The 128,771-nt window shown below is 33.6% G+C and overlaps 2 protein-coding genes across 11 annotated transcripts in view; both read right to left on the reverse strand.

Moving 5' to 3' along the window:
* Positions 1 to 16,492: 16,492 nt before the first annotated feature.
* Positions 16,493 to 75,278, reverse strand: LOC145252595 (opioid growth factor receptor-like protein 1). Of its 2 annotated transcripts, XM_080112276.1 has the most exons (8): positions 74,930 to 75,278; positions 60,841 to 60,889; positions 53,949 to 53,990; positions 38,877 to 38,930; positions 32,388 to 32,466; positions 26,771 to 26,837; positions 19,868 to 20,010; positions 16,493 to 18,319 (listed from the first exon to the last, which is right to left on the reverse strand). In XM_080112276.1, exons 1-8 carry the CDS (start codon positions 75,023 to 75,025, stop codon positions 18,103 to 18,105), a joined length of 747 nt encoding a protein of 248 aa, XP_079968402.1. In that variant the 5' UTR covers positions 75,026 to 75,278; the 3' UTR covers positions 16,493 to 18,102. The 2 variants fall into 2 exon arrangements, with proteins under 2 accessions (XP_079968402.1, XP_079968403.1); XM_080112277.1 differs by lacking the exon at positions 53,949 to 53,990 and having other exon boundaries at positions 74,930 to 75,273.
* Positions 75,279 to 101,437: 26,159 nt separating this feature from the next.
* LOC145252597 (uncharacterized) overlaps positions 101,438 to 128,771 on the reverse strand; it is a 103,772-nt gene continuing 76,438 nt past the window's right edge. For all 9 annotated transcript variants that reach the window (XM_080112285.1, XM_080112287.1, XM_080112291.1 and 6 more), the window contains one exon: positions 101,438 to 103,963. In XM_080112285.1, the coding sequence (XP_079968411.1) occupies positions 102,952 to 103,963 (1,012 nt within the window). In that variant the 3' untranslated portion in view covers positions 101,438 to 102,951. The remainder of the gene's footprint in view (positions 103,964 to 128,771) is intronic.

The following is a 128,771-nucleotide window of genomic DNA, read 5'->3' on the forward strand; positions in this document are numbered from 1 at the left end:
AAAATTAAACAAAACATTTTTGTCAAGAAAAATACTTTCAAACATCACTGATAATTAAATGATACAATGGAAAATTAGCAAAGAAAATTACGTAATTTCGGAATTGTAAAAACATTAAGCAAGTATGGAATAAAAATTAACTGTAAACAGATTTTATGATTGTCATATCTGGGGGATACAATCACTGACGTATTTATGATTAAACTGAAGTTTATTATGATGAATTAATTCTGGTAATAGGATTTTAATTGTTTTTTTTTGGAGGGGGGGGCTAGGGTTAGGGTTAGGTTGTTTTTTTTTGGGGGGGGGTTGCTTTAAATACAAAGAGATTCGAAAAAGAGGCAAAAAATAAAATATACAACAAATAAATGTTCCTATTGGCTATAAAAGTTACTTTACAACCTACCTGAATCATTTAGTGGTGTTTTAAAGTAGTTTTAAATGCTCTTTATTTCACTTTAAATATTAACTTTTTAAGAGTCGTAAGAATTCAAAAAGGCGAAACATGCCCACCTCTTCATCTTCGTGAGGTAGGAGCGAAGAGCTTCATTTTCAGATTTGTTTCGCGCACGTTTGAAAAATGAACCGCTCAAAAATATAAAATAAAATACTCAACAGAATGGAAAAGTGGTCAAAAACATATATAACATTTAAAATAGAAAATAAAATTAAATACTCTTTCGTCGTAAGTTTCTTGTTTTGGGGAGCGGGGAAGTAGTGACGGTCTCTCCCTATATATACGTAAATATATATATTTAGGGTTGGGTATTTCAGAAAAATGATTTTATGGGGGGGGGGATATCTCACCTTTTGTGGTATTAGTTCGGAACAACACAAAATGGTGCGTATGCAGAGAAATGCTGTGCTATTTTAAAAAATACAATTTTTCTTTTTTTTTTTTGCTGTTGCTTGCTTTGTCCAGCGGATGATAAGTTAAGTGCGGGATTTCATTCCCTGTGGCGTGATATTTGACCTCATTAAATTTACGCACCTGCATGAATTCATTCACTTAACTTTTTAATCGTTTAATTTAATTCTCAATTCCTCTGCCCTCGTAGCAGCGCGGTAAGTTATCAGGCTATCACTTTCTTTTCCGCCTTCACCTCAAGGCTTCGGGTTCGAGCCTACCTACCTACTTACCAAAACTTTTTTTTTCCTTCACACACCCACACACACACACACACACACACACACACACATTGACAAACACCCAAGCAACGCCGGGTACCCCTGCCAGTCTATAATATAAATTTCACCTGTCTATTTAAATGTATGTATGTATGTCTCGCAAAAACTTTCAACAGAGGTGAGGATCCAACAAGATCAAAATCATTTTGAAACTCAACATCTCAGACGACAAATATCGAAAAATTGGCCAAAAACATTAATTCCTTCACCTTAAACGCGGCCGTTTTGTACAAAGGAGGGGTCGATTTTTTTTTTTAAGCCAACAGTTTTGCTAGTCATCATCACCGTTGAATTGACTTCGGTTAATTTCAACGCTTTTGACTTTCGGTCACTTCATGGAATGGAAACGTTGGCTAAGACGTTAGATTTTCTTTCATTTTCTTTTCCGCTTTTCCGTCACGGGTTTGGGCTTGGCTGCCTGCCTACTACCATGTTTTTTGCTCAGCACACGCCTCCAAACACCCGGGCACTGTCCTGTGCTCTGGTTGAACAGATCAAACCTGTGATGGCATACTTGGACCCCCTGCATAATCACACTGGTGTTTGTTTAAATGTACTGTCAATTTTCTTTTTACTTCATGTTCTGCAGTCCTGAACGTGATGCCTCAAAATTGTGTGAATGAATGTGTATCACTGTCACATTTTTCAGAGTTCTGTATTGTCTATCGTGATCTTCCTAATTTTTATGCATTCCGTAATTAGCTTAATAGCTTCTGTCTCTTGCTAACGACTCTATGATCATCTATATATATAAAAGCGAAAATGTGTGTGCACAACTTCTTAAAACTTTTTATATCACGTAGAAATCATAATATCTACGAGTTAACAACGGGGGTCGCCTGTCTATTTAATTTGCCCGACTTTCAAAAGTTAGATATTCAACATTTTTCGATCGTCGCATGTGGATTCGACTTTTTTGTATAAAAAAAGCGAACAGGCCCGCAGTAAATAAAATACTGCCCTGACCTCATTAAGTCATCAAGTTCGGGCACCTGCCAATTCTTAATCTTACTTAAATAAATTCAAACATGTTTCCGTTAAATGTCACACTTTTTTTCACACTTTATTATTTTCCAACTGCACGTCAAGGCTTCGGGTTCAATCCTTCCTACATACCTACCAAAACTTTTTTTTTTAAAAATATCAAACACCCGGGCAACGATTTTTGTTTTGATTTACCCAAAAACACACACACCTCCAAACACCTGAGTAAAATACCTACAAAAAAAAAAACAAATTAGAGTGGTCGGTGTTCTGTTGTAGCTTATCTGGATATTTACCAAAAGCAATTATTTTATTTAGAAGAATTAATTTAGTTTAAATAATTTTTGTGCTATTACAAAACAACAAAAAGAAAACACAGTACTTATGTAATTTTGGTACCGCGCTGAAATAATATTTCGAAAGCCATTCTTAACATCGGGAGGGGAGGATATCGTTTAAAAGTCATTTCGGGGGCACTTGTGCAGTCCTTAAAAATATACAAATTTATTTTCTTTTGGCGGTAGGGTGGCTCGTTGTAAAACTATATCTACCTCTGTATTTTCTTTAATTTCCGAACATTTTTTGTTAAAAATTATTTACTAAGTAATGTCGAGTGCGACATTACTTGTTATTTCTTTTTAAGTAAATAAACTCTTTAAAATAAGTTAAAACACCAAAACCTTACAAAGCTAGGTAGAAAACGAAAACTTGGAAAAATCAATTTATTTTTTTTTAAACAATAAACATGTAAAAATATTTTTTTTAAATATTATAGGATGTGCATTATTACTAAACATTTATGTTTTTCGTTCTTTTTTTTTTTTTTTTGCGGGAAGAGGATTCAATTTATTTTCTTTTTGGGGGAGGGGGGCTCGTTTTAAAACTATATCTACTGTTAGAAATTTCAGAATGCAAGGGTGATAACTGCTAGGTTGTTCCAATCACGCGATTATTTTGACCAATGAAATTGCATTGTTTCAGTTGCTGCAGAGGATTCAGGAATTGGCGGGAATATTGTGTTTCTTCAAACAGATTTCCATTCCGTATCGAGCAAAGCAGACACGTGGTGTCTCGCTCCGTGCCAATGTACTTTAAGGCAGGGTTCTATTCTATTTGTTATCTCCGCTCACTTAAATGCGGATACAAGCCTGAGGCAAAAATGTTTATGGACTAATTACTTCATCATCATTGCCCGCAGGAGGGCATCCTTTATTATGGAACATCGATCGCAATGTGCGTTGTTCTTATTGACCAGTCTGGAAGGATTTCGAACCCTCAACCATTTCTACGAGCGGCCGAATTCAACCAGCATCTTCCACACGAAGAAAACTACCGACATCTTTCGAGGCATAAACTACCCGCCATTTGGCCGAAGCTAAAGAGGTGCACTTTTTTGCAATTATGGACTCATTTTACCTTTATTGTAAATAAAATATTCTTGGAATTCAAGGTGAGCCTTTGTTGCTTTTCTGAGTGTCTCTTTCATTCTGGCAAAGGCAAAAACGAGTAAGAGAAATTCTGGGTTTGTATTACTGTACACATAGATTCGAAAAAGTTGTCAAAAAACAAATATATAATAAATAAATGTTATCAAAAGCAAGATAAGTTACTTTTCTACCAAACTGGATATATTTTTCGTGTTTTTATTCAATGTAACATGTTTATTTAGCTCGAAAAACATACAGTGTTTACCGATGTATTGGAAAATTCAAGATGGCGTCTGATTCTCTCTTTAACACGGTAAGTTTGGGAAAAGGTATTATAAATAAAAACCCAGATAAAATACTGTTAAAAACTCGCTCAATATATGTTACCGTGACATAGGTTGACATATATTTGGCGGGTTTTTAATAGTATTTTGTATAGTTTTTTATTTATAACACCTTTTCCCAAACTTACCGTGTTAAAGAGAGAATCAGACGCCATCTTGAATTTTCCAATACATCAGTAAACATTGCATGTTTTTCGAGCTGAATAAACATGTTACACTGAATAAAAACACAAAAAATATATTCAGTTAGATAGAAAAGTAACTTATCTTACCTTTGATAACATTTATTTGTTATATATTTGTTTTTTGACAACTTTTTCGAATCTATGTGTACAGTAATACAAACCCGAAATTCTTACACTACCTTAATATTTTCTTTAATTTTCTGTTTTTGAGCAATTATCCTAAGACGTGATCATCCTCTTATGCCGGACATTTTTTGTTCATAAGTAACACTCGACATTACTTTTTTTTTTTTTTTTTTTTTTTTTAACTAAATAAACTCTTTAAAATAAGTTGAAGGTAGAAAACGAAAACTTAGAAAAATTAATTTAATGTTTTTAAAAAAATATTTTTTAATGATATTATGGGATGTGTATTCTCTTTTAAAGACAATATCTTCTTCAAGAACGGTAATAAAATGTGTTTTCAATCGATATTTATTCAATAAGGGACCAGTTTTCCTACCTAGCAAAAAGGGACGAGTTTTCCGGTGTCGGGTTTTCCGGGGACGAGTTTTCCTAAATTCGCTTTGAAGATATAAGAAATGATCACGAAAAACGAAACTTTTTTTCGTTGGTAAAAAGTGAAAGAAAACAGAATAGTCGGAATTGATTAAAAGATAATTTTTTTTTTCTTTAGTGAAAACGAATTTATTCGTAAAGAAAGAAAAAGAATGCGACTTCGAAGAACACGTTGGCGCTCCTCCTCCTCCCTATGTACCTATTTACTATGCCTCCCCACGGGACAAAGTTAGACACCAGTGTCGTTTTTTAACGTGGAGAAAAGGTACAAAAATAAAAATTGTCTCAGTCGTGAAGGATTTCTCCTCCACCAAAAGAGAACAAGAAATGGAAGTGCAGCTGCAGCACTGCAGCAATACTACACTTTGATCTTGACCAAAAGGCCAAGAAAAAAAAAAAACTCCTTATGTAATTCACACAATTTTAAGTTTCACTATCTTAAATTTAGTACTTTCACTATAAGTTTGTTTCACTTTTTACGTTGATTAACCTTGGTACATTTTTTTTTCTTGTATTATTATTACATTTTAACACCCTCATCTATCCCCCTCCCCCCACAAAACGAGTTTACTTTTTTGTTTTAGGCGATTACGTGTGCATGTGCACTCTGTAAAACTTGGCAAAAGACAAAACAGTTATTTGATTAGTTAGAATAGGGGATAAGTTTTACATATAAATTTAACCGTGATCCTGCATTTCTGGTCTAATCTAGCGTTTTATGACAGTTAACCAAACCATTGGTGCTTTCTACTTTTTTTTTTCTTTGGCGGATGTTGGCGAGAGTGCCCCCCCCTTAAAATCCACAATTTTCACTTTTTTTTTTTTTTACTTTTTTCCTGTTAGTATCATCGATTACAGACTTAAGTTTCAGATCATAAAATAATTGAAAAAAACATTTTTTTTTTTTTTAATAACTTTTCACGTGAGGGTTCAGTTTTCAATTATAACGTTGTACTAAATTGAACACGAAGTTTGTGACCGCGGTGAATAGATAGATACATACATGCATACAAAAATTAGATGGATTCATATATGTGTGTGTGTGTGTGTGAGAGAGAGAGAGAGAGAGAGAGAGAGAGAGAGAGTTGCCATTTTTTTTTGGTGCCGGGAAAACTCGTCTCCGGAAAACTCGTCCCCTTTCGCTAGGTAGGAAAACTGGTCCCTTATTGAATAAATATCGATTGAAAACACATTTTATGATCGTTCTTGAAGGAGATATTGTTTTTTAAAATAAACTATAGCCCCCCCATAATATTTTTAAAAAAATATTTTTACTTGTTTAATGTTTTTTGTGTGTTTTTAATAAAAGCGTTTATTATGTTCATAAACGAGACCGCATATTTTTTTTATATTAATATAAAAAGAATTTACTTATATACTGTTGTTTATAAAAGGGTAAAATCGATTTTTCTACCTCACCGACTATGTTGTTTATTTAATTCATTTGGAATCGTTTATTTGGTAAAGAAAAAAAAAACAGAAAACAAACAAAAAACATGTCGGTCGAGTGTTACGGGAGAACATCGTATCTTACAACATATACAACAAATACTTTATTGTAACTTTTTCTTTAATAATCTATATTTAATAAATATTTATATAAAATTATCAGAATTGAAAAAAAAGCCAAGCTGGCAACCCTGATATATGTATATGTTGTAAGATACGAAACGACGGCTTAAATTAAATACATGAGATATTTCTTCCATTACATCCGGTCAAGTGTCATATCTCAGTCCTGGTCGGCCATTTTGGGTACTCTCGTCTAGGTCGACCGTTAATTTTTGCAAAATTTTACAGGACGACAATAACTGTTGATAATTGATAAAATTATAATTTTAAATAACGCATGAGTGCATTTGGTATGACAGAAAACAAAAACATAACAACAAAAAACTATCATAATTAAAAAAACAAAACCAAAAGCGTAACGAAGAATCGAATCGCTCCCTGTTTTTTAATTTTTGGGTTTTGTTTTTTTTATTGTTTTTATGACTCCAAAAAACATCGTTAAAATAAGAACAAAAAAAAATTTGTAATTAACTTTGTATGAACATAATAAACGCTTTAAAATAAGTTAAACCACTAAGAACTTAGCCAGTTAGGTAGAAAACGGACACTTAGAAAATCGATTTTATTTAAAAAAAACAAAAAAAAAAAACATTAAACAAGTAAAAATATTTTTTTAAAAATATTATGGGGGGGGGGCTATAGTTTATTTTAAAAAACAATATCGCCTTCAAGAACGATCATAAAATGTGTTTTCAATCGATATTTATTCAATAAGGGACCAGTTTTCCTACCTAGCGAAAGGGGACGAGTTTTCCCGAGACGAGTTTTCCCGAGACGAGTTTTCCCGGGACGAGTTTTCCTAAATTCTTTTTTTTTCATCCCTAAACTTAAGTTTTAAAAAGTGAAAATTGTGGAATTTAGGAAGGGGGGACACTCTCGACAACGTCCGGCTTTTTTCTTTTTTTTTTTTTTTTATTCCATATAGTTTTACAACCTTAAGTATGTAGATAGTAAAAAAAGAGGTACTTCTACAGTTTCTCGCCGAAAATGGAGACGGCATTTTCTTTCTGGCACATGTCATTAAAATCAGAGGGAGAAATCGGTATTTTGAACTATGAACTAAGTAGGGGGAAAAATTACAAAATCGTTTTATTAAAATTATATTTTCTTACACAGACATTTATTTAAAAATAAATGTCTTTGAAAGACTTTACAATTATATTTTGATACATTTTTATACAATAAATGTTTTGGTTTTCAAACGGCGCTCGCCCAATTTAAACAATTATGAATATGTCATTTTTAAATTCTGTTTTTAATAATAATGTCTTTTTTTTATCGTTTCATGAAAAACTTTCCCGTTTTCATTAATTAAATCGAAACATTTCCAATTAAAAAATTACGTATATATGGGGTTCTCTTTCACTTTATTTACTTTTTTTCATAGTTCTTTCTTTAAGTAATTAATATGTAGTTGTTGTTTTTTTATATTTATTTATTTCCTACTTCGCCCATAGTTTAAACTCCTGATTTCACTCTGATTCTAATGACAGGTACCCGAAAAAAAATGGCGTCTCCATTTTCGGCAATAAACTGTAGAAGTACCAAAAAATCTTTTTTAGATTAGAATGACTTGGATGGAAGATCATTTTACATATTACTTTGAATTTATATTAATCCCCCCCTCTAAATTCTAAATTTTTATAGGGTGTTTACAAAAACGTAGAATCTTTATTGGCGCTGCTGGTACGCTATTGGGACGAAATTTCGGAAATCGTAATACTGAATTTTACACGAAAAGAAATGATATCTACGTATTGCTGGATTGCTCGTATTTTTAAGATGATTATATCCAAAAATTACGATAATCGATAAGGTGGAAAATTATTTATTAAAGAAAATCAAAAATAGAATTTGATGAAAAACGATCGTAAAACACAGAAGAATTCAAAAGGGGGAGTAATTTTTCGTTTTGATGTAAACAAGATGGCGGCAATTTTCCACCTGCTAACAGCTGTTTAATAATTCAGTAATATTCAGTTAATTTCGACTGCATAATTTGGAAGCTACCATTGCCACTTATTAGAATAAACAACAAAAAAAAACACACTTATCGACTACAAACACTCGTCCCAATTCTGTAGAAGCGCCTCTTTTTTTTCTTTTTTCCTTTTTTTTTTGAGGGATGGGGGGGTAGCTTGAAGCCCCGGGTGGCACCTGCCAAAGGGCGGCATTTTGAGGGGGTAAAAAAATATAAAAATAAGTGAAAGCTAACAAAAAATCTTAAATTTCATGCCGAAAAGATTGTAAAACATCGGGACTTTTAAAGATATCGGAATCAGAAAAATGTGTCCCTATTTTATGAGCGGCACATGTCAGGGGCGGCATTTTGAAAGCGTAAAGTCATAAGCATTTGAAATTATTTGGATTATTTGGATTATTCGGACTGTTGTTCTCATTTTGAGTGTTATTTTCACAACGTTTCAGTTGATGTAGCCTCCGACCTTCTTCAGGTGTATGTTGTCGAACTGAATCTTTCTGTTGGACCTGTGAATCTGCATGGAATCCCAAACAGAACCTTTTATTTAATCCACGTTCCATCAGCCGTGACTGTTTAGAAGTCCTAAGTAAATCGCAATTGTATTTTTAGTATCGTCCCCCCCCCCTCCGCACTGAGGATTGAACCTTCAACCTCCAGAAGAGTGTAACTTTACAATTGAATTTTAACAAGTACTATAAATATTCCGGTTGTGTTTGTTCCTTACGTGCGATTTGTCGGTTTGTGACTTGGTAATTATGACATAGTCAGTAATATGGGCATGCCAAATTCCGTTCTTATTAGGATAGAAGGTAGAACACATGGAGCTTTAGTCGATACTGGAGCAGAGGTATCAGTTATATGTAGCCGAATTTACAATTCATTTCAGCAGGGACCTAAACTACAAAAAAAAGGAGGGTGTAAATTTAAGGACTGCTAATTGGTTTCCGTTAATTGTGGAAGGCCTCTCCTAATTACGAGTTCAAATAGGAAATGAGTCCACCCCTCATGACATTTTTATTGTGAAGAATCTCAACAGAAGTGTGCCGTGATTGGCTTCTGCAAAACGGGGTGAGAATGTATTTTCGTTTAGAGGCTCTAAGAATCGGTGACAAGTATGCAGCCTCAGGGAAAGATGCTCACATTTCGTCAATAGTTAGATTTTCATAAACTAACATTAAAACCCCAGCACATGCATGCGTGAATAACTCGTACTGTTTCTTAGAAACGAGGGAGGAAAAGAATAGGAGATAGAACAAGTGAGCAGCAGATACGTTAGCAATTTCAGAGGCATATCAGTGCAACGTGGCCGTTACACTTTAACCGTGTCGTTACGGTTCAACGACTTGGGCCCGCACATTGTCTGGTACTGTCACAAAGGAACAAACAAACAAACAAAAGGAAGGACATCAAAAAATATGACTCAGCATTTTTTAGGTGAATACAAAAAGCATTCATTCCATGAATTTCTGGCAATGCACTTCACTGTGTTTCAAAATATCACTCACACGTCGAACATGTCTGTCGAGACGTTCTTTCATGCACGTGTCTTTGTCGTCGCTTGCATTTCCACATTTTCGACCATGCAGTGCATTTTCTCGCTCACCGTACAAGAGTCAAAGCACGTCCAATTGCTTCGACCACATGCTGTCCTTTTTCCTGCCTTATTTTCTCCTCCTTCGTGTGACGTCAGAGTGTGCACACCTGCTTAATTTGCATATGTGCTAAAACTGCTGCTGCAGCTAATATTTTCACTAGTCAGCTATCCTATGGCTGCTGCTGATTTTCTCACATGTGTGCCATACGTACTATGTTACATGAGTAGTTAATGCTGTGGTGAAATTAACAAATCTTGTAGATTTCCACTGCTCATAATGACTAACACTAATTAAATGGTCTTGAAAAGGGGGGGGGTCGAGTGGTTAAATTTAATAGGGTTGGTAGTATTACTGAAATTACTGATAAAGATCAGAATAGTCCATTATAAACAGGAAATATCACCACAATGATTAATACTATTTAACACAAACAACTTCATTCTCTGTTAAATTTTGCAATCAATTAAGTACCTGCTCTACCCTGTGACCTAATGGTATCACCACGGGTCAATTTTTAAATCCATGTGTATTGCATTTTCTGTTTAATAACATTTATTGATTTTTGTGTCTAAAAAAAACAAGATTTTGTTTGACACTCTGATCTTGTTTTTTTTTACAATATATATCACTCTCGCTTTCGTTACTCTCTTTCTCTTTGTTTACACTCAAAAATAATAAACAAAAGAACCAGATCTCTGATGAAAACTTGTATAAAATAGAAAAGGAACAAAAAAAAAAAAAAACTGGTAGTGTCAAACCGTCAAATAATGAAATGATGCAGGCAGGTGTAACTGAGAGGTCTAAAAGCCTGCAGAGTTTCCTAATAGACTTAGTGGAAAAGAAAGATAGTAGCAATAGATTTTATGTTGATTTTAGAGCACTAAATAAAATTACGAAGAATTATGCCTTAGTATTACCGGTTATTGATGATATATTGGCCTCATTCAGGTTAGCAAAGTACTTCTCGAAATTGGATTTAAAGTCAGGTTATTGGCAGGTCAAACTGAGCAAAGACGATAAAGAGAAAACTGAATTTACCTGCCACCAATGTTTATTTCACCTTAATGTGATGCCGTTCAGACTTGCAAATGCTCCCAGTGTCTTATAAGAGTTAGTCTCCATTGTCTTACAGTTAGTGAGATATACGGCCAGATTCTGATAATTTCAAAATCATAAAATCATTTTCGACCCCAACCTCTGTGAAGCAGGTGAGAGCCTTTAACTAGAGTCGATTTATTTTAACTTTTTAGGATATCGTTGAGCTCCTAATAAACCTGACAAGAAAATATGCATGTTTTCATTGGGCCGACACACGTCAGGTTACCTTTGATAGCTTAATGAACCTATTGAAATAACTTCAGTTGCCGACTTTTCCTTTCCAAAAAAAATATAAATTCATCTTGCAACAGTTGCTCCCTGGTAGGAATAAAACAAATGCCTGTTGACTTCATTTTCTTCCTTCTCTCCCTCTTCCACTTCTCACACCGTTTTTATCCATTCCCCTACCCCAATCACATGACCTGTAAACATGTGACTTGGGTTTGGTATAAAATCTCAGTCAATCTGTATGGCGTCTTCTCTTTCAGATCCCACCTGAAGGTAAGTTCGTTATTGTTGTCGTTTTACACACAGCCACATAAGGCACAAACACGTGGCCGTTTGTTTCTTTGATGACTATCATAGGACCTCATAGAGATGTTAATGATGGCTTACCTTGATCCAAATACGGATTATAGATTGTATACAGACACTTTCGGTCATACGATTAACAAATATTTGTCACAATTGGTTTATGAACAAAGGAAGGGTAAAAAAACAATTTACTTTTTATTCCAAAAACTGAGTGACACACAGACAAGGTGGTCAACCATAGAGAAGGAAGCACATGTCCTTCATAAATTAAACCAGTACTTGCATAGTGCAACGTTCACCATCCATACATATCATAAACTCCTACAACACTTATTCAACTCACCCACATAAAACAATAAAATGACAAGTGAAGCATGATCCCCTGTGAGTGCACAGTGAACAAGGCATAAAGAAAATGACTAAGTTCAGCATTTACCCCCCACACACCCCCATTTAGCCCCAAAAGTCCCCAGGGGATGTCAAATTCTGGTGAAAGCGAACAAAGTGCATTTTTAGGTCGTAACATATGTAAATTTGAGTTCCGCACCATGTGTTACGGAAATGGTGTTTGCGTCCTGTTTATTATTTATTTATTTATTTGTTTAATTAATCGTTTACTTTTAAGGGTACTTTTAAAGTGTCTGTGTGTGCTCTTATTTCTTGCCTTGAAAGGTCTCAACGTGTACGTGCAAATACATAATCGTACATATCTGCTTGCCATGTCAAGCGGACGATATCTTCTGATCGCTGGGCTCCATCTCGTGGGGAGTGGTCACTGCTGCAGACAGATGCATTGATAACACAAGATGGATTTGAAGCTTCAATTCTTTTATTAAAAGGCAAGCCTATATCTGGAACCCATGGTTGTCGGAGACCCAAGATTTCCCGTCTGCATCATCTGCAGTCCAAAACCGACTCTCAGCCCATGTGTCTCTCAACCAGAAGCCTACGACCACAATTCCCATTTCCCCTAATTTCCGGTGCATTCTATCTAGGTTGCTACCTGTCAACCCTAACCTTCTGTGACCCCGCTAAACTCGCTGATGGGAAGCGAAAATATATTTACATAACTTACTATTTCTACAAACTACCTAGATAGCATTTAAGCTGGGATTCCCAATACTACATATGTAAATTTGAGTTCTGCACCATGCAAAAAAAGAAATGAGTAAGTTCATCATTTGCCCTCCCCTCATTTAGCCCAAAAGTCTCCAAAGCCTTAACATATTTAAATTTGAGTTCTCTCTGATAGGTTCATAAGAGTAGTTGTTGATGGGCAGAAATCAGAAGCACTCGGTATTAACGCTGGGGTCCCTCAGGGGTCAATCCTGGGCCCAACTCTCTTCCTAATCTACATCAATGATCTTCCAAATCACATCCTTACATTATTTGTAGACATTTATGCTGATGACACCACCATCTATGTCAGCACATCAAAGACCATGAATGACCAAGTTCTCTCTGATTCTCTCTCCTCTGATCTTGAGCGTGTGGTACAATGGGGAAAGATGTGGCTGGTTACTTTTAACGCATCTAAAACCAAGCTTCTATCCCTACATCATCAACGCTCTTATGCCCATCTGGCATCAATTGAAATAGAGGGCTTTTGTCTTGGGGACGCTTCATGTTTTGATAAGCTTCTGGGCCTGACCTTTACTTCCGACCTGAAATAGAACACGTATATCAAATCCATTGCCAAGGTCACTGGGAAAATGGTAGGATCCTTCTACCACTCCAGTAGATATCTCACTCCTGATGCAATTCTCTACCTATATAAAAGCCAGGTATGGACAAAGATGGAGTACTGTTGCCACAAGATTTATTTATAGAGTAGTGATCACGTGAGTTAGAAGAATATGCAAATAGAGGTGAACGATTTTGCGATATAAAAAGCCTGTGTTGTTAAGAGGAGGGCGAGACTGTTGGCAGAAGTCAGTGCTGTCAGACGTGCTTTAGAGTTTTGTTATTATATGCTGTGCTCGATTATTGGAGAGAGAAGAGAAGAGGAGGAACCAAGAAGACATTCTGCAGGTACTTTGATACAACGGGGGCGCAACTCAACAATCAACCATTTCCTTTGGTTTAAGAACACAAAGGAATCGAGATACTTGACTTGGTGTTGGTTTTACGAACACAGAGCACGGAATGAATAACAAACCTTTTTTTAAAACAAAACAACAGAAGCATTTATTTGGAAAGCAGAAAATTGAAAGTTGAACTGGAAAAAGGAATAAAAGGTTCTTTTGCGTCTGTCAGTCAGAAAGCTGTACTTTGTGCAATCCCAGGTTGGCAGCAGTTATTATCGATGAAAATTGTCGATACTGGAATGTCAAGTGGACAGGAATAGGGAAGAAAAAAGATGCTTGGCTTTTCTACTGGTCAGGTTTTCTCTTTTTGCTCACCGTAGTTCTCAAAAGGGGCTGAAGAAGTTCCTTAGGGGACAGATGAATCAATGCGCCCTACCAGATGATTTGTTATTATGTGGCTGAATCACTCAGCAGAGAGTGGGGTGATTGATTCACAAGAGAAAATAGATCATTTGTGACTGCTACATGCGTTGCATGTGAAGAAATGGTATGAGAATGATACGCTGGATGTGTAATAGGAGTATTAATGATACGCTGGATGTGTAATAGGAGTATTAATGATACGCTGGATGTGTAATAGGAGTATTAATGATACGCTGGATGTCTAATAGGAGTATTAATGATACGCTGGATGTCTAATAGGAGTATTAATGATAAGCTTAGATCTAATTTCTAAAAGATGTCCAGCTCACGGACGTTAAGCCAAATATAATGGTGAGTTGCTGTAAGAGGTTGTATGCTGTATATAGTCGGACCACCTGAGATAATGAGTGTAAGGCAATATATCAATTCATAATTTGCATACGACTTGAGGTCAGTGCCCTAGAAGGAATGCATGAAAATTCAGCAAAGAAAAAGAAAAACAGATAAAATGAAATAAATACAGACAACTTTATTTATCATATCACAAAATATTATTTATTTTTCATAAATTTTACAAAAGTTAGTTAAAAACACACTCACACACGCGCATGCATATAGCAATATTGAATTATCTTACTTAAATGCTACTATTTCGCATTCGTGGCTATGGGCTATCATCAGTAAACTGTTTATCTTGTATGAAATGGTCACAAAGTTTACTGAAAATCAAATCATATGGTTTTACTGGATAAAAACTTAACATTATTAAATCCTTCTTATATTAAATTTTATTTTTACTTGATATTTCATTTTTATTTAAAAAACTATTCCAGCAAATTGTAATAAATTGTAAATAAATTTCACCTGAAAAAGATATCATGTAACTTTTTTGTTTTTAATTATGACCGTTAGGTAGACGAGAGGCTATCTTTTGACGAAGGCTTGCTGATGTGAATTCAGAGTAACAGTGTCTAGGTCATATAATTCAATATTGCCATATGTTAATTGTTAAATATATAATAGAGAGGTGTTAGAAAGGGCAGTACAATGCAGTTGGGAAGGAATAAAAGTAGGATTATTATGCTAAGAATAAACAAAACAATAACACGTGATGGATTTTATTGAGACTTAAAAGTTTTGTAAGTCAAGAAAAAAAATGAGTTGGACAGCCATTTTTAACAATAAAGTAAAAAGAATGTTAACTAAATCAAGTTAAATGACTAATGATTTTAATCTAGTTGGGTCGAGTTATTGCCCCTGTTAGTTGCATCACTAGGACTGTTTGTTGTCTGAATAGAAAAGTTTGAGTGACATTTTCAAGGTCAAAAGTGATCCCAGAAAAGAATTCAACAAAGCACCAGATGGAGGTTTTTCTATCACTTGCCTTGCGATACTAAAAACAGACAAGATGTACCAAGAGGTAAGTAAAAAATATAGTAAATGTTTGTATTTAAGGAAATCGCTCCAGACGAAGTATGAAGCCACTTGATGTAAGGAAAAAAAGAGAAGCAAATACTACTTCAAGGTCAAAAAAACTAACCAACAATAAGCATTAGATGGATAGATTCTGATTAAAAAAAACCCCAGCAATTCTTGATCCTTTGTCAAAAATATTGCTCATGGAATATGGGAACTAAGGGACAAAATAAAGGAGAATGGCAGTCCAGTCATGCAAAATTTTAAATCTTAAATAAAACAATCAGTTATCAAGGATCATTATCTAAAAAAAAAAAAACACCTAAAAATAACTATGCTAATCTGCATCCCAAATATGATCAAAGCAAAGATAAAAAAAATAGAAAATCAAAAAGATTGGTTTTAAAGATGGCAACCCTTTTCCTGTCAATAATCAACTGGAATTAATGAATCATATTGCTTAAAAATATTAACAAAATCATTCCTTTTGTTTTAAAACAAGTCTGGATCAAAGTTAAGGATTCAAATTAATAAGAATTTGCAAAGGTCAACATATTTTTTGTGCGCATGACAACAAGGAAACCAATTTTTTTTTTTTTAAAATAATAAAAAAATTGGTATCTCTATCATCATAAAGTTAGGAACGTTTACATATTTATATGACAGGATTAACTCGTAAACTAATAAAGCGATCATTTAAAGAAGTCTGGATCAAAGTTAAAGACTCAACTAAAAATGGAATTTGTAAAGGTCAACATATTTATCCTGCATATGTCATTTCAGCTTTTAATAATATACATTCTTTTTTTAAATAATTTAAAAAAAAAATGTATTTCTATCTTTATAAAGTTAGGCATGTTTATATATTTATATGCACAGGACTGACTCTCAAACTAATTAACCAATCATTAAAACAAGTCTGGATCAAAGTTAAAGATTCAACTGAAATTGGAATTTGCAATGGTTGACATATTTATTGTGCTTGATTCATTTCAGCTTTTATTAAGAACAATAAGGTGATACACCGATTCCAAAGCTTCTCTAACATATATAGTACGTTTTGTCTTTGATCTTAAAATATGTTTCATCATATGTCACTTTTACATTGGAACAAAATCAATTTCCCTGGAGAAAACAAGCAAATATGGTGTATATATATATATATATATATATATATATATATATATATATATATATATATATATGAAGGGAGGTTGATTATAGAATTTGCATAGTTTTTAACAGGTGGGGATGCGGGGTGGTACTTCTGCTTGGTTAATGTCAGCGTGTTACTTACGCAAAACGGTTAATTAAACTGCAGAAGCAGTTAAAAACTATACAAGTTCTATAATTGAAGACCCCCTGCAAAAACAAAAGAACAAAAAACATAAAAGTATGTTTTTTGTGTAAACTTACCGACAACATTTAAGAATTTAAGTTATGAGATGAAAAAAAAATGAACGAATCTCTTAGATTATGTTCTGCCCCATCATTTATTATTCTACATAGTCACTATTATCAATGTATTTTTGCCAGGAATTAAATTACACATATGGCCTTCGAGAAAATTTAGATATCTCCAATTTTTGTGGAATTTTAACAAGACATATTACACAATAATTATTCCCCAAATTTCAATCCGTTTAGTGTATTTTAATATTTTTTTATATTTCTGATTTGTATTAAATTTTATCCAAATAAGGCACCAATTAAGCAAGACTCCTTGAATTTCAATTTCTTGTTAAAACCAAATAAGCTCAAGCCTTCAATTTTAGACAGTTTCTAGAATCAAAATCATGTCATAGATTTTGATCCAAATTAGAATAAGGATTTTAGACACAAGGTTTAGTAATATTATATCTGGATTGTACTCTGCATAAAAGTGGTGCAAAACTGTCTCTGTTTGGAGAATTCATTTTAAGACGAGTATTCTTTTAGTCTTAATGTTGGACATGAAGACGTGGCAACACCGAGGAAATCAGAGGTTGCACACATGCACATTCCAGATGGATTTTGATCTACATTCTTGTGTCCCATAAAAATGATCGGAATTGTAATTATCACAAAAACAAAGAACTGTTTACATTCCAAGGTCAAGAGTTATGAATTGCGCAACGCAAAATAGAAAAGAAGAATGTAATATCTTAATATGTACATTCCCAGGAATGTTGATTGATGTCTATATAAGAGATAACATAAACAACGGAGGGGAGAGACAAGAGCAGACTGACAGCATCAAGCATGATTGATATCTCTCTGTCATCATGCCATACACCAACCAACCCCTACAACTAACGTCTCTCTTTGTTGATGGGTAAAAAGCTGAATTGTAAATAAAACTTATGTTGATAAATTCGTCTCTGTGTTGATTTTTAGAATAACAACAAAAGAATTGTCAGGTGTTTATATAATTTTAGCAAGCATTTGAAAAGTGCAAGCTAGAAAATTATATATACATTCAACAATACAGCATTAACATATAAAGTAGAGAAAGATTTCCTAATTAAATTTTGTTAACAGTGTTCAATGAGAATAGATTCCAGACTAAAAAAAAAAACATGCACATAAATATTGAACAGGATTAAATATGAAAATCTAAGAAATCGTTGTATGTATCTTTTAAGTGGTACAGAATTCGTGTTGTTCATCCAGATTTTAGGATTCTAATCAATTATCAATTTGACTTGTGATTGTGTCGATTGTGTAAAATATAGCGACAAAATAAAATTAATAATAAAAATGTTGCCTGTATTTACTCATGTGAATACTGTTAGAGAGTTTTCAAATATTGTTCCAGTTTAATTCTGTCTTCCGCATCAAGTGTATTTATCCAATGCTTCTCAAAGCTTGAACCAGCCGCACTCAAATATTTCGATTCATAAATGTGATGAGACAAGAATTCCAGCCATGGTCGCATCAATGAGTTATGCCCACATTCTTTGAGGGCCAACAGTATTCTTGAAATACGGCGGAAATTATGGTTTCCCCTGGAAAAAATTAAAAAAGAAAAAAAAAAAAGACAGGAAAGAAAGGGTTAGAAAAAAGTAAAAGATTTGTTGAATATGGTCAAATTATTAGCAGCACCACTGACAGGATTAAATTTCTTTCATCAAAATCTGTCTTCTAGGAAACAATAAATGGAAGTAAAAAAGGGAAATCACAAAGGAGCAATAAAAATGGAATCAAATAAAAAAGAAGCAAATAAAAACTAGACTCAGGAAACCAAGTATGTCCAAGGATGGAGTACTGCTGTCACATCTGGCCAGGAGCTGAAAAAAACAGCCTATCCTGCTTTGACAGAGTACAAAATAGACTTCATGGTTTAGTGGGGAATGCCCTTTTCTCTTCCCTGCAGCCTCTCTCCCACAGAAGAGATGTTGCCAGCCTGTCTTTGTTTTATCGTTATTTCCATGGCAAGTGCTCGTCTGAGCTCCAATCTCTGGTCCCCCATCGCCAATCTTTCACAGGAAACACACGTCTGGCTGAAACTACTGTCATTAATTTTCACCACTCTTTATCTGTACCTAAATCCAAACGTAGATTCCATGAGCAAAGCTTCTTTCTCAGAAGTGCACGACTGGAACTCTCTTCCGTTTGCCTGTTTCCCACCTGATGTAGTCAGGTGGGAAACAGGCAAACGGAAGTCCAACATAAACAAATTCCTGACAAACCGCCCCCTTAAGTAAGACACTCTATCAAATCTCTAATACTAATGATTACTACAATACTATCTCATTGATTACTGTACACGCAATAACCCTTATCTCTGAGTGGCCCCCGGGCCTTGATAAATGGTGACCTCCATGTAAAAAAAAAAAAAATGTCAATTTCATAATTTTACTGCAAGTGACTTTATGTACATTTGATAATGCAAGTCTAGTTTTTTTTGTTAAAAATGATTTCTTGTTACACACACAATATCCAATACCTGTCTTTTTATCTGTCCTGTTGCACTTTACTATTTAATGCCAAATAAATTTAATTTGATTTTAATCTACTTTTTGAGGAGCTCTTCACTTCACTGGCATGTTGCAGTCTCCACAGGTTTCCGCAACAGATATGCAACTATTGCTTTCATCCCAATAGAAGACATGCAGCATTCTCAATGTTTGCACTGTGTAGAACAACCTGCTAGAGGATGTCTTAAAAATGACAACCATATCCAAGTTTAAAGCAGTCTTAGACTAATATTCAGATTTTATGTGGATGTAAATAACTTCTCGTCTTGTTATTTGTCTCGTTATTTGTTGCACTTAAATAATAATTTAATACAAAATAAATTTGATACGATTTGATTTCCACAGACATTTTGTATCAATTGAAATGGATGGCTCTCGTCTTGGGAGGCTCCATGTTTTGACAAGCTTCTGGTTTGACCTTTACTCCTCGTATCTGCAATGTAACACTTTACTTATTAACCCTTGTTCATGAGTGGCCTTCGGACATTGATACATGGTGACTTCTTTGTAAAAAAAAAAAGCAAAAAACAAAAAACCAACAAAAAACAAAACAAAACAAAAACAATCATGACTCACCATTGGTTGAGTTGTCTAAATCTTTCCGCATAGTTCTCTGCTAGTTTAAATTCATCATTAACGAGTTTCATACCATAAAAGTTCAGCATCATTTCAAAAGCTTCTTTCATTCTGTTCTTCAATTTTGGTGTTTCTCGAATTATCTATAAAGATTATATATATATATATATATATATATATATATATATATATATATATATATATATTTATATATATATAAATATATATATATATATAAATATATATATATATAGATACATATTAAAAAACAGATTTGTAAAACAAACAAAAAATATCAAGAAAATAATATGAAAACATTGGAAAACAAAATCATGCTGTAATTTTTTTTTGTTTTTATGAAATAAAAAATGAAAATCACTTTTATTTCATCTTCTCTGAGACTTTCGGTGAGATCCAACTTAATCATAGAAGACTTTTTAATTTGTGTTTTGCATTTTTTCTTTAATTTTAGTGATGATGTTAATGTAATGTTACCCAAGTTTACACATGTAGATCCAACATGTAGCAGAGTACGTCTGCAAGAAACATAGGACAAGTAATAAATGAATTGCTTTATTTTTTGTATTTGACATTTATTTCCTCATTCTCCCACCAGGCATGATTTGTTACAGCCGTGACGTCACCCACCTCTCTAACTTGATCCCGAATGTCATCCATGTCTCTAACATGATCTTCTTCTCTAACGTGGTTTTTCCCATTTTTATAGTCTTTTTTCTTATCAGTCAAATCATTTTGCATGCATTTGCATACGCATGCCTGTGCTCTGTTACATTAAGTCCATGAGCGATTGCTCTAGAAGACAAAGTTGAACGCTTGATCTTGTTGACGGCAGTCACATTCCTCTTCAATAAAGGAGGTTTGATAGGTCTTTTGCATCATTAATTCTCCCCAGAGACTGTGACCATCAACTGAAAATTTTACACTTTTATAAAGGCCTTTGTATTGAAGACAAATCTGAATGATGTGCATCACGTGGTTAGCATGTAAATTTGAATAGGAACAGACACAGCATTCAAGGAATTGTTTAATGAGGTTAAAATGAAAACATTGAAAAACTGAGAAATGTATTTTTGTATTATTATTAAAACATAATGATAGTCAAAGAAAAAAAAATAAAACAATAAAAGTTTATAGAACAAGTAACAGCACCCTTTTGAGAAAACTAGAATTCTGCAAATTTGAAAGCATTGTACCCAACTTCTCTATGCCCTCGTGGGGAGGCAAGTGAAATTGAAATTACACTAATATACTGCACCAGCTGACTCCTACACAGAATTCTTACAATGTTGTGCTATCAGAATAATAATTTAAAATATCAACAGCCAAGGTTGATGGTTGTTGTGTTAAAGGTCATATCAACTGTCACCTGGAATATATTGAACTGAGAATACTGCCAGTAATTATAGTTTTTCTCTCAGTCTCTTTCTTTTTTATGTGTACTGTGTCTCTTTCCTTTTCTTTCAAACATTTTACTCTATCTCTCTCTATTTCTCAATCTAGTTTTTATCACTGTTAGCAAGATTATAGTTGAAATTCTTACTTCATATATGATGGTCGTGCAGGAACAGCTCCACTGACTTTCGGGTTTTATAAGATTTTAAAGCTAGAATAAATAAATAAATAATATATTTTTCATATATATGTTTACTCCTTTTATAAAGGTGTTAAATTTTCAGTTGGTGGTCACAGCCTAGATAATTAATTCTCTGGGGAGAATTAATGATACCAAAGACCCATCAAACTTCCAAACGGTATTAACTCCTTTTGCGGTCTTCACAGGTTCCCGCAACAGATATGCAACCTTTGGTTTAATTCCGATAGAAAAAATACAACGAAATTATAGTGCCTTGCTTGGACAAGAAAATTGCTTCCAAAAGTTGCACTCCCCAGCAAGTGATAATACTACGAGTACCTAAATATTAAATTCATAAAAATATCTATCCAAGAGAATATTTCCACTTTGAATCTGCTTTCACAGACCCCATGTGTAAGATATGAGACTAGAAGTGAACAAACATATAAGGTGAACATGTTGTAGTCAGTTGGGAAACAGCTCCATTGTATTTTGTTACACAGATGGGAATTTCTAGGAAAGAAACTCTTTTCATGGAAGTTCTGTTTGGTTTTAGGTACACAGACAGAGAATGAAAGACCCTTGTTGTAGTTATAGCTAAACGAGTTCTTGCTGTGTGCGCTTTACAGGAGGAAACCAAGGATTGGAGCTCAGTCGAGCACCTACAATGAGCAAAAGAATAGAATAGAGAAAGATACTTTGACACTTATGCATTACTGTCATGGTAGAACTATTTTGGATTCAGTTTGAAGAATATACATTCAGGGGGAGACAACCAGGAGAATCGAAAATCTCAACAAATGTTAACAACGATACAATAACAGGAAATAAAACATTGTCTGAACATTTATTGAATTAAAATAAAATTAATAAAGTAGAACTTTTTTTAAATTACTTTTTTTTGCACAAAAGAAATGAAAGTTGTTGAAGTGTATAACTTTCAAAATTCATAAATAGTTACAAATAGTTTCAAAATTTTAAATTTTTTGTAACAAAATCAAAATTCTGAAATTTTCATAACCAATAAAATATAAATAATCATTAAAATCAGGTTCTTCTTCATTATTGCAGCGAAATTCAGAAAATTGAAATATTGAATTTCAAGTGAAACCAACGGTATCTTCTGAATTGTCATGTCGCAGTAACAAACATATACAAAAATTACGAAGAACAATAAGGGAGAAGACAATTAGCAAAAATTAAGTTTTGCAAAAAAAGAAACCAGAGAGTTTGCATCATAACAAAAGGGAGGTAAATCTTTTCTGAAAAGTGAAAATTTTTGGCCAATTTAACAAAACTTAATTTTTGCTAATTGTCTTCAAAAAACTGTTTTCATTAATAATTATTTTTCTACCTTATCGTTTTTTTTTGTAATTTTTGGATATTTTTGTTACGGTGACATCACAGTTCAGTAGATACCATTGATTCTACTTGAAATTCAATATTTCAATTTTTGAATTTCGCTACAATAACGAAAAAGAGCCTAACATCATTATTGCCCCCCCCCGCTTCCCCTGCTTTTCTGAAATTGCTTTGTCTCCCCTTGATTTGCACTCTTCAAACTGAAACCAAAAATGTTGTTCCATAACAGTAATGCACAAGTGCTGATACTTTAACTTATAAGAGAACAAGAAAAAGAAGAAATATGTTTGAAAAAGATGAGAGAAAGAAGGGAAGAGAGAGAGAGAGAGAGAGAGAGAGAGAGAGAGAGAGAGAATAAAAGAATAAAAGAGCGTGCTTTCCTGTAAAGGAAAAGAAAAACTGAGTTTCCAATGCAGACAAAGCATTAATTAAGGCTTAAATAACTCATCATCCCAAAATGTTATGTTATACAGAGCCTACCATGAGGTAATATGAAAGGCAAGTACGATTTTTAATTAACTAAGATTAAGAGATACCATTAAAGTGCATTTGTCTGAAAATTCAAAATAATCAGTCCAACCATTTCAGAGTCCATAGGGAACAAACTCACGCACAGCACAGACAAAGTACCTTTTATTTATAAGTAGAGAAAATAAAAGAAATCATTAAAAAGGTAAATAAAGAATAAACTTAACAAAACTAGTGTACCGTTATTTACAGATTTACACATGCGGTAACATACAGACACCAGGGACCCAACACGTAGCAGAGTACGTCGTAAGGAATATAGCACAAGTAATAACTGGACTCCTTTGTTTTGTAACAGCGACAGTTATTTCTGGGTACTTTCCCGAATAAAACGTGACCATGCTCCTTATCTCTGACCCCAGTCCTCTTAAATATCCTGAACGTCGTTTTGAACATACTGTCGAACGTGTTCTGGTCTGTGCACACGTTCTTCTTTATAGTCTTTTTCTTTTTCCTTATAGTGACGTCATTTTGCATTTTGCATGCATTTGCATATGCATGTCCACGCTCTGTTACACATAAAGGTTACAAAAAACAAAACAAAATAAAAAAAAATTATTTTCAAAAAGCTATCTTAATTATTACTAGCTGATAGCTGCATAAGAAGCATTATGTTATATGTCGGATTAGAGTTAGGGTTAGGGTTCCCACCCAAGTCTCACTTGTCTGAATCCCAAGAAATGACAGGGCTATGATTATGTACATAAGAAGCATTATGTTATATGTCAGGAGTCTCACTTGTCTGAATCCCATTATGTGGATACGCAATGTAAAGTCAGATCGTGAACATTCAGCCAGACACTACTTGAAAAATTGGCCATTTCAAAACTAGATGTCCTAACAAGGGCAAACCATCTTTGCTGGTTAGAGCATGCTGAAAGAAGGAATTGAGGGTCATCCTTACACAGAAATTAAAATATGCAAGGACACTTTGGAGGAGATATGCTGGGGATGATATGTTGAGGTTAAATGTAGCTGCAAACTAAGATCGACTATCAGAGTCAAAACACGTTTGGCAAAGTTCATAAAACTTCTTCCAATCCTAACATCTCGAGCCATTCCAATTATTACCAGGGTTAAGGTTTATGATAACTGGTTAAGAAATATGATGCTGTATATGAGTAAATGCTGTACCCTCACTTGCCTGAATCCTGAGAAATGATAGGGTAATAATTCTGTGGATATGTAATGGAAAGTCATACCAGATCACAAACATTCAGCCAGACATTCTACTTGAGAAATTAGCCATTTCAAAACTAGATGTCCTAATAAGGGCAAACCATCTTTGCTGGTTAGGGCATATTGAAAGAAGGACGAGGTATATGAACACTTGCAGAATCCTAAGACTGGACCGCAAAAATAAAACCGAGAAAAACATAGAAAGAAACTATTAAGCAAGACCATAAACCATTAAGCAAATAGAGACAGTCAATAATTGTAACATAATGACAGGCAGATAGCGTTGAATCTCTTGTTGAAGGGAAAACAGATGATAAACCTGGATAGTGTGTAAGTGATAGATAAAATATTTACATAAAATACAGATGTACACAACGTGGTTCAAAAAGATATAACCATTTGTGTTAAGGTAGCATTTATTATTGAAAGAAAAAATTTACAAACTTTTTGTAATGTTTTCACGGATGTAAACCCAAACCTGATTACAGTGTCTCTTTTCAAACTCTGGAATTTTTATGAGGTGTGTTCAATAAGTAATGCACCTGACCCACTTCCAGTTGTCTGATCTATCTGAAATTTTATATGTGCAATGATTTATATCTCTATGGATTATGTGACAAATGTGAAGTTTCCTCTCAGTGCATCACAATGAATCCCCAACTAGAGAAGTGTGGAACATTCATTGTTCCTCATTCAATCCCGGTCAACATCGGGTCTCCCTGCTAGTTACTTATAAAAACAAATTACATGACACATATTGCATGACTGATCTGATGGTTAATTATAGTTAAGAATTAGGAACCAGATAAAACATACCGTGTTTGTTTTAAGTACGATTTACACTGTGGAGGTCACTGATGTCAACAAAAAAAAAGAAATTAGCATGTAACCATGTTTTTCATGTTACACAGAGAGAGAAGAGAAAAAACAAAAACAAATAAACACTTGTTTATATACAAAGGGAAGCAACTGAAAACCGTGCAAATGAAAAAGGAACACGTCATCAAAACACAAAGCAAGGGAACTAACCTTTCACACAATCCAAGTGATTCACACAGAGTAAAACATGAATGATGCTTTTCTCCTTCTCCACCACCATAATCATCATCAGTCTGATTGATTAAATACGATATTTTTTTTAGATTAGGTCCACCTCCACAATTTTCTTTTAAATGACACCTTTTATAAGTTTTCGACTATGCTGAATACGAAAATTGCATTTAAATTTTGCAGAAATAATTAGTTATCGAGATATAAAAAGTTGTATTATGCATTGTATTCTTTAACGGCCATCTTTCTTACGCACGACTGTGTCAGTCATAGATGAGTAGATTTGTTTATGGCGTGCGTGCGTAAAATAAAATGGCCGCCAAAAAATACAATACATAATGCAACTTTTTATATCTCGATAACTACTTATTTCTGCAAAATTTCCATGCGATTTTTGTATTCAGCATAGTCGAAAACCTATAAAAGTCATCATTTATAAGAAAATTGTGGAGGTGGACCTAATCTGAAAATTTACCTTAAATACTATTAAATATCTAGTCCAGGTGACCAGGGGTGCACACGGTGATGACATACAAGAAATCACATAAAATAATTATCAAATGTATCAAATAGTCATTTGAATAAAAATTATGAACACCATTAGTCACATATTCTGCTTTTTCTATTATGAACTAATGTCTTTTGATGTAAATGAAAGAAAGTAATTATGGTAGCAGCATCAGAAGATAGTAAGAGGATGACATAAATAAATAAAAAACATAAATAAAGAAGAAAAAAGGGAGCATAAGAGGATCATATAAATAAATAAATGACGTAAATGAAGAAGAAAAAAGGAGCATAAGAGGCTCATATAAATAAATGACATCAATAAAGAAGAAAAAAGAAGGAGCGTAAGAGGATCATATAAATAAATAAACGATGTAAATAAAGACAAAAAAGAAGTAAAGAGGTTGGCATAAACACTTAATGTAAATAAAGAAGGAAAAATAGAGAGTAAGAGGATGATTAAATAAATTAATAACATAAATAAAGAAGAAAAAGGGAGTAAGAGGAGCATTTAAATAAATAAATGATGTAAACAAATAAGAAATAAATAAATGATGTAAATAAGGAAGAAAAAGAGGTAGAGTAAGAGGATGGCATGAAAAAAAGTAAATAATGCAAATATAAGACTAAAAATTCTAGTATATAAAATAATTATAATGATATAAAAGTGTTTTTTGGCAAACCTTAGCCGTTTCATCCGTGAGGAGGGGGGCATGGGGATTGACACCAACATTTCGACTGGGAAACAACCTGCAAAAAAACAAAGTAATGATCGGTTCATTATTTCCAAGCAAAAAGCAGAAACACAGTTTTCAATCATGCTTATTTATTTGTTTATTGCCTCCCCCTCCATATAGATAATGAAAGTCCTTAAGTGATGGTGGTGGGTGGGAGGAACATTCGTACCAAGATGGAATGTTTGATAGTGGAGGGGTATACATGTGACCTTAGTGAACAAGTTAAAGTATAGAATCTGATACTATTACTAGAAAAAAATATTGTGGATCCTGTTCCTTTTAATTTTTCAAGTGAGCAGTTACGAAAAACGTTGCTTGCCCCAAAACTTTAATGAATAAACAATGTGATAGCCAAGCATAAAAGACCGTCAATGTCTGTCTCTATTCTCCCCCCCACACACCTCTCTCCCTCTCTTTTAACTCGGTAAACCCTTTTTGAATATGTTTTGCTTGGATATCTATAATAATTATCCAATTATGGTTAGGGTTCGACCAGCAATCACCGGATTCAGCTGAGTGTTGTTAAAATGTTGAATGTTGAAACACTAAATCAACATTTTATTTATTTTTTTGCATAAATAATTAATGATGGGAGTACTTTTCTGTTTATTTTCTTAACATCTGTTGACTAAAAAATAATTTGTACATTTTCTTGAAAAAAAAAAATCAAACTTTTCTCTACTTTCACCTGACTATTTACAGTGTTCATATAAAGAATTCATCTTTCTCTTTTTATAATAAAAATTCTGTTTTCAAAAAGAAACATTTACCGCCAACTTTCTAAAAAATAAAAAAAAGTGCAAGTTTTCCTGAAAAAAAGACCAAAAAAACTTCTACCTAACAATTTATGGTAAAAAATAGCGTCCCATAAAAATCTGGTAGCTGAGTGTCAAATCTGCTTAAAATATTGAAAAATAAAAAAAAAGAACCTCTCCCAAACATACTGACAATAATTTGGTTTCGTCCTTCTCGAGTGTTTCCAATAAGGGGGATTGATTTACTAGGATTTGTATTAAAAGCTGCGCACTTATTAAAATTATTTAATTGTTGGAGTTTTTGCATTTTGGTTAAATTTGTTGGTTTACAATCGCTGATAGCCCACTCAAAAAATTGAACAAAAGATAAAATGAAAAACAATGGTACTCATACAGAATTTGACCCCCCCCCCCTCCGGGATTCCAATTATGGTTAGAGTTCGACCAGCAATCACCAGATTCAGCCGAGCATTGTTCAAATGTTGAAACACTAAATCAACATTTTATTTATTTATTTGCATAAATAATTAATGATGGTAGTATTTTTCTGTTTATTTTCTTAACATCTGTTGAAAAAAATATAATTTGTATATTCTCTTGAAAAAACTTTTCTCTACTTTCACCTAACTATTTACAGTGTTCATATAAAACATTCATCTTTTCTTTTTATAATAAAAATTCTGTTTTCCAAAAGAAACATTTACTACCAGCTTTCTTGAAAAAAAAAACAAAAAATACTTTCACCTAACAATTTATGGTAAAAAATTCCTCTTTTCTTGACGAAAAACAACAACTTTTATAGATAAAAACAAATTGCACAAAATAATAAAAGTAAATAAACAATACAAAACGCAATTTTTCTTGAGGAATGTGTATATCTATATATATATAAATCTACTTCTTGGTTCGTTAGTTATTAATAGTTTAAATAACCACTGGGCCGATTGCTTCGACATTTTGGTATAATATTTTTACTGTACCCATGCATGTTTTTATATATCTCCTTTTAACTATAACATTATACTTAATTTTTCTTTAATAAATAGGTGGATTCCTTTGTAATGATGTGGCCATTGTTTCATTTGAGGACATATACTTATGACCGCCTGCCGTCACATAACATCACTAAAAGAAGCTTTTGGTTTCACCACGGCAGTCCGTGGTCTCGCTTAATGTGAACAGAATGTGTTTACAATATGGGTAAATTTTAAATGGATTCAATTACATGATTATTGATAATGTAACCATGGTTGGTTGCTTTTGTTTTACGGCATATCAACCCTTTTCGGATTGTTTAATGCCAAATCCAAAGATTTTGAAGAAAAATTTTTTTAATAGAATATATTTGTTGTTTTCACGTCGGTTTCTATTTAACCCATAGTTGGGACCCTAACAGGTACTACCACTCTGGGTCACAGTGGACCTGGGAGCAATGGTAATTAAAGGGTGCCTCCACACTCCCCAAAGCCCACAAGCTGGGGCCTCACCACTGGATATAGTTTAAGGTCATATCCAGGACCCTCATTGAGGGACTTTTACCCTCTGCAAGGAGGCAGTCGGTGTATTCTAATGCCCGACCGACAGGGCCATAATGTAACCATGTGATTGAAATTTAATTTAAATTAACCACATGTGGTCGCTTTCCTCTCAAATATTCATCAAAAATAGATATTAGCAGCAAATCGACCATTGTTGATCATCTTTTTACTATTCAGGAAATTAAAGATTCAATTAGATTCCTATTTCAGTTACCTAAATTATTTAGTGTGAAATGAGTTTAGGAATTATATCCAAACATAAATATTATTTTTACTTAAAAGAATAACTTTAATACACTAAATTAGGTAAAAAGTTGTTGTAAAAATGGAACGGAAATTTAAATTTCATTCCCTTTTAAATTCGGTACATTTTACATCACGTCCAACTCATCGATCACATTCAACATGCCAACTTTTATAGGTTTTCGGGTATGATGACAAGGTTAGGGGCGTCTATTCCGAAAGCCGTTCTTAACATGGGGGAGGTTGGGGGATGTCTATTCCAAGAGCTGTTCTTAACATGGGAAGATTGGAGTGTTTATTTTATTATACCAAACTGACTTTTTTTGTTTAAAAATGGAATTATATCCCTTTCGTTAATATTTTTATTTTTTTAATATTTCGTGTGTTATATATATAAAGTACAATTGTTGAATGTTATTCTTTTGATTAAATTTGTTTGGGGGAGGCTCCATTAAAAAAAAACGATTGAAATGGAACGAAATTTAAATTTCCATTCCATTTTTATAACAACTGTAAAACAGCGCATACTCCACAAGTTTTATAGTAAGTTATAAAAATCTAGATCTACTTACATTATGTTAGAAACATAGCGACCCATAAAAACATTGTAGCTGAGTGTCAACTCTGCTTAAAATATTAAAAAATAAAAAATAGAATTTCTCCCCAAAATACTGGCAATAATTTGGTTCCATCCTTCCATTGAGTGTTTCCAATAAGGGCATTGATTGACTAGGATTTGTATTAGAAGCTGAGCACTTTTTTAAATTATTTAATTGTTGAATTTTTTCATTTTGGTAAAATTTGTTACTTTGCAATCGCTGATAGCCCACTCAAAAAATGGAACAAAAGACAAAATTAAAAAGAATGGTACTCATGCAGAATTTGACCCCCCCCCCAGATTCCAATTATGGTTAGGGTTCGACCGGCAATCACCAGATTCAGCTGAGCGTTGTTCAAATGTTGAATGTTGAAACACTAAATCAACATTTTATTTATGTTTTTGCATAAATAATTAATGATGTGAGGTATTTTTCCGGTTTATTTTCTTAACATCTGTTGACTAAAAAATAATTTGTACATTCTCTTGAAAAAAAAAGCGAACTTTTCTCTACTTTCACCTAAATATTTACAGTGTTTATATAAAGCATTCATCTTTTCTTTTTATAATAAAAATTCTGTTTTCAAAAAGGAACGTTTACTGACAACTTTAAAAAAAAAAAGTGCAAGTTATCCTGAAAAAAAAAAAATTAATCTTTTCTTGGGGAAAAAAATCCAAATTTTATTGAAAAAAAAATGCAAAAAATATTAAAAGTAAATAAACGATACAAAATGCAATTTTTCTTGAGGAATGGGTTCCATTTTAACAAACTGATCCACAGCAACGTGTGATCAGGTACAGCTAGTATATATATATATATATATATATATATATATATATATATATATATATATATATATACACACACACCAGGTTAAAGGTATTCAAGAGTGATAGGGCTGTGACAAGAGAATATTCTTTTTATTATTTTAACTCTTGAGTATATATCAGTTAATACATTATGTTTTTAGATAGAGTGGTTTGGTTCTTGGTTGATTAACTATGTCTATCTGTGTCAGATATATACTTGAGAGTCAAAACAATGATAAGAATATTCTCTTGTCATAGTCCTAGTGAATATTGAAACACTAAATCAACAATTTATTTATTTTTTTGCTCAATAAAAGAAGAGCAAGATATATTTTTATTAATATAAACAAATAACGACACTAGGCATGCTAATGCTTCGGACAAATGGTCGGTTAAAACCAGAAGTCCTCATCAGGCAACTTAATAAATGGTTGCTTTCCACAGAAGAAACCAGTCCTCAAAAACATCTAGTTTCTTCCGTGGAACAACCATTTATTAAGATTTTTTTTTAATGGCTTCTACGAGCATGTAAAACTTTTTCCTTGGTTTGTTTCTGTTTTCTTTCTCTTTTTCATTTATAGCCATCTGAATTCCGACGTTTGTTTCTGTCGTATATTAATCCTTTTTAACCAGTCAACACTGTCATACCAGCAAAGTATTCAATTATTGATGTGGACCTAGATTGGGACCACAAAAGACAACTCAGAACATAGTATAGGTTTTCAAGATATATCTAAAAAAGAAACAAGATACAGAGAAAAGTGGTGATGTAAGGTAGGTCAGTCGGATATCGGTAGAGTCCCATATACCCGTGAGTACTTGGCTCTCAATAAATATAGTATTTGGAAGAATCCATTAATGAGTAGGTTACAGTCCCAGTCCCATAACAATTATTAGAAAAATAAAAAATTAAGATTATAATGTTTTTTTATTCATATTATTTGGATTGTTTTGACGACTGTTCTCATTTTGAGTGTCATTTTCACATTTCAGTGGATGTAAAGCCGGGGGTTACAGCGACCGAAATGTTGTGAAAATCACACTCAAGATTAGAACGAGAGTCTGAAGAATCCAAATCTAATATATAAACGGCTATATGTCTGTCTGTCTGTCTGTCTGTCTCTATATTTTCAAACTATCTCCTCTCAAAATAAAAGTCACACGAGTGGCCTCAAATGATTGCATTTTTTATGGACCGTTCTTTTACGGTCTTTTCTTATGGGCTAAAATCGTTTTGAAACGGGGGTCAAAATTGAAAAACTCGTTAAACATTTTGTACATTCATCTTAGGTTATTTTTAATTTTTAATCAGTTCATATGTGTGTCACGTTGATACAGTGATAACGTCACCAACTTTGAATGCTATAGTTTCGGTTTCGATTCTAGCTGATGGCACCTAAATACGTTTTTTTTTTTTACTTTTGAAATCACGACTTTTTAATAATATATACAAAATCTGGCAAAATTAAAATATCATAATAAAGCATATCTCCCTCCCTCTAGTTATAAAATATAAAATCACAAATGAAAAGAAATTGATAAACTAACAAATAAATGCAAGTAACAAATTCCTCAACTACTCTTTTTACTTTTAAATTTGAGGATTTCTTTTCACTTACCATTGTATGTAATCATGTTTTCTCTCTAACAATTCATAATTTCCATACCAGTGCGTCAACATAATGGATATATATTCACCTTAAAAAAAAAATCAGACGTTAGATCAGATATTAGAAAATTTTCTTTCAAATTTCAAATGCAAACATGATATTACAAATTAATCATCTTATGTTGCCACAGGACTGCTTCTCCACAGACTAAACATAGTAAACTTCAAATCCAATGTCAACAAATACTTGTCAAGCTGTCCTCTTGCGGAAAACAATTTTATCCCTTTCCATCGATCATTATCAGCCTCCCTATAATATAGTTCAACATAGTACCAACAATTTTGTTAACCCTTATCCTCAAGTGGCTTTTGTCCTTCATAAGTAGTGACACATAAGCATTCATTGCCACTAGGACACAACAAATTACAATGAGGGACCATGCCTACAGAGACACTCTAAGTAGAGAGTTGAGCATCAAGATGTCTATTCGCATTATATTTAAATTTTTGCAGGGAGGCTGAAATGAAAGACGTTAAATCCATTGCTAAGGTTGGTGGAAAAAATGGTTGGCTCATTCTACTGCTCCAGAAAGTACCTTACTCCTAATGTAATCTTCTACTTTACATAAGAGTCAAATACTTCCTAAAATGAAGTACTGCTGCCACACGAGGGGAGGTGTCCCTTTGAATATGTTACTTCTGTCCCCTACAGCCCCTTTCTCACAGAATGAGACCTTGCTAGTCTCTTTCTGCTCTATCATTATTTCCATGAACGATGCTCGACTGAGCTTCAAGTTCTGGTTCCTCCATATAAAACTTTCACGGTAATAAGTCATCTTCCTACCACGAATGCAAAGATCTTTGCAAGATAACGAGATAAGAGAAATAGCTGCTGGTTGATAGTCCCTACGATGTGTTCGTTTGATGTGTGTTTGTCTTTCTCTTTAAGGTTGCATCTAATAATTCAATATTTGATTCTGACTAGCAATATTCTCTTTTTTATGTTTGTAACATATTCTTTACTCAAAAAAAAATATATAATTCACTTTAGTTTATGTGGCAATATACTTATTACGGCCAGGAAGATTGTTATATGGGAGAAAGTTTTAAAATCGGAATCTAAAATCACATTGGTACACCAGTTCTTTAGATCAGTGAAGTTAAGCAATGTTGAGCCTGGTCAGTAATAGATGAATAATCTACCAGATGCTGTATGTAGGAGGACGTTGACACCTTCCCGCAAGAACTGCAAAAACCTAACATCGTCTTCTCCCCTGCCAGCGATATCCATGTGACTGGGGATTACTTTGTTAATTTCATACTCCCATAAAACTTCTATAAAATTTTATGTGAAGGAAACCAAGTCAACCTGCCGAGAGGGAGTGCCACTGCAGTATGGTCAGCAAAAATCTAAAAATATAAGGGAGATAATTTATATTTTTATAAGGGAGAAAATTTATATTTTTATATTTACTGTAAACATTTATTGAATATTGTTTTTTGTTATGTGGAGATAGGTAACCAACTCGAAACATTCTACATAAGGAACCGAGTCATCGGTTTTCACCGGACCCTTGAAAAAAACAGACTTCTCCTTAAACGTTAATACACTGTATTTGTCTCTATGTAAATATGTAAATAAACTTCTCTTTCAGTATTCAAACCACAGTGTATATTTATTTATTCCTTTCAGGGAATACTTTATCTTTGATTGTCTCAATAATAGGCCACCTTAGGACATATCATTTTTAAACAAACTGAATTTTTTGTATAAATCAAATTGTAAAAATTAAAAACAGCAAAAAGAAGAAGCGAAAGTAGAGGGAAAAAAAATGAAGAAATGATTATATAAAAAAAAAATGAAGAAATGATTATATAAAAAAAATGAAGAAATGATTATATAAAAAAAAATGAAGAAATAATTATATAAAAAAAATGTAGAAATGATTATATAAAAAAAATGAAGAAATGATTATATAAAAAAAATGAAGAAATGATTATATAAAAAAAATGAAGAAATGATTATATAAAAAAAAATGAAGAAATCATTATATAAAAAAAAATGAAGAAATGATTATATAAAAAAATGAAGAAATGATTATATAAAAAAAATGAAGAAATGATTATATAAAAAAAATGAAGAAATGATTATATAAAAAAAAATGAAGAAATGATTATATAAAAAAAAATGAAGAAATAATTATATAAAAAAAAAATGAAGAAATGATTATATAAAAAAAAATGAAGAAATCATTATATAAAAAAAAATGAAGAAATGATTATATAAAAAAAAATGAAGAAATAATTATATAAAAAAAAATGAAGAAATGATTATATAAAAAAAAATGAAGAAATAATTATATAAAAAAAAAATGAAGAAATGATTATATAAAAAAAAATGAAGAAATGATTATATAAAAAAAAATGAAGAAATAATTATATAAAAAAAAATGAAGAAATGATTATATAAAAAAAATGAAGAAATGATTATATAAAAAAAATGAAGAAATGATTATATAAAAAAATGAAGAAATGATTATATAAAAAAAATGAAGAAATGATTATATAAAAAAAAATGAAGAACTGATTATATAAAAAAAAATGAAGAACTGATTATATAAAAAAAAAATGAAGAAATGATTATATAAAAAAATGAAGAAATGATTATATAAAAAAAAATGAAGAAATGATTATATAAAAAAAAATGAAGAAATGATTATATAAAAAAAATGAAGAAATAATTATATAAAAAAAAATGAAGAAATGATTATATAAAAAAAATGAAGAAATAATTATATAAAAAAAATGAAGAAATGATTATATAAAAAAAAATGAAGAAATAATTATATAAAAAAAAATGAAGAAATGATTATATAAAAAAAATGAAGAAATAATTATATAAAAAAAAAATGAAGAAATGATTATATAAAAAAAATGAAGAAATGATTATATAAAAAAAAATGAAGAAATGATTATATAAAAAAAAATGAAGAAATAATTATATAAAAAAAAATGAAGAAATGATTATATAAAAAAAAATGAAGAAATGATTATATAAAAAAAAATGAAGAAATGATTATATAAAAAAAAATGAAGAAATAATTATATAAAAAAATGAAGAAATATAAAAAAAAATGAAGAAATGATTATATAAAAAAATGAAGAAATGATTATATAAAAAAAAATGAAGAAATAATTATATAAAAAAAAAATGAAGAAATGATTATATAAAAAAAAATGAAGAAATGATTATATAAAAAAAAATGAAGAAATGATTATATAAAAAAAAATGAAGAAATAATTATATAAAAAAAAATGAAGAAATGATTATATAAAAAAAAATGAAGAAATAATTATATAAAAAAAAAATGAAGAAATGATTATATAAAAAAAAATGAAGAAATGATTATATAAAAAAAATGAAGAAATAATTATATAAAAAAAAAATGAAGAAATGATTATATAAAAAAAAATGAAGAAATGATTATATAAAAAAAATGAAGAAATGATTATATAAAAAAATGAAGAAATGATTATATAAAAAAAATGAAGAAATGATTATATAAAAAAAAATGAAGAACTGATTATATAAAAAAAAATGAAGAACTGATTATATAAAAAAAAAATGAAGAAATGATTATATAAAAAAATGAAGAAATGATTATATAAAAAAAAATGAAGAAATGATTATATAAAAAAAAATGAAGAAATGATTATATAAAAAAAAATGAAGAAATCATTATATAAAAAAAAATGAAGAAATGATTATATAAAAAAAAATGAAGAAATAATTATATAAAAAAAATGAAGAAATGATTATATAAAAAAAAATGAAGAAATGATTATATAAAAAAAAATGAAGAAATGATTATATAAAAAAAAATGAAGAAATAATTATATAAAAAAAAATGAAGAAATAATTATATAAAAAAAAATGAAGAAATAATTATATAAAAAAAATGAAGAAATGATTATATAAAAAAAAATGAAGAAATGATTATATAAAAAAAAATGAAGAAATGATTATATAAAAAAAAATGAAGAAATAATTATATAAAAAAAATGAAGAAATGATTATATAAAAAAAAATGAGAAATGATTATATAAAAAAAAATGAAGAAATGATTATATAAAAAAAAATGAAGAAATAATTATATAAAAAAAATGAAGAAATGATTATATAAAAAAAATGAAGAAATGATTATATAAAAAAAAATGAAGAAATAATTATATAAAAAAAAAATGTAGAAATGATTATATAAAAAAAATGAAGAAATGATTATATAAAAAAAATGAAGAAATGATTATATAAAAAAAATGAAGAAATAATTATATAAAAAAAAATGAAGAAATGATTATATAAAAAAAAATGAAGAAATGATTATATAAAAAAAAAATGAAGAAATGATTATATAAAAAAATGAAGAAATGATTATATAAAAAAAAAATGAAGAAATGATTATATAAAAAAAAAAATGAAGAAATGATTATATAAACTCTTAGGATTGATTTTCATTCTAGACCTGTATTTGAATATTTATATTGAATCTGTTGCTACAGTGGCTAAAAATGGTTAGATCATTCTATTGTTTCGAAAAGTACCTGACCTCTGATGTAATCCTATAGTTTCATAACAGTATGGTACCTCTATATATGGAGTAGTGATGCCGTTTATGGTATTCTTTCTGATCTTGACAGAGTACCAAATTGACTTCACATTTTAGTGAGGCATGCTCCCATGTCTATGTCCTTCTTTCTATAAAAGAGACGATTCTACTCTTTCTAAAATCTACCGTTATTTCCATAGTATGTGTTCAACTGAGATGCAATCTCTGTTTCTTACTTGTAAGACATTCAAAGCAAGAACTTGTCTTCCTACAATTTATGTTTTGAGATGGTCGTAAAAATAATCTAGTATCTAACTCTAATTGTTGTTTTGTTCTGGATTACAGGGGAAACAAACAGGAATTGCCCTTGTGAGAATGTGTGTGTGAGGACAATTCTCAACCTATACTCTCAATGAATTTTTGATCTACAGACTTGAAATTTGGTATATAGAGTATTCAGACATGTGAAAAACTTTATAATCCGTTTTCATGCAGAAAAAAGGGCCGCTAAGGGGTTAAAATTGCAAAATCGTTATGTGGGAGTCATTGGATTTTTATCTGTTTGCTGTTTCACGAATGTGCATGCATAAATAGTTCACATTACAGATTTCTAATGTTAAGAAAAAGTAGTTTGAAAACACCTTTTAAAGATTGTGTCATGCTGGTCTAATGGTTATTGTATATGACTCACTGTCTTTAGGTTTTGGTTTCGATCTCAGCTTGAGTATTTTTTTTACTTACAAGAAGTGAACAGTTTTGAAAAAAAAAAAAACATAATACTCACATGCAGATGTCTCAGTTTCTGTATTAATTAAAATATAATATTTATGTGTAATTTACGATCAGACAACACCGGGCAGCCTGCTAATATATATATATATATATATAGTCTACATATCAGTGTATTAAAAAAAAAAGAGACCAATTCCACTCAGTGTTCTTATTTACAATGTCTCCCCATGGGACAGAGTTAGACACCAGGGTCATTTTTTTAATGTGGAGAAAAAGAACAAAAGTAAAAATTGTCTCAGTTGTGAAGGATTTCTCCTCCACTGACAGAGAACAAGAAATTGATTGTATTTATTTGCTTCCCCACTAAGCAAATTAGGCACAAGGCCGTTTTTTAATGTGGAAAGATTGGGGAAATGGGGACCAGCTCCCCGGGGAGTAGGGGAGCTGGATAATGACAATGGGTACGAAGGGTTCCCTCTACATTGACCAATAACTGATTCCTACAAGGGCAATGGTTTTATATGTTGGGTTGCCACCACATATGGTCTTTGATTGCAGTATCTGCCGGAATAGATACTACACTTTGATCTTGACCCAAAGGCCAGTGTTAATTGAGTTAGAAACGTAAAAAGCACTTAGCTACATAAATTTTGACCCAACATTTAAAATTTTTTTAAAGTTTACAGTTTAACATAGGCATGTCGGTAGTGACATGCTTATCTATGTCATGCTATGTATGACTGGAAGTTGGGTCTCAGAAATCTTTATATGAGTTTCACAAATTGACTTAGGAAAAAAAATTTCTTGATATAAGATTTGAAAATAACTAAGTTGTAATCTGCAAGGAAGCGTTATCCTTGAATGGCCTTTGGGCCTTGATAAGTGGTGACTTCCTTGTAAAAAAAAAAAGGTAGTCTTGCAGTAATGTATTCCTCAGGTAGAAGTTTTTGAGAAACAGCTATGTCCATGGAAATTCTGTCTAATGTTAGAGATATGGAAGGAAAAAGGAGAGTCTTTTTTTCCATTGTGATAGTAAGACGAGTTGTCATCATTCATCTGTCATTCTATCCATCTCATTAACGCCTATCTTTGAGTGTTTTTTAGCCTTGATAAGTGGTAACTTATTAGTACAAAATAAAAGAAATAAGATAATGACTTACCATTGGGTTCTGATGGCACCATGTTCTTGTAGAAGTCTATGATATCAACTTTACCTTTAAAAAAAAATTAAATTGTTAAAAAAACAAACAAACAAATAAAAGAAAGTTAGTATTATTTAGAATCATTTGGATTATTGTTTTAATTTGAAAACCACGTTTAATTTTAGAAGAGGTTTCGATACATACCTAATTTGTATAAGTTCTGGGACAAAGAATAGTTTCTGGTAGGTAGTTAATTTGCAACAACCTGGACACTCACCAAAAGATTGAAAAGAAAGCTAGACGGCATGTACACCTGTATGTTACGAACAGTGTTAAATATATCTTGGCAAGATCATCCCACGAAACAGCAAGTTTATGCAACCTACTTGCCATATCTAGCGACGTCTACAACTTGCCGGTCACTGACAGAGGAACAATCAAGAGCTGGCGAGAATTGTATTTGAGTGGGTTCCATGGCATGGGCGCGCGAGCATAGGACAACCGAGATCCACGTACATCTGTTTCATATATGTCTGGCTGGTGATCATCTAGCTATAAAAATGGACAGTTATTTCATCTATGAATGAATACGAGACACTTTGTTTATAATAAAGACTTTGTTTATTTTACTATATATTTAATATACACATTTCAACAAATTGATGGCGTTGGGGGTTAGTGGCAGAGGTGGGTCGCAAATGTCAATTTCTGTCTCACTTCTTTCCGTCTCTCTGACTCTGCTGTTCTTTGTTCCGCTCGCCTCTTTTATTGGTATCACTTCGACCTGTTAACCTATTTTCTCGCCAGCTTGTTTATTGCATTTTGCTGGTTTTTGGTCTGACCCATGACTGATTGACATCATGGATACAGGTCACTCCAAATCCCGGGATTTCCATTGTTTATTTTCGTTTGCCTGGATGTAGCTTAGGTCACCTTTCCTGGGACCGATTGTTCTTTTGATTGCCTGGAATTTCCATTGTTCTTCCTGCTTGTCTGGACACAGTTCGCCTGCACCCCACCTTAACACATCCAGCAAATTGCACATGACGCCACTGTGATTCTGGAGATCTGAGGCAGCTAATGGAGGACAAGGAAATCTGGAGAGAGAGCCACATTGCTCCAGGCAAGGAGGCCGACCAGATAGATAGCTAATCTGTATAAGTCCTGAGATGAAGAATAGAGTTTTCAGTGGGTAAATAATCTGTACAAGTCTTGGGCTGTAAAACTTTGCAGACAAAGAGCAAAATACTTTCTTGTGTGGACACGAAAAATGAGAATTGTAAAATAGCCAGTATGTTTTTTGAGTGATTCCATTTGATTGATCAGTTCCTATCAGCCCTATCTATAAATAGAACCTTCTAATTTTTTGGAAACATATCCGATTTGTTATATCAAAAAATACTAGCATGAATACCCAGCGTTGACAGGGTCGACATAAAGTTTGGTTTGGTCACACCTGCTATACTAAAATATTGAGCAGTTTTTCATTATTGTATGTCAACTCAATCGATACCCATCAAAAATTTCCAAAATAAAAGAACGAATGAAAGCACAAAAATGTGTCAAACTCTCCACCAGATATTTCGGCAGAAGGGATATGAAGAGAAACTATTCTTGTCATGTTGAGCACCTTTTTATGACTATATTCCAGTTTAAGCGAATTTCTTTTATGCTACCTCAGTCTAGAAAGATTTGTCTTTAAGGTCTGTTTCAACAAAAACAAACTGTAAATAATTCAGTTTATAAAATACCAAAGTGGAATTTGGGTTAACCGAAATACATGTTTTTATGTTATAAAAATGAGGAGTTTCGATGTCAAAAATGTGAAGAAAAAAAATGGTAAAAAAGAGTAAATGAAAGGTTTTTTTCTTAAATAAAAAAAATCGTAGTTACACTGGATTGTTTGTTTATTTTATAATAAAAATCCACTGGGCCACAAAGTTAACTATTTTATTTAAACTAATTCCAAAAATAATGCTTGAAAGTTTTTAGTTTTAATATCTGCCGAAAAAGAAAACAAAAACCAAAAGAACAAAATGGCGACCAGAGGAAATAACTCAAATCGGTTTATAAAAAAAAATCGATGTCGGTAAAAATAAATTAAATTAAATATGTTATCAATATAAATCAAATTTAAATAATAAACTTACAGAGATCCATTAAAACAATTTTCTCACTATAAACAATAACTAACACACCGCTATTTAACAAAATCGATTTTCCTTAATGTAATATGCTAATGTGGTCCCCTCTTAATTGTATATTTTGCAAGAATCATACAATATCCAGGAATGAATGAAACATTAAAGTAATAGACGTTTTTTATATGCTAATCAAATTGTGAACAAACAAACAAATAAACAAACAAACAGGTAGGAATACAAATTTATATGTAAAGATAACAATTAGGACTACTGTTCTCATCTTGCATGTTATTCTCACAACATTTCGGCCAATGTAAGCCCATAGATTAAATCAGTGGTTCTCAACTATTTTACATGGCGACGCAATATTGGGCTCTTTAGATTTTGATGACACACTATTGAGTCCTTTAATGGTATCAGAATCGGGAAGAATATTAGAATACCTGAAGAAAGTTGGAAGCTGTGAGAATAAATTTTCACAGTACACCTATCACAAAAAAATAAGTATTTAAATAAATAATTAACAATTACGAATGTTTAATTCATGCATTTTCGAAAATTCAGAATACCTTACAATTTAAACAAACAATTTATTTTATCTTAAATAAAGGATTTACGAATTTGACAAATAATCGCAATCAGAAATCCATATTGCTTCCCTGATTCATCAAAACGTACCTGAAGAAGGTCAAAAGTTGTGAGAACAACACCTAAGATGAGAAGAGTAATCTGAATATTACAAATAATGCAAATTATCAATCCTCATCTCAAAAATTTCTGAGCATAATGAAATGATTATATATTATAATAATATTGTGACAAAGTCACTAAATTACAGCATGAGTGGATTATTATTATCTTTTCTTTTTATTGCATTTTCATCACAAATAAGGAACAGTGGCACTTTGACATAGGGGGATACTATCTAGGACATAATTTGTAGAGTACTATATAGGGAGTTTGGCAGCAAGATGTCTGTTTACATTACACTTGAACTTCTGCATGTCAGTACAGTCAGGAAAGCAGGAACTCAGAAGGGAATTCCAAAGTCTAGCAGTACTAGGGAAGAAACTATTAGAGTAGAAGGCCTATTTAAAATATGTATTTTTCAATACAAAATGTGTATTTTTAACCTCCCTCCCCACCTCTATAAAAGACAAAATGTTTGCGTGTGTGTGTTTTTGTATGTCTGCCAAAAACTTTTCTTAGCATTATCAGACTGCCCCAAAACTGGTACCATCTGAAAGAGTGATGTCTCGGTCGAATAATATGTGAAAATTAGTAAAATTGGTCAATTATTTTGTATTAATATGATTGTTTAAAAGAAGGAAGGGTCGCAAAAAAACTGTTCCTTTTTAACCAACTTTGGCAAACACGCATGCGTGTCTAGCTTTCTTTCTGGAATTGGTTTAAATAGAAAAAAAAAACAATATTATTTTGATGACGTCGTGGTGGAGCAGTGGATATCAGGGCTGCTTCGTAAACTCTGGGTCTCAGGTTCGCGCTCAGGTAATAGATTGATTTTTTTTGTTGAAAGTTTTAACATATAAACAGGATTATTTATGTGATTTTTTCGTTAGCTTCTTTATTTTCCTATTTATATCTCTTCTTTTATTTTTCATGCTCTTTTTCTTTACACCTCGCCCTTGCTCAATATCCTTACTACACCACCGCTCCACACTCAGGCAACGCTGGGTATCCCCATTAATCTATTATATAAAAGGCAAAATGTGTGTGTGTATGTGTGTGTGTGTGTGTGTGTATGTGTGTGTGTGTGTGAGTATGTTTGGATGTCTGCTAAAAACTTTTGAAAGACGGAACCAAATTCACAAAGTCGGTATCATATTAAAGTCCCATCCTTCGGATGACAAATATCGAAAAATTAGCCCAAAAGGACCATCAGAAGTGGGTCAGCTGATCGATTTTCTGCAGGGGGGGGGGGCCAAAAAAAGTGACATTTTTTCGTTTTTCCAATGTATTTAAGTAGTAATGATGGATTGATCTAATGATATTTATACGTAATTAGAAAAACGCTTAGTGATGTCACGTGACGTGACGTCAACATCCAGTAATGGCGATGTCTGTAAATAAACACTTTTCTTAACGATAGTTTTGCGAGAATAATTCTACTTCGGTATATATAATATTACCCGTCATGAAAATGTTTCCAACGTGATTAACTGGTTAAAAATAGTAATTATACGAGAGTATAATGAAAAATGTCAGGAAAAAATGATAAGGGATAAAAAAAATTCAGCTGAAAAATATTCATCGATAAAAAAATAAAAATCGTTATATTTAAGCTAAAAAACAAACAGCCATTTTCTTTTTTGTATTATTACCACGTGACCTCCTACCTCTGTTAAACTGTGGGGGGGGGGAAGAGGCCGCTTGAAAACCAACAAAAACAGTAATTTTCTTTTTTTATATTAGTAACACTACGACCTAATTCTATTGAGAGGGAGGAAGGGGAGGATAAGTTATGAAACCGCTTTAACCGTCTTATACAGCTTAATTTTCTCCCGAGCATTACCTCCTATTAAAAAAAGATGCACACTTTATATTTACTTAGTGGGGTGTGGGGGAGGATGGAACCGCTGTAACCGTTTTATACAGCTTAATTTTCTCCCGAGCATTATCTCATATTAAAAAAAGATGCATAATTTATTTTTACTTAGTGGGGGTGGGGGTGGGGATGAAACCGCTTTAACCATCTTATAAATTTTCTCCCGAGCATTATCTCATATTAAAAAAAGATGCATAATTTATATTTACTTAGTGGGGGTGTGGGGGGACGATGGAACCGCTGTAACCGTCTTATACAGCTTAATTTTCTCCCGAGCATTATCCCCTATTAAAAAAAGATGCACACTTTATATTTACTTAGTGGGGGTGGAGAGGGAGGATGAAACCGCTTTAACCGTCTTATACAGCCTAATTTTCTCCCGAGCATTATCCCCTATTAAAAAAAGATGCACACTTTATATTTACTTAGTGGGGGTGAGGAGGGAGGATGAAACCGCTGTAACCGTCTTATACAGCTTAATTTTCTCCCGAGCATTATCCCCTATTAAAAAAAGATGCACACTTTATATTTACTTAGTGGGGGTGAGGAGGGAGGATGAAACCGCTGTAACCGTCTTATACAGCTTAATTTTCTCCCGAGCATTATCCCCTATTAAAAAAAGATGCACACTTTATATTTACTTAGTGGGGGTGAGGAGGGAGGATGAAACCGCTGTAACCGTCTTATACAGCTTAATTTTCTCCCGAGCATTATCCCCTATTAAAAAAAGATGCATAATTTACATTTACTTAGTGGGGGGGGGGAGGATTTAACCGCTTTAACCGTCTCATACAGCTTAATTTTCTCCCGAGCATTATCTCATATTAAAAAAAGATGCATAATTTATATGTACTTAGTGGGGGGGGGGATGTAACCGCTGTAACCATCTTATACAGCTTAATTTTCTCCCGAGCATTATCCCCTATTAAAAAAAGATGCACAATTTATATTTACTTAGTGGGGGGGGATGAAATTTGTTATATACCTATTTTTTTGATACATAGGCATTAACACTTATCAAGGCCCAGGGCCACTCGAGGACAAGTGTTGAAAAGTGCACAATAGTCAATTGGACAATATAGTAATCGTTAGTAATGGAAATTCGGGAAATTTGTTATATATATATATATGTTTTGTTACATAGGCATTACCACTAATCAAGGCGCAGAGGCCACTCGAGGATAAGGGTTGAAAAGTGCACAGTAGTCAATTTGACAATATATTAATCGTTAGTAATGGAAATTCGGGAAATTTGTTATATACCTATTTTTTGTCACATAGGCATTACCACTTACCAAGGCCCAGGACAAGGGCTGAAAAGTGCACAGTAGTCAATTGGACAATATAGTAATCGTTAGTAATGGAAATTCAGTAAATTCATTATATATATATTTTTTGTCACATAGGCATTACCACTTATCAAGGCCCAGAGGCCACTCAAGGATTAGGGTTGAAAAGTGCACAGTAGTCAATTAGACAATATAGTAATCGTTAGAAAATGGAAATTCAGTAAATTTGTTATATATATATATATATATTGTTACATAGGCATTACCACTAATCAAGGCCCAGAGGCCACTCGAAGATAAGGGTTGAAAAGTGCACAGTAGTCAATTGGACAATATAGTAATTGTTAGTAATGGAAATTCGGGAAATTTGTTATATACCTATTTTTATGATACATAGGCATTAACACTTATCAAGGCCCAGAGGCCACTCGAGGACAAGGGTTGAAAAGTGCACAGTAGTCAATTGGACAATATAGTAATCGTTAGTAATGGAAATTCGGGAAATTTGTTGCATATATATGTTTTGTTACATAGGCATTACGACTAATCAAGGCCCAGAGGCCACTCGAAGAGTTCCAAGAAATATGAAAAGCAATTTAATGTAAGCTATATGTCTTTATAATGAAATAAACAGCCCATATATAGTCAGAAAGTTATTATTTTAGTAAGAGGGGGCTTAATTAATTAGTTACATGATAAAAAATGATCGTAAAAATTAGTAACATATCCAAGAATTATTAAAAATTAGTAAATTTGAGTTATTTGTTTGGTGTGTTCTTAATAAAATAGAAAGCCAAGATGATACATTAAAGTTATAATTTTAGTAAGAACGGGGCTATAATTAGTGTTAAATGAAGAAAAATGATTATCGAAATTAGTAAAATATCCAAGAATTATGAAAAATGATGACATGTGAGTAATTTTATTAGTATGTTTGTAATTAAATAGACAGCCCAGACAATTTCTCAAATGTATTATTTTAGTAAGAGGTGGGCGATAATGTTGGGAAACTCATGAAACATGATTGTCGAAATAAGTGACATATCCAAGAATTATGAAAAGTTATGAAATGTAAGTTATTTCTGTTTTTATAATGAAATAAACAGCCGAGAAAAAGCCTCAGAGTTATTTCTTTAAAAGGACGGGGTAAATTATGTGGGGTTAATCGTGAAAAATGACTGTTGAAATTAGTAACATATCCAGGAATTATGAAAAATGATGAAATGTGAGTTATTTGATTGGTGTGTTTGTAATAAAATAACTAGCCAGATAATATCTCTAAGTTATTATTTAGTAAGAGGAAAAGGGATTATGTGGGTTAAATCATGAAAAATGTTAAATAAAATAAAACGATTGTCAAAATTTGTAACATATCTTACTATATTAATGTTATGTTAATTAGTAACATATGCAAGAATTATGAAAAATGATATAATGTGAGTTACTTTGTTGATGGGTTTGTAATGAAATAACAAGCCATACAATGTCTAAAAGTTATTATTATAGTGATAGAAGGGGGCGATAACGTGGATTTACTCATGAAAAATGATAGCAGAAATTAGTAACATACCATAGCCTATGTATCAATGTTTTTATTTTAGTAAGAGTGGAAGCAATAATGTAAGTTAAATCATGTGACATGGGTGTGTAAATTAGTAACATATCAAAAAATTATGAAAAATGATTAAATGTGAGTTATTTGGATGATGTGTTTGTCTGGGCTGGTTTTTCATTACAATATCTTAAAGTTATTATTTTAGACAGGTGAGCGATAATGTGGGTTAAATTGTTGAAATGTTTAACAATCCAAGAATTATGGGATTCAACGAGATACGTCAACATATATACTTACAGATTACCAGGAGTCACCCTGGATTCAATGAGATACATGCAAATGTATGCAAACAGAATACATGGTCAGCTGGGATGTAATGAGATAGATGCAAATATATACTAGCAGAATACTTGGCGTTTCTTTGGAATGAATCAGATTAATTGAAATATATACTAACAGAATACCTTGCGTCGCCCAGGATTTCATGAGATTGATTGAGATATATACTAGCAAAACACCCAGCGTTGCCCGGGATTGAATGAAATAGGTGAGAATATATATTAGCAAAATACCTGGCATCGCTTGGGATTTGATGAGATAAATGTATTGCATATTACCTGTCCTTGCATATACATGCTGTAAATTACCTACCCTAGGTAAGATATAATTATTTCATATGTGTAATACCCGTCTTATGTAGGTAAAATATTCTTTTGCTCGAAATAGCAAATGATACATAAACATACAAAATTCCTCTCTCATAATAAATATATTACAAAACCAAATTCAATTTTTTCATTGTGTGTACGGTCCCGAGGGGGGGGGCCATAGATGGGAGCTCAGACGAGCACTTGCCATGAAAATAATGATAAAGTAGAGACAGGCTCGCAACAACTCTTCTGTGAGAAAGAGGTTGCAGGGAAGAGAAAAGAGCATCCCCCACTAGGCTATGAAGTCTATTTTGGACTCTGTCAAGGCAGGATAAGATATTTCTAGCAGCTTCTGCTCAAATGTGGCAACAGTACTCCATCCTTGGACCTACCTGGCTCTTATATAGGTAGAGAATTGCATCAGTAGTGAGATATCTACTAGACTGATAGAAGGGTCAAGGAGGATGGAAAGACATAGTCAAGAAATCACTAATCGGTCCCTAATGGATGCTGCAAAAAGGACTGAGACCTTAATGAAGTTTGTTACTGCCCAAATTCTAGTGAAAGCCAATGGTCATTTCCAGTGAGAAGTCAATGGGAAGTGGCTCTTGCGATAATACAAATTCATTTGCAAAGGCTAATGAAAGAGGTGAAGAGTACTAGAAATCTGGGGAGACTCGTTGTCACACAGACTCCAGGGAACACCACTGGTTGTTGTCAGTGAGTATTCTCTGATAATGACCTGTGTGAGAACTCCTAGTGAGTACAAATAACAGTAGTAATAATAATAATAATAATAATAATAAGAAGAAGAAGAAGAAGAAGAAGAAGAAGAAGAAGAACAACAACAACAACAACAACAGCAACAGCAACAACAACAAGAAAATAAAAGTAGGAAAAGAAACAACTACATAAACGATTTAAGAACAAGAAAAGAGAATCACAAAAACACCTGGGTATGATTAAGAAAAGTACACTTGAAGAGGAAAACAGAATCGCTACTAACAGCAGTGCAAGACAATGTTAATATCAAAACATTAAAGCTAAAATAGATAAAAACTCAGGAAAACAGTAAATGTAGACTCTGTGGATAAAGAGACAAAACAGTAAATCACATAAGAAATGCAACAAACTAACCCCAAAAGAATACAAGAAGAGACACAACTGCATGGGGAATGCAGTACATCGAGAACTATGCAAACGACTGCATTTTGAACATACAGAACCGAAGATATTATTGAAAAATGAATCCACAAAATCCTCTGGGACATGAAGGTACAAACAAATAAACTCATCCAAGCAAGGAAACCGGATGTCATAATAAGAAGGAAAGAAACTGCTAAATTGCAGATTTTACTGTCCAAGCAGGCCACAAGGTAACAATCAAAGAGACAGAAAAAGTGACGCAAATACATGGAACTTGTACGAATATCGAAAGGAAGATGGTACATGAAAAAAGTCAAGATAATACCAATAATCCTAGGAGAACTAGGAATAATCTTGAACAACCTGGAAAAAAAGACTAGAAGAAATTGGAATCAAGGAGAAGACTGAGACTATACAGCAGATGGTAATGATAAAAACAGCTGAAATCTTAAGAAAAATTCTTGAATGCGGAAACCAACCCACATAATCTACAAATAATAACCAGCCACATGGAAACAGCAACAGAAGTAAAAGAAAAAGATGGAGGAGACACCACATGAACTTGACAGAGCTGAAATAACAAGACATCTTATAACCTGTACCCTCTCAACTAAAAAGAAGAAAATGCATCAGCCTTGGCTGATACCATATAAAATAGTCATGAATGGATAAGGAGAATGGAAGGACTAAGAAGGGAGACCACTAACCAGACCTCCATTGAATAAGTACAAAGAGTACTGGGACCTTGGAGGAGACTTATTGCCACCCAAATTCGAGTGAAGAACAAGAAGTGGCAGAAAGAAATCAAAGGTAAGCAGGTGTTGCGAGAACGCAAAGTAATTTTCAAAGGTTATCGAAAGAGGTGGAGAGTACTGGAAACCTGGCGAGATTTCTTGTCGCTCAGACTCCAGGGAACACCACCTGTTATTGTCAGTGAATAATCTCTGATGATGATGTGTGAGAACTACTAGTGAGTACAAGTTAAAACTAATGTAAGGTAACTGTCACGCTGCAAATGGACAAACAAAAAAATCAGGGAGAGAAATAAATTAAAAATCCGGGTCAGCATTTTTCTCTCTTTAACAAGAGCATTTATTACTTTTATTTTCGGCACCGCTTAAAAAAGTATCTTTTTTTTTTTTTTTTTTTTTTTTACATAGGCATCACCACATTATCAAGGCCAAGAGGCCACTCAAGGATAAGGGTTAAAGAGTGTACAGTAGAAATTGGACATTATAGTAATCATTAGTAATGAAAATTTGGTAAAGTTGATAACTTATATGGAAGGCTCATCAAGAACTTGTTTACGTTAGACTTGAAGACAACCATATTGTAGTCAGCCGGAAAGCAGGAAAACGGAAAAATCAGGAAAAATCTTGCTGCCAAATGTTCATTTTACCTGGTCGGTGGTTCTCCTTCCACCGACCGCACGCCGGTCGCAGCTAGCCATTTCTTTTCTTCACATTTACACGTCCATTCTGTATGACGTGGACGGTTTCTCTTGTGAGCACGCGTTGCATTTTTTCTCCTTTTTTTTTCCTTCACTTTTCTCACGCACACTTCTTAATTTGCATACATGCGTTTTCTGCTGCTGCTGCTAATCTCCCTGGAAGCCAGCCATCCTCCGCTGTCGCCGACATCTTCCTACATGCTCACATACACTGTGTTACACTAATAATTATGAAGAACTGAAATCTTTAGGAAAACCTCCAAGTGTGAGTACCAACCCACATAAACTATGAATGATTCATAGGGAAGTTGAAATTTTTTTTTTTTTTTTTACTACACAGTAATCACCGCTTATCAAGGTCTGGAGGCCACTCGAGGATAAAGGTTATTGAGTGTACAGTAGTTAATGGGATAATATCATAGTAATCGTTAGTAGTGGAAATATGGAAAATTTGATTACTTAAGGGAACGGCTCATCAAGATTTTGTTTACATTGGACTTGAAAACAACCAAATTGTAGTCAGCTGGAAAGCAGGCAATTGGAAGAGAGCTCCACAGGCATGGAGTTCTAAGAAAGAAACTTTGTTCATGGAATCTACATTTAGGTTTAAGCACAGATAAAGAGTGTGGGAAATTATTGATAGTGGTTTTAGCTAGACAAGCATTTTTCGTGAAAATTTGGTGAAGGGGGGGGGCATATAAATAAAACAAAAACACAGGAAGAACAAATCAATGGAAACGAAACTGCAAGAAATGCCATAAACTGCCTCCTCCACACACTCCCCCTTCCACACATAGAATATGATGGCACCAGCTTCTGCTGATACCACATAAATGATTATGAAGAGTCAAAGAGGCTAGAATGACTGAGGAGGAAGAGCACTAACCAGACCTCCACTGAAAAGATGCAGATACTACTGGGACCTTGAAAAGGCTTATTGACACCCTAATCTAAGAGATGACCAATGGTTGTTGTTGCAATGGTTCCCAAAAGAGATGGAGAATACTGAAAATCTGGGGAGACTTGCTGTCACCCAGACTCCAGGGAAGACTACTAGTTATTGTCAAAGAGCAATCGCAGATGATGACCACTGTGAGAACTCCTAGTGAGTTGGTCATCATCATCAGGTTAACATATGTTACATCTGTACTTCCAATGTGACCAAACCAACAAAGTCTCCTGTTCTACACACATCTCCCTATACTATCTAGATTTAATTTTTTTTTGAGATCATAAGTAATGATGGAACAATTGAAGTACCCCCCCCCATTCGAACACAATTACCAATTTTGTTCTAAATTCCACAATTCCGATACAATTACTGATTTTGATATGAAAATTGCTTAAATTGAAGAAGTGGGGGTTAGAGGATAGTCTTATCTGCTTTAAAATGTTAATATAATTTTCTTTTTAATTTGACAAACTTCTGAATGTTTTTCCTTTACGTATTTTAAATCCAAGGATTTGATAAACTCATTGCAAAAGTTTCATCTATATCTTTCACTTGTGTATTTTCCCCTATTTATCCACTTTATGCCATTTTTACTTGAATTCTTTATTACCATCTTTAAATTTTTATCAGCCAATTTTTTCTGCTGCCATTTTTACCTGAATTCTTTATTGTTATATATAAATTTTAGTTTTACTGGCAGTTTAAAATCAATAAATATTGATCATTTTATCATTTCATGTTTGAGAGACTGTATGGTTTAAAGCCAGTGTCCTTGAGAATTTCCTCCATTTTTTGAACAACTCCTCATTTTGCTGCAAATAATTAGCAACTTCCAGAAATGCCCGCTTTCTCTCTGCATCCTCTGGTCTACGAAGGTTTTGTTTCTTAGAAGAATCAGCAGAAGAGAATGCCTTAGGAATGTTTTTATTGGAATCAAAGTTTCAAAACATGTTTGTGATAATGTGCTTCTTGTGAAACATGTTTGTGATAATGTGCTTCTTGCAAAACATGTTTGTGATAATGTGCCTCTTGTGAAACATGTTTGTGATAATATGCTTCTTGCGAAACATGTTTGTGATAATGTGTTTCTTGTGAAACATGTTTGTGATAATGTGCTTCTTGTGAAACATGTTTGTGATAATGTGCTTCTTGTGAAACATGTTTGTGATTATGTGTTTCTTGTGAAACATGTTTGTGATAATGTGTTTCTTGTGAAACATGTTTGTGATAATGTGTTTCTTGTGAAACATGTTTGTGATAATGTGCTTCTTGTGAAACATGTTTGTGATTATGTGTTTCTTGTGAAACAAGTTCAACTGCATAACCTATTCTACCTTTAACAGTGTATTCCGAGCCATCATTTTTTTTTTTTAACTTTCTCACAAACTTTTAACGCTATACCCTTAAACTAAATAGTTTTTCCATGGAAAACATCAACACCTCTTTTCTTTCTATCAGATTTTCCTCCAGAACCACAAAAAAGACAATGTTTCTTAGTTAAACATACATGAAGAGCAGATTGTATGGGATGGCATTTCATCATGGGTGGACCTGTTTTTATTCTCAATTCCTATGTATTTAGACACCTTTTAGGTTATGTAACCAGATTTTGTGAGTACCGTGAAAATTATGGAAACAGACTTTGTAGGCACCCTGCAAATTATGCAGACAGATTTTGTGGTAACCCTGTAGATTTTGTAGCCAGACTTTGTAGGCACCCTTTAGATAATGCAGCCAGACTTTGTAGGCACCCTCTAGATAATGCAGCCAGACTTTGTAGGCACCCTCTAGATAATGCAGCCAGACTTTGTAGGCACCCTCTAGATAATGCAGCCATACTTTGTAGGCACCCTCTAGATAATGTAGCCAGACTTTGTAGGCACCCTGTAGATTATGTAGCCAGACTTTGTAGGCACCCTGTAGATTATGTAGCAAGACTTTGTAAGCACCCTTTAAATAATGTAGACAGACTTTGTAGGCACCCTGTAGATTATGTAGCCAGACTTTGTGGTCACCCTGTAGATTATGTAGCCAGACTTTGTAGGCACCCTCTAGATAATGCAGCCAGACTTTGTAGGCACCCTCTAGATAATGTAGCCAGACTTTGTAGGCACCCTCTAGATAATGTAGCCAGACTTTGTAGGCACCCTGTAGACTATGTAGCCAGACTTTGTAGGCACCCTCTAGATAATGTAGCCAGACTTTGTGGGCACCCTGTAGATAATGCAGCCAGACTTTGTAGGCACCCTCTAGATAATGTAGACAGACTTTGTAGGCACCCTCTAGATTATGTAGCCAGACTTTGTAGGCACCCTCTAGATAATGTAGCCAAACTTTGTAGGCACCCTCTAGATAATGTAGCCAGACTTTGTAGGCACCCTCTAGATAATGTAGCCAGACTTTGTAGGCACCCTCTAGATTATGTAGCCAGACTTTGTAGGCACCCTCTAGATAATGTAGCCAGACTTTGTAGGCACCCTCTAGATAATGTAGCCAGACTTTGTAGGCACCCTCTAGATAATGTAGCCAGACTTTGTAGGCACCCTGTAGATTATGTAGCCAGACTTTGTAGGCACCCTCTAGATAATGTAGACAGACTTTGTAGGCACCCTCTAGATAATGTAGCCAGACTTTGTAGGCACCCTCTAGATAATGTAGCCAAACTTTGTAGGCACCCTCTAGATAATGCAGCCAGACTTTGTAGGTACCCTCTAGATTATGTAGCCAGACTTTGTAGGCACCCTGTAGATTATGTAGCCAGACTTTGTAGGCACCCTCTAGATAATGTAGACAGACTTTGTAGGCACCCTCTAGATAATGTAGCCAGACTTTGTAGGCACCCTCTAGATAATGTAGCCAAACTTTGTAGGCACCCTCTAGATAATGTAGCCAGACTTTGTAGGCACCCTGTAGATAATGTAGCCAGACTTTGTAGGCACCCTTTAGATAATGCAGCCAGACTTTGTAGGCACCCTCTAGATAATGTAGCCAGACTTTGTAGGCACCCTCTAGATTATGTAGCCAGACTTTGTAGGCACCCTTTAGATAATGCAGCCAGACTTTGTGGCCACCCTATATACTGGCAGGTGTTGAATTCCATGTGTACATCTCCTACCTAACAACCAACTATTCATAACTGTCATTAAGAATAAAGATATAGTGTTATATTTTCATATGTTAGTGTTGTTATTTTTTTAAAGGCAGCAGAAATACAACGTAATGAGTTTAAAAAAGGTTTTTAAATTTCTGACATCAAAGGTGCTGTGTTTCATATGTAAATTTCATCGCATTTTATTGTTACGAGAAAGTTAGAAAGACAACTTTATAGCTGAACTCACGTATTTTTTGTTGTGTGTTTCCTGCATCCACAGTTCCATAATCTGTTTAGATAGCAGCAAAAAAAAAATAGTTTTTTTAAATGTTAAAAGATTTGCAGAACTTTAGAAATTGGGTACTTGTGCATAATTTGAACCAGACGTAACCAACTGCCCATTCTGCTTTACATGACATGATGTCAACCGCTGGTTTTCACTGTGCATCCCCAAAAGCATAATAACGCTACTCAAGGAAAACATTTAGATATAATAAAATTATCAGAAAAAAATATATGTAGCAAAAATTAAAAAGAAACACTGACCTACCATAACAATTTCTGTTTTATTCTTGTAATAAATTATTTCTAAGTGAAAATAATAAACAAGTTGTATTTTTTTTTTTTGAGGATTTGTTGTTTACTCAATTTGATTTTTTTTTTCCTTTCAATATTTTCCCCAAAGACCATCTGTTTCTTTGCCGTGCACTGATTGGCTGATTCGCGTCAGATTACAGTTAAACCTGAGCTCATGACATCATGCTCCTCCGAGCAAAGCCGAGCAGTTAGTTACGTCTGGTTCAAATTCTGCACAAGTCCAGAAAATGTATTTAAATGAGACTAACATTCAAGTATCTGACTGAGAATAAAAAAGACCGAAAAGATATTTTACAATGGCATCTTTATAACAGGCCAAGCGATCATGCAACTGTGGTCTTTTTACTAGAGGTGATGTGAATTTACTTAGCTGATATATACAACAGTTAAAATCAAAGGAAAAATTTTTCTGTGAAAGATATTTGCTACCTGAACAGTAGCTTGCTATGACGCATGCGACAAGCAGAAGATATTGTTGTTTGGAAGAAACACCTTGCAGACTTGCATATAATTGTCTTTCACTTACGGGATATCTTATTCAGATAATGTCAGGTCATCAGGCGAGAATACAGACCGTTTTGGGGGCCTTTCTCTTGCAAGGAAAATTAAGTGAAATTAAGTTGATGCATTTATGTGCTATGCATATTAAATAATAAGAATGATAATAAACTTATTGATTAATTCTAATTGGGTTAGAATCTCTTTTTAGAATGGAGTTTTTTCTGAGCAATGAGAGTAAAGTATTATCAGGTAGAATGATTTCTGCTGACTGACTGTAATTTTTACGGTATTGAGCAGTTCATTCAAATGCAATTCAGATAATCAGCTTCACAGTGAGGGGGGGGGGGAGTATGCAACCAGGCCTTAGAGTGGAAGGCCCCGGAACTGTATGTATTCTCTCCTGATTACCTGAGATTATCTGGAGGATGATATGAAATACCCCACGGAAAACAAAAAAAACATGATTATATACAAGTCTATGACTGAATAGACTAAGAAATTAAATGAAATACCTCACAAAAAAAAAAAACGATAATCACGATTATATATGAGAAAATAAAGTAAGAAGAGGAAAGCACTGAAACAACCCATTTTCTCTCCTGATAATCGACATTAACTCGAAACTGAAATGGATTACTTCACAAGTGAAAAAACCAAAAAAACATCATTATATACGAACCTACAAGGTAAGCTGTTTCTTTCAAAACACAATATCTTCCGTTGTCCGTTGTCCGCTTGCTTCATGGCAAGTTTCTGCTACTGTTCTGGTAGTAATTTTTTTTATCTTACAACAGTTAAAATCAACTGAAAAGTTTTCCTGTGAATGATATTTGCTACTAGAACAGTAGCTTACAATGAGGCGTGCGACAAACAGAAAATATCATTGTTTGGAAGAAATAGCTCATCATGCAGACTCGTATATAATTGTGTTTATCAGTTGTTTTCACTTATGAGGTATCTTATTCAGGTCATCAGGCGAGAATACAGATTGCTTTCAAGGAAAATTAAGTGAAATTAAGTTGATGTTTTTATGTACTATGCATATCAAATAATAAGAATGAAAATAAGCTTATTGATTAATTCTAATTGGGTTAGAATTCCATTTTCACAATGGAATTATTTTCTGAGTAATGAGAATAAAGTATTAGCAGCTAGAATGATTTCTGCTGACTATCTGGAAATCTTTCATAAACAACGGTTAGATCTCTTGGCTTGCTACAGGAATGGTGTTGTTAGCGCACCATTTGCAATTATCAAATAGGTTTATTTAACAAGTACTTGTACCCTCTCGATATAAATACCCTTGACTAATCCGAAAAGCAGCAAAATCCCACCCCTACACTGTGGAGATCCCTAGATGCCAGAAAACCTTGTACTCAAATAGTTTCTTCCCTCAAACTGCTAGACTTTGGAATTCTCTCCTGGGCTCCTGCTTCCCTGATGGTATTGACATGCAGAAGTCCAAGTGTAGTGTAAACAGACATCTTGCTGCTCAACCCCCTACATAGTTTCCCTGTAAATTTAGTTCCAAATAATAGCCCCTTATATCAAAGTTGAACTGTGACTTGTGTATGGTAAAAAAGAAAAATGAAAACGTAGATGTGCCTCATATATTTGAAACCAATATAGCAGCAGCAGCAGCAGCAGCATTTCTAGCTATTAAAACTTAGAAATTGTGAAGAAGGAAAGCATGTAGCACATTATATTTATTTTTATACTAACCCTAACCCTAATCTCCATTTTAAATAAATTTAAGATTTTTGGAGATATAATAATTTTCTCGATTGAATGAAATACTTTTCACATGATTGTATATTGTACAAACTTGTGGTCTACAAAAAAAAAAAAAATTATTTACACTGTTACATAGGTTTTAAAAAATTGTGAAGGAGTAAGGAGGATGGAAAGACCAAGGAGAGAAAGCACTAACCAAACGTCCATAGGAAGACTGCAGAAAATAATGTCTGTTTTGTTAATATATTGATATCTATAACAGAAACAAGCATTGACTCTAATATCTAGAGAAGATAGGAAATATATGTATTCATGAGGATATTGTCAATATAAAGTAAAATTAAGTATAAAGTAAAATTAAGGAGGCTTATTGCCACCCAAATCCCAGAGACGGTTGCCAGTAAGTAATTACTGATAAGCGACTGTTGTAATAATACAAGGTCATTTGCATTACAGCAAGAAACCACTGGTAAGTGACTGTTGCAATAATGTAAATCATCTGTGTGAGAACTCCTAGTAGGTAATAATAATTGTGCTTATGCTGGAGTGAATAAAAGCTTGGACTCTCTTGTCAGACTATATTGTCCAATTTCTACTGTACACTCTTTAGCCCTTATCCTCGAGTGGCCTCTTGGCCTTGATAAGTGGTGATGCCAATGTAAAAAAAAAACAAAAAAAAAACCCAGATTTTAATCTTAGCTTTAAAGGCTTGGAAAATCTAGCCACAGTGAAAGGCTGATATTTATATATATATATATATATATATATATATATATATATATATATATATATATATATATATATATAGATAGATAGATAGATAGATAGATAGAGAGAGAGAGAGAGAGAGAGAGAGAGAGGGAGATACAAACTTTAGCAGACTGCCCAGCATTGCCCGGTTGTAAAATATGCTTAAATATGATATTTTAATTTATGCAGATTTCATATTTATTATTACAGATCCAATTTTCAGTTAATTATTATATTGTACCCAATATATAGTAGTGATTTCAAAAAATTTTGTTTTTTTAAATATATGACTTTGGTGCCATCAGATAGAATTGAAGCTAAAACATTTAGCTCTCCAGCAGTATTCACTACCATCTAAGCTAACAATGCATACGTATCAAAACTTGACAAATCAATACAGTTAAACGTAAAAATATACGGATAGAGCATGCACATTAAGTAAACCTGCCAAGTTCCAAAGTGTGTTAATAAAGGTATACATCATGATTCTGGGGCTAAAACTGCAGCAAAGTTTAGATGACTATATTTATTTTATCTGGCGAAGTCTATTATTCCTAAAATAGGTAGATCAACTTACACCATACCCAGACAAACAACAATAATAATAATAAAAACTTGGAAAGCATCATATTCAGCATATGACACAGAGTGGAGCAATTTTTTTTTGTTTTTGCATTGTTTATATTTTTTGGCATATGAGTCTGATAAAAGTGTTAGGAATTAAGAAAAAAACATGTTAGGAAAATCTATAAAAAAAAGTTGATCAGCAAATAAAGGGACATGGGATTGTTAATCAAGGTGTGGCAGGTACCTAGGATAAAAGATTAGAAAACAGAGGTCAATATATTTAGAGTTAGTTTACAGAAAGTTTTAGGAGTGACAATGATTTTTGCAATAGATTATGACAGTTTACAGACAGTTAAGGGTAGTTTGGAGTTTGAGACAGTTGAACACAGGTTGTGGTTTGGAGCAGATCAAAGTAAGCTTATGTCAACTGACAAACATTGTCCTGGTAGAAGACATTCTAGTGGAATTTAGTGCTTAACCAATGGCCCCAATTTTCCTCACACTTTTGATGACGGAGTCTAGTTTTTCAAATTCTAATGTAATTTTGATATGGAATATCCTGATATAACAATTCGTTTTTTATTCTGTATTTGGTCAATGAAGTAGAAATCCTTCCAGACAGAAACAATTTTTATATTTTATCCCAATCGACAGTTCCCCTTTCAAAGTAGTTGGATTTCACCATATTAAAAACCGATATTGTGTCTAACTCTGTCCTCAGTCATGTTTTGCCAAATCTCTCCTTCAGCAGAAATTGAATTTATTACAATTAATGTTTTGTTTATTGTGCCCTAGATGTTGACAAACATGGCCCCAACAGAAGACATAGTAATGGAATTTAGTTCTTAGAGGGTTATTTCCTGCGATGGTGCCAATCGATATATACAGTTGGAGTATTTGGTTCCTCTCTAGTTTATGTTTCAAATGTTTTGTTTTTTTTACGCTTGTGAGCCATTGCACTCCTCTCAGCAGCTGATAATGTGAGAGACTACAACACGGCCAGAACAGAAAATGAAAGAGGTGACCATGAAAACATTCCTGGGGTGAGTGTTTGTTGGTTGTCAGGTGAGGGAGGAGCACGTGATTATGTTAGATATTGACTGGGCAACACTGAAAGGTGGCTGGTCGACGGTTATTCTAATTATTCAAGCCAAAAAAGTTTTTTGTCAGTTAAAATATATAGAATAATAAAAAATATATTAGAATAAATATTTATTTACATTAATTCAGGAATGGTTACTTTAAAATGTTATCACAATTTAGTTGACTACTTAGAAATAAAAGCGTGTAAAAAAATCAGGTGATTATCTTAGTGACGTATACTAATATCATCATTTAGAGGGGGAGATAATTTTTTTGAAGTACGCGGAAATTAGTTAGTGTTTAGAGCTTGAAGAAGATGGATGGAACTGAGGAGCCAAACAATGGCTCAAAGCACTCGGGGAAGTGATGTGTCCAATACCTATAAAATGTAAGAAACGGTAGACCAGTGTGCAACTTTTCAATGGGGAAACATCTGGAATAAGAAGTTGCCAAAAATAAAACCCAAGGCTCTATCGTTCTTTGGGAGAATTTTATTGCAGGTATACATGTGTATATGGTGATTCTCCAGGTATATGAGGTCAAGTTTAATGTTCTCCAGGTATATGAAGTCAAGTTTAATGTTCTCCAGGTATATGAGGTCAAGTTTAATGTTCTCCAGGTATATGAGGTCAAGTTTAATGTTCTCCAGGTATATGAGGTCAAGTTTAATGTTCTCCAGGTATATGAGGTCAAGTTTAATGTTCTCCAGGTATATGAGGTCAAGTTTAATGTTCTCCAGGTATATGAGGTCAAGTTTAATGTTCTCCAGGTATATGAGGTCAAGTTTAATGTTCTCCAAGTATATGAGGTCAAGTTTAATGTTCTCCAGGTATATACTTTGTTTATCATGTATATGGTGATTTGTTTAAGGTTCTTCAGTAATATGAGACTTTGTCTAATGTTCTTCAGATATATCAGGACTTTTCTAATATTATTTATGTATAAGAGATTTGGCTAATGTTTATGACACTTGATCTAATTTTCTTCAGGTAGCTATGTCTGTTTTCTCAGATATATGAGGCTTTGTCAAATGTTCTATAGGTATATAGAACATTGTTTAATTTTCTACAGGTTAATGGAGCTTTGTCTAATCTTCTTTAAGTATATAAGGTTTGTCTAATACTCAACGTACATGAGGTTTTTCTAATGTTCTTCAATTATGGGTTTGGCTCTAATGTTCTGCATGTATATGGGGTTTTGTCTAATATTGTGTAGGAATATAATGCTTGGTCTAATGTTCTTTAGGTATATGTAGTTATGTCTAATGTTTTTTAGGATTTTGTCTCATGTTCTTCAGGTATAAATAGCTTTGCTAAATGTGCTAATTGTATTTGAGGTTTTAGTAAATTTGTTGATTTAAACATAATGTTATTTACTTTCATTTATCTCAAATAAGGTATTATTGAAATAAAGAGTTACTGTTATTTGGGATCATATTTCTAAGGAACATCCTAGGTGGGAAGTTAGGCAGCCAAATTGCTATGCTCTTTACATTTTAATCACTGCAGGCTGATACAGTTGGGAAACAAAGAGCAGGATGGGAATTACAAAGGCAAGCGGTTCAATGAACAAAAAGCTACTGTGAATGTGAGTGCGTGTGATTTTGTTGCTAGTCAGGTTTTGGAGATATTTATGCTGATAGGGTTCAAGTGCACATCATAAAATAAACTCAAGCCTACAACACTGTAGCAATGGGACAGGGGCTGGAGTTTTGCAGACCTATTGAGTTAAAGATTTTTTTTTTATACTCTACGCAAGATTTTCTCTTGGGCTACAACATTCTCATCATCATTCTGTCACACCAGATTTCTAAAGTTTGTATTTTTGTTTTAATTTTAATATCGATTGCAAATTTAAAAATTTTATTTAGTAACATTTATTCAAAGAAAAACATAAATTGCTCTTACGGTGAGTGATGGGCAAGATGGGTTCGCCTTCAAATGAATTCTTCAACTTCTGAAAGTAAAATAAAAAAAAGTAGATAAAATTTAGTTAAAAAAATAAGCACAAATAAATAAATAATAATACGTTATGGAAGATCAAGGAGAATGAAAATACTGAAGATAGAAAGCACTAACAAGACCTCCATTGGGTGAGTGTGAAGAGGACTGGCAAGATTTATTGCTACTCAAATTTCAGTGAAGGCCAATGGTATATGTCAGTGAAAATTTAATTGTAAATGGCTATTGCGATCACACAAATTCATTAGCAAAGGTTATCAAAGCGGTGGAGAGACTTGTTGTCACATAGACTCCAGGGAACACCATAGGTTGTTAACAGAGAGAAATCTTTGATGATAGGCTAAAATCTCACAGGGGTGGAATGATAAAATTGTCGCTCTTGAAAAAAAAAACATGATTCCAAATCCGGTTTTCTTTTTTTATTGCAGAGCATCTACTAGTTGGCTAATTGTGTACAAATCTCAAGAGTGATGGGAGCCTTCTATCGTGTCTAAAAGTGACGCAATGTTCAACAAGCGAGATCAGAAATGCGCCGCTGTACAACTCATGCTCTCGACCAATCCAATTCATGAAAACAGGACCATTGCCAGCACCCTCAAAATGCATCACTGGATAGCCATGAACAACAGGTACATGCCCAGGGTCATGAAAACAGTTTCAGGCCACGATTATGGTCTTTGATGTGGTTTCAAGTGAGGGTCACCTCACATCTTTGAAGTCGGCTTGAAAGTTAACACCAAAGTGTACCTGGATGTGCTGAAAAATGTGGTGATCCCCTTGCACAATCAAGTGGTCGCTGGCAAACTCTGGGTGTGGCAGCAAGACTCAGCACCGCCCCACTAGTCCAAAGAGACCTAGGCTTGACTTCAGAAGGAGTGTTACGACTGTACCCTTCTCTTATTGGTCTCGCTCCTTCCTGACCTGAACCTGCTGGACTACTTTGGTTATACGTCGAGAACATCACCAACATGACCTCCCACAACATCAAAGCCAGCCTGATCGTTGCCATCCACTGAGTATTCGCCGAGTTCCCATCGGTGCTTGTGGAAAAGGCATGCTCTCAGTTCCTGACCTGTATCGAAGCAGTGATTGAGAAGCTGAAGGCAGCTACATTGAATACATATCAACTCTACTACGTAATTAAGTTGCCTGAATTGATTTTTCAATAAAAGTTTTAAAAAATAAAGCTGTAGTGCTGTTTTTTTTAGAGTGACAACTTTATCGTTCCCCCCTGTCATAATAGTAATGTTAATAATAATAATAATAATAATAATAATAATAATAGAAGGAGTATTATAAGTGAAAAAGAAAAGGAAAAAGAAGAAGAAGGAGGAAGGAAGTAAAGAAGAGGGAGAGGAAGAAATAAGACATGGTGTGTGTGTGGGGATAGAGGGGAGGTTACATCGCCTGTAATGCTATGAAACCAACACTCGAGATGAGAACAGTAGTCCGAAGGATCCAAACAATACAAATAACCAATGTTCATCTAAAAAGTGTAAATAAAAATCACTTTTTTTAACCTCCTTCTCAACACCGACATATTGTTATGTTCTCATTGATGAGTGATCAAGAAACCAAATAATGTCTTTTTATACGTATGCACACAAGTGTCTACATGGGTGGGAGGGGTCTTTTTACCCACAAGAGCTTCTTGTTGCCGTCTCATATGTTGTTTCATGTGTGGCCAGGACCATCTTGTCTGTTTATTGATGCCTCCATTCAGTCTTGTGCAATCCTTAACCACGCCTCTCCCAAATCAGCACTGCTTGTATTCAGTGGCAAGAAGAAGTCTACGATTATTGGAAACAATGCCGAGATAAGCAGAGAGCACATACAGCACCTGGAATTCCCAAATGGTCACCCATTTTAGTACTGACCAGGCTCAGTGTTGCTTACCTTCAGTTATCTAATGGGAACCCGCATGTCAACATGGTTAACTAGATGTCAGTTTAACTAGACAAATTAACTACTCATATATGAGAAATGCAAGGAGACTTTGCAGAGTTCTTCAAGATTTTATTGGAGAGAATTTACTTCTGGAGAGAGAGAAACTAATAATTAATGCTTAACTTCTATCTAACAACATGGCTGATGGGCAGACAGACATCAGTAACATTCAGCTCAGATTATGTTTACATCATTTGCATGCCTGTTCACTTGAAAACATGACTCATGCCTAATCATCATCATTTGGCTAGGTTTTGTCTTGTGAGTTTGACCTGTTGATCCCGACTTCCTCACGTCAGCTGTCTCTGGATATAATTCCATTTACTATTAGGTTATCCTCATATGTACTAATGTGACCCTTATCAAAATTCACACTAGCTAAATCAACCACTACTTACTGACGTAGGTTTCTACTATGTAACACTATATCCACTTCTTGCATTGTGATAGCGTTCTATGATCCTTTATATATATATATATATATATATATATATATATATGTGTGTGTGTGTGTGTGTCTGTGTGTGTGTGTGTGTAGTAAGTTAAAAAATATATATGGCAATTAAGCTACACAGAATATTCCGCATTTCATCCACATTAGGATTCATCAGACTTATGCGAGGATTTTGTGGTTGTCTTGCATTTTTATATACGCATCTTCTATTGTGTTTTTAGTTAGCGAATCAGCTTGCTAGTTTTCGCCGCATCCTTCCTAATCAGTCAATGAACAGGCACTTACAGGACAAAGGCCCAGTTGACATCCAGTTCCCCCATTTCTTTGTGTGTACTGTTTTGGTGAGGAGCGTAGGTATCTAGTGTCCTGACCTATTTTAAATCTAGGTTGATATTTTTGTTGGGTTTCACAAATTAAATTATATATATGTTAGCTTATATATATATATAGGTTAAATGTGTTTGAAAAAATATACACGTGATGTACAAACAAATTAATGGGCAGCCCTTTAGATCCTATCTTTGCTGATATTTTTGTTGGGTGTCACAAATTAAATTATGTATATGTTAGTTTATATATATATATATATATATATATATATATATATATATATATATAAATATTAAATTCGTAAAATCCAACGAAAATATCATCAAAGATAGGACCTAAGGGGCTGCCCATCAATTTGTTGGTACATCATGTTGTGTATATTTTTTCAAATCATTTTTTAACATGTTTTATTACCTACTTGCTCTTATTATAAGCTCTATCTCCTATTTGGTTTTATCAAACTTTTACATCTGGTTGAGATTACTTTATAAATATTAACTCTTCAATATTTATAATATACTTTAGTTTTGCCATCTTGGATTATTTTGGTAAACTTAACTGTAATCTCATTTCATTAGAAGCTCCCGCCTGGTTGAGCTTTTTTATTCTCTCCAGATATGTTTGAAAAGGAACACATTCCTCTGTCTGCCAAAAATATTCCTATTCCTTCCCAACAAGAATATATCTACGCATTTGTTCTAGCTTTGAACATTTTCCTAAAAAATATAAGGTGGAAAGCTTATCACCATGTCTTAAGCATTAAAAATAAACTTAAAGCGCCTATTTCGTTTGAAGACTAATCTCACCCAGAAATCTTAACAAATGAACTACCTATCAACTCTCAAAGAGAACAAAAGAAAATTGAAAAATTTGCTGTCAAATTTTACTGATTAAAAACCACTGCCCACCCCAAATAAAACCCTTACCTTGAGGAGTTCGAGAATTCCATGTTAAATTTAGTCAAAAAAATTAGATTCAAGAAACAAAAACACCATTAGAACCTGGTTACTCGAAAAATAAATAATTTTGCCGAGAAAATTAAAGAGAATAAACATATATTCGTCCCTGCTAATAAGACTAAAAATTACTATAAACTTGACTATCCTACATATAAAAGACTTTTGTATAAAGAACTTAATAACTCTTATAAAATAGTCCCTCGTAAGACTTTAGATTCTATTAATTCTGAGGTTAAACATTTACTGACTTCTATGAATATTCATAACTTCAATGAAATAATTTCTCCAGGTACACCTAGATTCACTCTCAAGGACCATAAGCCTAATTTTTATGACAACCCCTCCATCAGATTGATCTACCCATCTAGCTCTGACTTAGGTGCTATAAGCAAAAACATCTTAGATAGAATCATCCTCTCTATTAAAGAAAAAGTTAGTTTCCCTCTTTGGCTAAATTCAGATTCCGTAATTAATTGGTTTGTCTCCCTTAAAAATAAACACCTCCTTAACTTCATAACCTTTGACATTCAAAATTATTATCAATCAATTTCTCTGATCCTTTTAAATAAGGCTCTAATCTTTGCTAAAAGAAATTCTGACTTAACTCATTTAGAAATTAAATTAATTCTACTAGCCAGAAAGTCCTTTATACAATTTAACAATAAGTTTTGGACTAGAAAAGACACCCCTAATAATTTTGACATCTTAATGGATCTCTGACTCTGCAGAAGTTTCCGATTTAGTGGGGCTCTTCTTACTGAAAGAACTTAAATACCATTTTAAACATATCCAAGGGGGCCTTTATAGAGATGGAGCCCTGTTCACTACAACAGCCAGGCCAAGAGAGTACAACAAAACAATTAAAAAATTATATAACTTTTTTAACAACCTTGACCTTTCTATAATTATTGAACTGAACAAAAAAAACTTCAAATTTTCTAGACATTACACTTAATCTTAACACCAAGACTTATAGCCACTATCCTAAATCCAACCTTATGCTTTTATACATCCATAAATCTTCTAAACACCCCAACTCAATTATAAAATCTATAGTACCATCCATGTCTAGAAGAATTTCTACTCTTTCTGCTGATAAAAAAAAAACTTTAATCAAAATGCTACTTTCTTCAATAATGCCTTAAGGAATTTAGTATACAATAAAAAGATTAAATACAACCATTATGCTTCTCCTGCTGGCCGCCTTAAATCTGTAATCACACACAATGTGACTTGCAAGAAACTAGTTCAAATAAAAAGATCTGCCGCTATCAATAGCAATAAACCACTCAACATATATAATCCAACCACTCTACATATATAATCCAAACCAACATACTAATCGTAATACCTGTAACCAACCCAGTTGCATCGGGAGAAAAAAAATATTTGGTTTAATCCTCCATTTAGCATAACTGTCAAAACCAATATACCTAAGGAATTCTTCAACATTGTACAAAACTCTTAAAAAAAAAATTTAAATCAGCCTAAAAAATCCCTTTCCCAATTAAACCTAAAACTAACTGCAATTGTAATAACAAACATCTTTGCTTACTCAATAATGATTGCATCCATAAAGATGTTATATATTCATGCACAATTACAGAGCTCCCACGCAATCCTCCCATAAAAGACACTAATATTTTGTCATCAAATTTTCCTACTCCCACCCTCTATCTGATATAGTTACTAACCCAATAAACCATTCAAGCAGACCCTCTATTTACAATCATACAACTAGCAATAATAATAATAACAATAATAATGAGAATAAAAAAAATATTTCTCCCAACAGCTACTCTAACACTAACAATCTTATATCTAACATCTAATAACAAAAAAATTAAATCAGCCCAAAAAATCCCTTTCCCAGTTAAACCCAAAACTAACTGTAATTGTTATAACAAACATCTTTGCCCACTCAATAATGATTGCATCCATAAAGATGTTATATATTCATGCACAATTACAGAGCTCCCACACAATCCTCCCATAACAGACACTAATATTTTGTCTTCTAGTTATCCCCCCTTCCCATCCTCCATCTGATATAGTTACTAATTACATGAGCAGCCCCTCTATCTATAATCATACAACCAGCAGTAACAATAATGACAATGACATTTCTCCTAACAGCCATCCTAGCACTAACAACACTCATTATGCCCTCCATAATAGTCTTCCTACAATCATTGTGCCGCCCTTTGTTCATCACTATGAACAAAATTCAAATTATTTCCCCAGTACAAATCAGCAAATTAATATTAATTTCAGACCTCGAGCTGTTAATAAAGTGCATACATATATCGGCGCTACTTCAATATTAATTAAGAAAAGAATATCAAACCACACTTCTTTTAACAACCAAAATTCTAATAATAACCAAGGAACTTCTCTAACCATTTTAATTAAAAAACTTAATTCTAACACTACCCCCTTCTCAATTAAATGGACTATCCTAAAAAAGGTTAAGTCTTATACTCCAGGTTCTAAGTCATGTCGCCTCTGCACAACCGAAGCTATAACTATAATTACTTCCCCTCAAAGTAGTAATATAATAAACTCTAAAAACCAACTGATCTCCTACTGCAAACATAAATCCAAATTTAAATATGGTCAATTTGAAATTACATAGCTATTAAATTAACCTTTCAGATATATATATTTTAACATTATCGTTTTTTCTACATACTTTCTTAGCATTTTATAACTTTTTTTTAACTCTTTATTTATTTATTTACTCATCTATTTATTTATATGTTTCTATATATATGTGTGTGTATATGTGGATGTGTTTGTTGTGTGTGTATATATATATATATATATTAATATATATATGTATGTATATGTGTAATTGTATGTATTCATACATATGTGTGTATGTATATACATGTGTATGTATTTAACTTATCTTTCTTCTCAATTCATTTGCTTCCTTTAATAACTCCTGCTGATAATTTAATTCTTAAGTAATAATTGACCCCGTTTTTTGCTTTAAATTTGGCGCCTTTTCAACGTCATTCTGTCTGGGTCATTTTGACATTGGCTTTTCTATTCTAAAATTAACTCAGTCACCATTCAATTTTTTTTCTTCACTCATTTTTCTTAAATCATCCCAGCCTTGACGGTCGTGTTTTAAATTTCTTCCATTTCTTTTTTTCTACACACATCTTATCTTTCTTTTAATAATATTATTTGAACTGATTCCCTTTTTATTGTACCCATTTGTGAATTATTCCACAGATTTCTGCCTTTTGGATTACTTTGGACCATCTTCCAATTACACAATTCCCTTGGATTGTACTTGTGGAAATGGAAATTTACCCAACTTTTTTGGATTCTGTATTTTTGGATTTTACTGTTCACCAGACTATCCATTCACATGACATAACCTTTTTCTTCACCCTATTCCCTCTGCTACACTGTTTATTACCAAGTAAGATCTATGACTTACTTGTAGTTTCATCAAATACTTTTGCAAACAAAATCCGATCCCGCATTTTGCTAAATCCTACCCTCTGATGAGAAGGAAAGCATTTCTCCCAAACTCTGCAGATTAAGGACTATCCACTTATTTTGTGATTCCTTTTTAAAATTAAATATGTTTTTAACTCTTTTTCAAAGTGTTTTTTAATATGTTTTATTAACTACTTGTTCTTATACACACACACACACACACATATATATATATATATATATATATATATATATATATATTACACAAATGCTTCACACATCACCTCATTAAAAAAATTACCAAAACAAAAGGACTCTTTCATTCTCTGATGATGGATATTTTATTATCCAAAATTAATAGGTTCTGCACTAACAGCTAGGCTTCAACTGCTGTCTCATCAACGAAATGTTGCATCCCTCTTTCTGTTTTACAAGTATTTTAATCGTAAGTGTTCCGATGAACTACAAGCCCTTGTACTCCATCTACATAAATATCCTTGACAAACCCAACAAGCAGCAAAATCCCACCCCCTACACAGTAGAAATCCCTAGATGTAAGTAAGTCTTCTACTCTTATAGTTTCTTCGCTAGGACTGCTAGACTTTGGAATTCTCTTCCGGGTTCCTGTTTTCCTGAATGTACTGTGAAGCAAGAGTTGCACAGTCCCCCTACCACACCTCTTAAATTTTTTTAAATCTCCAAAAATTAATAAATTATAGAAGCGAAATAAGAACTAGACGCAGAATACGATGTACTTTTGGATAACTACATATAAAAAATAAATAAATAAACGAATATAAATTATTAATTAAACATTAAACTAAATAAATACAAAAAATAGTGACAGCAAACAAAATAGATGGAAAAGATAAATTAATAGTCCCATGTTAAAATCAAGTATTGTCGGTATAATTATTTAAAATAATTTTAACAGGACAGTTGTTTCTGTGTATGTTTGTATGCCTGATTAAAAGTAAAACAAAAACGACAAAACAAATACGCACAAAGTTGGCATTTTTTTGATTGGCGCCAATCAAGAAAATACCAACTTTGAAACGCATATGAATGCTGGTGGCCAAAGCCGAGAAGAACTGTGGAAAGGAGGAGGAAAGAGTTTCTGCAGCAAAGAACACAACAGAAAATGTTCTAAAATGAATTGAAAAAGTTTTTATTTGGTATTTTTGTTCTTTAAAACTCCTATATTTTCCAAGCCTTTTTTTCAGAAATAAAATAAAGATTTATTTTCTTTTGCGAATCAATGTCCCTGCTGGATGATTTGGTCACACACTAATCAATTAGGTTGCAGGGCGCATTGATTCCATCTGTTCCCCCAGGGACTTTTTTGGTCTCATTGGGAATCACAGTCAATCAGCAAAGAGAACCCAGCATCGAAGAAAAACCTATCTTTCTCCCCCTTCTCTCTAACTCTCTTGTCCCTGTCCACTGGACACTCCAGCATAGACGACCTTCGCCCAAAGATAACTGTTGGTTAACATTCGACAGCCGAAAGAGCCTTTAACGCTTCCTTTTCTTCACGTGGACACTGTCCAAGTTTCTGCTGCTGAAATAAACTTATTTGTTGTTTTGTTAAAAATGGTTTTGTTTTTCATTCTGTGCCGTTTTCGGTTACTGTTAATTTATAAAGGTGCATCTCGTGTCTCTAAATGTTCCTTTTTTTCATTTTATTGCAATTTTTAACGTTTTCTAATACATTTCGCGACGCTATTATTCATTATCGACGGTTTGACTTTGCAACATGTCTCGCTTGCACCAAAATGTATGACGTCACGTACAATCACACAGGCCTTACTTTGCAAAAAATGATTGCACGCTTGCGCGAACACAGTAGCAATTACATTGAAAACAATAGAGATTACATTGAATAATAAAGGTCTTAATATCCGGGGGAAAAACTACTTTTCTGCACCAGTTTTAAATGTGTTGGAAATTTCTTTTAAAAATCGCGAATCATTTTTAAAAGGGGAAAGGGATGAAAAAAATATATGGTATAAATAATGTTTACCATAGCTTTTGTACACCTACGGTAGGTGTGTCAGAAATTTCGTGAAAATAGTGAATAATTCCACCCCATCTTTCCAAGCTTATAACTCCTCGAAAAATGTAATTCAAGCCCTAAATTTTTTTTTTTCAATTTTTACCATAGCCTTTGTACACGTACGGTTACGTTTAAAGGAAAAGAAAAGAAAAATGAAAAAAAGTAAGAATGAGTGTTTCTTAAGATATAGTCAACAAATCGATTTTTAAAATGTTTCGTTTTAAGCAAAAACAATATAACTGTCATGTCGAAAATAGTAGATATCCCAAAATTACGAAAATTCATTGATTGCTATTGTGTTTTTAGTAAAAAAAAAAAAAAAAAAAAAAAAAAAGTCTATCGCTATAGACAACAACTATTGTAATCATGAACAAGTAATCTAAAATATTCGTTCCGGGTTATTTCCCCTGCGTCTAAACTCTTACTGTCTGTCTACTTTATAACGTCTAAGAAAATGCAATTTTACCCAATTTTTTGTAAAATTACTTTTAACTAGAAATAACTTTCTACTCCATGAATTTTCATGATTTTTGGATATATTACTACTGTTGACATGACAATTAGGTACTCATTGGGTGTTAAATTCCATGGCGACCAGCAGAAAATTTTAACGGGTAAATGTTTACTTTAACTACAACAGAACACCGACCAATAAAATTTGTTGTTTTTCGGTTTTCGGGGTCGCTGACAACGAATCTGATATTCAAACCCGTCGCAAATTTACCATTTGTATGATATTAACCCCTGAACCCTCGCACTATTTTGTGCCAACTCACCGCCATCGTTTATGCTATTCTTACATGATGCGTTCGCGCATGGACACGCGTAGTAAGGTGACTTGTCACATCGCGAAAGAATTTTTTAGCAGACATTTAAAATAAGCAAGAAAGTTTTCAAAAACAAAATGTGATTCATTTTTCTGTGTTACGTAGCTTTTGATGTTTTTTAATTGATCTAAAAAAAATTAAGTTTTTATGAGCGGTCTACAAAAGCATTTTTATTTTTCGTTTCTTCATATTTTTTTTTTTTTTTGGAGGGGGATTTTTCAATTATAAAACTTGTACAACATTTAACAGGTGCTTCTGCAGTTTATTTTACCGTTTTTCCATAAGTAACGTGCCGACATACACCGAGCAGAAGAACTGTTTAATTTTTCACAAAAATTCTCTTTACATTGGGGGTAGGGAGGCAGGGGGCAGGGGGAGGGACGGGTGGTGTCGCGCTAGGCATAGACCGATTCATACTATCTTAAAAATTCCAACAAAAACCTACCAGCCAGCCAGCCATGGTTCTCCCCAGAATGTGCTGCTGCCATCGCGCACAGAAATCACTTTTTCCATAGCTGCCAATGTAATAGATGCACATAAACGACCAGTTTTGGCAAATAACAAATAGGATCCTGAACAGAAGTGTGCTTTCTATTCCAACAATTATCAACAGATCAGAGGTCATCTCCTCAGCTTCAGACAAGGCCAAACTATTTGCCAAGAACTTTGCAGCTAATTCTACCCTATGCGACGAAGGCTATCAACTCCCCATATTTCCTCCTATAACACAGAACACGCTAGGTAACATACAAATATCTGTGCATGAGGTCACCAAGATAATCAAGAACCTTGATTCCAGTAAAGCTACTGGCCCTGACGGCATCCCAATTATAGTGTTAAAAAAGCTTCAACCAGAACTTGCTTCCATACTTACGAAACCGTTTAAACGTTGCCTTAAGGAGAAGTGCTTTCCACCACCCTGGAAAACCTCATCAGTATGCCCTGCATTTAAGAACTCAGGTGATAAGTCATCTCCCTCTCAGTACAGACCAATAAGTCTCCTGTGTGTCATGAATAAGTTGCTGGAATTCATATTAAATAGAGAAATAGTCAACCACCTCAGCAGAAATAACCTTCTTAGTGACACGCAATATGGTTTCCGTTCTGCAAGATCTACCGCATATGTGCTAACGGTTATATCTCATAAGATTAATGAATCTCTTGACAAAGGCTTCCTCTCCAGGGCAATTGCTCTTGACATATCAAAGGCCTTTGACAAGGTATGGCATAAAGGCCTACTTCACAAGATCTCCAGCTACGGTATAAACTGGAAATATTCTCTCTATCATTAAATCATTTCTCTCTGATAGGCTCATAAGAGTAGTGGTTGATGGACAAAAATCAGAGGCCTGCAGTATTAATGCTGGAGTCCCTCAAGGGTCCATCCTGGGCCCAACTCTCTTCCTGATCTACATCAATGATCTCCCTAAACACATACTTAAATCATTTGTTGACATCTATGCTGATCACCCGACCATCTACAGCAACACATCAAAGGCTGTAAATGACAAAGCTCTCTCTGATTCTCTCTCTTCTGATCTCGAACGAGTGGTTCAGTGGGGGAAGACGTGGCTGATTACCTTTAATGCATCTAAAACCAAACTCCTATCTTTACATCATCAATGCTCTGATCCCCATCTGGCATCAATTGAAATGGATGGTTCTCGTCTAGGAGAAGCCCCATGTTTTGACAAGCTTCTGGGCTTGACCTTTACTCCTGATCTGAAATGGAACACGTACATCAAGTCTGTTGCCAAGGTCGCTGGAAAGATGGTGGGATCCTTCTACCGCTCCAGAAGATATCTCACTACTGATGCAATTCTCTATCTATATAAAAGCCAAGTAGGTCCTAGGATGGAATACTGCTGCCATATCTGGACAGGAGCTGCTAAAAACAGCCTATCCTGCCTTGACAGAGTACAAAATAGACTTTGTGGCTTAGTGGGAGATGCCCTTTTCTCTTCCCTGCAACCTCTCTCCCACAGAAGAGACGTTGCAAGCCTATCTTTGTTCTATCGTTATTTCCATGGCAGGTGCTCGTCTGAACTCCAATCTCTGGTCCCCCCTCGCCAATCTTTTACAAAAACCACCTGTCTAACTGAATCCACTGTCAAAAACTTTCCCCACTCTTTATCTATGCCTAAATCAAAACGTAGATTCCATAAACAAAGCTTCTTTCTTAGAACTGCACGCCTGTGGAACTCTGTTTCGTCTGCCTGCTTCCCTCCTGACTACAACTTGGATGTCTCCAAGTCCAACCTAAACCAATTCCTGATGAACCACCCCCTTAAGTAGACATTCTAAATATTTACACTAACGTACTGTACTTACAATAACCCTTATCCCTGAGTGGTTTCTGGGCCTTGATAAGTGGTGACCACCTTGTAAAAAAAGAAAAAAAAAGCATAAACGATGGCGGTGATTGGCACAAAATAGTGCGATGGTTTAAGGGGTAATACCATGCAAACGGTAAATTTCCGACGGGTTTGAATATCAGATTCGTTGTCAGCGACCCCGAAAACCTAAACAACAACAAATTTTATTGGTCGGTGTTCTGTTGTAGTTAGAGTAAACATTTACCCATTGAATTTTTCTACTGGTCGCCGTGGAACTCAACGCCCAAGGAGTACCTGACAATTAAATATGAAATATTGTTTTTGCTTAAAACGACATATTAAAAAAAATCTATCTGTCGAAAGCACTAATTTTTCTCCCACCAAGTTTTTCAAGGCGTTCATAGGCCTAAAATCTAGGATCTCATTTTTTTTTTTTTTTTTTTTTTTAGGTGATTTAGGGGGACCATGTTAATCTAAAAAAAAAAATAATAAATAAAAGATCTCGTGGGGAGTTAAGCAAATCGTGAGTATCATCTGCTTTTGGAAGAGGGTGGGGTAAAAAATTAGTTAAAGGAAAAAAGGAAAAAAATGAGGCCACCTCCTCCTTTATTTACGTTTTAATGTACACTAGCGGGGGTATTCGGCGTTGCCCGGGTGTTTGTAGGTGTGTGTGGTGTTAAATAAAAAAGAAACCGGAGGGGGGGGGGGTAGGATCGAACCTGAAGCCCTGAGGCGAAGTTTGAAAATAAAATCGGCCAGCCAGAATGAGTTAGTGAAGGATGTTTGAATTTATTTAAGTAAGAACCAAATTGACAGGTGCGCGCCCAGAAGTCATCGAGCGTTACGACGACGACGACGACGACGTCAATGACCAGGTTTGTTTGTTATAAGCGAAGTAAAAAAAGAAAACGTTAAAACTTAAGTGGGGGGGGGGTAATTGAAACATCGAAAAAAAACCACAAAAAAAACTAACGTAAGGCAAACGAATGATGAAAACAGATAAAACGAACATGTGAAAAATGGCTTAAATAAGCCTGTTTCGATATTAAAATTTAAAAAATCGGTGGGTACCCGGGTGTTTTGGGGTGTGTGGTCGGTGGTGGATAAGCGAAGTAAAAAAACAAAACAGAAAAACGAACGTTACGTGAAAAATGGCTTAAATAACACTGGTTCAATATTTAAATTTAAAAAATCGAAAAACAAAAAGAAAAGACATCTCATACCACGATTCGAACCCAAAACTTTTAGATAACAGACCAAGGCGTTAATCAACCAACCTAACGCGACGTACATGAAATTTATTCAGTTTTTCAACTATTTAAAGTAATGAATCCGGTCATGACGTCATCTGGCGCATGCGTATAACCTGCCGTCGTCACGAGAAGACCGTTTTTGTTGACCCCCCCCCCACACTGTCGAAAATTTCGGAGTGAAAAAAATGAACGTTTTTGGCTAATTTTTCGATATTTTTCGAGCGAAGGGTGGAGCGGAGCTGCGATATGATACCGAGCTTGTGAATTTTCGTCGTGTCTGTCAAAAGTTTTTAGCAGACATATACACACACATACATACATACATACATACATACATACATACATACATTTCGCTTTTATATATATAGATAAGATCGAACGTGTATATTAAAAAAAAAAAATAATAATAATACTTACCCTACAGTAACCTTTAATATAAAGGTACCATGAAACTGCGGCAAATATCACAAAAGCTCCAGCAACTGTCAGTTCTATTTCGAGTCCGTTCATCATTGAGTTCAGCAGGAAGAGGAAAACCAAGTTTAACGAAATCAGAAAGGATATCACGAAAATGGATTTAAAAGTTAAGTTTTCCTTCAAAAGAGAGAAACGACTTTATCGCCGATAAGCGCATCGATTAATCTACACGAAGTTCTGCAAGTTTCTGAATATATATAAGAGATAGAGAAAGTTTGTCGTTTTCAAAGAAAACTCGCAGCTTGTATTTTTTTAGTCTCACTATGTTCGTTTCTTTCACTTTTCCGAGAAAAAAAACAAAGTGAAACAAACTTTCTGTAAATTTTTACTTTAACGCAAAACTGAACTTTAGATAGACAACTTATTTATGTTTCCGGGCCTGTTGAAAACGAATATCATATTCAAATTTGTGGAAAACAAAGAGTTTGTTGGATATTATGACATCTTTTGATATTACTACAGTTTATCGCCGAAAATGGCGACGCCATTTGGGGTGGGAGGGATACCTGTCGTCAGAATCAGAGGGAGAAATCAGTATTTTAAACTATGACTGAAACAAATAAATAAATAAACCAGATAATGATTACTTCCGGAAAGAACTAATTACTACGTGCCCCAACGTAGTATAAATACCCCCAACCTCCTCATGTTAAGAATGGCTTTCACAATATATACCTCCCAACATCGCTATGTAAAGAACGGCTTTCGGAATAAACACTCCCAACCACGAAAACCGTTCTTAACATGGGGGAGGGGGTATACTTGCGCAAGCCTTTTCTAGTCTCACACAAAAACACATGTTCACATCTCAAGCTATATTACTTGTCATATACATACGCGCACACAAACATACGCGCGCACGTCCACACACGTACATATATTAACGTTCGCGTACATACACTCATATTCACGTGTATACACACACACACGCTAATGTACACACATGTACTCACATACGCGCACACGTACGCACACATGGACAACGTCACTTCCCCCAAAGAAATCCACACATGCGCAAAAGACCACCGGAAACAATTATAAAAGCAAGAGCAATAAGCAGCATCTTCCTTTTCAGACCAGCTTCCGAGCTGGGCGGTCTACGGACCGACAGCAGGCTTTTTTGGCAGGCGCGCGCACCTCACGCCACTGGCTACTATGTGGGACAAAAAGCTAACAGACCGTACTTACACTTTATACGCTTTCTCTCTCCATGAACTGGATTGACATTCTCACTCTTTCTCTCTCTATATATACAACTTGTCCCTGAGAATACCTTCGCGTAGCTGACTGCTAACATGGTGCGCAGTTTAACTGATGTCAACCCTCTATCCTTTTCTTTGTCTACACTGCAACAAACGATGGTTACACCCGAACGCGGACATGAACACGTGTTATATCTAAAACGTTCATTCTTTCAACAGTAAATAAACGACATGTTTATCTTATCCAGCAATTGAGTTTTTGTTTCCTTAATTCCATTCGTTTCATTATTTTCTTTTGTAACAGGATTAGGATTTATATATCCTAGTCCTCTACATACTACGCTGATGGCACTAGATTACTAGATAATAATTACTTCTGGAAATAACTAATTAGTTATTTCCAGAAGTAATTATTATCTAGTTATCTATTTTTTTTTTTATTTATTTCATGCTTCGGTCATAGTTTAAAATACTAATTTGATTCTGACGACAGGTGTCCGAAAAAATGGTGTCTCCATTTTCGGCGATAAACTGTAGTAGTGCCTATCTTTTTCCCAATGTATTACTTAATGAATTTCAGTGGCCGTCGCCATTCTTAACATGAAAAGGGAGTGTTTTCTAACACGCATGCGCATTAGTACTTGTTCAGTTGTGAAAAAACATGTCCGCCAGTGGAAACATAAGGGATTACATTGGCTATTAAAGGTCTTAATATCCGGAAAACTAATTGTCTGTCCCAAATTTAAATGTGATATTCGTTTTCAGAATAGACGAAAACCTATTAAAAGTCGTCAATTTAACGTTGAATGTTGAGTTGCAGTCAAAGTAAAACGTTTTTTCGTTTTAATATCCTCCATATTTCGTTTTGAGGATATTAAATATAAATCAATCGGCAAACGTTTAAGGTCATGGCCAGAGTGGGCAACGAGAAGAAATATGTCACACCTTCTTATTCTCTCTAGAAAATGAAAGAAAAAGTTTTTCACTAATATCTTTCTCGTTTTGCTTTGTTTTCGTCTAGATCTTAAATAAAAATAAATCGGCAAACGTTAAAGGTAACGGCCAGAGTAGAATGCAGCAAAAAGAAAAAAAATATATGTATGGTTTTAGGCTGTTTTTATTTTCTTATATACTATTAAATGAGGAATCGTTTTCATTTAAAATCCATTTAGTCGTGTTAACATTATCTGAATAAACGAACTCACACGACATCACGTCAAATTCAGTCGACATCTTGTTTTGATTTCGCTTATTCTGATTGACGAATTTCGAGCGATCTTTTCTCAATTTTACATGCATAAATACTAACTAGATTTTAAATCGAAATGATCCCTAAAAAAGGCAACATCAATGCCTATAAGATTTTTTGGTAAATTTTTACGACGTGTCCCAGCTTATTATAAACACCCTAACCTCCCCATGTTAAGAACGGCTTTTGGAATAAACACCCGCCAAACTCTAAAACTGTTCTTAACACGGGGGTGGGGTATTCCGAAAGCTGTTCTTAACATGAGGTGGTTGGGGATGCTTATACTACACTAGGGCACCTCGTAAAAAAATACAGATTTTTTTTTTTTCATTCCGGTCACGATCTGTATAACATTTGCCAATCAATCATGGTCTGAAATGGCACACTTTGTGGGTTTGCATTATACTCCACAGACGTACGAAAAAGTTAAAAAATAAATAAATAAATAAATAAATAAAATAAATAAAAATAAATGTTACCAAAGGCAAGATAAGTTACTTTTTTTTACCTAACTGGATAAGTTTTTGGTGTTTTTATTTAATGTAAAATGTTCAATCGGTTCGAAAAACAAATAATATTGGCACTACCAAAGACCAAGAAAAAATGACCGCTAGTGGTAGAAAACCATCTAATAAATGTTACCGTGACATTTATTGGGTTGGATCCTACCACCATTTTGTTTTATTTCATATTTTGAAGTGATTATCGAGACTTCAAAGATATAAAGAGATATTGCGGCAATTTTTTCTGGTTCTCCGGTAGCGCTCAATATTACTTGTTTTTCGAAGCGACTGAACATTTTGCATTGAATAAAAACACAAAAAACTTATCCAGTTAGGTGGAAAAGTAACTTATTGGTAACATTTATCAGTTTTGCATTTAAAAAAATAATAATAAAATGGTTACCCACTTTCTGATCATACAGCGTTTGAACGAAACGACATGTAACCGTTTTAGTTAGCTGCAACCATGTTCTTTTTGGGGGGAAGGGTGTCAGTTGCCACACAGTGTTATGGTTAATAGTAGGTTTAAGTTTTGTTTTCTGGAGGAGATCAAACACTCGGATTTCGAGTTAATGGTATCATTAAGAAAGCTTTCTTTAGGGGTATTGCCACCCGGGTTTAGGGTTAATGGTAAGTGAACTTTTTGTGGGTGGGTGTTGGATGTGGCCACGCAAACTCGTTCATTTTTGCTAGGTAGGAAAACTGGTCCATTATTGAACAAATATCGGTTGAAAACACATTTTATGACCGTTCTGGGAGGAAATATTGTTTTAAAGGCGACTAAATTAATTATTTACTTTTTAATAGACACTTAAAAATGGGGGGGGGCGGCGTGACTTTAAAAAAAAACGTTTGTCTAAAATATTATATTCGATTTATTGGAAAGAACATAAAATTTCACATTGACCCTGAAAATATCGTAAAAATAGAATCAATAGAAAAATTTTGATAGATTTTTAAAGTTTAAAAATTGAAAAATATTGAGTTCGGAAAATTCATTACTGTTTTTTAAAAAAAAATAAAAATATTTCTATTACTTTTAAAACAACTGTAATAGTTTATTTTGGAAGTATAATCCATAAAGAAAATAAATAACCCACTTTTAACAGAGAAATTACGAGATTTTTATATTTTATTCGCAGTTTCGTGTTAGGGGTGTCAAAAATTCCTACAAAAATTCTGATACTGGTGAGCTAGGGCAGGTCGTAAAATAATACCAAATAAATAAATAAACCGACGTTATAACTAAGAATTTCAGATGGTGTCAATTACAAAATACATACGTTTAATAAAAATTAAATAAAATTATCATAACCAAACTTTTTAATGGTAAAACAAATATAAAATAACTGACTTGTTCGGATTTTTGCGATCAAGATTAAGTAACTTATCTTGCCTTTGATAACATTTATTTGTTATATATTTGTTTTTTGACAACTTTTTCGAATCTATGTGTACAGTAATACAAACCCACGTATTTTAACAAACTGAAAATATGGATATAAAAAAAATGATTTTGCATGTTATTTTTGTTATGTGGTGAAATAATCTTAAATAAGAAACATGATTTTTTCTTTAGGTTAATTATTTTTTTACTGGGCAATATTTCATGAATTTATTAAAAATATTGTTCTTGATTTTGAAAAAAATATTGTGGTTCATTTTGATTAAAAAATATTCATTTTGATTTAAAAAAAAATATTGTTCATTTTGATTAAAAAATATTCATTTTGATTTAAAAAAGATATTGTTCATTTTGATTAAAAAATATTCATTTTGATTTTAAAAAAATATTGTTCATTTTGATTAAAAAATATTCATTTTGATTAAAAAATATCCATTTTGATTTAAAAAAAATCATTTTGATTAAAAAAAAAATTCATTTTGATTAAAAAAATATTGTTCATTTTGATTAAAAAAATAGTTTAATTTTAATATTTGTTTATTGTCTTAACTCATATCAAATGTTTTGCTTGTGTTCTGCTTCAAATATTCATAATCTTACATGCATGATTTTCATTTAATTATATTAAATAAACTTCAAGTTTATTTCAAATCAAATCGTGTTCCTTCACTTTTTTAAAATGTAATTTATAAGTAATTAAAGAACGCATTCTTATACCAGTCATCATAGGAGCAACTGGGCTTATGAAAAAGAACTTTAAAAAGTACATAGCAAGCATGCCCGGTGAACCAAGTGCAAGTGAAATACAAACGATTGCACTGAAAGGGACGGCTAGAATCCTGAAAAGATCTCTTGGTTGGACTCACTAAAATAGGGGTAAATGTCAGACATCTGGTTGGATGTCCCATCCCCTAGAAGAAAAAGTTTAAGAAAAATGAAAAAAAGAGAAAATCTTTAAAATCTATGATACAACGAAATATTCAATTGCTTATAATATACTTAAACAAGCAACTTGTGTTTTTTTATTATTTTTTTATTATTAATATTAGATGAGTTTCAGTATAAATCATCGTGTTCTTTCTTTATTTCTTTATTTTAATCCAATTTTGAAGTTTTGTAACGCTGTCTGTAAAAATTACTGTTCATTATTGACAGTCTAAGAGTTCCACATATCTTGCTTGTTGGGACCTCGGCGATGACGTCAGTTTTTCAGCTGGCCGGCCATCTTTATAACGAAGGCCACGGTAAAACCCAGTTGCGCGCGTGTGGATGTATAAACATTGTTTTAGCTGCGCGTACATTCTCTTTCCCCGCCCACGCAAATTCGATGGTTCTTAAACGAAATTTCAGTTATTCGTGCGGACGTCATTTAAAGCATCTTACGTCATAAGAATGTTATTCTTTTCATCCAATCGGATTACAAGGAAAACAAATAAAAAAAAATGTTGTTTTTTTCTGGAGGCCTCCCTAGTCCCTGGAGCTGGTCGGACAAGTATAAAAAGGGCATTTTTCGCCCCCCCCCCAAGTCGCCCCCCCCCCTTTGAACACCATGGCGTAAACATCAACATCGACCCGTCCGCGTTTGGACGTTAAACACACCGGCGCCCGTTAATTAATTCCTCCACGTGGATACGGACTTGCAAGTACAGAAGAAAATACTCTGCAGATTTTGATGGAAAACATGAAAAAAATGGACATCGAAGAACAGGAAATGAAAACTTCTAATATAAGTTCTTTATTAAAATTAATCTTATCATTTTTGCTATTAGTGCAAGATGAATCATTTAAATATTTTAATGCCATTAAGTTCATATATGAACAAATTAACATAATGACAATGAATAAGGTTAATTATTCGAGTGAAATGATGGTATTTTCTTCCTTATTATATAACTTCTCCCCTAGAGGGTACAGACTGTTAAGAGACACTAAAAATGTAATTTTACCATGCTCTTCAACCATTCGAAGATTAACCTTATCAACTTCTATGAATCCTGTCACTGAACAACACGATAACAATTTTCTCATGTATATTAAAAGTAAGTTCAAGTTACTAATGCAGAATGACATCACAGTATCTTTACTTGTTGATGAAATACATCTCAAACCTTATCTTGATTATAAAGGTGGTAATATTGTTGGCTTAGCTAACAACAGCAATGAACCTGCCACAAGTGCATTTGCTTTTATGCTTAGCAGTGTATTCTCACAATATAAGGATGTTGTGCATGTTATGCCAACTAAATATCTTCTAGCTGAGAACTTATTTGACATAATTAAACGTGTAATAATTGGCTTAGAAGATATAGGGTTTAAGGTATTATGTGTTATAACAGATAATAATGCAATAAATAAAAAAGCTGTCTTTCTTTTGTAGCCCATTAAAGCTTTCAATTGTATATCCCCATCCAGTTAGAACGTCTAGCCCTCTTTTCTTCTTATTCGACTCAGTGCATATATTAAAATGCATTAGAAACAATTGGCTTGGCCAAAAAGATGAACGTAAATGCATGATGTTCCCAAAGTTTTGTTATAATGGAAATCATGAATTAGATAACATCCAAAGTGCTCCATTTTCTAGTTTACATAAACTTTATGCCTAGAATCTCAATCACTTGTGAAATATTGCTATAAGTTGACTTCAAAAGCTCTTTCTCCGACTAATTTTGGAAGGCAAAATGTTAATTTGTTTTTGCAAATTTTCAACGAATATACTATTCAAGGTTGGCTAACCTTAGGAAAACAGGAATGCTTGCCAAATTATGCAGAAATCGCAGAATACATTCAAATATTTTATATTTGGTGGACAATACTGAATGTGAAAACACCATATAAAGGTTGTCGACTTCGTAATAAATATGATAATCCACTTACATTTAATAGTGATAATTATAGTTTCCTAAATATGTTTTGTGACTGGTTAGAAACTTGGAATAGCATTCCTGGAAGAACTGGTAAGTTAACAAAGGAAACTGCTTTGTACCATACTACTTACGCAATTTTAGAATTGACTAAATATTGTATAAATGTACTGAACATGGTGTATATATTACCAGGAAAGTTTCAGACAGATAACCTTGAGGCAAGGTTTGGTCAGTATTAACAACTTAGTGGAGATCAGTATAATATATCGATACGTCAGGTGTATGAATGTGAAAAAAACTCAGAATTTTGTCAGTTTTAAAATTGAGCTCACCAATTAATAATTGAACTATTGAATTGAAAAATTTAAAAGAAACTAACTGGGATGAAATGCCAAGGGAGCAAGAGTTACATGTTTATAAATTTTACATAGATGTAACAGAAGATGATGTTAATCAATGCAAGTAAGTACTTCCTGTTATATTATACTTAGCAAGTTATTGCTGTTATGCAGTTTTCAAAAAACTGAAATGCAATAGCTGCAAAAAATTAATATCCGGGAGAGAGGCTGTTGAAGAAATAGCTGAATTAAACAGCTACTTTCAGGGTATTAACAGAGGTTCTCTGCTATACCCAAATGATATAACTAATAATTTTGTCTTATATAATTATATAGTTATAAAAAAACTTACAAAATGCGATTCTTTTTTACATTCGATTCATCAGAGAAAATTAGCCATGTGCATAACTTTAAATATTTTGGCTGATCAAAATCGATTATTTATGTTGACTCTTGTGATGAGAGTCACACTATTCAGCAAATTGAAAAAATGCTGATATGGAGTGCATCGAATTCCCTTATAAACAATTTTGTCGAAAAGAGAATGACAATATTAGTAAAAAAAAAAAAAGATCAGAAAAAGAAAAATTCAAACTTTTAATTAAATTCTACAACAGATTTTTGAAAAGTTTTAATTAATATTCAATGTTTGAAATATTTCTGCCCTAGTAACTTTGTTTATACTAACATTTGTTTGAATTTGATTTTTAACTTATTGTTTGTTATTCAGTTAAACTAATTTATTGTTCGTTATTCAGTTAAACCAATTTATTGTTGGTTTTTCATTTAAACTAATTTATTGTTCGTTTTTCAGTTAAACTAATTTATTGTTCGTATTTCAGTTAAACTAATTTAGCGTTTGTTTTTCAGTTTTGATTTTTAAAATATTGTTTTTTTTATTTAAAAAATATTTATTGTTCATTTTTATTTATTTCTATTGCATAAACTTCAGTTTCGTACAAATCAAATCGTATTCCTTTTCTTTTTAAACTTTTTAACAACTTTTGAAGTTTTCTAACGCTTTCTGTAAAAAAATGTCTGTTCATTATCGACACTTATCTTGCTTGCTAAGACCTATGGCGATGACGTCATTTTTCAGCTGACAGGCCATCTATGGCGATGGTCACGGTAAAACCCAGTTGCGCGCGTGTGGATGTATAAACATCATTTCAGCTGCGTGTACATTCCCTTTCCCCATCCACGCAAATTCGGTAGTTCTTAAACGTAATTGCAAATTAAGATCGTACAGATTCACTTGCATTTACTTTCAACCTAACGACGAACAATCGTATATTACTGAATCCAATCAATTTTCTAGGGAGGGGGGCATATCGTGTCCCCGACGCGCGTGTGTAAAACCCAGTTGTGCGCGCGTGGATGTATAAACATCGTTTCACCTGCGCATACATTCCCTTTCCCCACCCACGCAAATTCGGTTGTTCTTAAACGAAATTTCAGTTGTTCGTGCGGACGTCACTTAAAGCACCTTACGTCATAAGAATGTTATTTTTTTCATTCAATCGGATTACAAGGAAAACAAATTTAAAAAATGTTTTTTTTTTCTGAAGGCTGCTGTGGAGCCGGTCGGACAGGTATAAAAAGGGCATTCTTCGCCCAAACGGGAGTCGACCTTTGAACACCATGGCGTAAACATCAACATCGACCCGTCCGCGTTTGGACGTTAAACACGCGCCCGCCCGACGGTTAATTCCTCCACATGGATACGGACTTGCAACCCTATCTCTCCGGTAAGTAAGTGGTGGACCTTTTACATTGTTTAATCCTTCGTAAAAAGACTCACTCAGAACTTTCATTTATTTTCTCTTTTCATTAATTGTTTCAACTCCTTTTCTTCTGATTTTCATCATTATTATTTTTATTTTGGAATTTGCGGGATTAAAATCGACACCCGTTAGCCCTACAACGTGCTGATCTTTGCACCCCAATTCATTCCACATGGAGACACTGGTCTATTAGCTAGACCAACATAGGTCATTCGAAGAACACCAAGTTAAATGCATCTTAGTGACATGTAATATGGTTTCCGTTCTGCTAGATCTACAGCAGATGTGCTAACGGTTATATCTCATAGAATTAGTGAATCTCTCGACAAAGGCTTCCTTTCTAGGGCAATTGTTCTTGACATACGAAGGGCGTGCAATAAGTAATGCCCCTGACCCACTTCCAGTTGTCTAATCTAGCTGAAATTTTGCATGTGCAATGATTTATATCTCTACGGGTTATGTGGCAAATTACAGCTCTTAACTAATTGTGGTTTCTGGTTTACAGGTGTTTGAACTGAGTCAGGTGTGAAATGGAGCCTGTTGAATGTCGAGCAGTGATCCGGTTTTTGTATTTGAAAGGACGCACACCACAGGAGACTTTTGATGAAATGAAAGAAACTTATGGTGATAATGCCCCCATCATATGACCTTGTAAAATGCTGGCATTGTGAATTCAAACATGGCCGGAAATCTGTGGAAACAACTCCCAGACCTGGTCGCCCCCCCCTTCTGCCATTGATGAGGCATCTGTCCGTCAAGTTGAGGCTGCCATTTTGGAAGATTGGTGCATTACTATTCGCCAAATAGCCCAAGATGTCAAGATTAGTACAGGGTCTGTGGAAACTATCATTCATGACCATTTGCATATGCATAAGGTGTCTGCCAGATAGATTCTCAGGTTGCTCACACCATTCCAGAAGCGAAAACGCGTTGAGTGCGCGAGGATGAATTTGGAGATGTGCCAAGAAGATGAGTCAAAGTTTTTCAAAAGAACCTGGGTTCATCACTATGATCCAGAAACCAAAGCCCAGTCAATGCATTGGAAGCACTTGGACTCACCACCTCCAAAGAAGGCAAGGGTGCAGCCCTCCGCTGACAAGGTCATGCTCACAGTCTTCTGGGACCAAGACGGAGTAGTGATGACAGATTTCCTGGCATAGGGTACTACAATTGCAGGAGCCTATTATGCTTCACTTTTGAGGAAATCAAGGGAAGGTATCAAAATCAAGATGCGGGGCAAGATCAGCAAAGGTACCCTCCTCCTGCAGGACAATGCTCCGATCCACAACTTGCATGTCGTCAGATCAGAAGCACGGGCGTGTAGTTATGAAATCTTAGCAATCCTCTCTACTCTCCTAATGTTGCACCCTCCGACTTTCACCTCTTCCCAGCCATGAAGTTGTTTTTGAAAGGAAAGCGTTTCCCAGATGATGCAGCCTTGATTTCTGAAATCACGTCGTGGTTGGAGGACCAACCTGGGGTGTTCTACAAAAATAATCTCCAGAGATGCATCAGAGGGAGAAATGCATGACTCTGGGTGGTTCCTATGTAGAGAAAGACTAATAACTGTGCCAAGTTTCGTTGCTCTACTGCTATGGGAAGTGGGTCAGGGTCATTACTTATTGCACGCCCCTCATATTAAAGGCCTTTTATAAGGTATGGCATAAAGGCCTACTTCACAAGATTTCCAGCTATGGTATAACTGGAAATGTTTTCTCAATTATTAAATCATTTCTCTCTGATAGGCTCATAAGAGTAGTGGTTAATGGGCAGAAATCAGAGGCCCACAGTATTAATGCTGGAGTCCCTCAGAGGTCCATCCTAGGCCCAACTCTTTTCCTGATCTATATCAATGATCTCCCAAAACAGATACTTAAATCATTCGTTGATATCTATGCTGATGACATGATTATCTATGGCAACACATCAAAGGCTGTAAATGACAAAGTTCTCTCTGATTCTCTCTCCTCTGATCTAGAGCGTGTGGTACAGTGGGGGAAGAGGTGGCTGGTTACTTTTAATGCATCTAAAACCAAGCTCCTATCTTTACATCATCAACGCTCTGATCTCCATCTGGCATCAATTGAAATTGATGGGTCTCGTCTTGGGGAGGCTCCATGTTTTGACAAGCTTCTGGAATTAACCTTTACTCCTTACCTGAAATGGAACATGTACATCAAGTCAGTTGCCATGGTCGCTGGAAAATGGTAGGATCCTTCTACCACTCCAGAAGATATCTTACTGCTGATGCAACTCTCTATCTATATAAAAGCCAAGTACGTCCAAGGATGGAGTACTGCTGCCACATCTGGGCAGGAGTTGCTAAAAACAGACTATCCTGCCTTGACGGAGTACAAAATAGACTTTGTGGCTTAGTGGGGGATGCCCTTTTCTCTTCCCTGCAACCTCTCCTCCAACAGGAGAGACATTGTGAGCCTGTCTTTGTTTTATGGTTACTTCCATGGCAAGTGCTTGTCTGAACTCCAATCTCTGGTCCCTCCTCACCAATCTTTCACGCTAAACACCCGTCTAGCTGAAACCACTGTCAATAATTTTCCCCATTCTTTAGCTGTGCCAAAACCAAAACATAGATTCCATGAACAAAGCTTCTTTTTTAGCAGTGCACGCCTGTGGAACTCTCTTCCATTTGCCTGTTTCCCTCCTGACTACAACTTTGATGTTTTCAAGTCCAACATAAACAAATTCCTGATAAACCGCCCCCCCTAAGTAACACACTTTATCAAATCTCCAATATTAACGATTACTACGATACTATCCCGTTGATTACTATACACGCAATAACCTTATCCCAGATTGGCTTCCGGTGACTACCTTGTAAAAAAAAAAAATAATGTGAAACTTTCGGCGTAACATAATTTTTACATAATCCTGAAAAATAAAAATATAATTTTAATTTAAAAACAGGAACATAGAAAAATAATTGAAGTAAATATTACCTTACGCTACAACAGAACACCGACCACTCTAATTTGTTTCTTTAGAAGTATTTGAGGTCGCTGACAACTAATCTGATAATAAAAACAGTCGTAAATTTACCGTTTTCATGGTATGAACCCTGGAACCTGCCCCATTTCACCGCTTTCGTTTACCCTGTGCGCGATCGGTTTCTTACTGAAATGTGCAGACGTGCATAGTTACTTGACGTTTCACAAGGCGCATGAATACATGGCGGACATTTTAAATGACAAGGAATATTTATCATAAAAAAAATGTGGTTCATTTTTTTTTGTGCATGTGTGTGTGTGTATGTGTGTATGTGTGTGTGTGTATGTGTGTGTGTGTATTACATAGTTTTTAATGCTTTTTAATTAATCTAAAAAAGTAAATTTTCACGAGCAGTTTACAAAACATTTTTATGTTTTTCGTTCTTTTTTTTGGGGGGGGGGGATTCAATTATAGAACTTGTGTAGTTTTACAGATGCTTCTGCAGTTTAATTAACCGTTTTTCTGTAAGTAAGGTGCCGACATTTACCGAGTAGAATACCATTTAACATTTCGCAAAAATTCTGTTTATATTGCAGAGGGGGGGGGGGCGGTTGAGGGGGGGTGATGGTGGTGGCGGCCTCCATAAATGCTGGCGCCTTACTTACGGAAAAACAGTTAATTAAACTGCAGAAGCTCTTGTTAAACTACACAGGTTCTATAATTTTCTGTTTTAATTATTATTTTGTAGAAAGAAAGCTGTTCCACCTAACAGAGTTGTAGTTGGAGGAAGATACTTTGGAGTTCTATTATCTACGATCATAGATATCAATTATATATTTTGAACAGAAGAAAAAGTACTTTTATAATGAGGATATATTAGTATTGTGTCCATAAAATGCTGGTTAATCTGGAATGCAAGGGACATAACTCTCCTCAAAATATCTTTGAGGCAAAAAGAACAACTAGCAAGGAAGGGAGGAAGGGATGTAATGAATATGAGTACATCTGTGTTCTTCCTCCTTACAAGAATATGATTGGTTAGTTTAGCAATATATACAGAGTGGTAGCGCCACCTAGAAGAAGTGCTGAAAGATACAGCACAACCCTCACACTAAGGAATACCAGCTCCAACCACAAACGCTCATTCAGTAAGGTGACTAATCAGATTATTACTCTATGGCAAGGCTCATTCAACTCCTCCAAACAATATATATATCCCCCCCCCCTTTTTTTTTTTTTTTTTTTTTTTGTAAACAAGAATTACGCAAAAGTATTACTGACTAATGTTATGTACATTTTGTCCATCTTTCTTGGACCAGTTGAAATATGCAGTTGATCTAGAAACAGTGGCATAGCTAGAGTAAATGTCACCCAGGGTGGTTTGCTCAAATGTCACCCCACTGACATTGTGTCACTCCCTCCTTTGGTGTCACCCAGACCGCTCCCCTTAGATATGACACTTATATATATATATATATATATATATATATATATATATATATATATATATATATATATATATATATATATGTATATATTAGCGATGGGACAATTCCAAAATTTTTCCCAATTCTGATCCAATTACCGATTCTGTTCTAAATTTCTGATTCCAATACGATTACTGATTCTGATTCCAATTCTTTTAAAATTTATAAATATTTAATGAGAGATTTGTTATTTTTTTTTTTGTAAATTTTCAAATTATTACACTGTGTCACCCCTCCTGAACCGCGCCCCTTAGATATGACACTTATATATATAAACACCTTAATTCTTTTTCCAATTATTCTTCACAGTTAAAAGAAAATGAAATGTCATCAAATGGTTTCAAATTAAAAATGACAAAAAATACAGAGTTTAGAGTTTTCAATAAACGTCGACAAGAATTTAAAAAAGAATGTAAGAGTTTCTAATATTTTAGAAAAGATTAAAAACTTAAAAACTTTACATGATATATGATAAATAAATCCTATTTTCAGACTATTTTTGCAGCTTAGCCTGGCTGAAAAATTTGGTGGGGTTGACATTGCGTCATCCCTCTTTTGGAATCGTACCCCCCTCCCCCGCCTCCGCCACTGTCTAGAAGTTGATTTGGGTTCTATTATGCATTGGAGTAAGAAATGTGTTTCTGCATTTAATCCTCAACTATTGCCTTTCAATTGTAGGTGTGTCCCTTTTCTTCCTGCGATTCTTATGGATGGCTCTTCTCTTTATGAGAAACCGACTCTAAAACTTCTTGGTTTTTCTTTCTCATTAAATCTTTCTGCGGTGTCTATGTATTAAATCCATTGTTCTGGTTATCATAAAATCAGTTCTCTCTATCACTCCAAACGCTTTCTTAAATCTTTTAAATCTATTCTCTATCTCTACAAATCTACTATCAGACCATGTATGAAGTACTGTTGTCATATTTGGATTCGTGAATCTGTGTCTCATTTGGTGATTCTTGATAAATTGCAGAAACGTATCTGTAATTTGATTGACCCCACACTTTCGTCTTCACTTCAACCGCTCTCTCACAGACGTGATGTTGCTAGTCTCAGTCTTTTTTTCTATGGCATGTTTTTCTCAGAATTATTCGATCTATTCCCTGCTTCCTTTGTTCCAGCTCGTTTGACTCGTTGGTCTAGTGGTCTCCATCAATCCGCTGTTTTACTACCTCATTATAATAGAGCTTCCTATTCCAGTAGCTTTTTTTCCAAGGACTGCAAGGTTGTGGAACTCTCTTCCTGCTCACTGTTTTCCTTCTACCTACAGCTTTGGTCTTTTCAAGATTAATACTGATAGGCATCCGCTGTCTTTGCAATAATCTTCTTTCGTTCTTGTTAGCTCCTTACATCAAGTGGCTTCATGCCTTGTATTGAACGATTTCCATTTAAAAAAAAAATAAGCAGAAAAACAGGTTCTTTTACGTCGCAACAAGTATCAGAACATTTTATTTTTATCAGTTTTGCAAGGTCACGCTTTGACGAACTGGTTCTCATTGTGAACTGGTTCTCATTTATGAAAAGAAATATTCGGATCATTGACCAAACAATTTTTTCGTGTCACTTCTTTTTCTTTCAGCAACATTAGTCTTTGTTTATTAGTAACGTTTTTTTTTTCTTTGTTTATTGTTTTTTTTTTCTAGTTTTTTGTTTGCGAAGTGAGGTATGGCGAAATAGGGAGACATTTTACAAAAATATTTCACGCTGTGTTCGCATTTTATTTTTATTTTACTCTTTTTTATTCCTTTTCAACACAAACAAGGCATATTCGAACTTGGAATGTAAGGAGCTACTATTTAATATCGCACCTAACAGGAGTCTGTGGGGAGTTGAGTAGCGAGATGTCTTTTCACATTATTTTTAAACTTCTGCATGTCAGTACAGTCAGGGAAGCAGGAAATGGGAAAGAAATTGCAACGCCGAACAGTCTGAGGGAAGAAACTAGTAGAAGGCTTTCCGGTAGCTACTGACCTCAACAGTGAAGGGATGGGATTTTGCTGTTTGTTAAGTTAGACAGAGTATGTACATAGAATGCGTACAATTACTATTAGTTCATTAGAACACATTTCATAAAGTACATTCGGTACGGATTGACCGTGTAACCTGAATTAAAAGGAGATAGTTTGTTTTTTTTTACACAAAGCTGCAACAACTATTATATGTTATATTGCATTGTCAGAGCCAAACCAGAAGAATACTGGCTCAAAGTTAGAAGCAAACGGTCTTTGGTCAGATTTAGTTCCTGATATTAATCTGCAGTATAACTTGTGGCGAGAATTTCAGTATTCCAAATTTATTAATTTATTTATTAAATTGTCTGATGAAAGTACAGAATAATTAACAAAGCACACACCTTTCCATGTTAATAACTTTCTAAATAATAATGTTATCATTTCAGCACGATCCATAAACTGAAAAATATTATTTAGAAAGACATTCTTAACATGGGGAGGAGTGGTGGCTGTGTTAACTATTCTGTACTTTCACCTAACATTTGAATAAATTAATAAAAACTAGTACAAAACTTGTTAAACCAGAAGAGTAAACAACCCAAAACAGGAAGCCTTTAATATCAGGATCTACATCTGACTGAACACCGTTTGATGCTGACTTTAGGTTGGGTATTCTTCTGATTCGTCTTTTCATGTAATCTCCGACCTTCCTCAAGTGGATATTGTCAAACTCGGGAATCTTTACTTCAGATGTTTTTTTTTTGTTTTTTTTTTGCACTATAACACCTGTGATATCTTGGACTATGCAGACAATTATTCTCATCTCGTATGTTATTCTCACAACATTTCAATCGATTTAACCTCCAACCTAATCATTTTCAGGTGCATTTTGTCAAACTCGGAACAGATGGTAGTGTTTTCAATCTGGCCTGTCGAAGAACAAAACATTGACGACTATATTTTAACTGGATTGGAATTGTTAAAAGTGCAGAACAAATAATAATCGAAATTTAAAATTGAAGGTCAAAATAAGTGAACAATTAGACCCCGATCAAGGAATGTGGGGTGATGTAAATATAAGTTATAAATAAAGGCAGACAGTCAGACAGAAAAGAAAGAGATAGAGGAGACAGAGTGAAAGAAAAGCCAGCTAATACATTTCTGTTGTCACCGCACACCACCTCCAAACTGACTCGAACTCTCTCGCTTGTCACTGTAATGTAAATAAAACTTTGTCAACATCTGAAAACCATCTGAAGACAATCCTGAATGCTTTTCAACTCACCTACATTGGCCTTGATCTTGCCATCAACATAACATGGACCAGGTTGAGCAACCCTCAGATAAATTGTTTTTTTTTTTTTAAATTAGATGCAGTAGGCAGCCCAGGTGGAGAGATATGTTAAAAGAAAAAAAATAGCAGGCACACAGGCAGGCAGGCTTGAACCTGTAACACAAAGGAGGAAAAGAAGGTGAAAAAAAAAGCCAATTATTTAGTCCTCACGCCCACTGTTACATACAATGTCGCAGGCGTTCGAAATAAGCTTAGTCATTGCAAGGTGTATGATGACTGACCCCTCCTTGTAAAAAACGGCCCATATGATGGTCAAAGAATCAATTATTTGGCCATTTTTTAAAATATTTGTTGTCCTTTCAAATGATGTCAATTTTGTCAGTGTTCGTCGCATGTGTTGGCAGCTTATTTTATCATCGTCGTTATGGTGACCTCCTCATGAGTGAAGATGGCTATTGTAACCTGGCACATGATTTTGCACTTTTCTCTTCTCCTCGAGGGCAACCAAGTGGCTCTCTTCAAAAGTCCTTTCCCCTTCAGCCATGATACATCCCCAAGTGGCTCTGTTCTTGACATGCAACTCCCACAAGTTGGAATCAACACTACACTTTTTGAAGTTGGTATTTAATAGGTCTTTGTAGCACTTTTCTGATCATTCCCAACTGCGATTTCCTTTTCTAAGTTGGCCATAAAAAATCTGCTTTGACAACACGGCCACTCCATCTCAATTTACTTTCAATGATGAAGGCTTGAATGTTAATGGTCTCAACCTCTTGGAGGACGTTGATATTGGTGCAGTAATCACACCTGTAGATGCGAAAAATACTTCAAAAGCAAGGTTGATGGAACTCATTAGGTGTCAACAATATATTTCTTAGGTCTTTTAGGCATAGAGAAACATCGAGAGCACAACAATTTTGTATACTGCCATCTTAGGTGATGGACAATGCCAAAAAATATTGGATCTTAGCAAAACCAGATATAAATTGAATTGTTGGCAATGACATCACCTTACATTCTGATCGAACAATTGAGATCATAAAACAATGATAGAAAATATTTTAACTTGACTGGAATTGTTAAAAGTGCAGAACAATAAACAATCGAAATTTAGAATTGAAGATCAAAATAAGTGAACAATTAGACCTTGATCAAGGAATGTGGGGTGATGCAAATATAAGTCATAAACAAAGGCAGACAGTCAGACAGAAAAGAGAGAGATAGAGGAGAGAGAGTGAAAGAAAAGCCAGCAGACACATTTCTGCCGTCGCAGCACACCAACTCCAAACTCGTTCAAACTCTCTCGCTTGTCACTGTAATGTAAATAAAACTTTGTTGATTTAACAAGTTTTTTTTGTTTGATTACAAAAAAACACATTTTGTAAAAGTGTGAACCACAAATTATATAGATGACAATATTACACTTGTCTGAATATCTCCCTGGAAGACATATTTTAGTTTATATTAGATCTCATCTTGCATGTCAGCACGTGACAAAAAATCTTCCAAGATATGCAAAATTGCTTGATTGGCTGCAGACGGTTTTCAGATGTTAACACTGCGCCAGGATGTTGTCAAAGGTTTGTTCGTCGACCTTAGACAGGCCAGATTGAAAATACTACTATCTGTTCTATAGACAATGTCTATGCTGGGAAAAAGATTTTCCTTAATCATATGTGCAATAACTGCTCAATTTGACTTGAAAAATCACGTCTTCATACAAGCCAATGTGGAGGTTCTTGATAATCCTCATAAGCTTAATGGGACATGCAAAAGTGTTGGGGATTTTCCACAGCAAATCTCTAAGGATCAAATGAAATCCCTTGGACAGATTAATAAAAGCCATGCACAGATATTGGTGTTGCTGTTTGCATTTCTCCTGAAGTTGGTGGATGTTTTCATATTTGTTATATCCCCTTCCTCCTTCCTTGAAAGTTGTCTCATTTGCCTCAATGATATTTTGAGGAGAGTTATGTCCCTTGCACTCCAGACCAGCCAGTATTTTATGGGCATGGGTCTACAGCTTAATATATCCTCATTATAAAAGTAATTTTTCTTGTTTTAAATATATAATTGAAGTGTTCTGCGAAAGGGATATATACCGTTTGAAGTAGTTGAGTGGTCAATCATATTCTTGTAAGGAGAAAGAACCCGAATGTACCAATATTTATCACGTCACTTGTTCCCCCTTCCTTGCTAAAGAAGATCATATCTGTAATTCTACAAGATGGTTGAAAACCATCTTGTGTCTCTGGGAGGACATTTGCAGCAAAGTGGGTAGAGGCGATTGTTCTGTATTCAGACAAGACCTTTTCAATCTGTAGCCAGAAAAGAGATACCCTTGTAGTTTCTCTATTCTGATCAATCGAACATATTTTAACTGGATTAGAATTGTTAAAAGTGCAGGACAATAAACAATCGAAATTTAAAATTGAAGGTCAAAATAAGTGAACAATTAGACCCCGATCAAGGAATGTGGGGTGATGTAAATATAAGTCATAAATAAAGGCAGACAGTCAGACAGAAAAGAAAGAGGTAGAGGAGAGAGAGTGAAAGAAAAGCCAGTCAATACATTTCTGTTGTCGCCGCACACCACCTCCAAACTGACTCGAACTCTCTCGCTTGTCACTGTAATGTAAATAAAACTTTGTTTATTTAACAGAAGCGAGATACCCTCGTAGTTTCTGTATCTTCATCAATCGCCTCTCCTGTTATAGATTTTTCAGCAACTCTGAAATCGAATCCTTGTTAATCCTCTCAGATTTTAATGAAAAGCTGATGCAGATGAGTCAGCAAAAGACCCTCTGCAGTTTTGTAGTTCTCAGCAAGGATACAATCAAGACTAGAGGCTTTGTTTTTCTTTAGCATCAAAGGGGCTCGGAATTCTGTCAAGGGATTTGTTTACAGGTGCTTGAGGGATATTGCTTAAGGCTTTTTAATCAAACAGATCAATTTGGTTTAGCATGCCCTTAAAGGGCTCTCGCCATCTGGAATTTATGTCAGTTCTGCTCTTTAGCAACATTGTCCTATCTTTACTCTGGAGAGAGACTTGTTCCTCTGCTAAAGGCTCGTAGATGACGATGGCTTGAAGAAACCATAAGTGTCGTGTTGGTTAGAAAGTTACTGAATTCCTTTTGCTTTATCTCTGCACTGGTTGTTTTTGTGGCTTCTTGAGAGGCAACATTACATTGTCAGCAATTACTTGGTCGTAGATCTTAATTCGTGCATACATGTGTAAAAGCTGTCTCTTTATTGTACTGTATTGAAGCGACGCTCACCCTAGACAAGTTGAACCGGTTTCCTCTGAAGATGGAAGCTTCATAGGAGTATGAAATTCACAACTGAGCCCCAGTTGCATATACAGGGTGTCCAAAACGTGACTGAAGGATTCTGAACTTAAATAAATGCTTTATTTTTGACTAGTGGGGGGTACCCGGCGTTGCCCGGGTGTTTCGAGGTGTGTGCTCTTAAATCAAAAAGTAACATGGGGGGAGGGAGGGGTTTAAAAAAAAACGGTATCGTAAGTAGGTAGGATTGAACCCGAAGCCTTAAAAAAAAACATGACACATTAACCGCTTGGCCAGCCAGAATGAGTTACTGAAAGACGTTTGAACTTATTTAAGTAAGAAGAGAATTAACAGGTGCCCGCAAGTAGAAGTCGTAGAGTTAACGACATAAGCAATAGCTATTCAGCAGTTAACAGTTTCTGTGGGACAGTGTTTAATGAGGTCAATAACCCGGTTTGTTTGTTTTTACTGAACTTTGGGGAAAACCAGCTCTTCATTTATTAAGGGAAGTGTCTCATCTCGAAATGAAAGCAACCGTCTGATATGACGATGATAAGCCGACATTGACCAAACGTTACATCGCTTTCTGGAGACCACTGGCCGTGGGCCAGTGATTCGAATCAAGTTTCGCTTTTTTTATACCGAAAAACGAAAGCAACATGTGCCGATCCAAAAATGTAAAATATTTAACGTTTCAAAGTCGGGCAAATTAAATAGAGAGGCGACCCCCTTTGTTAAGTTGTAGATATTATCATTTAGACATGATATAAAAAGTTTTAAAAATGAGCGACAGCCCTGAGAATCCGCCGGAAAAAAGCATTTTGCAGATATACACAAAAAGCGAACATACATACATACACACATTTTTGCTTTTATATATATAGATGATATGTATATCTATGTTTGTATGTCTCGCAAAAACTTTCCACACAGACGATGGATTTTCATGAGATCAGTATCATTTTGAAGCTCAACCCTTCGGACGACAAATATTGAAAAATTGGCCAAAAAACTTTAATTCCTTCATCCTCAAATGAGGGATTTTCTACAGGGAGGGGTCGCTTTTTTCGCTGATATTTTCGAAAGTCATCACCTCTTTTCAGTTGTCTAGCCTTAATTTAAAACTACGTCACTTCCTGTTTGGTGATGGGTGCAACAGCTTACACGTCATGTCTTTTTTTCACTTTCTTTTCCTCCTTCGGAGTACGGGTTCAAGCCTGCCTTCCTACTTTTTACTACAACTTTTTTTTTTTACGCTCGCAATTTTCCTTTTTTTTTTTTTTTTGCTCAACCAAAACCTTTACACACACATCCACTTTCTTTTCCGCCTTCATGTCGTGGTTCAAGCCTGCCTACTACAACTTTCTTTTTTGTTTAACATACACCTCTAAACACCTGGGCAACGCCAGGCACCCAGGCTAGTCTATATATATAAAAGCAAAAATGTATGTATGTATGTATGTGTGTATGTTTGTGTGTCTGCTAAAAACTTTCGACAGACACAACGAAAATTCACAAACTCGGTATCATATCGCAGCTCCATCCTTCGCTTGAAAAATATCGAAAAATTGGCCAAAAACGTTCATTTTTTCACCCCGAAATCGACAATTTTCGACAGGGGGAGGGCAACAAAAACGGTTTTCTCATGACGACGAGTGGTTCTACGCATACGCCAGATGATGTCATGACCTGATTTATTTTAAATAGTTGAAAAACTGAACAAATTTCATGTACATCGTGTTAGGTCAGTTGATTAGCGCGTTGGTTCATTACCTAAACGTTTTGGATTCGAATCGTGGTGTGAGATGTCTTTTTTTTTTTTAATTTTTTAAATTCAAATATTGAACTAGTGTTATTTAAGCCATTTTTCATGTAACGTTCATTTTTCTGTTTTTTTTTTTTACTTCTCTTATCCACTCCCGACCACACACCCGGGTACTCACTGATTTTTTTAAATTTTAATATCAAAACAGGCTTATTTAAGCCATTTTTCACGTGTTGGTTTTTCCGTTTTCATCGTTCGTTTGCCTTACGTTAGTTTTTTTTCTCGATGTTTTGATTACCCCCACCCCACTCCCACCCCACTTAATTAAAACGTTTTTTCTTTTTTTACTTCACTTATAACAAACAAACCTACGTCGTCGTCATAACGCTTGACGACTTTCGGGCGCGCACCTGTCAATTTGGTTCTTAAATTCAAACATCTTTTAGTAATTTATTCTGGCTGCCCGATTTTATTTTCAAACTTCGCCTCAGGGCTTCGGGTTCGATACCCCCTGGTTTCTTTTTTATTTAACACCACACACACCTACAAACAGCCGGGCAACGCCAGGTACCCCCACTAATCTATAATATAAATCTCGCCTATCTGTTTAAACGTATGTATGTATGTATGTTTGTATGTTTGCCTAAAACTTTCGACAGAGGCGAAGGATTTTCACAAGATTGGTATTGTTTTGGAGCTTTACCCTTCAGACGACAAATAATCAAAAAATTGGCCAAAAACATAAATTCCTTCATTCCGAACTGAGCACTTTTTTACAAGGAGGGGTCGCTTTTTTTGCTGGTATTTTCGAAAGTCATCCCCTCTTTCGATTGACTAGCCTTAATTAAAACCTTCGTCACTTCCGGTTTGGCGATGGGCACAATCGCAAAGACGTCATATTTTTTTCCCACGTTGTTTTCCTCACTCGCAGTACAGGTTCTGCCATTTGATTTTTGCTCAGCATACACCTCCAAACACCCGGGCAACGCCAGGCATCCAGGCTAGTTATTAATAAAGAAATGTCACAAATGCACTTGGGTTTTAAAACTCACTTTGAGTTTTCTTTTTTTCTTTTATAGTAGACGCATAAAACAAGCCTCCACCTCCTCCAACATGGGTGGGAGCAGTTACCTAACAAAAAATTGCTCTCTTTGAAATTTTAACACTTTTGGACTCTTAGGAATCAAAGTTGAACCTTATACGACCTAATTCTGCAAACCAGAAACTCTGTAGCATTTCAGCACAAAAAACAAAAACTTTGATATGATGAAAGCTGAAATATAATAGAGCATGCACAATTTAAGTTGTGGACTGGCGGCGAGTATTGAACAAAAAAAAAATAGTCAAAAACCAAAGAATTTAATTGAAGAACAAGAAAAAGGTTGGTGGTTGTTCAAGACTCATTGGAGAAGATTTTTAAAAAACAATTTTTCTAGCATGTTAGAGGGAGTCCACTTTGTATGCAGCAGCTATGACAATAGCTTATATATATTTGTTCTTGTTCATGTTAAAAGCGAGCAATATTTTTTTTCCATTTTTTAAACTTATTAACTAGTGATGGGACGATTCCAATATTTTCCCCAAGTTTGGTACAATTACCAATTCTGGAATTCTGTTCACGGTGCGCTGGCTTGAGAATTCTCTAGATTTTGATGTGGTTTGTTTTATATGAATTACTAACTTCGCACCGGCTTACCATTTTCACACAGGCATGTTGCTTTCCGGAGCTTGAAATGATTTTCATTGGTTGGAAAATATTTTGAGTTCACACGTTCCTGCAAAAACTTACCTGCTTTAGGAAGTCAGAAAGAAAGCGAATCCAAATGAAGGAAAGAAAGAAAGAGGGTAAGCAATTAGAGCTGTTTCTTTTTTAGCGTTCATAGGAATCACTTTGTTATTCCATCACCACATATCTACTTTTATGTCTTATTGTAAGTAATTTAATACTGTATTTATTATTAAGATATATCAATAATTAATATTCACTGCTCATATCGCATTTTCACTACATCCTGCCCTGAATTGGTTAAATTTTTTTTCTTTTAAATTTCAGACAGCAAATATTAATAAGAAAACTTCATATTATTGTATATTTATTTGCGGACTGTTATCCTCATCTTCATAGTTGTTGTTTTAACACGTTTCGGCCAACTATTCCTCTGGCTTTCTTCAGGTGGTTAACCACGATGGGATAAGAATGCTGAGTCGCTTAACTGTATCCTCAGTAATTACTGCCTTCCATAGTTGTTGTTGTCTCACCACTTTTTGGCCAACTAACCCACTAGCCTGCTTTGGGTAGGATTGAAACCGTTGTCTTCAGACAATGCTCATTTGAAACCATAGAGACTTAACACCGCCATCCACTGTAAAAAATCTACCAAAATTTTAATATGCTTGAAAATAAACATTTGGATCTTGTAATACAGTTATTCTTTTAAAAACATTATTTAGATGGAACGCACTAACTGTAGTCGATTTAACTCTTTAAGGTATAACAATATGAACATATTTGACAGTTATGCATGTAAACATTTAAGATTTGAATTATGTGACTAGTAGAATAGTTGTATATAGTGTTACAATACTGTAACACTATGAGTCGGTCACTAGTGTTGTAGTATTGGGAATCCCAGCTTAAATGCTATCTAGGTAGTTTGTAGAAATAGTAAGTTATGTAAATATATTTTCGGAAATTAAGGGTGACATGCACCGGAAATTAGGGGTAACGGGAATTGTGGTTGTAGGTTTCCGGTTGGCGACCACATGGGGCAGAGTTGGTTTTGGCCTGCAGATCGAACAGACAGGAGATTAAGGTCTCTCCGCAGCAACCAGAGTCCATGATAGGCTTGCCTTTAATAAAAGAATCGAAGCTTCAAATCCATCTCATGTAATCGATGCATCTGCAGCAGTAAGTACCACTCACCCCAAGATGGCAGCTCAGTGAAAAGAAGATATCATCCGCTGGACAAGGCAAGCAGGTATGTACACATTATATATTTGCACATACACGTCGAGACCCTTCAAGGCAAGAAACGGTGTAAGAATAGAACACACACACACACCCATATAAGTAAGAACATATTTGTAAGAACACACTGACTTTAAAAGTACCCGTAAAAAGATAGTAACAAGAAAACGTAAAAGAGAATAGCAGAAGGAACGTTTAATAATAAGTAGAAGTAAATAAATAATAAACAGGACGCAAAACCATATCGGAACAGTGCGACTGCCCAATCGTTACAATGAACATCTTGGGAGCGGCAACCAATGTATGCCTGCCAGCAGGGAGTTAATTAGTCGTCATTGGGACTCTTCTACTCCACTGGTGGACGACTCTAGGCCCCGCAGGTGTTAACAAATGGTATTCCAGAAGACAATATAACATGCCTCCGTTGGGTTTCTTCCTCTCCATTATTGTTCATCTCAGGTCACAACAGCAACAGTTTGGAGAGGGATGGGAGAGTTTCTTGTTTTTTTTTCCAACCAGCTCCCATTAAATGGTGATGTATCTCTTTTGTTGGACTGTCCAGGACTTCTCGGTGAATGGAAATTAAGGGTGACGTGCACCGTAAATTAGGGGTAACGAGAATTATGGTCGTAGGTTTCCGGTTGGCGACCACATGGGGCAGAGTTGGCTTTGGCCTGCAGATGGAACAGATAGGAGATACAATATAATAATCAATAGAGAATTGGCTCTCTGAAAAATGCAAGGCTCGCTGTTTGTTTGTTTGTAAATAAGCAGTTTGAGCACTATAAAAGTGGTGAACGAATATTTGTTTAAAATAGACATTTGTAGAGGTTATTTGCGGGCGCAGCTCCCGTGGGTCGATGGGTAGAACTGCTGACTGTCAACACGATGGTCCTAGGTTCAATCCTCGGCTTGGGAGAGGTGCTAGTCTAGCAGCACTAATGAGTTGTGATACAATAAAACAGTACTGTATGTTGATGACTACAAATATATATATATATATATATATATATATATCTTAATGAGGATGAAATATGTCTGTGTATATTGATAAATTGATTCTCATTGTGGATTTTCCTTTTTCCAGGTGATATCCTTAAGTAACCAGTAAAATAAAAGAAAGTGGGGTGGGGGAGAGGGTAATGAAATTCTAAAGACAAAGTTTGTTTTACAAAAGAATTACCCATGTTGAAAAACTTATTCAAATTACATTTTTTCCCAATGCAGGTGTGGCGCTGCTCCTGTTTTCAGATGGTGGCATCTTTGTAATGTGATAAGTACTAATATATATTTAGCTAGGTTGGCAAAAGGTGGGTAAAAACGTGAATTTTACGAATAGGTCACCAGTTGGTAAGTGCTAAATTTAACAATAGAGTTTTGTGAATAAAAGCAAGAAAACATAAGTTAAAGAGCAAAACATATTTATCAACAATTTTACAAAGCTGCAAAATATACTTTGAAAGATAAGTTAGTTGATAAGATTTAAAGTTCTTGAATAAGAAATAGACATGAGAGTTAGAAAGTTTGTGTTCAATGTTTTATTGTGTGGCAACAATACTCAATATATTGGCGAATTGTGGCTTTGTAAAGATATAGGATGCTCTTTGGTGTGAGTAATTTTCTAGCACGGTAGAGGGAGTTAATGGAATGGACTAGGTATTGTACTTTTATAAGTTTTTCTATCTGGCATTGGCTTGCTATTTTTTTTAGTGGGGGGGGAAAACTTTAAATCAAGTGGAGAAGGGGGAACTATTTTTACTGGTTGAAAAATATAAAGTTTGCACCTCCATGTCAAAATCAGTGCATATCTAATTCAAAGCAGATAACTTTGGTGACCCCCTCTCCTTCTCTTTTAAAAGAAAGAAAGAAGTAAAAAAAAGAAAGAAAAACAAAGAGTAAGCCAAACGAACAAAGAAAGAAAAGGGATACCTTATACAAGCTAGTACTTTTATTTTATGCCCGTTTGTCTTAGGCACCACCAGGTACTGCATTTTCCACAGATTTCAATGCTTTTGGTATGATTTACCATCTTGGTAAAATACTTAAAAGACTTTAAGGCATTTGGTGATAGGCTATTATTCCAAATAATATCACATTCTTTTCTTTTAGTGTGATACAAGTACTTTTTTTGGTTAAAATTTTCAAATTCGAATAAACCTCCTGACCGGAGTTATCTCCTATTACTTTTTCTAAAGAAATGACAAAAATATAATAATGGTCAATTATTGGCTTAATTCCCTTTTTAATCATGGCTTAATTCCCTTTTTTTAACGTAAACTATGTCTCAGCTAAACAATCAAACATTTATTTCTATTATGTGTTATTGTACATGTGAAACGCTAAATAAGAAATTTGATTTCAAAAGAAAAAAAAATATTACTTCGGTGCCATCAGCTAGAATTGAAACCAAAATCAAAAGCAAAATTTATAGAATCTCAGTCTGAAACGTTACTGAGTAAGACACCGTTAGTCGAGTGGAAGAAAACTGAAAATAAGCTAGCATTAACGTACAAATATTTGCACATGCATAGAAGACATCTGGAGTTGATTTAATGATTGACAAGTTCTAATTTTTTTTCAATTTTGACTCCTTTTTTTTTTATCCCTTAGCAACTATTTTAACCAAGTAAAAACAAAAACATGAAAAAAACAGCCCTCATAAAATGCAATCATTTATGTCATCTTGTACCGTTCTGCGACCTACCGTTTTGGAGGAGTTATAGTTTGAAAAAATTGGAGACAGACAGACAGACATAGTGAACTTTATAAATAAGATTTGTATCTTCTTGGTTAAATAAAGACGCTTCCATTCTGACGATGATTAAAGTTCCCCTAAGAAAAAAAAAGAAAACACTGACAATTAGCGTTGGTATAAATTAAACAAAAAAGACACTCCAATATGATTCCTGTTACAAAACTTAATTGAATGGATTAATCTGATTGAAAAGATGCGAAATATGGTTATAAACATTTGTAATAGGATTGTTTTCTCCACTAGTATCAACTGGTGTTATTTCTTGAGTGTTTGTATGAGAAATTGGAGAAAATGTAGTAGTTGTGGTATTAGACATATTTCCAGGAGCTATATCAGAACTATTTACAACAAAATCATTAAGGCTATCACCAGCTGAAGTAGTTGCAGTTACATTATCTTTTGGTCTATCAGCAATTGATGTAGCACTTGCCGGTAAATTATGGGCACTTTCAGGAATGGTAGAAGAAGAAGTTCTAGTTACATTAGGAATGGTAGAAGAAGAAGAAGTAGTTGCAGTTACATTATCTTTTGGTCTATCAGCAATTGAAGAATTTCCAGGAGCCATATCAGAAATCTTTACAATAGCTAGGCTATTAAAAGTTGAAGTACCACTTGCCAGTGAATCATGGGAACTTTCAGAAACGGTAGAAGAAGAAGAAGAAGAAGAAGAAGAAGAAGAAGAAGAAGTTATAATAACATTATCGTTTAGGCTATCAGAAATTAGAGGAGCACTTGCAGGTATTTTAGGGATAGTATTAGAAGGAGAAATTTCTTCTGTATCGGTAGTAGTGTCATGCGGAAAGAAACCCCACTTATCTGTTTGCGGCATGTCAGTTTCAGGAATTGAAGACATATCCATTTTTGCATATTTCGACCTACTATGAAAATCCTTATCTTCAAGAGATTCATTTTTATTTCTTGCAATAATTTTGTTTGGCAAACCAGGTGGTCGATCTTGTAATAACTTATTCTTATATTTTATTATTTTTAATTGGTCTTCAGCATCCAAAGCACCAATCCAAAAGTTCTCAAAACTGTCCTCCGCTTGGTCTAGTTTCTTTTCCTTGTGTATTAGATCAGCTAAAAATAGCATCCATGAGAGCGTGAATTTGACATGTCCGAGTTCTTTGAGAGCCAGCAGGATTCTTGTAATACGTCGAAAGTTATGGTTCCTCCTGAAAAAAGAAAATAGTTTCATATATATATATATATATATATATATAAATAAGAAAAAATGAAACAGATTAATTAATATTTTATAACTTACTAACTAGCTCCACCTACGTATTGAGCACTTTTGAAGTAAATACTTAAAGTTTACGCATAAATCTATACTTTCGTATATTAATTTTATGTGAGTAAATTAAGTAGTTATATATATATATATTTAGCAAAGTTAGTTTCAAATCAATATTAATGCTGGTGATTTTCCTCTGAGAAGATGTACTTACATTGAAAATCCTTGGATTATGGAAGTTATTTTAAACATTGTATTCTCTGTTTCAAACAATAAGTTTTTATTTTGGAAAGTTAATTCTTTCTAAATGAAATTTAAATATATACACTCTGATTATATATATATATATATATATATATATATATATATATATATATATATAAAGTGAACGTGTCTGTGTGTCTGTGTCTGTGTACATTTTCCTACTCAATAACTCTGTCAATTTTCAGTCTACAAACTCGAAATTTGATATACAGGGTACTGAAATTTGGGAAAATCTTTGTAATTCGTTTTCGGCCAGAAATTTGGTTGTTAAGTGGTCAAAGTTCAACGATTTGACCTTTGAGAACTCTACCAAACTCCTCCGCCAATTTTGGGTCTAAACACTTGAAATTTTAGATATTGGTTCCTTGGACATGGACCTAACTTAGTAACTTAATTTGAGTCCAAAACACTAAATGTTAAGGTGTCATAATAGGGGTCAAAGTTTAAAAAATTGACCGTTTTTTTTTTTGCTCAACATACACCTCCAAACACCCGGGCAACGCAAGGCTGAAATGCTAGTATATATATATATAAGAACACACACACATATATATATATATGACTACTTCATTTAATCACATAAATTAATACATGAAAGTATAATTTTATGCATAAACTTTAAGTATTTACGTCAACAGTGCTCAATATATAGGTAGAGCTAGGTAGTAAGTTATATATATATGCCATATATATTTTTATAACATATATATATATATATATATATATATATATATATATGAACACACACACATATATAACGCATATATATAACACACACATTATTATTATTATATATATATATATATATATATATATGTGTGTGTGTGTGTGTGTGTGTGTGTGTTTAATGGGCAATCAACAATTCCCCCGCTAACCAACAATCACGAGGTTGTTTGCTCAGCAACCGACAAGGCTAATATGCTTGCCAGCCGGTTTGCCTCGAACTCCACACTGGACCCTACCAACCACCCCCTACCTGACTTTCCTTTGTGAACAGACGCCACGCTAGATGATCTAAAAATCACCCCTGCTCAGGTACACACTATCATAAACAACCTTGACACTTCAAAAGCATGTGGACCTGATCTCATCCCGCCTGTGCTATTAAAAAAGTGCTCAGCCGAAGTAGCTCCAGTTCTCTCCAAAATCTACAACAAATGCCTTAATGAATCATGCTTTCCAGGCTGTTGGAAAACTGCTTCTGTGGTACCAATATTCAAGAATTCTGGCGAAAGAACTGACCCATCAAATTATCACCCCATTAGCCTCCTTCCACTATTCGCCAAAATATTTGAGACCATAATTAACCATGCTCTAGTCCGGCACCTTACAGATGCTAAACTTTTGACTGACAAACAATATGGATTTAGACATGCCCGTTCCACAGCTGACATCCTCACTGTAATCTCTGAACGTATATACCATTCACTGGACAAAGCGGGGGAGGGCAGAGCGGTAGCTCTAGATATATCTTAGGCTTTTAACAGGGTATGGCACAAGGGTCTCCTCAGGAAAATTAAATCATACGGTATCACTGGTAGAATACTTAACATAATTAAATCCTTCTTAGATAAGAGAAAAATCCAGGTTGTCCTCGACGGTCGTACATCTAAACAGTGTGATATAAATGTGGGAGTGCCTCAGGGGTTCATCCTTGGACCTCTATTGTTCCTAATATTTATTAATGACCTCCCCGACAAAACTGCCTCTGAGATAGGTATATATACTGACGACAACACACTATAACAGACACAACAGGAAAACAAATGAACACTTATCTAAACAAATGGCAAAAACACTAGAGGATGACCTCCAATCTGTAGTGGAATGGGGACATAAATGGATAGTCACATTCAATGCTGCCAAGACTAAACTGGTTTCCTTCAATAATTACAAGAAACCTTCTCTGCCACCAATAGCAATGGCCAGTGACTCCCTGTCTGAGAGTACATCTTTCAAACTGCTTTGCCTAACGTTCACAGGAAACATGAGTTGGAACAATTATATTGAAAATATTGCCAGGGCCGTTGCGAAAAAGGTAGGCTCTCTCTACCGTGCTAGAAAACTACTGACAGCTGAAAGAAAGTATCCTGTACCTCTATAAGGCCACCATTCGCCCATGTATGGAATATTGTTGTCACATTTGGGCTGGTGCATCTGCTACTAGTCTCTCGCTCCTAGACAAGGTTAAAAAAAAAGTCGCCAATCTGATAGACCCTAAACTGGCATCTAAGCTTCAGCCTCTGTCCCATCAACGAAACGTTGCATCCCTCTGCCTGTTCTACAAGTATTTTAATGGTGAATGCTCTGACGAACTGCAGACACTTGTGCCCCCACGATGTAGACACCCTTGACAAACCCGACAGACAGCTAAATCCCACCCCCACACAGTAGAGATCCCTAGATGTAAAAGATCTTTCTACTCCAGTAGTTTCTTCCCCAAAGCCTCTAGACTCTGGAATTCCATTCCAAGTTCCTGCTTCCCTAACTGTACTGACATGCAGAAGTTCAAGTGCAACGTGAACCGACATATTGCTGCCCAAATCCCAACATAGTGCCCCAGTAGTTGCTGCCCCTGATAGTAGCCCCCTACACCAAAGTGGCATATATATATACATATTAGAACATATATATATATATATATATATATTAGAACACACACACACAATGTATATATAAGAACACACACATATATATATATATATATATATATATATAAGAACACGCACACACACACATATATATATATAAGAACACACACACGCATATATATAAGAACACACACACACATGTATATATATATATATAAGAACACACACACACATATACATATAAGAACACACACACACACACACATATATAAGAACACATGTATATATATAGAAGAACACAATTTTAGACTGTAAATGTTCATTAGAACTCGGATTTATAATGTTGGCAAACAGATCCAAATTAAAAATTCAACATGTGTGTAATCCAAGTCTATAGAAAGATCCCGTTTGCAAACAGTCAAGGAAGAAAGATTATTTCGAATCATTAAAGTTTTTCACTTAGGGATAGCAGAACTGGCGTAACAAAATCTTTCATGATCGGTTAACAGATTTAGTAATAACGGAAAACTTGATTTTGAAAATACAACGGAAACAGAAATAAAGGAGTGGTTATGTATTTCCAAGACGAAATAATCATGAGAGCCAATGTGCTCATAAGAAGTTAGATAAATTTTACTTCTTGATTTATATATATATATATATATATATATATATATATATATTTATTTCCACAGCCAGAAACCTCACAGCTCACAAGAGCCACGGCAGCCCACAAAACGGAAGTCCAAGACTCGAGTTTCGCCCTCATTTGGGCTCATCAATTAGACACATCTGAACTCAGGATTTGAAACCCGAGCCTCTTGAATATGAGACAAGAACCCTTCCAATTGAGCAAATATGCCACACACACAAGAAAGCCTATTAACTGACACAAATCAAGCAAACCAAGACAAAATCCAACAGTGGAATGAACCTATCTCTTACCGAACAAGGGATATGGTTATCGCAACCAGCTATAACCCAAGCCAACGTCTCACAAGTAGAAATTTTTATACTCGTAAGGATGATGCCATCATGACACGCTAACCTAGCGAACAATTAGCAATAGATTCTCCAGAATGTGAGAAGATATATAATTATTCCCACAGCCAACCAAGGGTTTCAAATCCCGAGTTCAGATGTGTCCAACTGATGATCCCAAATAAGGGCGAAAGTCGAGTCTTGGACTTCTGGTTTGTTGGCTGTCATGGTACTTGTGAGCTGCGACGTTGTCTGGCTGCAGAAATAATTAGATATTCTCTCACATTCAGAATATATATATCTATATATATAAAAATGTAACTCCTGGTTCGTTTGCAATTAATAGTCTAAAAAACAACTGGACGGATGGCTTCCACGTTTTGGTATGATATGTTTACTATATCCATGTGTGTTTTTATATATTTCTTTTTAATTATAACATTATACTTAATATTTCTATGATAAATAGGTGGTTTTCTTTGTACCGATAGGCCAATTTTTTTTTTTAGGGACAATTATTTATTACCGCTTCCTGTCTCGTGACCAGTGTGTCCAATTTAGCGGTTTTCCTGCTAGATCTGCAGATTTCGTTTGCAATCTAGCGGGGAATTCTAGAAAATCTGGAGATATTTCGCACCCATCCACCCGCAATTTTGGATTAAAAAATAAAGAAAAGCGCTTGAAAATACTTTAAAACATAAAATAAACTCATTCATGTAAGTAAAAAAAGTAGCATTTATTGCCTTTGGTAACAATTATTTATTGATTATTTGTTTTGTCTTTAACTTTTTTTCGGCTAACCATTCTTAAATCTCGCTATAACATCGATTTTTCCAATTACATTTTAGGTGGGGAGGGCATTCCAACCTCCGAAGTTTAGTTTAAAATACGATCTAAGCAATCCCGCTTAATTTAGAAGTATTTAGTCGAAAATTGTAAAAAGCAAGAAACAAGAGCAAAAAAAAAAACAACAAAAAACTTATACCAATACAGTAGAATTTAATTATCTACCAACCTAAATATTTTTAACATGCTAAAACAAAGTTTTTTTGTTTTTTTTTATTTTTCTAATTTCAAAATATGTTGCAGCTTATTGTAATGTTTAATTTGCAGTACGGGGAGCTAACCGCTTCAATATAATTTAACTTTTTTTATAAAAAGTTTGAGTTTATGATTTGTTTCTTGAAAAAAAAAAAAAAAAAAAAAATACCCTCTCTGAAAAAAAAAAAGGGAAAACTAGCTTCATAAAATATGTGAGCCTTCTGGGGAGCTAACCGCTTCAATATAATTCCAGAAACATATAGTGAGAAAACACGGAACATTTTATATATTGAATATACTATATTTATAATTTTTTTTATTGTAGGAAGTTAAAATATGGAGTTTGGAGGGGGGGGGGTGAATTAGCGATTTTTGAAAATTTCAGATGATAAAAATTAAAAATCTAGCGATTTTCTGGACATTTCTTTCTCCTGATCTTGCGGGTTTTTTTAAATCTCAGAAAAGGATATTTTGGTCTCACAGGCTTAATGTAAAAATAATGTGTTTACAATATCGGTAAATTTTCAATGGGTTTAATCACATGATTATTGATAATGTAACCATGTAATTGAAATTTGATTTAAATTAACCACACGTGGTTGCTTTGCTATCAAATATTCATCGAAAAATGGTAGGGACAGACAAAATGAATGCCAACGCTCAAAGTGTATAAAAATTTTGACCCTTCCCTTTACTTAAAAATTCACCAAAAATCAGGAAATTAACGAATTTTAATGAAAATTTCAGTATTTATCAAATAATGATCGCAGAATATAATGAACTAATTATTTTTACTTATCTCTTAGTGAAAATGTTTTATCTTGTTTAAACAAAAAATACCTTTACTAAAGTTATGGTTTTCAGTAGTAAATAAAAAACGCAAGAATTTATTTTTGTTTTTTTTATGTAAATAAAGCATAGTAATTTGTGACAATAAAAAATAATTTTTACAGGAACATTCCGAAAAAAGCCCCTAAAGTCCGTATTAATGAATTCGATATAACTCGAAGAAAAATAAATTTCTCACATACTATCAGGAAATTAAAGATTCAATTAGATTCCTATTTCAGTCACCTAAATTATTTAGGGTGAAATGAGTTTAGGAATTTATAGCGAAACCTAAATATTTTTTTTTTTGCTTAAGAAAAATAGCATTAATACAGTAAGTTATGTAAAATTTGCATAGAATGCTCTGCTTTACGGTTGTTGTAAAAATGGAACGGAAATTTGAATTTCGTTCCCTTTTAAATGCGGTACATTTTTACATTATGTCCAACTCATCGTTCACATTCGACACGTCAACTTTTATAGCTTTTCGGGTATGCTGGCAAGGTTAGGGGTGTCTATTCCGAAAGCTGTTCTAACATGGGTAGATTGGTAGGTGTGTCAGAAATTTCATGAAAAATAGTGAATAATTCCACCCCGTTTTTCCAAGCTTATAACTCCTCGAAAAATGTAATTCAAGCCCTAATTTTTTTTTTCAATTAAAGGAGCAAGGACCAAGGTTTCATTAAAAAAAACAAACAAAAAAAACAAACAAACAAACAACGTGTTTTTTTTTTTTAAAAAAGCTTTTAAACTTCGGACTTTACAGGTAAATTTCTAAAAACACTATTTTTTTTGTTGTTTTAAATTTGAATATATTATATATAATATATTTTAAATTTGAATATATTATTTATTGACCTTTTCTCTTCAATTTGTGATATATAACACTTTGGTGAGTAAATTAATTATTTACTTTTTAATAGACATTTCAAAATGGGAGGCGTGAATTATTCGACCCCCTGTCTTTCCAAGCTTATAACTACTCGAAAAATGTAATTCAAGCCCAAGGACCAAGGTTTCATTAAAAAAAAAACAAAAGAAAAAACAAACAACATGGTTTAAAAAAAACAAACTTCGAACTTTACAGGTAAATTTCTGAAAAACACTACTTTTTTTTGTTTTAAATTTGAATATATTATTTATTGACCTTTTCTCTTCAATTTGTGATATATAAAACTTTGGTGTGTAAATTAATTATTTACTTTTTAATAGACACCTGAAAATGGGGAGGGGGCGTGAATTTAAAAAAAAAATGTTATATTCGGTTTATTGGAAAGAGCATAAAATTTCACATTGATCCTGAAAATATTGTAAAAATAGAATGAATAGAAAAATTTTGATAGATTTTTAAAGTTTAAAAATTGAAAAATATTGAGTTTCTAAAATTCATTACTGTTTTTAAAAAAAAAAAAAAAAATTTCTATTACTTTTAAAACAACTTTAATAGTTTATTTTGGAAGTATAATCCATAAAGAAAATAAACAACCCACTTTTAAAGGAGAAATTACGAGTTTTTTATATTTTATTCGCAGTTTCGTGATAGGGGTGTCAAAAATTCCTACAAAAATCCTGATACATCTACCAGATTGGAGTGTTTACTCATTGTAAACATACCTGACAACCTATAAATGTCGACATTTCCAATGTGAAAGCTGTACTTATGTAAAAAATAACAAAAAGATACACCAAACTGACTTTTTCGTTTAAAAATAGAATTATTTCCCTTTCGTTTTTTTTTTTAAATATTTTGTATTTTATATACATAAAGTACAATTGTTGAATGTTACTGTTTTGATTATATTCGTTTGGGGGGGGCACAATTAAAAAATTAAGAAAGATTAAAACGGAGCGAAATTTAAGTTTCTGTTCCATTTTTACAACAACCGTAAAACAGTGCATACTCAGCAAGTTTTATCATAATTTATAAGCATGATGTTGAAACACTAAATCAACATCTTATTTATTTTTCTGCATAATTAATGATGGAAGTATTTTTCTATTTATTTTCTGAACATCTGTTAAAAAAAAAAATAATTTGTACATTCTCATGAAAAAAAGAATCAAACTTTTCTCTACATTCACATATCTATTTACAGTGTTCATATAAAGCATTCATCTGTTCTTTTTATAATAAAAATTCCGTTTTCAAAGAGAAACGTTTACTGCCAAATTTCTTTAAAAAAAAAAAGTGCAAGTTCTCCTGAAAAAAAAACTTTCACCTAACAATATATGGTAAAAAATTAATCTTTTTTTGGGGGAAAAAATAACTTTTATTGATTAAAAAAATTTCAAAAAATAATAAAAGTAAATAAACGAACAAAATGCAATTTTTCTTGAGGAATGTGTTCCATTTTAACAAACTGAGCCACAGCAATGTATGGCCCGGTACAGCTAGTATATATATATATATATATATATATATATATATATATATATTTCTGTTGAAATAGATTTTCTTATAATATATACCAATCCTTATTTAAGAAGCTCAATATAATTACAGAGCAATATAAAGAATAAATGAAAAAACTATCTTCCAACATTCATGATGTTGACCATCTTATAATTTATTCCTTTAATTCAGTTGACCTATACAATTCTTGACAGTATCTGTTTCGTAGCACAAAATCAATCACCTAATTATCATATCAATCAGTGAATCTATTATGCACTTAACTCATCAGAAGAAATAGTAACAATCAATCCGTCAAAAGGAAATGAAGTGTGATTTGACATGGTTAAAGTACCCTTAATATGTTTCCATTACACCATTTTGAGGTAAAGGAATAAATTATAAGATGGTTAACATCATGAATTTTGGAATATAGTTTTTGCTCATTTATTCTGTATATATATATATTTCCCCAAAACCTCTGCCCTTGATGGAGGGGAGACTAAAACTTGCTGTTATGGTTTCAAATGATCTGAAATAACAGCAAGGGGAGACTTGATTCCAAATATTTCTCCTCTGTTATATCTACCCTCTTTTGGAAATAGGGTACGATTATGAATATCTCCACTATCAAATAATCCTTATACACTATGAAATTTACTTTATGTATGAAAATCAAAGAGGGGAGATATAACATATGAGAAATATTTGTATCTGTTATTTCAGATCATGTGAAACCATAGCAGTAAGTTTCAGTCTCCCCTCTATCGAGGCCAGAGGTTTTGGGGAAATATCAGATATTTTGTAATTCATACGCAAAACTAGGAAAACAATTGACTATGAGTGAAACATTTTATGGCCATAAAAAAGTGCCAAAAATAGGCTCCGGATAATTAACGATGCCCTTAATGGGCGTCCTAAAGGGCAAATGTCACATAGGCCACTACACAATTCAGGTCATTACCTTTCCAACGAGCCATCATTTATTTAATTTTATGACAATTGGAAAAAAAAGAAACTATATTTTCAAACCAATAAAATATGCCTACCTTTGCCTATATTTGTATACATAATGTCCTGCAGGCCAGCTTCAGTTTTGCTGCTTCAGTTGTCTCCTCTAATATATATATTTTAAATATACTAGTAGAATATACACTCCAAGGTGGATGTAAGCAATAAATATGATTTTTTTTTAATGGAAATTGCTCAAGACAAAACATGAAGCCATTTCATGTAAGGAGCTAACAAGAACAAAAGAGGATCATCATAATGACAGGAGATGCCTATTAGTTTAGTCATGAAAAGACCGGAGCTATGGGTAGGAGGAAAGCAGTCAGTGTATCATACTTATTTTCAAAGACTTTTTAAAATAATTATTTTGCAATGATCATGCTTTCAAAAATTCATGCCAACAATATTTGCCTTTGTGTACATGCGTTTCTAAAATTTCAATTTTATTATCCCTCCACTGTAGGTGATATTTATTGTTCGACTGAATACTCCAAAAAACAATTTACAAAGTCCTTATTCCGCGGAGTTTCAAAGAATGCTATTTGTGTTATTCTTCTCATTAGAGGACATAAGGAAATCAGCAAATTATATTTGTAGCAATGCTAGAATTTGCTAGTTAAGGCATTAAGTGAAACTGCAATTTACTGTAGTTATAAATTGCCAAGAAAAGAAGTGAAAAAAATGTTGGATATGTAAAAAAATATAAAAACAAACAGTGCATAATATTCCAGCTTGCATGAAAATTCTTGTTGAACTGAAATGGAAAAACAGTTGTTTTTTTTAGAGAGAATGGAATCCAAAATTAAGTCCAGCATTATGATGCATATAATCTGATTGGAAAGATTTCAAAACAGCTGAAATAATGAAAATTGTTTTTTTCCAGACAGTGCAGTAGCCCAAAGAGGAGTCGATTTCAAATGGGATCCAGCAATAAAAAGAAGAGAAAAGCAGCATGTCAACATTCATTCCGGCTTAATTAGAATAAGGACTCTGTAAATCATTCTTTGGAGTATTCAGCCGAACAATAAATTTTGATTGTAAAGTTCAACTTACAGTTTTAATCTTTTTCTTATATATATGCATACATATATAACATATACTTGATTGCTTAAATATTGTCTTCAACAATCGGGCAAATACATCTTTTACAAAAGGGATCACAGATGAATTTGTATATATATATAAACTCACTACTCGTTCAAGCAGCCGCCAATAGCGTAATGGTTAGGAGCCTTGACTGCCGTACAAACGGTCGGGTTTCAATCCTGGCTTGAGGTAGTTGCCTGTCTAGCCGCACTGATGAGCTGTGAAACAGCGAAACAGTACTGTATGTGGATGACTATAGTGCTCCTCACATTGAGTTGAGCATATTGAGAAGTGAAAAACGAATTACCATTAGCATATAAGCGACGCTCTTTGTGTAAACAAATCGAGTGGAGGTATTTCGGACGATATCAAAACATCGTTAAACTCACTACTCGTTCAAGCAGCCGCCAATAGCGTAATGGTTAGGAGCCTTGACTGCCGTACAAACGGTCGGGTTTCAATCCTGGCTTGAGGTAGTTGCCTGTCTAGCCGCACTGATGAGCTGTGAAACAGCGAAACAGTACTGTATGTGGATGACTATATATATATATATATATATATATATATATATATATATATATATATATATAAATATGTATATTAGAGTTTTAATTTGGATTTTTATTTATTGTTTATTAATTACTAGAAGGCCACCTGGTGTTGCTCGGTCATAAAATATTCATAATTGTTATAGTTTAATTAATGTAGAATTCTTATTTATTATAAACAGAAATACTGTAGGTATTAAACGTAGCATTAAATTCCTTTAAAAAAAATTAAGTAAAAAACAAACAGAAAGAAACTGAGACATGTGCATGCAAGTATTAAGTAAAAAAAAAATACTAGAGTTGACATCGAAACCAAAACCTAAAGACAGTAAGTCAAGTAGGATAACTATTAGGCCAACTTGATACAATCTTTAAAAAGTGTTTTCAAACCTACTTATTGTAAATATAAGGAATCTGTCAATGATTCACGCATACACACTTGTGAAACAGTTGACGAACAGATAAAAATCCAATGATCACCCCACATACTAATTTTTCAATTTTAATCCTTTGCAGCCTTTTTTTTTTCGGATGAAATCCAATTAAAAAGTTTTTCACATGTTTGAATACCCTATATACCAAATTTCAAGTCTGTATATCAAAAATTTGTTCAGTATATAGGTTGAGAAGTGTCCTTACAGACACATACACACATTCTCACTTTTATAAATATATTGATTATTATAATTACGGTTATCATTTATGTTATTATTGTTATTAGTAGATTGTTTTGTATATATATAGATTTGCTATATAACTCTTGTAGTTTAATAAATTTTAGGCTTTTTTGAAGTTTAGGATAGCTAATTTCTTATTCAAGCATAGTCTACATGGGTTGTCTAGGATTCTACATGTGCTGGCTTGCCATTCTATTTTCCACTCTACTGTCAGTCATAGTTAACTTTCTTTGAACTCCCAGTAGTAGTTCGCTAATGCTGTTTTAGTCAGCATTTTTCATATTTAAATGCATGGACCATGTGGATAAATAAAAACACAAAGCAACATCAATTCATTGCAATTGCCTAACAAATCGTCACAGGGATGAAACAGAAAATTCTGTGTAGCCTTATTGTCATTATATTTTTAAAACTTACTATATATACATATATATCAATATTAAATTCGAAGTACAACAGAATTGTAATAGTTTAAAAGTGAAGTGGGGCATTTTTTTTAAACCTTATAAAAAAAGATCGACTATAATGTAAAAAGAAACAGGATCGACTAAAAGTAAGAAAAATAAATTGAAAAGGAAGAAGATCGACTAAAAGGGGGAGACAGAAAAAGAAAAGGGGGAACGGTGAAGAAACTTGAAGTACTTTTCGCCGACTGTCTTCAGAAGTCGATCCTGTTTCTTTTTACATTATAGTCGATCTTTTTTTATAAGGTTTAAAAAAAAATGTCCCACTTCGCTTTTAAAATATATCAATATACATATACACATGTATGTACATATACATATATACACATACACTAATAAATAAATTAACAAGAAAGTTCTTGTGGCTTTTTTCTATTAAATTCATATTTTGTTTCAAACAAAAATTTATTGATTGAAATAAGCACCATCAGAATCAACACACTTTTGCCAACGCAAAATCTTGCGTTCTGGTATGAAGTTGCTGAAGGTGTTTTTGATATCACTTACATTTTTGAAGCACTTCTCATGCAGAAAATTGTCAAAATGCTTGAAAGGTTTGGTTTTATCGTAAGGTTCGTATAAATCATTTTTAAGATTTAGTGTTAGATCTAGGAAGTCGATAGGTGAGAGATCTGGAAAGTATGGCGGATGAGGCAGTGTTTTGTAACCCAATTCATACAACATCTGCAGTGTTAGTTTAGTAATGTGCAGTTGGGCATGGTTGTGGAGGAGAATTTGGCCTTTTCTGTTGTTGTCAAAGTTTCTGCTGCATTTCATCCATTTGTTGACAGTACTTCTCCACCGTAATGGTTTCGCCTGCATTTAAAAAACTGTAATGGATGAGACCAGTTGCAGGCCAACAAACAGTCAGCATAACATTCTTTTGGTGCAACTCTGGCTTCAGGAAGTGTCATGGAGCTTCACTGGCATCTAACCACTGAGCTGTAACATAAATTGTCCATGTGAAAAAACAGTCAGTGTGTAACTGTAAGCCACACAATTGTAAAGATTGTTCCCTGCGCTTTGTTGATGGTTATTGCAAACAACAATAAAATTGGAAAGTGCAATTTCCTAAAGTGTAATGATGTATCCGGTGGAATCATAGGAATGCATGGAATGAAGATATATTCACCTGTGAAAGGTCCTGTTAAGATTGTTGTTTCTATGATATTGTTTGTTAATTTTTTTACTGCAATCCATGTGCCATTGCAAAGCTTGGATTGGTTTATATTTCACAACATGATAATTAGTATGCTAATTTCCAGTGGCAGTACATGCGGTGGCATCCCTGGCAAATATAGCTGTTGGATAATTAACCACTTTATCTGCTTCCACAACAGTGTCGATGGATTTGTATTTGACTACCTCACTTGGAATTTTATGTTGAATAATAGCGTTAAGTTCATGGACGTCTTTGTATTGAACTGCAAGAATAGCTTGTTCACTCAGTGAAGTGGAATTCGTATAATTAATTTGAATATCTGCAAAATCTTTTAAACAAACTCTTCTTTTGATGTAATAAAATTACAGAAGTTAAGAGTCAAAGAATTTCCCCCTTAACTCTGATCAGCTGGCACTTTTTCGTACCCAATTTCCCACAAGTGATGCAAAAATTTCTGTGTGGATCGAGCAGTCTGCAACTGGACACACATATTTTGAGTTAAGTTTAATGTCTTCACATGGCACCAAAAAGTAGAGCATTTGATGCAAGCATTTATTTTATCTGCTGGTGTTGATTGAGGAATTACAGGTAACATTTGTCTGAAATCTCCTGCAAGCAATATTACTGCATTCCCAAATAGTCTGCCATTGCCACACAAATCTTGCAATGATCGACCAAGAGCCTCAAGTGATTTTTTGCATGCCATTGTGCATTCATCCCAAAACAATAAGTTTGCATTTGTGCAATATTTTTCCCCATACTGGATGTTTTGGGAATGTCGAACATGGGATTTTTGAAAAAATGAATGTTTCAAAGTAGAATAAATAGTTCTTCTACTTAGTAGCAAGGTCACAGGTATTCCGCATGCAGCAAGGGATAATGCTATTTCATTTTGTCACCAAATGACTGCCAAAATCAATTTAATTAGAAAGGTTTTACCAGTTACTCCTGGTGGTGTTCAAGGTACCAGTAATTTCCAGATAACTTCTAATCTCACAGTAAGTAAATTAGGTGACTAAAATAGGATTTATCCATGTTTTGACAATGCCTTATTCACTGTAATTAATTTAGGAGACTAAAATAGGGTGAGGGATTAGAGATGGATAGATAGAGAGGAAGATATATAGATAAAGAGAAAGTGAGAGGGAAATAGAGAAAGAGAAAGAGATAAAGAGAGATAGAGGTATTGAAACAGACAGAGAAAGGGGGAGAGTTAGAAACAGAGAGGGAGTAAGACAGAGGAAAGGAGAGAAGGGGAGAGAGAGAGAGGTATTTAGAGAGAGAAAGGGGCTCAAAGAGAGATGGAGTGGGTGATATAGAAAGAAAGTTGAGAGAGAGAGAGAGAGATGGATGGAGAGAGATATTAAGAGAGGAAGAGACAAAGGGGAGAGAAACAGGTGAACTACACTTCATTGTTTTTTTCCTCGATCAGTGGAGGAGAAATCCTTCGATACTGAGGCAATTTTTATTTTTGTTACTATCCAGAGTCCCCTTTTTTGGGGGAGCTAGATTTTCCACACAGTAGAAACCGACCCGGTTATCTGTACTTTCACCTAACAATTTAATAAACAAAAAGATATTGTAAAACTTTAATTTAACATGAAAATACTAATTTAAAAAATAGCATGATAACATAAGTGCATAAGTGCCACTTTATTTTAAATATTTATTTTCCAAATGACTGTTTGAAGAAATCCACAATGAATTAAAATTTAAGTGTTGTGTAATTATTTTCTCAGTGTTGGCTTGGCTTAACACTAGGAAAAGTAAAATAAAATTTTAAATGTAGAAACACCAACAGAAAAAAAGCAGGGAAAAAACAAAAAAAAACAAAAAAAAAACCCTACCGTTCATTTGTATTTCTTATTAAATATTTGTAGAAAAGTCATTTTTTTTTTGTCAAATAAATAAATTTTAAGCAATTTTTACAATAAATAATAGCAACTATGTTAATTTTTACGACTTACCCCAGCATATTATAAACACCCCAACCTCCTCATGTTAAAAACGGCTTTCGGAATACACCCCCAAGTCTCCCCATGTTAAGAACAGCTTTTGAGGTTTGAGAAGGGGTGTTTAATCTGAAAGCCGTTTTCAACATGGGGAGGTTAGGGTTAGGGTTAGGGTGTTTATAATATGCTGGGGCAAGTCAGCAACTTTATTATTTTTTTATAGTTTAGAAAAGGTGAAACAAACTTTTTGTGCATTTTTATTTATGTAAACAATTTTTATTTATGTAAACAATTTTTATTTATGTAAACAATTCTTATTTATGTAAACAATGCTGTGAACGAAACTAAACAATTAAAATGTAATTTTTGATGGATGAAAAGTCTTAAGATAAACAAATGAATTTAAAATTAAAAAAATGGGAAGGTAAACAAATGAATTTAAATTTAAAAAATAGGGGATTTTTTTTTACTTATCGATTAAAATCTTGTAATTGAGGAGTCGTTGAAACGGAACTTACCAGAAGTAAAACCAAGAAGAGTCTCGTAGAATCGACTTACAAAAAATATTTTCATTTTAATTACATTTATAATTTGCAATTTTAATTTATTTTAATAACATAAAAACATTCCTCGACTCTAAGGATAGACTGTCTGAAAATTTCAATTAAATTAGTAATGTAGAAACATCGTTTTATGATTAGGTATAGGCAAAAATAAACGAAGGATAAGAGGACAAAAATGAGGGACCTAGTTTTGAAAGCCGATTTATCATATTTTTTTGTAGGTTTCCGACTACTTTTTGATTGTATTTGAAAGCTTAACGACTAAACTTAATTTTCCAAAGGAAAAAAATATTTGTACACGTAAAAAAAAAAACTGAGTTTTTTTGCTGTTCACAAAAGCACAACAAACCATAGTTTTTGAAAACACAGAATATACGGAGGCCCAAAATCTGAGACAGTTGAAAAGCTGTCTGAAAATGATGTCATGTAATTAAAAGGAGGGAGGGGTGCTGGGTTTCTTTTTTCCCCCCAGACATGTATCCGTACATTTCTATTGTAAACGTTTGTATAATTTTTATCATTTTTTTAATGCATTATTCTTCTATATTCCTGTTTTTAAATTAAATTATTTTTAATTATTGGCCAATATTATATAAAAATTATGTTACGCCAAAAGTTTCACATTCTTTCAAGCGAGGAAAATATTAAAATCGTACATATAAAAATTATGCAAAACCTGTAATTTAAAAAGAAAAGTAGAAATATTTTTTGCTATTATAATTATCTTGTGTGAAAATATTAAATCAACAATGCTTAATTCAATGATATTATCGGTAGTTCGAGAAATTCATTTTTCCTTGAGTTATATCAAATTCATTAATACAGACTTTAGAAGCTTTTATCGTAATTTTCCTGTAAAAATTAAACAATTTTTTTGAATTGTTATACTTTAGGATGCTTTATTTTCATAAAAGAAGCAAAAATAAATTCCTTTAATTTTTTTTATTACTGAAAACCATAACTTCAGTAAAGATATTTTTTGTTTAAACAAAATAATACATTTCCACTAAGATTTAAATAAAAGTAATGGGCTCAATATATTCCGTGATCATTATTTGATAAATACTGAAAATTTCATGAAAATTGGTTAATTTCCTGATTTTTGGTAAGTTTTCAAGTAAAATGAATGCAAAATGCATGCAAAATAAATACAAAATGCAAAATAAATGCAAAATAAATACAAAATGCAAAATGAATGCAAAATGAATGCCAATGCTCAAAATTTTTTTACATATAAAGATATATATATATATAAATAAATATATAAATAAATATATATATATAAATATATATATAAATATAAAAATATAAATATATATATACTAGCTGTACCCTGCCACGCATTGCTGTGGCTCAATTTGGTGTAATGGAAAATTCTAATAAAAAGAGAAAATGCATGTTTCTTATATTCTTAGTACAGCAATCCACTCTTAAAAAAAAAAAAATGAAAAAAATGGTACTCTTGCAGAATTGGATCCTGATCCTTAGGATTGCCGTCAATCATGGCTTGGGCTCGACCAACAATCAGTGGATAAAGCTAACGTTGAAACGCTAAATGTTTTTTTTTCTTTTTTTCTTTTCTTTTCTTTTCTGTATACAAAAATGTGAGTTAGTAATTAATATTTGAGTGATGGGGGGGGGGTTACTATACACAGATTCGAAAAAGTTGTCCAAAAACAAATGAAAGCAAAAGTAAGGTAAGTTACATTTCTACCTAACTGGATAATTGTTTAGTGTTATTATGTAAGGTAAAATGTTTAATCGGCTGGAAAAACAGAAATGGTTGCAGACTGTTGAATACGTTAAGTTTGGGAAATTAAGTTGAAAACAAAAAACTATACAATACAGTGTCAAAAACCCACCGAATATGTTACCATGACATAGGCTGACATAATCGGTGGGTTTGTGACAGTATTTTGTATAGTTTTTTAGTTTTAACTCACTTTCTCAAACTTAACATATCAACAGTGTCCACCACCATTTGTATCTTTCAAATACACCGATAAACACTGTTTTTCGAGCTGACTAAACGTTACATTAAATGAAAAGGGTTTGTATTAACAGATACAAAGAAGTTGTCGAAAAATGAATATATAACAAATAAATGTTATCAAAGGCAGGAAAAGTAAATGTTCTACCTAACTGGATAAGATTGTAGTGTTTTTATGTAATGTATAATGTTTAATCAGTTCAAAAACATGCAGTGTTTATCGGTATATTTGAAAAATACAAATGGCGGCAGACTGTATCGAACACGTTAAGTTTGGGGAAATTTTGGGAAAATGAGTTTAAACTAGAAAACTATACAAAATACTGTTAGGAACTCACTCAATATATGTTACTGTGATGTAGGCTGACATATAATCAGTGGTTTTAAATTTTGATCGATACAGGTAACGACTTTTAAGAGTCCCTTTTAGTGATTACCTGGTTTGAGGATATTATACAACTAAATGGCAAATCTGCCCCAAAAATCCGGTATTATTTTACTTTAAGGCCCGTCTCATGTTCGTATATAACAAAATATTTTATTGTAGATTTCAGTGTACTAAAAACGAATCTGCAAACCGTTTCCGTTGCAAAAAGAAAGTTTTCATGATATGAAGAAATTACTTTTTCGAAAAGTGGGTGATCACTTTTCAATTTAAATTTAACTTAGAATGAGCACCCACTTTCTGGCCACCTGAGAGAGGGGCATTTTTCTGTGTGTGCGTGTGTGGGGGGTGTTTTGGCGGCCGACCCCCCGCCTCTCCAACCAATTTAAGCAGGTAATTTTAAAGGATTTTCCAAGGGTAGAAAGAAAGCCCCCTCCCACCCCAAAAATCGTGGCCACAAAGTGGGTGATCATTTTACGTTAAATTATTATGGAAAAGTGATCCTTCACTTTTTTAAACTAACATTTCTTCATATCTTGGAAACTACTCATTTGCCTTAATTATAAAGGTTATTTTCGTTTTCAGCGACCCCGAAAACCTAATATAGAGAGAAAGATAGATTGAGAGAGGGAAAGGGAGAGATGGATAAAGAGAGATATTAAGAGTGGTAATTTTAAAGGAATTTTCGAGGGTGGAGTAATTCCTCATATTTACCTTTTTTTTTTTTTTTTTTCCCAATAACATAAGAAATTAAGAATTAGACAAATTTATGGTGCTAATGCACTTACCGATCCGTACTATTTTTTAAATCGTATTTCTAAGTTTAATTAAAGTTTTTTTTTTTTATTCAATTGTATTTTAAATAATGTTAATACTGTTCCTTGTCTGCTTAAGATTAATTTTTGTTTATTAAATTGTAAGGTGAAAGTCCAGAATAGTTACAAAACACCCTCTTCTCCCCATGTTAAGAATGGCTTTTTAAATAATAACGTTATTATTTCAGCACGGATCAATACGTGCATGAGTACCCAATTTCTTTAATAAAGAAAAAGCATTCATATTTTAGAATAGATGCAAAACTCCCTCCCCATGTTAAGAATAGCTTTCTAAATAACGGTATTATTTCAGCACGGTACCTTCTCTGCATAAGTACTATCTTTTGTTTATTAAATTGTTAGGTGAAAATATAAAATAGTTACAGAACACTCTCCCTTTCCCATGTTAAGAATGGCTTTCTTAATAGCGTTATTTCAGCACAGTACTTTCTCTTCATAAGTACCATCTTTTGTTTATCAAATTGTAAGGTGAAAGTATAGAATAGTAATAAAACGTCCTCTCCATGTTAAGAATGGCTTTCTCTCTGCATAAGTACCATGTTTTGTTTATTAAATTGTTAGGTGAAAGTACAGTACTCATGCAGAGAGTGATCTGTGTTGAAATAATAACGTTATTATTTAAAAGCCATTCTTAACATGGGGATGGGAAGGTGTTTTGTACCTAATCTGTATTTTAACCTTACAATTGAATAAAAACACATAATAAAACTTTAATTAAACCTGGAAATATGATTTAAAAAATAGCGCGGACCACTCTTTCCATTAAGGCACCGCCAAAACTGGGGGGGCAGGTAAGTAGTTTTTGACGGACCGTCTTTTTAAAAATCTACCAAAAATCAGGTAATTATCCGATCAATACGAAATTTTCAGTGATTATTAAGAGAAGAATGAACTTTATAACAGTGTACTTATTTTTCATAAACGATATTTTTATATATATATTTTTTTGCTTACAAACCCTCCCCTTGTTTTGAGGGGGTACAAATATGCTTAAAATAATCATCTGAAACTGAACACAACATATTGTGTTGTTGTAAGGGACAGAATTATAGATTAAAAAAAAAAAATTGTTTGCATACCTTATTTTGACGTCTGAATATCAGAACTCCGATTGTGTTTAATTATCCCGCTTTTGAGTTTTGAAGTGTGAAATTCGGTGAATATGTTAATTAAAATAATTAATTTAAGTTAAGCAAAACAAAAAAAAAATTTTTTTAATATTTATACGAAAAAAGCCATTTTAAAATCTTTGATAAATAAATTAACAATTTTTTTTTTAGCGAGCTGAATAATGCATGACCATTATTAAACAGGGCATGCTTTGAAGAATCGATACAAAAAAAAAATTCGATAAATATTGTGCCCTTTGTGTTAAAAATAGCATCATTTTTTCGATCCCGTTTGAAAACGTTTGCCGCCTTTCGACTACGGTGGACCAAACTCGCTGAAATAATTTTTTTTTATTCTGCTTTAAATTGCCCCCCCCCCCTATTTTGGGGAGCCTGGCCCCCACACACATACACATTAAAAACCAAACACATACAAATGGTCACCCATCTGGTACTGGCCAGCCTCAGCCTTAATAATACATTGAAATTTTCCTCATTGAAAAATAAGTTTTTTTTGGCCTGTTTGGTCTTCCGTAGTTTGCTTTTTATCGAATACAAACGTATACAGTGTCGATCTAGACTCTAGATCGACGCGAAGTAACTGGTTGCCTATATGAATAAGTGGAATTATTTGAAATCCAGGTACTTATATTATAATATTTTTGCATATTCTCATAGAAAATCATCCTAAATCTTAGTTAGACAACAAATAAATAAATGAATTATTTCAAAAACCTTTTTTAAAAAATATTTATGTACGTTTTTTGTGCAAGACAAAAAATGTCAATTGTTAACTTTTTGGGAAAATTTAACATTTAAAATTTAATTAAAAATAGTAGAAAAAGTTTTACATTATTCTGTTTTCTATATGATAAAATTCAGGGTTTTATCTTTCTGGAAAAAAAAAAGTTACTCAGAAATAATGGATTTTAATAAATGTAATTTAGTTTTAAAAAACAACAACAACTTGATTTTGCGGCCATTTTTGGCGGTGCCTTACCAACCAATCCTATATCGAAAAACAAAAAAAAACTCAAAAAGCAAGCGACAAACTTTTTTTTTGGCCTTATATAATAAAGAAAAAATGCGTAAATTAAAAAATTTGGAAGATAAACAAATGAATTATGTTTTTTTTTTTTTTTTTTTACTTATCGAGTTAACAGAAAATGAAATCTTTCGTCAATTCGTAGCTATGAAATGAATCGAACCGGAAGTTCAGTTTTATCAACAGAACAGATTCGCAGTAACGGCTTACGAAAATATATCTATTTTATTTAATATTTTAATAATTCGCGAGGTAAATTTATTTTAATAACATAAAAACATACCTCGACTCTAAAGATGGGTTGTCTGAAAATTTCAAATGAATTGGTAACGTAGAAATATGGTTTTATTCATTTGTAACGAACCAAATTTACATTTTTATATATATAGACTAGCTGTACCCTGCCACGCGTTGCTGTGGCTCAAATTGGCGCAATGGAAAAAGTTCCAAAATGAGAAAAAGCATGTTTCTTATAGGTTTAAATTTCCATTTTGCATGGGTACAGTTTTTGTTGTTCCATTTTCTTAGCTGATATAGAGATTTTCTGGTTTGGTGACTCTTGAATATGTAACATAAATTGTCCATGTGAAAAAACAGTCAGTGTGTAACTGTAAGGCCCACAATTGTAAAGATTGTTCCCTGTGCTTTGTTGATGGTTATTGCAAATGACAATAAAATTGGAAAGTGCAATTTGCTAAAGTGTAATGATGTATCCGGTGGAATCATAGGAATGCATGGAATGAAGATATATTCATCTGTGAAAGGTCCTGTTAAGATTATTGTTTCTATGATATTGTTTGTTAATTTTTTTTTACTGCAAGCTATGTGCCATTGCAAAGCTTGGATTGGTTTATATTTCACAACATGATAATTAGTACACCAAATTTCAGTTGCAATACATGCGGTGGCATCCCTGGCAAATATAGCTGTTGAATAATTAACTACTTTATCTGCTTTCACAACGGTGTCGATGGATTTGTATTTGACTACCTCACTTGGAATTTTACATTGAATAATAGCGTTAAGTTCATGGGCATCTTTGTATTGACCTGCAAGAATAGCTCATTCACTCAGTCAAATGGAATTCTTATAATTTGAATATCTGCAAAAACCTTTTAAACTAACTATTCTTTTGATGAAATAAACAGAAATTACAGAAGTTAAGAGTCAAAGAATTTTGCCCTTAACTCTGATCAGCTGGCACTTTTTCGTACCCAATTTCCCACAAGTGATGCAAAAGTTTTTGTGCGGATCGAACAGTCTGCAACTGTACATGCATATTTTGAGTTAAGTTTAATGTCTTCACATGGAACAAAAAAGTAGAGTATTTGAGGCAAGCATTTATTTCATCCGCTGATGTTGATTGAAGAATAACAGGTAACATTTGTCTGAAATCTCCTGCAAGCAATATTATTGCATTCCCAAATGGTCTGACATTGCCACGCAAATCTTGCAATGATCGACCAAGAGCCTCAAGTGATTTTTTTGTGTACCATTGTGCATTCATCCTAAACAATAAGTTTGCATTTCTGCAATATTTTTCTCCATATTGTATGTTTTGGAGATGTCGAACATGAGATTTTTGAAAAATTGAATGTTTTTAAAGTAGAATAAATAATTCTTCTACTTGGCAGCAAGATCGCAGGTATTCCTCATGCAGCAAGAGCTAAGGCTATGTTATTTTGTTACCAAATGGCTGCCAAAATCAATTTAATTAGAAAGGTTTTACCAGTTACTTCTTGTGCTGTTCAAGGTAGCAGTAATTTCCAGATAACTTCTATTCTCACAGTCAGTAAATTAGGTGACTAAAATAGGATTTATCCATGTTTTGACAATGCCTTATTCACTGTAATTAATTTAGGAGACTAAAATAGGATGAGGGATTAGAGATGGACAGATAGAGAGGAAGATATATAGATAGAAAAGAGACAGTGAGAAGAAAATAGAGAAAGAGAAGGAGATAGAGAGATAAAGGGATTGATAAATAAGCAGAGAGAGGGGGAGAGTAAGAAACAGAGAGGGATGAGAGAGAGGAAAGGAGAGAGATAGAGGGAGTTAGAGAGAGAAAGGGGCTCGCAGAGAGATGGAGAGGGTGATATAGAGAGAAAGATAGATTGAGAGAGGGAAAGGGAGAGATGGATAAAGAGAGATATTAAGAGAGGAAGAGAGAGGGGTGAGAAACAGAAGGTGAACTACACTTCACCGTTTTTTTCCTCGTTCAGTAGAGAAGAAATCTTTCGAGACTGAGGCAATTTTAATGTTTTGTTATTATCCAGAGTACCCCTTTTTTTTTTGGGGGGGGGGGGCTAGATTTTCCTCGCATTAGAAACCGACCGGGTTATCTGTACTTTCACTTAACAAATTAATAAAAGAAAAACATATTGTAAAATTTGAATTTAACAGGAAAATACTATTTTAAAAAATAGCACGATAACATAAGTGCATAAGTGCCACTTTAGGTACTCCTTGGGCGTTGAGTTCCATGGCGACCAGCATAATTATTTAATGGCCGCTCCCTGAGCCCCCTCTCCCCATTCAAGGCTAATGCATGCGCACGTAACATTTTTTTTATTTACTGACGTTGGCTTAGTAACTAAACGATTTATTGATAATTTCGTAACCCTTAAACGCATGCCGGAAGATTTAAACTAGTTCATTATTGTTGTAATGAAAAAAAAAAAGTTTTATTCAACACAAAACCAAAAACACATTAATGATAAATGATTTATTATCCTATTCATTGAAATTTACTAATTTTTAAATAAAAAAGTTAAAAAAAAAAAAAGTTAATAAAAAAATAGTTGCTTATGTGCGCATAAAAAACTTGTTTTTTTTGTTTTGTTTTTTTTTAGATTAGGTCCACCTTATAATCCCCCACCCCCCAACTCCTCATCTTAAGAACAGCTTCCGGAATAAACACCACTTTTGGAGGGGGCGGGGGCTATTTGCCAAATTTAACTGATATTTGTTGTCAGCATACTCACACGAAAATACTATTAAAAAAAAAAAAGGGGGTTATCCTTTACGGAAATGGTCCCGACGTCCGCCTCGTTCTGAGTTCGGGGAGAGGCCGTTTGACATAGGCGGTGTCGAGGCAGAAAATTACCCTAACCCTAAAATATGCGATATGTCACAGACAGATGCTTTTACAAATATTGTGAAACAAATCACAGAATTTTACAGGGTTAACTAACCACGTGGAACTATTCTAATCATGTGGACTGTTTTTTTGTTTTTAAATTCTAATATTTGAACTGTTTATTTTGTAAAATTCCAATTATTTGAACTGTTGAATTATCAAAAATTTGAACTGTTTATTTTTTAAAATTCTAATTATTTGAACTGTTTAAAATAAAAAAAATAAAAATTCTAATTATTAGAACGGGTTTTTTTCTCCTTAAGTTAACAACTGGGCACTTTATTGAAGTCGATAAAAGTCGTCATTTAAAAAGAAATTTAAAATTAAATGTTTGTAAAAGTGAGAAATTATTAATAAATGTTTAGTAACATTTTTCGGTGCTAATGCAGAGAGTGATACGCGCTATTTTTTAAATCGTGTTTTTTTTTTTTATTCAATTGCAATGTTTAAGTACAGAATAGGTACAAAACACCCTCCCCTCCCCATGTTAAGAATGGCTTTTTGAATAATAACGTTATTATTTCAACATGGATCACTCTCTGCATGAGTACCCATTTTTCTTTTAATATTCATAAAAAGTAAAACTTTTTTCAAAATAAATAAATAGATAAATAAATGTTTGTAAATGTGACAAATAATCGTTTAGTTACGGCAATGTCAGTAAATAAAATATGTTACGTGC

Source organism: Euprymna scolopes, chromosome 29 (assembly GCF_053919585.1).
Source record: "Euprymna scolopes isolate OS-2025 chromosome 29, ASM5391958v1, whole genome shotgun sequence".
In the NCBI taxonomy this organism is placed as follows: Eukaryota; Metazoa; Mollusca; class Cephalopoda; order Sepiida; family Sepiolidae; genus Euprymna; species Euprymna scolopes.

Bases quoted from the DNA above. Each gene is read 5' to 3' on its own strand.
- LOC145252595 (XM_080112276.1), bottom strand. From the start codon at position 75,025: ATGATGAACGGACTCGAAATAGAACTGACAGTTGCTGGAGCTTTTGTG. The intron at 53,991-60,840 runs GTAAGAGCAATT...CTATCTAAACAG, and splicing joins CATCTTGCCCATCACTCACC to ATTATGGAACTGTGGATGCA. The intron at 38,931-53,948 runs GTGAGTTCAGCT...TTTTTTTTAAAG, and splicing joins AAACACACAACAAAAAATAC to GTAAAGTTGATATCATAGAC.